General features: G+C 43.1%; 1 protein-coding gene across 1 annotated transcript; it reads right to left on the bottom strand.

Annotated features, from left to right (window-relative positions):
• Positions 1-48,890: 48,890 nt before the first annotated feature.
• On the bottom strand, positions 48,891-131,683 carry LOC124727193 (translation initiation factor IF-2-like). The gene is made up of 3 exons (XM_047248468.1): positions 131,679-131,683; positions 124,224-124,516; positions 48,891-49,087 (listed from the first exon to the last, which is right to left on the bottom strand). Exons 1-3 carry the CDS (start codon positions 131,681-131,683, stop codon positions 48,891-48,893), a joined length of 495 nt encoding a protein of 164 aa, XP_047104424.1.
• Positions 131,684-144,179: the final 12,496 nt, after the last annotated feature.

Raw genomic sequence — 144,179 nt, 5'->3', positions numbered from 1 at the left:
GAACTACATGAAATAAAATCGTCATAACTTCTGAACGGTTTACGTCAGAACGTTCATATTACACGGTTGGTCTCGGGGCATGGTGGGTATTAGTATACGCATGCGCACTCGTCTTATTGTTGTCGGCCATTTGCACCTCAAAATGTTACGGTACAACGTACCTGAGCGTATAGCGCTTGTGAAGACCTACTACGCGAGTGTTAACAGACCAACTGCGGCTCAAAGGAAGTTTGCGACCTAGTTCAAGCTCAAGACAACCGGTCCACGTGTGCCAACAATTAACAATTTGACTCACAAGTTTGATGGAGTGGTTAGTGTTCGTGATGACGGTGCTGGCAATGTCGGTCGTTCAAAAACCGTAAAAACGCCTGAAAACATCGAGAACACACGCGCTGTGTTTCAAACCAGCCCCAGGAAATCGATCAGATAGGTGGTGATCAACAAGGAGACACTGCGACAAATTATTGTTGGAGACTTGCATCTCTTCCCATACGAAATTCAAACCTATCGGCCATTAAGCCCCAGGGCCATGGAACAGTGTTTCACCAACACTATTGTCTACAGAATTGAGGAACAGGTCTTTGATGTGAATATGGTTTGGTTTAGCGACGAAGCTCATCTTCAGTTGGATGGGTTCTTCAATAAACAAAATTGGGGCATTTGAGGGACTGAGAATCCGCATTTCGCGATCAAGAAGTCTCTTCACCCTCAACAGGTGACTGTTTGGTGTGCAATGTCCAGTCAACGAGTAATCGGTGCATTATTTCTTGATGGCACAGTGACTACCGAACGGAACGTGAAAGTTTTGGAAAATGATTTCATCCCGATTATCCAAAGAGGCCCTGACGTCGATAAGAAGTGGTTCATGCAAGACGGAGCTCGACCCCGTCGAAGCAGGAGAGTGATGACCTGGAGGAGCACATTGGGGACAGCATTCTGGATCTGGGGTACCCAGAGGCCACTGTCGTTGGCTTCGATTGGCCGACATAGTCTCTGGATCAGAACACATGCGACTTCTTTTTGTGGGGTGTATTAAGGACAAGGTGTACAGCAATAACCCCAAAACCATTGCTGAGCTGAAAACGGCCATTCAGGAGATCGTCGACAGCATCGATGTTAACGGCAACTCAGCAGGTCATGCAGGATTTCGCTGTTCGCCTGCGCCACATCTTTCTTTCTTCATATAGTTCAATAATTGTCACCCTGCAGTTGCTCGAACTCCATTCCTCACGGCATTTTGCCATCCTACTGTAATTTGCTATATTTAACGACGGCACGTTTCCATTGATGTCTCCATACCAGCGATCGCTCTGTAACTCCTTATTTTATGAATTTTTTGAATTATTTTATGAATTTATTATGAAGTCACAGCGTCCTGTCTTAGAAAGTGCATATCGCCATCCATTCCCATACCTGGACGACGCACTGGTTTGAAAACGGACGTTCCATCATTACTGCCTGAATCAGAGTTACCTGCGTCGAATAATACACTCGTACTGCTAAGTTGTTCGTACTATCCTCGCAATTACACTAATGGAACAAAAATCTCAACATAAATAAATAATTAATGCAGAGTAAAGAACTTTCGAGATTCCATTTGTCTAGGTATCGTACTTAAGTGATAACACTGCAAGATCACAGGTTACTGTAAACGCGAAAAAAGACATTGCAAATGTGAAATTCTGGAACATTAATAACCGGTGTAACTGCCAGAATTTTGAGTGTAACCACGGAAATGGGTATGCATTCTGTTGTACAGGTGCCGGATGTCAGTTTGTGGTAAGGAGTTTCATACTTCTTGTACTTGGTGAGTCAATACAGGAACGGTAAATGCTGGTTGCAAGTGACGCTGGGGTTATCACGCGACTATATCCCTTACGTATTCGATCAGAGACAGATTTGGTGACCGAACAGGCCAAGACAACGTGTCGATTATCTGTAGAGGAGTGTCTGTACGTCCATCTTTTTAGAATGGGTTGTGGGATCTCGTCTGCTCAATACAGAATGTCAACACAACTTTCAGCCGTCTAATTTCCAAACTGTTATTTTACTGAGTTGCCAGTTTTGAAATTAGACGGCTGAAAGGTGTTTCATTTGATATTCTCTCTATAGAGGACTTTGGGTTACAACAGTGGTACGTGTTCGAGCGTTATCCTTTTGGAAAACACTCCCTGCGCTGCTGTTCATGCATGGCAGCACTAGACTTACGTACAGATTTGCGGGATAACCAGGAGAATGTTCATGCTGTCATACAAAATCGCACCCCAGACCATAACTCCAAATGTTGGTCCAATGTGTCCAGGCTGCAGACACATTGGTTGCAGCTTGGCTCCTTGTAACCAACAAACGGCCACCCAGGGCACCGAGGCAGAACCGGCGTCATTAGCAAACAGAAGAGACCTCCATTCCGCCCTCCAGCGAGCACTCGCTTGGCATCAATGAAGTCGAAGACGGCAGTGCTTTGGGGTCAGTAGAACGCACGTCACAGGGCGTCTGGCTTGGTAACTGTCCTTGAAGTAATCGATTCATAACAGTTCGTTGTGTCACTGTGGTGACAACTGCTGCTCGAATTGCTGCTGCAGACGCGGTACGATGCGTCGGAGCCATACACGACGGTCTCCTCTCTCGACAGAGCCACATCGCTGTCCGAAACTCCGTCTTCTAGCAACCGTACATTCCCATACGCAGTCATGTGTAGTGGCTACTTTCCTGTCGCGTTTTCTGCTATATCTGAAAAGAACATTCAGCTTCTTGTGGGCCTGTTATACTATCTCGTTCAAACTTAGTGAGCTGCTGATAATGGTGTCTTTATCGTCTTTCTTGAGTAACATCAACTCACCACGTCCATTCTCAAAGGAAACCAACTCTGGAATCTGTTACAGCGTGTATTTAAAGCAAACCTGATTTGCATCCTCATGGTGGCAACTGACGCGTAATCTGAATAGATATCATCTTTCAGATTTAGAAACACGCCTACTAACTTTCGTTTATCACGCAGAGCTCCTTCGTGATATTTGAATTTCTTTTTGAGTCAGTGTACATGTTAATTTCCACGGAAATGGCCGTTGAACCTCAACTGCGCAACCTCTTCGCGATTATTCGAACGCGTATCACTTCTCAACGGAGCTTAATTTACTACAACCAACAGCAACAACAAGGTGTTACTCGACAAGTGGACCGTTTAACCGGCCGTAGCTGGTAGTGACTTGGTCACGTGACTTCGTACAGTCACGCTCCAGTTGAAACTGATGCGCGTTGATATTTCGGACTGCGAGCATAGAAAGTTTTCGTCGAAAATACTTTTGTGGGCAACCGCGAGGGCTTGCTGTTAATGACTTATTAAATTTATTCTGGATGAGGGGGAGAAAGAAGTGACAGTGTTGACGCAGACGGACAGTGAAAGCAGAGTCTTAAAGAAGACCAACTCGATGGCGTGCAAATTAAGTCGGGAAGGACACGATGAATGGGATTCAAGATGCTAAGCTCACACAATAAATATCCCATTGACACACGCGTAAATGTGTTATTAGGCAGCAACTTCTGTGCTATTATGAATAATAAATGACATGCCACCTTTTTGAAAACTTCGCAGCTCTTGTCGTGCAGAATTAGACTTGAAAGCTAAGGAAAATTGTTCTATGTATGAGAACTGGGTTTAAAAACTGTCAGAATGTACATGTCGTCATAGTCTGAAATAAGCCGGCATTCATTACATTATTTATGAAAAAATAAGCGTCCAAATTATAGCGGACAGAGATTTACCACGTAGTGAGGCCATTGTTAACAAATGGTGTCGAAACACATGAAATTTGATGAAAAGCAACTTGAAACATCTGAGAGAGATTCTAAGACAAATTCTTGGCTTAATGGAAGAAAGTTATGTCTGGAGGAGGAGATTCAACTATTACTTACATGTTACCTGATCGAAATTATCCAGACTGCCCTATGTAATAGGAAAATGACGACTAGATATTACGAGAAGAGGATCCGCAGTATAAAAGGAGGCGGGGAGTATTTTGTCAGTAGAGAAGTAACAGCAGAGTTGGTCAGTCAAGAGAGATCAGTTATTTCGACCGGCTATGAGTCACTGGAAGCCACACGAGTAACAAATCCATCAGGGAATTTCAGCCCTTCTAAAGCTGCCCAAACTGACTAGAGAGTGATGTAGAAACGTCAAGGGACAACCACAGCTAAACCAAGTCTAGCCAGACCTCACGTACTGACGAACTATGATTATCGAGGATCGGGAATGGCGGTTGCAAAATGAGCGGAAGGAGTCACCCGTGAGTTGCAGAGTGCTAGCAGCAGTCCAGCTGCCACAATGACTCCGAGTAGGGAGTTAAAAAGAGTGGGATACGATGTTCGAGCAGCTGCTCACAAGTGAGGATACATGATAAGTGATACATTTCTGTTGTCAGTGCTAAGCGACACCACTGCACAGTGGATGACTGTTAACGAGTGATTTGGAGTGATGAATCACGCTTTACCCTATGGGCAATCCAATGGAAGGGTTTGGGCTCGGCGAATTCGTGGAGAACGTTGCCTGAAATCACGTGCATCACCAACAGTGCAGTATGGAGAAGATGGTATTACGGTATGGGTTTCTTTTTCGTGGTTGGGATGTAAATCCTGTATTGTGCTTAAGAAAACGGTAAATGCGGAAGGATATGAACACATTTTACAGAACTGTGTGCTGCCTATGGTACAGTAACACTTCAGAGACGATGATACTACCAGCATGGCAATGCACCCTGTCATAAATCAACAATTGTGAGGCAATAGTTAGTGGACAATAGCATTCCTGGGATGGACTGGCCTGTTCAGAACCCCGACCTGAACCCAGTGGTTCACCTTTGGGATGTGTGAGAAGTTAGTTCAGATTCCAGCGTCCAACATCACTTTTTTCTCTGTGTTCGGCTGTTGAGGAAGAATGGACTGCCATTTGTCATTTCTCCACAGAGATCCAGATACCTCATCGAAAGCGTCCCGAGCAGATTTCAAATCGTCATAAGGACGCAGGGTGGACACAGTCGATATTAACGACTACTACTAGGCGTCTGGATACTTTCGATCTACTACTCACTCCATCTTCATTACCGCCTTAATATTATCTAGACAGAGTATAATCTATGTAATGAACCAGTAATTGTCAGTCAGATTAAGATTAAAAGTCTGGAATGGGGAAGACATCCAACGAGAGCTAATAGTAGATTCATTAAGAAGATATTCAACTCATTAATACCTGAAGGACCCAGGCGTGTAACAAGAACAAAGCTAAATGGGAAGGAAGGTGCCAGTGAGCCGGCCATTGTGGTCGAGCGGTTCTTGGCGCTCCAGTCCGGAACCGCGCTGCTGCTATGGTCGCAGGTTCGAACCCTGCCTCGGGCATGGATGTGTGTGATGTGCATAGGTTAATCAGGTTTAAGTAGTTCTAAGTCTAGGGGACTGATGGCCTCAGATGTTAAGGCCCATAGTGCTCAGAGCCATTTGAACCATTTTTAGAGCACTAAAAGCAGAAAAAACAATATTTGAAGGTACCAGTGAGCACGAAAGGAAGAGAGGAACTCATAACAGGAGTTCGGCGTTAATCAGGGAAGAATGGCATAACCTTGTACGGTAGGCGAAGACTCACAAAAGATTGCCGAGCCACTTTAGATGATGAGTGATTTCTGATGACAAACGGGAAATAATACTTATTACGCTGTGAATAAATGTTGCCACAATGATGGTGTGTGAGCAGTTATGTCAAAGAAAAGTGTCATTCAACGTCAAGATTGTTGTGCTACACAGTGCGTCGACGTTTAGACGAGTAACCTGTGACAGCGCTGCACTTATACGAAACTTAGAGAGTACTCTGTTACTGCCTTGCTTCCCCGTTTGTATGGTATAGATATGAATGTGTTGCCGCTCTGCCCGATGGATATGCCAACTGCTATCAAAGCCGACCAACAGGCTACAGCAGGGAAGCCGACAAGCTCGCATACTAACGCACAAACAAACCGCCAACACTACCCTACACTGTGAATCCGATGTATGACCTATCTGGCACTAAACAGTGACGAACCCAGCTGTTACAGGTATGCTGACGCTGACCGAGAAGCCAACACCGGCACCCAGCTGCAGCCGCCGTGTAACACCGCTGCACACCGTCAGAGGTATCCGCAGCTTGATACCCATAACTGACAAAGCCTACCCTTGCATGACCTGTCGCAGGCAGCGAGAAAACAGCTACTGCTCTTACAACCCGACCCAGAGGCTTTTTTTCCCTTGGCTTTTGCCTTAGCACTTTTTTCATCTGCCCTTCAAACCGCTACCCTTCGTTCAATTTTCGACCCAATATATCTCCAGATGAGCGCCTATTAATGATTAATCATAATCAGACGTACGCAAACAGCGCAGTACCCACATCCTGCGAGACCTCACTTAGTGAAAACTAACCAATATGCAGAGATAGCAGTAGACTTTTGTGTTGGCTATTATGCCGGCATTATTGGCCTGGTATTCGTTTCACTTTGCCGATCAATATATGCTTCACATTAGGTGCCAAATGACACCAAATGCTAATGACAGAATTAGAAGTTCTTCAGGTACCTTCCTTTCAGAAAGCTGTTGCACTCAACTACTGTTATACTGACTTGAAAATTATAGATTGCAGCGATCAGTCGTCCTTTTTACATGCATTGAGCGGAAATAATTGTGGATTGAGAATGGCTAGCTTCTAGCCAAAGTATAGACCTGTACAAAAAAATTTAAAAAGGATGACTGATCCCTGCATTCTATAATTTACAAAAATTAGAAGCTCTGTTAGTGATCAGATTAATACCGAATATCGGTGAAAGCTAGATGAAATTGTCAGTTTTTAATGACCAGATATTGAATCCCTCCTTGTTACCTCAGAAGGTAGTTATTAAAATCTTTTTAAATGAGATGCCAGAGACAACGCTGGAGGCAGATCTAATACAATAGTAACAGCACAAAGGAAAAGGGCAGCCTCGTGGTTGTCCCCGCGACCTGGTCACCGTCCAGCAGGTGTCGGCGGTCAGCTGCTTGCGTGTCCAGAGCAGCGGCTGCTGCGGGGGTCGCATTTGCATTCCGCCAGGCCGCGCCGCGCCACGCAAAGGTCACCGCCGGCCCTCTGCAGTTCCGTTTAAAGGGGACTGACCCGGCCAGGGGCTACCAACCGCCAGTGGCAGCTTTATTGGTGAGATTTACGACCACAATGTGGCCAAATGAGAAGACAGCCGCTGTGGAAGATTGAGGGAATGTGAATGGCGGAGGTCACTACCGGTGTACCACATGGATCAACATTGATCCAATTTTTTGTTTCTGTTCTCTAATAATAATCAATTGCATAAACAGGAATCTTATATAGGTTTGTTTCTGTTATTTTAGATGTGATGCAGGAATTAAAGATTCTACACTAAAGCGCCAGAGAGACTAGTATAGGCGTGCATATTCAAATAGAGAGATATGTAAACAGGTAGAATACGGCGCTGCGATCGGCAAAGTCTATATAAGACAACAAGGGTCTGACGCTGTTCGTAGATCGGTTATTGCTGCTATAATGGCACGTTATCAAGATTTCAAATGTTCAAATGTGCGTGAAATGTTATGGGGCTTAACTGCTAAGGTCATCAGTCCCTAAGCTTACACATCACTTAACTTAAATTATCCTAAGGATAAATACACACACCCATGCCCGAGGGAGGACTCGAACCTCCGCCGGGACCAGCCGCACAGTCCATGACTGCAGCGCTCCAGGCCGCTGGGATAATCCCGCGCGGCATATATAAAGATTTAAGTGGGTTTGAACACGGTGTTATAGTCGGCGCACGAGCGGTGGGATATAGTATCTCTGAAGCAGCGATAAAATGGGGATCTACCAGGTAGTACGGCCACTTACGAGTGTACCCCCGCTGATATCAGGAATCCGCTAAAACATCAAAACTCCGACATCGTTGTGGCCGGTAAAATATCCTGCAGGAACGGGACCAACCACCACGGCTGAAGAGAATCGTTCAACGTGACAGAAATGCAATCATTCTGCAAATTGCTGCAGGTTTCAGTGATGCGCCATCAACAAGTGTCAGCGTGCGAACCGCTCAGTGAAACATCATGGATATGGGATTTCAGAGCCGAAGGCCCAGTCGCGTACCCTTGGATTGCACGACACAAAGCTTTCCGCCTTGCCTGGGCCCGTCAACAGCGATGTTTGGACTGTTTATGACTGGAAACATGTTGCCTGGTCGGACGAGTCTCGTTTCTAATTGTATAGAGCGAATGGTCGTGTACAGTTATGGAGACATCATGATTCCAAGGACCCTTCATGTCAGCCGGGAGCCGTTCATGCTGGTGGAGGCTCTGTAATGGTGTGGGACATGTGCAGTTGGAGTGATATGGGACCCCCGATACGTCTAGATACGACTCTGACATGTGACACGTGCGTAAGCAACTTGTCTGATCACCTGCATCCATTCATGTCCATTTTGCATCCCGACGGACTTGGGTAATTCCAGCAGGACAAAGCGACACCCCATACGTCTAGACTTGCTACAGAGTTGCTCTAGGAACACTCTTCTGAATTTAAACGTTTCCGCTGACCACCAATATTCTCAAACATTATTGGGCATACCTGGGATGCCTTGCAACGTACTGTTCAGAAGAGATCTCCACCCCCCTCGTACTCCGTCGGATTTATGAACAGACCTGCAGGATTCATGGTGTTAATTCCCTCCACCACTATTTCAGACATTAGCCGAGTCCATGCCACATCGTCCTGCGGCTCAAGGGTCTTCTACACGATATTAGGCAGATGTACCAATTTCTTTGGCTCTTCAGTGTATATGTATATTGTGTCTGTGCTTTCTGACTTTTTGATCCAACAGCCACTGTGAATTAAGGCACAAACACAAGTTGGCTGCGAGCGGGAATTAATTTAAATCAATGGGAAAAGTTGAAAATTTGTGCCGGACTGGGATTCGAACCAGTGTCTCCTGATTACTAGGCAGGTGTGCTAACCACTGCACCATCCGGACACGGTGGCCGTCGCAACTGCGCGGACTGCCCTAGCACGCCTTCCACCAGATCCAAATTCTCAACTTATCCGAACATTACTGACGTAGTATACCTCGCCCATTAACCTGATTACTAACTAGAGTTAGAGCCTGCTACGTATCCGCATTGAAGAGATCATTGGCCGCCTTTGGCTTAATTATGTATACATGTGGTGTCTGCTCTTTCGGACATGCCTAGGGTAGTCTGTGCAGTTGTGATGACCACTGTGTCCAGATGCCGCTGTTGTCAGCGGACCTCCCTAGTAAGTAGGAGACCTGGTTTCGAATTCTCATCAACCACAAATTTTCAACTTTTCCCAATGATTTAAGTCGATTCCCACTCACATCAAACGTCTTCAGTTCCATTGTGCCTTAATTCATAGTGGCTTCTGCATCAAAATGGTGTCTCTTTTTAATTTATACGAGGACGGGCTCAAATTCTTACAGGAATTGCCGAAACGCCTTGAGCATTGAGGCTAATGGGTAAGGTGTAGTGGATTAATAGAATGTGGATAAGTTGAGAAATTTGGTCTGACGGGAGATGTCCGGGGTTAGTAAGTGCAGCTGCGCCGACAACTGTGTCTGGATGGCGCAGCGGTCACCGCATCTGCCTAGTAAGCAGGAGACCTTGATTCGAATTCCGGTCCAACCAAATTTTCAATTTTCCCCATTGATTTAAATCAATGCACGCTCGCAACCAATGTCTGTAAAACCATTGTGTCTTAATTACAGATTAGTTAAAATATGATCATCATCATCATCTTGGACAGTTTCCAGCCACTGGTTGGGTCTGTCGGGAACACAAGCCTCTCCATCGTGTTCTGTCTTTCCACCATTCCCCCTCTTCCACCTTCGTCCAGTTCTCTCCTCTTCTCGTCACACATTCCTTCACTCCCTTCACCCATCTATCTCTTGGTCTTCCTCTGGGCCTCTTCCCCTCCAGTTGCAGATCAAACATCCTCTTTGGAATTCTTCCCTCATCCATTCTCTTCATGTGTCCATACCACTGCAGTCTTGATTTTTCTATCCTGTCCTGTACTGGTTCCTCCTTTAGTCTTTCCCTCACATACACATTTCGAAATCTGTCTCGTCTTGTTACAATCAACCTGCTCCTCTGGAACTTCATTTCACTAGCCTGTATTCTACTTTTGTCGCTTTTGTGCATTACCCATGTCTCACTTCCGTATGCCAATATGGGGACAAAGTAGGTTCGGTATATAATTCCCTTGGATTTCTGTGGCACCTCCTTGCTCCAAATAAGCCCCCTAATGCATTTGTAGAACTGCCCTGCTTTTCTGCACCTTTCATTTATTTCCATTGCGTTTCCCCCCTTACTTTCAATCATGCTTCCCAGGTACTTGAAGTTCTCTACCACTTGTAGTTTTTCCCCTCCACAAGTTACATCCACATTTGGCCTATTCTTCTTCCTTGTTGTGACAATTATTTCACTTTTCTTTGCAGAGAAATGCATTCCATATTGTGCTGCCGTTGCCTCCCATACATCTAACTGCTCTTGCACCTCCTTCTCGCAATTTCCCCATAACATCAGGTCATCGGCAAAAAGCACTGCTTTCATTTAATGATCTCCAATTGCATCTGATACTTGCTGTAGGATTTCATCCATAACAATAATAAACAATAAAGGCGAAAGTGCACTTCCCTGTCGCAGCCCATTTTCCAGCTTGAACCATGCAGTACGTTCCCTCCCCACTTTCAAACAACTCTCACTTCCCTCATACATTTTTCTGACTTTTCGTGTTATCTCTTCATCTATCCCTTTTGCGTTCAGCACATCCCAGAGCTTGTCCCTACAGATACTGTCATACGCCTTCTCAATATCTAAAAAGGCCATGATTAAGTCCTTCCCGTACTCATAGTGCCTTTCTTGCAGTTGCCTTACCGCAAATATGAGGTCCGTTGTTGATCTTCCCGGTCTGAAACCATACTGCTCCTCTTGCAGTCTACTTTCAATACTGTTTCTTATTCTCTTCTCCAGGATCTTTTCATAGATTTTTCCACAGTGGCATAGCAGGGTGATTCCTCTGTAGTTCTCACATCTCCTTTTACCCCTTTCTTGAAGATCGGGACTATAATTCCTTTCTTCCAATCCTCAGGAATTCTGTTCTCCTCCCACACCACCCTCAGCACTCTGTATAGCCACTGGGTTCCTACTTCTCCTGCTGCTCGTATCATATCCACTGTTAATTCGTCCCGACCTGGTGCCTTGCCCCCTTTCATCCTCTTTATGGCTTCTTCCACTTCATTCCAAGTTAGATCATCAATTTCCCCACTATTATAAACGTCTGCTGCCTTAGGCTCTCCATCGCTGTTAGTTACCCGCTTGGCGGCATTCAACAGATCTTCAAAGTACTCCTTCCAAATCTTTTTGAGCTCATGCATTTCCTCCACAACTCTTCCATTATTATCCATGATCCTCACGCACTCGCTTCTGTCGTTCCTCTTATTTCTTACCATGGTGTAAAGTACTTTTTTGTTCCCTTCACTGTCCTCTTCTAACATTCTTGTCCATTTTTCCATCCACTTCTTCTTCTCCGCCCTTACTATGGTCTGTGCCGCTTTCTTGCTTTCCTTATATTTTACCCTAGCTTCCTCTGTTCGGGTCTGGAACCATTCTCTGAAGGCTTTGTTCTTTCGAAGTACTGCCTCTTTACATATGTTGTTCCACCATGGGGTTTCCTTATTTCTCCTCTTTGTGCCAGTTCTTCCGCACACAGTCTCAGCTGCCTCAACTAGAGCCCTCTTAAAATCTCCCCATTCTTCTTCCACTGTTCTCTGATCTTCCTTTGGCAGCTTCTTCCTGACCAGTGTCTGGTACTGGGTCCTCCGTTCATCCTCTTTCAGCATCCATGTCTTCAACCTTTTCTCCTGTATATCTGTTGCCCTCCTACCTTTTTTCTCTCTCAGGGTGGCTACCAACAGCCGATGGTCACTGTCTAAGGCCTCAGATGGAATGACCTTAACATCTGTGAGGCTGCTCATCATCTGCCTATCCACTAGTACATAGTCTACTACTGAAGTTTGGGACCAGTCTCCACTGTACCAAGTTATTTTGTGGCTACTTCTCTTCTTGTACCAGGAATTTGCGATCGCCAGCCCATTCCTCTTGCAGACTTCCAGCAACAATTTTCCTTCTCTATTTCGGTTCCCCCAGCCCTCTGGTCCCATTATCTCCTCGAATCCTTTGCTGTCTGTGCCAACATGTGCATTGAGGTCCCCTATTATAATCTGATTACCTCCATTTAGCTGCTTTTGCATGTCATCTTCAAATTCCTCCTTCTCCTTTTTTGTACACCCCACCTGTGGGGCATATGCTTGGATGATTTCAATGCTTTTTCCTTTCACTCGTACTCTAGCTTTTATCATTCGATCATTGATACCTTCCACCTCCTCCTGCAGACCCTCTCTGACCACTATTGCCACTCCATTTCTTCCCCTCTCATTCCCTATCCAGTACAGTTTACATCCTTTACTTAGTGGTTTTTCACCAACTCCTCTCCACCTAGTCTCAGCAAGTCCCAAGATGTCCAATTTCCTCCTTTCCATCATTTCTACAATTTCTTCTAACTTCCCAGTTAGAGTCCTTACGTTTAAGGTGCCCAGTCATAAACCATCTCGTAATCCTTTTCCATTGCTTGGTCGGTTTCCTTTAAATCCGTTCCGTGATCCGAGGCATGTGCCCTTTTTAAAATCAGTTGATTTATCCACTACTGGCTTGCTAGGCCTATCGCAGCTTCACCAGAGCCCCGTTAGCCGTCACGTTTCAGGGTTCCCATAGGGCCTTCCCAGCTACCGTAGCGGTCCTGGGGCACACGAAGTCCCCGCTGTACATCGCCCCTATAAGCAGTCCCCTACTTTGTGCCGTTGCCCATCTCCCACGACTTGGACGAGGGGTTGGACTTATGATACGTTAGGAAAATGATGTTACGTTAGGAAAATGATGTTACGGAAACACTTGCAGAATACCAGAGTAGAAAATAACTTTGCCAGTTTCTTCATAAATTTCTCTGAAGTTTAGCAGTTAATATTATTAATAACACAAATTCCTGGCAACATTAAATTACTCTGTAATAGTGTCATTATGTAGATACACGTGTGTAATTTTTTTCTGCGCCCATAGTAAAGAATATTAACGGTCAAATAATCTTCGATTAGCATTAGTCACACCAATGCAAGACTTTAGTATGGAGAACTGAGAACCAATGTTTTTGTTTTGTTTTATTTTAGTGTTCATTTTCTTGGTACTGAGTTAATACAGGGAGACGTAAGAGAAACAGACTTTTTAGATTGGTTCTTACATTACTGCCTCTGGTGGGAGGGAGAAAGTGTATCCGTTATTCACCTCCAGACTGTTCGTCATTTCAGTGTAACCGTGACTATATAGTTTTTTTAAAACCACCATATTGCTGCTCATTTCAACATAATCCATTTCTCGTGGTAAACCTGCAGATATTTACATGTAAATTTTTCTCTCCTGACCACCGTAGTTCGAATAATGTCATAGGCAGCGGGAATGTCTGTCAGAAGATCCTTTTCGGTGATGACATGGTCTGACATCCACAAGAGGCCACGAAAAAAAATTCTCTGGGTCAGATTAGGTGAATTAGGTAATTCTTTAAAGGGGTACAACGCCTTTTCGTTGGTGCTGATTGACTGTGCACTTATAAACACACACCGCAAAATTTCAGTTCTTGAAGTGAGGACGATGATGTAAGTGTGCATATCACGCAAGCTGTAGTGCGGTAGTGGAGTTCTTTCAAGTTTCTCGTGATGACTGCCTCGTATAAAATATTCTCTGTTTTGTTGCAGTGTTTGTGTGAAAGCTCGAGCTTTTGATGAAGTCCTTCGTCGTATTCTTCAGCAGCAAGTGAATGTCGTGGTAGCTGTTGTGGTGACCATTTATAGCCTGCAGACATCTTGTGATCGCTCGCCGTACATCATCAGTACATCATGCTACCACAGAACTTTAGAAATCAGCAGCTGATGAACAAATTCACACTAATGAACATAGAATAATATTTTATGAAACTAACATCTTGTCCCCAGCGTCTACATACTGATATTCTGTTATCAAAAAAGTAGGTGAAATTAGAGTGTACGAGAATAAAGTCAGACGCAACAGCTACTACAGCTACAACATAATCAGTCGTCAAACATTTTTGCTCAAGAGCAGACACTGAGACCGTGGGACGGCACCTCGAGGCACATATGCACCGATCCTGTACATTCCTGATTGCTAACCTACACCGAAGTGCCAAAGAAACTGGTGTAGGCATGCGTATTCAAATACAGAGATATGTAAACACACAGAATAACATGCTGCGGTCGGAAACACCTATATAAGGCAACAAGTGTCTGACGCAGTTCGTAGATCGGTTACTGCTGCTACAATGGCACCTTATCAAGATATAAGTGAGATTGAACGTCGTGTTGTAGTTGGCGCACGAGCGATAGGACACAGAATCTGCGAGGTAGCGATGAAGGGGGAATATCCCGACCGTTTCACGAGTGTACCATGAATATCAGGAATCTGATAAAACATCAGATCTCCGAAGTCGCTGCGGCCGGAATAAGTTCCAGCAGGAATGGGACCAACGACGACTCAAGAGAATATTTAAAGTGTAACACTTCCACAAATTGCTGCAGATTTCAGTGCTGAGCCATCAACTAGTGGCAACAAGCGAACCATTCAATGAAACGTCATCGATATGGGCTTTCAGAACCGAAGGCCCAGTCGTGTATCCTCGGTGACTGCGCGACAGAAAGCTTTACGCCTCGCCTGGGCCCGTCAACAGTGACACTGCACTGTTGATGACTGCAAACACGTTGCATGAGGGACGAGTCTAATTTTAAATTGTATCCAGAGGATGGACGTGTACGGATGTGGAGACAACCTCATGAATCCATGGACCCTGCATGTCAGCAGGGAACTGGAGGCTCCGTAATGGTATGGGACGTGAGCAGTTGGAGTGATGTGGGACCACTGATACGTCCAGATACGACTTAACAGGTGTCACGTACGTAAACATCCTGTCTGATCACCTGCATCCATTCATGTCCCTTGTGCATTCCGACGGACTTGGGCAATTCCAACAGGACAATGCGACACCCCATACGTCCCGAATTGCTACAGAGTTGCTCCAGGAACGCTCTTCTGAGCTTAAACACTTCCACTGTCCACCAAACTCCCCAGACATGAACATTATTGAGCATATCTGATATCTGGGATGCCTCGGAACGTGCTGTTCAGAAGAGATCTCCACTTCCTCGTACTCTTGCGGATTTATGGACAGTCCTGCAAACATTAGGCGAGTTCATGCCACGTCGTGTTGCGACACTTCTGCGTACTCTCGGAGGCCCTACAAGATATAAGGCAGGTGCATTTTTTTGTTTTTTGTTTTTCAGTGTATATATATATTAGTATGCTATGAGTCGCCAACAGGCTACCTGTAGTAAGGGCGCGCAAACTTGGCTGCCGGCCCCCAACTAATGAGCGTTGGGAACTCTTCGTGTCCACTGCTCTGTTTCAGAATGTTGCCACCCTCAGCAACCACAAAGTTGTGACACTCTAACTGCCTGATGAAGTGTTGTTCTTTTGTGTGAGCATGTGATTAATAGACTTAACAGTAATTGTACTCTATTTAAATGCAATACTCAATGGGCAAGGGGGTCACAAATATTTACTAAATGTTTAAATTGTAGTTTTCCTTCTGCTCATTGCATTGTATTACAAGAGTATTAATTTAATTTCACATACCTTGCTACAAATATGTACAAATATGTACCGCGTTTGAAAATGGCCGTATTTGTAATGCTCAGTCACGAATCTGTGTTACTTTCATTTGAAATGTATACCATACTAGATGATTGGTAAGTGGCACACTCGGCCCGTGAGTTGCCAACAAGGTAACAATAAAACATCCCCCATCTCACCATCCACTAACCCCATAGTGGCCCCTGAGGTAAGCAGCTAATTTTACTTAGCTTAAGGACGAATGCACAAACATCAATTAAAATTAAGGACATCTTAAAATATTACTGTCCCTGTATTTTTATTTGTTATTGATGAGAGCAGGGAAACTACACCCTCAAGAAGCTCTTAACGTTATGTGACGGTTTTGGATTTGGCTGTTAGCTGCTGGATGCAAATTATTACAATGAAGAGCCAGAAAAACTGGTACACCTGCTTATATCGTCTAGGGGCCCCGCGAGCAAGTAGAAGTGCCGTAGCACATCGTGGCATGGACTCGACTAACGTCTATAGTAGTGCTGGAGGGAATTCACAGGCAGGGGTGCCCATAAATCCGTAAGAGTACGAGAGGGTGCAAATCTCTTCTGAACAGCACGTTGCAAGGAATCCCTGATATGCTCAAGAGTGTTCATTTCTGGGGAGTTTAGTGGGCAGTGTTTAAACTCAGAAGAGTGTTCCTGGAGCCAATCTGTAGCAATTCTGGACGTATGGGATGTCTCATTGTCCTACTACAATTACCCAAGTCCGTCGGAATGCACAATGGACATGAATGGATGCAGGTGAGCAGACAGGATGCTTACATATCTAGACGTACCAAGGGTCCCATATTATTCCAGCTGCAAACGTCCCACACAATTACGGAGCCTCCACCAGCTTGAACGGTCCCCTGCTGATATGCAGGGTTCATGGATTCATGAGGTTGTTTCTATACCCGTACACGTCTATCCGCTCGATACAATATGAAACGAGACTCGTCTGACCAGGCAACATGTTTCCAGTCGTCAACAGTCCATTGTCGGTACTGACGGGCCCAGGCGAGGCGTAAAGCTTTGCTCATGCAGTCATCAAGGATACACGAGTGGGCTTTCGGCTCCAAAAGTCAACACTGATGATGTGTCGTTGAATGGTTTGCAAGCTGACACTTGTTGATAAGCCAGCATTGAAGTCTGCAGCAATTTGCGGAAGGGTTCCACTTCTGTCACGTTGAACGATTCTCTTCAGTCGTCGTGGTCCCTTTCTTACAGGATCTTTCCCTGGCCGCAGAGATGTCGGAGTTTTGATGTATTACTGGCTTCCTGATATTCACGGTACACTCGTGAAATGGTTGTACGGGAAAATCCCCATTTCATCGCTAACTCGGAGATGCTGTGTCCCATCGCTCGTGCACCGACTAGAACACGACGTTCAAACTCACTGAAATGCTGAAAACTTGCCATTGTAGGAGCAGTAAAGGACCTAACAACAGTGCCAGACATTTGTTGTCTCATATAGGCATTTCCGACCGCAGCGCCGAATTCTGACTGTTAACATATCTCTGTAATTGAATACGCATGCCTGTACCAGTTTCATTTGTGCTTCAGTGTATATCATAAGGCCGAGAACTGTTGGCCGCACGAATACTTGCTTCGGGTCGCATGCGGCTCGCATGCTACGTCCTTGTACTTCGTTCGTCATAAGAATAAACTTGATGTAAACAAAAAGAAACGCAATGATTGGTCAGCAGCAGTATCACACGTCCACTGGTGTTGTTACGCTCATGTTACAATAAAATGAAACTTTAACGTTTATCTTAATCAAGGTTTAGCTAAGTAGTTTTTATTTCAAAAATCGTCTATAGTTGCAATCTGTACTTTTGTGCTCTGATTGCCGCGCTGAGTCGGCCGCTGTGGCCGAGCGATTCTAGGCGCTTCAGTCCGGAACCGCACTGCTGCTATGGTCGCAGGTTCGAATCCTGCCTCGGGCATGGATGTGTGTGATGTCCTTAGGTTAGTTAGGTTTAAGTAGTACTACGTCTAGGGGACTGATGAGCTCAGATGTGAAGTCCCGTAGTGCTTAGAGACATATGAACCATTTATTGATTGCCGCGCTGTTAATATGTAGTGTGAAATTGGCTGACTGCTTCCTGCTCTGCAGTGAAACACGCGCGTGCAACAGCGCTGAAAAGTGGCGAGAAACGTATTGTTCTTAATGCTTGTCATTAGTTTGCAGAAAGAATCAGCTTCAGAATTTTTCTGAGGAATTGTATTTTCTAATGTTAATGGACGTTTGGTAACGGGATGTATAGCCGAGTCAGTAGCATTATTGACTGATAACCCGATACAGCCCACGTTTAGACGGTTCTAGTCTCGCTTTAGTGTTTCTTTCAATTTAAAATGTAAAATTCATCAAATATATGATAATTAACACATATCAAATCATCATTTTTAATGTAAAATGCACGCCTTCATGTTTCTAATCCCATATTAGACCCAAAATTCCTGTTTTCATTGCAAATAGAAGTTCTTAACTGGCGATATTTCATAAAAGATTGTTAATAAACATTGTTTAAATTAAGAAAACATAAAAAAATCAAATTTTCAGGACAAAAATGAAAATGGGATACTCTTTGTCGGGACTATAGCCATTATTTTATACCCCATATGAGCGTCGGAGAAATATAAACAACAATTATTTTCACACCGAGCACACGATGCAAATGCTGCAGTTTTACAGTTGCCACCGTACCAATGCAAAATGACCCAAACAGAATTGATCTGGAGCCAATCTAAAGGATTTGTCGTGAGAAATATCAAGGCATTTAAACTGGGAGACGTACTGGAACTAATGCACGAAGCTTTGTCACATGTCACTGCCGAACGCTGGCGGTATACGGAACTGCATGTTGTAAAAGAAGAGGGGAAAATGTGGTGCTTGGATGGCTTCGTGGATTCTGTTGTTGATCGACTCGCTAGAATGCAGCAGATGACAGTTCCAGTGGTGAAATGTATTTCGCCGGATCGGATATGGTAGGAGCTCAGAGATACCAGAAGTCTGACAGTTAATAATACCTTCAGTGGCTTGACTTCAGTGTTTAACTGTACGGTGAAATCTGTGCAATGCGCTTTTGCGTCACACATGTCTCGCGCAGAATATTATCCTGTGTTGAAGTTAGGTATTTTCATTACTCTAGCTTTTAATTACAATGCTATTTTAGCTAAGAAGGAGAGTATGTTATGCTTTCCGTCTGGTCCTCTAAGAAGCATGCGACATTGCTGTAGTTTCGTCGAATATTAAAATTAAATGACATTCGAGGTTATATCGTTTCTCTGCTCGTCAGTTCACGTCGTAACTGCGGCTGTTCACATCACTGCAGGTCAGTTGCACCAGCTGACTGTGCAGAACTGTACCAAGTTCAATGTCCTGGTAAAACTGTTGTCCTACATTTTCGCTCAGTTGATGAGCGCGTAATGGACAGCATAAAACTTGTACTTCCTCATACCTGAGCGTACGCGAGGGAGCTTGGCTTCCACTCCACGTGAAACAAAATCCGGTGAGATTCCAGAAAACACGGAGAGTACATGGCGTGATGTTTACATTAGGTTTATTCTTATGATAAACACAGTACAGCGGTGCGAGCTCTGGACTCTGGAAACAAATTGTTTAGTTTCCTACAAGAGCACTGACGCCTTCAGTGTAGACATGGGCAGAATCTCCGGCAGCATTATGTAATTATGCCGCATAATGGCCAATCACAAGCTTCTATGGGCAGCAACCACGACGGCACCGCCACCTTGTTCCTCTTACCATCCTAAAGAAATCAGATTCGGATCATGCCTAAGGATAGCCGTGTTACAGCCGCTAATAATGTGTCAGTCTTGATACGACCACTCAGTATGTGACGTCCGTGGTACGACCACCAGAAATCACTACCTATGTAGTTGTGTTCCCTCTTGCCCACCACCTTGAGCTTCCACCGTTGGACGCTGGTACGAGACTAAGTCTCACAGCCACACCTTCAACGTGCTGTCCAGTGATGTCATTGCAATGATGTCCTTGTTGGACAGAAAAATTTTACACTTACACCTAGACAGTAAGACCGCCATCCACCGGTGACGCTGTAACCCAACCTACCAGGAAAAAAAAAAAAACAGCATTCAGTTGTTCGTGACGAATACGATGGAGAATTTCGTCGAAAGCTCGATATTTTCAACAGATCTGATGCGTAAAGCTATCAAAAGTGTCTCGTAGCGTGGTGTTCCTCGTTCTCACCCCTCATGATGTAGGTCTACATGTTTGCCGAATTTGTCTGCCCTAAAATATTAGCAGCCACATACATAATAAATCTATTTATTGCATCGTACAAATTATTCGTAGGTTCTCGCATTTCATTGGCAGAATTACTGGTTCTCATTCACAGCTGATGCACTTTCGCTTTTATTTGTCCCTGAAAGCATGCGAAACTACCATAGAAATACCCTGTACCATCAGTGTACGTGTGCTGCTGGACTGCGCAGTGCCGAACTACTTTTAGTAATGTGACTGAAGTAGCGAACATGTAACGTTTTGGAAATCAAATAACAGTGAGTTTTTTTTAATTTCTTCTGTGTTAATTCTAGAATTACAGTAATTTACACTCGTGCGCAAAATTTAAGGTCGAAGCTATCTTTTGCATGATGTGGCACTGCCAAGTAATGTAGCTCGATGAAATTTGGGTTATACATAGAAAGAACTGCTACAGTAGAGTACAATACAGTACAATATAGTACAGAAGATAATTGAAAGAAATACATACTGAGGCGAACACAAACTATACTTTTATTCAAAGCCAATAGTAACACTGAAGCTAACGTGATTCATGACGGTCCTCGACAAATTACAATAGGTGAGACATGGTTATTAACAGGGTGTCTGATCATCATTACGACACTGCATGTTCTGCAACGTGCTCCCATATTAGCCACAAGGTTCGTAAGGAGAATGTTCAAATGCGTGTGAATTCCTAAGGGAGGGAGCAATCTGCTGAGGTCATCAGTCCCTAAACTTCCCATGCCCCAGGGAGGACTCGAACTTCCGGGGGGGGGGGGGGGGGGGGAGGCAATCCGCGGCTTTCCGCGCGGTGGTGGTAAGGAGTTTATGTTGTCGGTGCGTTCCATTCCCCCACCAGAGCGGTTGGAATCATCTATCTACATCTACATGGATCGCAAATCACACTTAAGTGCCTGGCAGGGGGTTTATCGAAACACCTTCGCAATAATTCTCTACTACTCCACTCTCGAACAGAGCGCCGGAAAAGCAAACACGTATATCTTTCCGTGCGAGCTCTGATTTCCCTGACAGCTACTGGATTACCGTTGGTGCATCTGGACGTGCTGCAATACGTCTCCGCAACGTATCCCACACGTGCCCCATGGGACTGAAATCTTGGGAATGGGCAGGCCAGTCCATCAGCCGGATGTCCTTCCGTTTCCAAAAGCTCCTCCACCAGCACTGTTCGATGCGGTAACACGTTGCCACGCATAAAAATGAAGTCTCGACCGAATGCACACCTGAAAAGACCAACAAGGGGAAGGGGTATAATTTCACAATAACGCTGAACGGTGAGTGTACCGTGTTCAAAAATCTGAAGATCCGTAAGCCCATGCAACATTATGGCGCCCCATAACGTAACATCTGGAGCATAAAACCGATCATGCTCGGGTGCATTACGTACTCTCATGTGGCGAGAGGGTCTATGAACAATTCACGTTGCAATCAGCTATGTTACATGTTAGTGACACATCGTGCGAAATTAACTTTCGTCCTCAAGTTCTGCACACAAGTGTACTGTGACAATATAATACACAGACTTGAATGTGATTACGCAAATGGTGAAAGTATAGAGACAGAAACGTTAAAAAGGACTGTGCGGCGTATTCGGACAACTTTGCCTATAACGGCAAATTCTTGCTTACACTCTCGGGCGACATAGAGATTCAGAAGTTTTTGGAAGTAGTTGACTAACGCCGGTTTAACACAATGACCCAGCAGCTAAATACAACGAAGACCACGAAATATGTAAGGCAGGGCAGTGAGGTGGATCAGGGGTTGAGATTGGCCTGAGTACGGTGCGTGACAACTGTGTCATTGTGCCAACACTACGTCACTCTGTGCGCCGGCAGTGTCGTTTGCATGCCTGGACAGCGAGGTCACAATGCAATCAATACGGTGGCTCACGCATTACACAGCGGACCGCAAGCTGTTGCGTTGTCTGTGAGTGACAATAAAAACACACTCTGACCAGTCGTTAAAAGCCAAGACGTTAAGTGTCATCACTAAATTCTTGACATCACCATATCTCCATTGCCCCAGACTCGTGAAGAGGATATCTCTTAGGTCATCACACGTGTAGCGTGCCTCTATCTAACCTGATGAACCTTAACTGCTTGTCAGTTGCCTCGTTAGGCAAACAAAAAAAATGAAGTTTCTTTGTTCTCTGTTTCTGTCTCCATCAGATTGGACACTGAGGAATACAAGGAGCAGTGCCTTTTCGATCGCCCTCGGAGACCGTGGCGTCGCGTCAAGTTCAGTACGCGGCAGCTGCCAGAATGCACTCGCTGTAACAGTGGCGCGCATGTAAGGAAACAGGTGCTGGTGTACTCTGTTCTGAAAGAGACGGAGCACTCTTTGTGCCGTCGCTGACGTGCTCTGTGTCCCCATCAGACTCACCAGTTATTGCATACACTAGTAAGCGGCAATGCTGGATTTCAAATGGTTCAAATGGCTCTGAGCACTATGGAACTTCACTGCTGTGGTCATCAGTCCCCTAGAACTTAGAACTACTTGAACCTAACTAACTTAAGGACATCACACACATCCATGCCCGAGGCAGGATTCGAATCTGCGACCGTAGCGGTCACGCGGCTCCAGACTGTAGCGCCACTCCGGCCGGCAATGCGGGAGTAAGCGTCCATTAGGGCACTGTTTCTGATTTTTCCTAGATAAATTTTATACACCTTATAAACTAATGTTGTCGGTTCTTAACGAAATATTCGCTATGTATTATACAACTCACAATGAACACATAATGGCTCACTACCTTCACATAGCTAAACTAACATGAAAGTCAATATTAAATGTTCTACGGATATCTCGAAGCACACTATGCAGGCAGACATGGCAGAATATTGGCTTGAACGTCAAGTAGTAAAGTGCCATTGCTACTGCGTATCGCCCTGCCACCCGCCTTCTTACGTGCAGACCACTAGAAGAGCATGCAATGCGTGAGACAAATTACACTGCTCCCAAGCTTGATTTAGAAATGCTTGCTGGCAGAAATGGATTGCAGCAAATCTATTAGCAATTGCGAATATGAACCAATATTGGCTGTGTATCGGAATGACGACAATGAAAATTTGTGCCTTACCGGGACTCGAACAAGCATTTTCCGCTTTATTCGAGAGGTCTCTAAACCGCTTCGGCTATCCATGCACGAATCACGGCCAGACCGAACTTTCATATGTCGTCGCCCGTATGTTACAATCTGCACTCGTACATTACATATATTCCTGTGCAGGAAGGACATGTTTCTATAGAGTCGAGGGCCTGCTGTTCGAAAATAAATACGAAAGAGTAGTGCCTGCGTTATTAAGAAGTGTGATGCAATATTCCTCCGCACATCCATGCATGTCCGAAGGAACAGGCACTGCAGTGCCTACAGCCATAAATAAATACAGGAAATGTATCCGCAATTGCGAATATGAACCACCATCGACATTTCGGAATGACGGCAGTGAAAATTTGTACCGGACCGTGACTCGAACGCAGATTTCCCGTTTCGGTCTCCGTTACAACTTCGGCTATATGTGCACGAATCACGGCCAGACCCAAACTTCCAAATGTCGTCGCCCATGTGTCACAACATGCACCTTTACGTTACATGTAATCCCGTCCAGGAAGGACGTATTTATTGAGGGTCGAGGGCCTGCATATATGTCCGAAGAAACATTGCATCGTACTTCTTAATAACGCAGCCAATGGTGTTTCGTAGAACTATAAAATATATTGAAGTAAAGGCCGCTGGCCTCACTTTGGTCCACGAGACCAACGTCTCACTACTCCAGTTAGTTAATAGTTAAAACTCTATAGCTATCAAACTACTTTCAGAAAGATTCCCTAATCCGACTATTCAACTATTTCCTAGGAGCTTGCAACTACAATCTCTTTAAAATCCCCGCCAGCAGCCGATATCGATGGTCAGATGCATTATATTCCACAGTTGATGATTGCGACCAGGAACATGTGTGGCATGTCACGTACGCCGAACCCCCTTAGCAACGGTTCCATACCACCAGCCGAAATTCAGTTTAGTACAGTCTGTGGCATCAGCTACTATCAACCTCGTAGTTCTGCTTATTGAATTTCAACCCTGTATTGTGTCTGGTCTTTCTTCCTCAAGTTATTGGCTCCCACTCAGTCTTCTGCTCTCGACATACTTGGCTTTGCTTACAGATTACACATTCATATCGCCGGCCGGAGTGGTCGAGCGGTTCTAGGCGCTACAGTCTGGAGCCGCGCGACCGCTACGGTCGCAAGTTCGAATCCTGCCTCGGGCATGGATGTGTGTAATGTCCTTAGTTTGGTTAGGTTTAAGTAGTTCTAAGTTCTAGGGGACTGATGACCTCAGTTGTTAAGTCCCATAGTGCTCAGAGCCATTTGAAAAATTTTTTGAAATAGGAACACGATTCAAATCCGGTGGGAACAAGTCCCATACAACATCATCTAGATACAAATTTACACAGAAACAATTACCATTCATCAGCTTCAATTAAACTTCGCAAAGACAGCTTCATTCATTAAACCCTATGGCCATGCTAACTACTTGGCTCCATAAACTATTTCGAATCGATCGAGCATCTGCCGACTTGCTAGTCGGCAACACTCCTAACACCTGGAAAAAGCTCAACCAGAGATCCACAACCGTGCATATGAATGCAATTTCGGATTCTCTCAAACTTCAAGAAATAACTTGGTTCACCATAAACATCTACATCAGACTTCACAAATACACTCCTTGAATTGTCACAGAGGGTTCTCGAGTTCTATACCTCACGAGGCTTCCCAGCCGACAACTAGATTCCAAGAGCTACAAAGCACTCCAGAAAATTAACTCTATGCCCTTTCAGCCAATCAGCCTCAGCAATAGAACACGCATTTTTACTGTTTAGTTCCCGCTCCCAGTACTAGAACTTCTGTAGGTTGGAACAAAAGTGGCTTTCCTCCAGCTACCGGAAGCTAACCCTGGTGTCCACAATGGCGAACAGGATCGACCACTCAGTCGCAGCCACAACACGATGTGCTACAACGGGTATTAAGCAACGACCAGTGTTCTACGAGGGATGTAATGCAGGAAACAGCTGTGACTCGAGGCATCCGGTGGATACTTCCCGCAAGAGACATCGCGTGACTAACCTCTGTTTCCAATTATCGGTGTCAGTTTCTTGTTTAATTTTCGTCTTTCGTAGACTTTTTATAGCTTTTAGTCCGGCTGTGGTCAAAGGACATTCCACTGGCAGAGTATCTGACAGACCAGCTTACACATTTAGGTAATGAATGCGCCGGTATCCCAACAATCTGTTCAAAAATTAGAAATAGGCTCACAAGTCGCTACTTACACACGATGACGTTAGTTCAGTGTGACAGTTCCACGGGTTTTGAGCTGCCAACACGCTTTTCTAAGGTCAGCTGGAACTGTGGTAAGAGGCATACCCCAAAGATAAGGGCTAATTATATTCAGTTCGTACAAATAACTGGTATGACTTCAAACAAATGAAGACTTCGTAAGTAGTCACTAAACGGATGTTTCAGAGGCTACTACCAGTCGCAAATTCTTTACTAACTTAATAAAACTGTTTTAATATTACAACATGTTTCGAGATATGACCTCATCATCAGCCAACGGGCGTCAATATAGGAATGTAGTGCTTTCCCTCCTCTTGGGATGTGAACTGAACGCGAAGAAAGAGCTCTATAACATGTTTGAGAGAGTATCATTTCGTTTTCCCGTCTGTTGCTAACGGAAAACGTAAACAGTCAATTTATGGATCGAAATGGCATCTTCTTGTGTCGTGCCCTTCTTATTTTATGGCTGCAGCGATCTGAACGTTTGTTGCCCACTGTTTGCAAAATCATGAAAAACGCTTATCACATGGCGCTCATTGTATTCAACAACACAGTGCACTAAAATCCCTAGGGTCGTCAAAACAAAGCAGGGCCCACTTCACTATCGATATATCGACTCTGGTGTTTTATGTCAGTTTGTGATGTTTTCTACACACCTTGGTGAAGTATCTTGTTGGTGACGAACTGTATTGCAATAAAATATTTAACACTCACGATCGAATAACATCCAATATCGCTTTCACCTGTAAGAAAACTATAATACCTGTTAATTACGATGCATTTAAGATGTTAATTAGGTGACAATCTATGTTCTTGTTAGTTGAGTATGGGGTAAAACTTTTGAAGCATATCGTAATTAATGTCTATTGATTTACAGTTGGAACTTGCAGTCACGGAAGCAGCCTGTGAACAGTTCGCTGCTGAGAAGAATGCAACGAATCAGGTGGGCACTGTGACGTTATCTAAAGGAGAATGGTAAGTGGTGTTCTAGAAGCATTTTCGTCAATGCAATTAGGAAAACACTATAACTGCAGCTGGTTTGATGAGGTTGACTGACGTAAGTACACTAAATAGGCAAACCCTCACAGCGCAATGATATTTCCTGAGCCGTGCCGGCTCGCTTTCCTTTTACAAACTGGCCGCCTCTTCCACATGAGATGGCGGCCACAATATACAGGGTGTTACAAAAAGGTACGGCCAAACTTTCAGGAAACATTCCTCACACACAAAGAAAGAAAATATGTTATGTGGGCATGTGTCTGGAAACGCTTACTTTCCATGCTAGAGCTCATTTTATTACTTCTCTTCAAATCACATTAATCATGGAATGGAAATACACAGCAACAGAACGTACCAGCGTGACTTCAAACACTTTGTTACGGGAAATGTTCAAAATGTCCTTCGTTAGCGAGGATACATGCATCCACCCTCCGTCGCATGGAATCCCTGATGCGCTGATGCAGCCCTGGAGAATGGCGTATTGTATCACAGCCGTCCAAAATACGAACACAAAGAGTCTCTACATTTCGTATCGGGGTTGCGTAGACAAGAGCTTTCAAATGCCTCCATAAATGAAAGTCAAGAGGGTTGAGGTCAGGAAAGCGTGGAGGTCATGGAATTGGTCCGCCTCTACCAATCCATCGGTCGCCGAATCTGTTGTTGAGAAGCGTACGAACACTTCGACTGAAATATGCAGGAGCTCCATCGTGCATGAACCACTTGTTGTGTCGTACTTGTAAAGGCACATGTTCTAGCAGCACAGGTAGAGTATCCCGTATCAAATCATGATAACGTGCTCCATTTAGCGTAGGTGGAAGTAGTAATAAAATGAGCTCTAACGTGGAAAGTAAGCGTTTCCGGACACATGTCCACATAACATCTTTTCTTTATTTGTGTGCGAGGAATGTTTCCTGAAACTTTGGCCGTACCTTTTTGTAACACCCTGTATTAGACCAGAACTGTCATGTGATTACATTTTCACGCAATTTGGGTGCATAGATCCTGAGAAATCAGTACCCAGAACAACCACCTCTGGCCGTAATAACGGCCTTGATACGCCTGGGCATTGAGTCAAACAGAGCTTGGATGGCATGTACAGGTACAGCTGTCCATACAGCTTCAACACGATACCACAGTTCATCAAGAGTACTGACTGGCGTATTGTGACGAGCCAGTTGCTCGGCCACCATTGACCAGACGTTTTCAGTTGGTGAGAGATCTGGAGAATGTGCTGGCCAGGGCAGCAATCGAACTTTTTCTATATCCAGAAAGGCCCGTACAGGACTTGCAACATGCGGTCGTTCATTATCCTGCTAAAATGTAAGGTTTCGGAGGGATCGAATGAAGGGTAGAGCCACGAGTCGTAACACATCTGAAATGTAGCGTCCACTGTTCAAAGTGCCATCAATGCGAACAAGAGGTGACCGAGATGTGTAACCAATGGCACCCCATACCATCACGCCGGGTGATTCGCCAGTATGGCGATGACGAATACACGCTTCCAATGTGCGTTCACCCCGATGTCGCCAAACACGGATGCGACCATCATGATGCTGTAAACAGAACCTGAATTCATCCGAAAGAAATGACTCTTTGCCATTCGTACACCCAGGTTCGTCGTTGAGTATACCATCGCAGGCGCTCCTGTCTGGGAAGCTGCGTCAAGTGTAACCGCAGCCATGGTCTCCGAGCTGATAGTCCAAGCTGCTGCAAACGTCGTCGAACTGTTCGTTCAGGTGGTTGTTGTCTTGCAAACGTCCCCATGTGTTGACTCAGGGATCGAGACGTGGCTGCACGATCCGTTACAGCCATGCGGATAAGATGCCTGTCATCTCGACTGCATGTGATAAGAGGCCGTTGGGATCCAGCTGCACGATCCGTTACAGCCATGCGGATAAGATGCCTGTCATCTCGACTGCATGTGATAAGAGGCCGTTGGGATCCAGCACGGCGTTCCGTATTACCCTCCTGAACCCTCCGATTCCATATTCTGCTAACAGTCATTGGACCTCTACCATCGCGAGCAGCAAAGTCGCGATACGATAAACCGCAATCGCGATAGGTTACAATCCGACCTTTATCAAAGTCGGAAACGTGATGGTACGCATTTCTCCTCCTTACACGAGGCATCACAACAACGTTTCACCAGGCAACGCCGGTCAACTGCTGTTTGTGTATGAGAAATCGATTGGAAACTTTCCTCATGTCAGCACTTTGTAGGTGTCGCCACCGGCGCCAACCTTGTGTGAATGCTCTGAAAAGCTAATCATTTGCATATCACAGCTTGTTCTTCCTGTCGGTTAAATTTCGCGTCTGTAGCACGTCATCTTCGTGGTGTAGCAGTTTTAATGGCCAGTAGTGTATATAGATTCTGGGGATCTAAAATCTCGGCAATTTTTACCTAATATCGATATCCACTTTGGCAAGATATCGGTCCTGGGGATTCTAAGATTTTCGAGAATGACAAAAAAAATTTCATGTAATGTAATTGCAATTAAACAATTCTCGGCTTTTTTCCCTTTACGTTTACTGTGGAACCTTCTTTGTTGTCAAATTCAATGATTGTAGGGCAACGAGAAATATCCTATAGGTTTTGATGAGTGAATTTGCGAATATCAAAATATGTGACATAAATAGTCGTATCCTCTTATTGGACTGACTTGGAATCTTACATTTACTATACCGTCATGAGGCCTTGATCCTTAGTATGTGACTCAAATTTCATCTTGGTATACCCGTTCCTGGGAACAGGTGACAGAAGGTATGTAAACAGTTGCACACATAGATACACGGATGGATAACAGAGTTGTCTGATAAGGGTTCCATTTTTACCGGAAAATTGAACCGTTATACGGTACGAAACCCTAAAAACAAAATAAATTTAGACCAAAAACAGTGATCAAAGAAATACTTCATCACTGTCATCTTCTTCATTTTCCGGAGTTAGGCCTCTTCCCTCGTCATTCCTATTTTAGAGAAGATTGGAAGGTTTTAAAACACCTGCTGCAGAAGAATGTTGGAGATTATATCGGTGGATAAGTTGAATTATGAAAAGGAACTGAAGATAATTGCAGAGAAAGACACATTATCATTTGACTTTGCTTCTCTACAGCATAATATTCAGATCCGCTTTGAAATGGCCTGAGGTAAACGCCAAAACCGATCGTGAACTTAATAAAGTTCTTATTAGCAACCGGAGGGGCTTTTCCTTAATTAATTAAAAAAACTTATGGTACAACACGACTACATCTAGGTGGATCACGGAATCGTCAATACAGTAACGAAGTTGGAATGAATGTAGGATGCAGTAGAGATATAGAGATGAAAATGCTTGCAGAGGACAGACTAGCATAAAACGAGTTTCTTGTCAAGGCCTTGAAGGCACAAGGGATATCGACCGACCGCCATATTATCCTATGCCTTACAGTGTCAGATGGATGTGGTATGGAGGGACAAGTGGCTGTTTCGTCGACTTTTCAGTCCGTGGAGCCGTCCCTTCTCATTCAAGTAGCTCCACAATTGGAATCATTTCTTCCACCACGGAAAAATCCTTGGTAGTATGGCGTATGGAACCCTAGTCTTTCGTGTGGCACCCATCTACGAGTTCTACTCAGCAACGGAGGCGGACATAGAGAGGCGTATAGAGCTGCATCTGTCTGGTGACCACAACTGCATCCCCCTCAGTAGCCGAGATCGATAACGTAGGACTGTGCCGTGCGAGATGGACTCTGAGGTAAGCAGGTTCGAATTCTGATGGTCGGTGAACTTTTCAACTTTTCACTGCCAGTATCTGGCCGGCAAGCGATGAGTGGTGGTTGCGTACAGTCTTTGCGCCGAGACTGTTAACGGTGACCCATCCTTTACACGGGGACCTTAATCTCGGCGACACCCTCGATAGTGTTCGAGAGGAACATGCTATATGCTGGCGCTGGGTGTGTCACCCTCTCACTTTTCTCGTCTTACAACACAAACACAACACTATTACTCATGTAACCTCCACAAATGCACTTACGATCCGACTATCACTAATACGCTAGGAAAGAGAGCGGGCTAAAAGTACCCTTTCCACAAGGCGGCAGAACCCATCCAATGGAATATCTCGGCCAACAATTCCATATGACATTTACATTTATAAGTACATTTTTATCACAACGACTTATTGCATGGCTTTCAGTGGTCATCCATGTTCTGGTAATCTTTCCGTATAGTCTTTATGTCTATATAAATGTATTACATCGATAATATTCTTCTCGGGTATGCAGCCGGATTATAACGTCTTCATGACACAATATTTCCGCGGTCCATCTGGCCGCCATCTTCAGGTGAGAGTGCTGGTGCACGAACTCGCCGGAACTGACTTCCTAGCGCAAGCTGCGGCCCCTATATAGGCCAGCAGAAGACCCACAACGCGTGCGCGAGAAGGTGCCGTAACTGCCCTCTAGCGCAGTAAACATACCGCGCCGCCAGTGGTGGAAATAGGCGAAATCGAGATATCGCTGTCAAAAATTAAAAAACTTTTTATTCTGACGATCGAAACACAGACCGTTGTTTTTTGATGTCAGATAACACCGGGTCCCAAGTCTTACTTAAAAGATAGCCCTTGTCTGTATTAAGAAGATTGTCAGATAAACGAATCTCTATGGATTCTTTTAAAACACAGTCCCAATAGCGAGATGCAGGGGCAACCATTTGTGTCTTGTCATAGAGCATTCTATGTCCTTCGGTGAGACAGTGCTCCGCCACTGCAGACTTCTCAGGTTGAAGCAGCCGTGTGTGCCGCTGATGCTCAACACATCGGTCCTGAATGGTCCGGATTGTCTGCCCAATATAAGCCTTCCCACAGTGGCAAGGGATCTTGTACACGCCGGGCTTCCTCAAACCCAAGTCATCCCTTACAGAGCCAAGGAGCGCTCTAATCTTGGCTGGCGGACGGAAAATACTTTTGATGTGGTATCTTTTCAGAATTCTTCCTATCTTCGAGGAAATGCTCCCAGCAAAAGGCAAAAAGGCAACCGATTTGCAGGTATCTTCTGGTGGTTCTGGTGAAGGTCCATACTGGAAAGCACGACGGATCTGTTTATCTGTATAGCCATTCTGCTTCAACACAACCTTAAGATGGTCCAATTCTTGTGTCAAGCTTTCTCCATCTGAAATGGCATAAGCTCTTCTCGCCAACGTCCGCAGGACCCCCGTACGCTGGAACGATGGATGACAGCTAGAAGCATGCAGGTAACGGTCCGTGTGCGTAGGCTTACGATAAACACTGTGTCCCATCATCCTTTCTGTACACCAGAACATCCAGAAACGGGAGCTTCCCATCACTTTCCACCTCCATGGTAAACTTGATGCTAGGATGCAGGGAATTAAAATGATCTAGGAGGTGGTCAAGAGCTTCTCTCCCATGAGGCCACACTATAAACGTATTGTCAACGTACCTCCAAAAACAAGTTGGTTTTAAGGACGCCGTCTTCAGCGCCATGTCCTCAAAATCTTCCATAAAAAGATTGGCGACTATTGGGGACAATGGGCTCCCCATAGCCACTCCGTCAGTCTGTTCAAAATATTTGTCATTAAATAAAAAGTACGTCGACGTCAGCACGTGGCGACAAAGCGTGGTTGTTTCCTCATCCAGTTTCTCACCAATTAATTGCAAGGATTCTTCCAGAGGGAACCCGGGTAAAAAGCGACACGACATCAAAGCTCACAAGTAAATCCGAGGGACTAAGAGACAAGGAATTCAATCTCTGAATAAACACCATAGAATTGGAAATGTGATGTTCGCATTTACCGACATGAGGGCCAAGAACAGATGCTAAATACTTGGCTAGATTGTAGGTAGGAGCACCCAAATTACTCACGATCGGACGAAGCGGGACCCCTTGCTTATGAATCTTGGGTAGATCGTATAATCTCGGTGGCACGGCAGCACCAGGACGAAGTTTTTTAAGAACGTCGTCAGGTAAAGAACTCTTCTTCAGCAGTGAAAGCGTCTTCCGTTTAATCCGTTCAGTTGGGTCATCCTGCAATGTTCTGTATGCTGAGTCTTCAAGTAAGAGATCCATCTTTCCCAGATAGTCATCACGTGACAGAAGAACCGTTGCGTTGCCTTTGTCTGCTGGTAGAACTATCAGATCTTCGTCTTCTCTAATGGACCGGACGGCTGCCCTTTCGAGAGAGGAGATGTTACTCCGTGGAGGCGGCGCCCGCCGCAATGTATGTGAGACCTCTTGCCTAATCTCTTCAGCTTGGTCCTCCGAAAAGCTGGACACTGCTTGTTCGACTGCGCAGATGATTTCGGTGATAGGCACATTCCTCGGTGTAGGGGCAAAATTCAGGCCTTTCTCCAACACTGACAGCGTGGCGTCGTCCAGTTCTTTACCCGTGAGGTTAATCACTGTCCGTCGACGGGTGTCGTCATCAGATGTCGTGGGTTGGGAAGAAAGCCGTTGAAACTTTGAAGACTGTTTCATGACAGCGCTCCTATGCGTCCAATCTGATAGTGCCCTTCTCGCGCACGCGTTGTGGGTCTTCTGCTGGCCTATATAGGGGCCGCAGCTTGCGCTAGGAAGTCAGTTCCGGCGAGTTCGTGCACCAGCAGTCTCACCTGAAGATGGCGGCCAGATGGAGCGCGGAAATATTGTGTCATGAAGACGTTATGATCCGGCTGCATACCCGAGAAGAATATTATCAATTATTACGCCGGGAAAGCCTTTGTATTACATCGTTTATACGTTCAACTCTCTTCTAACACCTTCATTTTTTTATTTCATATAATTTTCGACATCATTGACAACTCCTAGTAATCTCATGAATCGGCGTTTTGTGGCGTTGGTCACGTATCGCTGATGTTAAGGAAATATTTTTTGAGGTATTTATAAATATAAGTTATATTATTTTTACAGTGAAAATGCAATGTTTTATTTAAATTACATAAATTCTAGAAACGTTAACGGAATTCAACCGCTAACATAAATAAATAGCAGCTTTCCGTGTAATTGTTTTCTATTCGTTTTCTATTCGTTCATGAAGTTTTCTTTTCTTTATTTTTTCTAGAACTATATTTTTTATTTTGGGTATTTATCATTTAATATGTGATTATAGAGTTTTTATTGAGTGGAAACGTTTTTAATTTAAATGACTCTTTTATTGTTATTGTTTTAATGTCTATTCTTTTAATGCCGTTGTTAATTATTAGTCCAAATTCTATTATATTTTATTAGCCGCTGACTGGTAGCCTCAAGAATACGATGCACTTGTCGAGCAAGTCATCGACTTCACTCTTGTGATGGGTCGCTTATATCGGCCGTCTTAAGTTACCTTAATCGGAGATGTCATGGCGTAGGCACGAAATGACGCCAAGTTACTTCTGAGAAGGTTGGTTGGTTGGTTTGGGGGAGGGGACCAAATAGCGTGGTCATCGGTCTTCCGAGAAGGAAATCACTGTCCGGACAAGAGGGTTTTTCAAATGTTAATAGAAACTAACATACAGGGTGAAGAAAAAATGCCGAACTTTTTGGTCGGCACGCGATTCCTCTTCCAGATTAAAGTTGAAAGTTTATCTAAAAAATCAGATCGGATGCGTTCCGGAAACACATATATGAAAGCTGGCAACACTGTCGCATGTTGAAACGTATAGAAATGTACAGAGGAACGTGTATCAGTTCGCACTACTATACCAGTTGTAGCAGACTGCTGGTAATTCAAACCCACATTCACCACGGAGCTATGGTTAGAATACTCATCAGGTTCATCTTTTAATTTTTATGGCCGTGCGGTTAAAGGCGCTTCAGTCTGGAATCGCGTGACCGCTCCGGTCGCAGGTTCGAATCCTGCCTCGGGCATGGATGTGTGTGATGTCCTTAGGTTAGTTAGGTTTAAGTAGTTCTAAGTTCTAGGGGACTGATGACCACAGATGTTAAGTCCCATAGTGCTCAGAGCCAATTGAACCATTTTTTTTTAATTTTTAGACGTCCGTTTCCTAGTTATCGTTGTCTATAAGCAAGACATCATTTTGTCACTTGACAACAGTCTACCACATGAGTGGCCTCCATTAAACTGCATGTGTATGTCTACTAACCACGCAGTGCACAACCATAAGTTCATGTAGGACGGCTTCCCGATGGAGAACACAAACGATAAATACGTCAACATGATTCTGGGGATGGATGCATCAGATAACCAAGCTGCTGCTGCTTCTCGTGGGTATGCTGCGTGGTACCCTTGTAAGTAGGCTGTTTAGGTTCTTATATTGGTAACGCCACCGACACGTAGCGCTCTGTATGAAAATCACTGGCTGTGCTGCGTGCAGTCTGTGGCTGGTTTGCACTGTTGTTGGCTATTGTAGTGTTGGGCAGCTGGATGTTAACAGCGCGTAGCGTTGCGCAGTTGGAGGTGAGCCGCCAGCAGTGGTGGATGTGGGGAAGTGAGATGGCGGATTTTTGAGAGTGGATAATCTGGACGTGTGTCTATCAGAAACAGTACATTTGTAATAATGGATGTCATGAACTGCTATATATATTATGACTATTAAGGTAAATACATTGTTTGTTCTCTATTAAAATCTTTCATTTGCTAACTATGCCTATCAGTAGTTAGTGCCTTCCGTAGTTTGAATCTTTTATTTAGCTGGCAGTAGTGGCGCTCGCTGTATTGCAGTAGTTCGAGTATCGAAGATTTTTGTGAGGTAAGTGATTTGTGAAAGGTATAGGTTATTGTTAATCAGGGCCATTCTTTTGTAGGGATTATTAAAAGTCAGATTGCGTTGCGCTAAAAATATTGTGTGTCAGTTTAAACACAGTCATGTATAATTTTTCTAAGGGGACGTTTCATATGTCGACCCTTAGCCGAGGATACCTCACTGGAATCTTCTGATTTTTTTCTTGTAGTTTGTGTAATTAGTGTAGCTATTGTTTATTGCTAGCGCGTAATTGTAGAGAGAATCTGCTTTGTAGTTGCAGTCTTTCATTGTTGTACAGTAAAACAGTTGCATGCATGTAGATTTGCACCAAGTATTTCGCAGCTGCGCTTGCAATTAACTAGATATTATTTTCAGTGCTATGTTAATGTGTTTTCTTGTTTTGCTCTTCCAATTGTGTTTTTCTGTGTTGTCGTGTGAAGTATTGTGACAATAATGGCGTGTGAAAACCGTAATACTAGGCTCCAAAGTAAATTGAGAAATGACAGTGAAGACGAAATCAGTGTCTTAGCGCCGCCGAGTAATGAATTAACTAATGTTCAAAATAGTAATTTGGTAATTGTGCATAGGGAAATGGAGCGGGCTGCAAATAATGGTGTAGGCAGTTAAACAATTAGTGAACAGGGAAGCATTATCGATCGATCAGTCGGCAACAGCTTGCCTCAGGAATCCGAAATGACAGGACACAATCTTGCAAATACTGTAGATTCAGGTTTTGCGTCCTCGCCGTTTTCTCAAATAAGTCAAGACACATTTTCTGCTTTTCAAAATGCGAATATTGCCGGTTCAAATGCATTGCCGAATAGCACTGAGGAACATGTTTCAGACACCAGTGCATTGTTATTACAATTAGTGCAACAAATGGGACAAAAGCTTCAAAAGTTAGACACAATGGAACAAAATCTTCAAAAGTTAGACACAATGGAACAACACCAGAGACAAACACAGCAACAGTTAGACACAACGGAACAAAATCTTCGGAAATTAGACACCACACTTGAACAAACACGTGAAGATTTAACTACTGAGTTACATAACATCGAATCTAAATGTCAAAAAATCTGTAATGAAGTAAAAACACAAATATGTGAGCATTTTCAACCTATTTTTTCGCCGCATGAAAATGCATTACAGAATCACGAAGCAGCCATAAAAGAACTACAAACTATTGTTCATGAAAATCACGACACCATGCAAGCTAAAATTGACTCAGTTGCCTCTACCGATTCGGTTACGCAACTTGCAAAAACTCAGGAAAACTTAAAGGACACAGTAGATTCGATTTCAACACAAATGGAGATTTTGAAACTTGGTTCAGAGAAACACACTGAGGAAATGTGTTCACTATCGGAGAAAGTAGCCGAACTTTTGGATCAGTTCACTAACTTATCTGCAAAGGTAGATGATGATCTGAATGACACAAGACCTGTAGCCATCACTGATACAGAAGATTATGAACAAATTAAGAAATTCAAACAAAATCAGAATCAAATTAATACGCAACACAAAAGAGAAATCCGGGAAGTACAAGATCAGTTGGCACAAGTAATACAAAAATTACATATTTCAGAGGACACTCGCGCTCCAACATGGGAAGAGGGACTTAGAAATACGGAAAAGCCACAAAATAATAACACAGGGCATTTCGGAAATTATGAAAGAAATTGGCAAAGTGCACGGAATTTTGAGATGGAACCGCCGACACGACGTAACAATGACCGATATGCTACTCGCCGACACGATGATTTTGATTATAAGCTATTCATTACTACACGTAAATTCAAAACATTTAAGAATTCTGACAACGACATTCATCCACAAGCGTGGCTCCATCAATTCTCACATTGTTTTCCTCCCAACTGGTCATTAGAGCACAGATTAGAATTTATGTGTGGCTATTTAGAGAATGAACCAGCTGTGAGAAAGCGATCGGTCATTCACGATTGCCACAGTGAAGGAGAATTTTATCATGCCTTCCTCTCAGCATATTGGTCTCAAGCTACACAAGACCGAGTAAAACATAGCATCATAATGATAAAACATTTCGAACAATCTGAATTTTCCAGTCTTCTGAAATATTTTGAAGACATGTTGCACAAGAATCAGTACCTGTCAAACCCATATAGCCCCTCAGAATTCATCCGCATTTGCTTAATCAAATTACCTGAACATTTACGACATATTATTTTGGCAGGGCGTTGCAAAGACGGCCGGCCGCGGTGGTCTAGCGGTTCTAGGCTTCAGTCCGGAACCTTGCGACTGCTACGGTCGCAGGTTCGAATCCTGCCTCGGGCATGGATGTGTGTGATGTCCTTAGGTTAGTTAGGTTTAAGTAGTTCTAAGTTCTAGGGGACTGATGACCACAGCTGTTAAGTCCCATAGTGCTCAGAGCCATTTTTCGTTGCAAAGACAACATTGAAGCTTTTCAGGGACTCTTGTAAGAATTAGAAATTGACACAGACTGTCGCGGGATGCGAAAACAGGAAAACAATCGTTACATGTCACATCCGTCACAAATCCGTGACGACAGAAGCAATAACTTTACACAACAAGGCTATTCTTACAACGTAAATCGTGACCAAGACAGACACCGCCCTTATGACAACCGTTGGCAGAATAATTGTTACAGAGAAAGATCGCATTTCCGTAGTAATGAATATGACAGAGATAACCATAGCAACAGACAATATCGGAACCAAAACAATTATTATCATGGGAGACTGAATGACTTCAGACGCAACAGATCAGCGTGCAGTTACGATTCCAGGAGAAATTCTCCACCACATGACCGACAAGAAAGAAACTATGGAATCTACCGACATGACGACAGACGATACGATCATAACGACAGACCTGAATTTCATCAGAACTGGCGGGTTTCAAACAGGGCAGGGCCCTCTCGACATGGTGAATTTGTAGAAATTAGACCTCCAAATCCCAATAACGACGCGCGCCAACAAAGAAACAGACAATGACTCGCAGCGCAGGCAGCCACGTGCGCCGGCTCGGCTTGAGGAAAATAACATAGACGCTAACCTTGAGAAAAATACCAATATTCCTTACCGACGTATACCGCATGATAATTGCGTTCAAGTTGAAAGGGTAAAAGATTGCATCACATTTCACATGTAAAACCGTTTATTGAGAGACAATCTGCTTTTTAACTTTGTCTTTGCCATAAAACTTTTCACTTCACGTTATTAGTACTCTTTGTCACACTTAGAAACTGTTAACATGCAACAATGTTTGAAGTTGACTATCCAGTCAAGAACCAAGAGAACTTATTTAAACAGAAATTACGAATGCATTGTTATTGTGAACAGACGACACAGTGTTATTGTGTGTGTACATTCTTGCTTGTTAGTTGCACGATTATGTAATGACTATAAGGCACACATACTTAGAACATTTACCAGTATTGCTAATGAGATTTTAATGCAACATTTTGGTTTACTTGAAAATACATTCTGGATTTAATGTACTTTCTGTGAGATACCAGATGACACAGTGGTTTGTTCATGTGACAGCTACACGATTTTATCACGACGCTACTAATGAGTGACAATTTACGAAGTTGCTATTGCGGTGTTTCTGTTTTACATCTGCACAGTTTTTCAGAATTATTCTGGAAAGTAAAACATGTTTTAGTAGTAACTTTTGTGGTATAGTTACAATGAGACAGCCTTTTCCGTAGCACAACAATACGTTACAGCACAGTACTTTCTTCATCACGGCAATAAGCGTAATAACTAAGATATCTATACGCAAAGCATCTCACTTTTGTTTATCATAAGGTGAGTACATTGACTTCTGCAGAACTTAGTGTGGTGTCACCGCCAGACACAACAGTTGCTAGGTGGTAGCCTTTAAATCGGCCGCGGTCCGTTAGTATACGTCGGACCCGCGTGTCGCCACTATCAGTGATTGCAGACCGAGCGTCGTCACACGGCAGGTCTAGAGAGACTTCCTAGCACTCGCCCCAGTTGTACAACCGACTTTGCTAGCGATGATTCACTGACAAAATACGCTCTCAATTGCCGAGACGATAGTTAGCATAGCCTTCAGCTACGTCTTTTGCTACGACCTAGCAAGGCGCCATTACCAGTTACTATTGATACTGAATCATGTACAGTAACGAGCGACGCTCATCATTAATGGATTAAAGTTAAGTATTCCACCTGCTACGTCCGTTTTTCTAAAGTCTAATTTCCTTGTCCTGTTCCAGACCTCATGCCAGCCTGCGTAAGCTACAAAGCGTGCCTTTCGGGTTCCTTTAATAATACGGTGTTGGCTCTCCTGCCAACCCACAACACTTAGCTTTTGGAGGACGATAACTACGACACTTCCACAGAATTATCTTACAGCAAGACGCACATTTAGCGCTACAGGACACGCATTTGAGTGATTAATTTTGTACTTAAATCATTTATTTTTAAAGATTTTTGAATCACAAAGATACAAAGAAAGTTTTTGGTGATATATTTCATTCGATTGCTGTAATTTGTAACACCTGAGGGTATAATTACATTAATCCTTAGGGGGATACACACTTACTTTGTGTACCATGTGTCTGGCAAACACAAGGAGCCCTAGCTAATATGGTATTTGCTTATACAACTTTACACATCGGTACCATATTTCTCTAACACATAAATTACACAGCTATCTGATCATTTAACTGAGAGAGACAAACATTTTTTTTTACTATGTCAGTGACAGATGTTTACGCAATTACACAGCTGGATAACTTCACACTTATGAAATTGTACTTTGTCTGTACTTTGTGAACTGTTCATATTTTTTTGGAACCATTGTGATTCTATGAGAGCTTTGAATGATGTATTTGGTATGGGATCATGATTTTTAAAGTACGTTTAAGGTAGATGACACCATTGTAATGAGCAGAGAATTCTTTTTAGGTTTTGAAATTATTGGAGGAAGCTACGACGATTTTGAGAATTGACTGAGATGTTATGATATTATTACGATGATGATGTGTATTATGCTGTTGAGATATGTTTATGATCAATAAGATGATGCTACCGTATATGAGGAATTTGATTATGCTACGTATTTCTTATGATGAAATATTGAAGAAGTGTCAACGAACATGTATATGTATAATAAGGTAAGGAATAATGAGTAGTGGTTAGGGACTCTGACTTGTGAAAAAGGATGATGGAAACCAAGAATCGTACTTAAAAGAGTTATGAAATGTGTGTAAATGCGTGAATGTATCACAATGCCGACGAAAATTTTTTGGACACTATTATATTTATAGGATTTTGTTTCTACACATTTGTAACGCAAATACTCGACCTGTGAAATTTTTTATATGAGACTGTCACTGTAATGCAAACTGGCGACGTAAATATTTCAGTAAGAAAGTTAAGTCACCACCTTCACCTAATGAGTTGTGGGCACCCAGCTGCGCGACAGTCGCCTGGAAAAAAGCCATTAGTGTGTGCCTTTCAGAGGTACAGGTGGAAAAAAAGGGGCCATTATCCTCGCTATTGACATTCCTTTGTAGAAAGAATCGCAAATACGACACGCTCAAACTTGAAAACGTATGATTACACTGTGGAGCTATTAATTTATGATATTTACTGAAATGCCTAATGAAATGATGAGAAACATTTTACATCTATTGTCTTTCTACTTGAGAGAATTTTTTTGCCTTTGGAGACGCCATTTGTGTAGTGAATGACGTTTCATACGTTGCTTTATATATATATATATATATATATATATATATATATATATATATATATATATTTGCTCATTTTGTTTAATATCAAGTTTCTAGCTGCACTGCAGCATTGGTTAAAATAAAATTTAATAGATGCACTAATATCACTATTTTCTGTCTACAGACCCAGTAAAGAATACGTTTATGATGTACTTTCTTAGAAAAAAGAGCACAAATAATCATTTCCCTTCACAGGATTTGCATACATAATTTTCTTTTCAACTACTTGGTAATTTCTTTTGGCAGAATAACTTCTTGTGGTGCACCACTTTAATTACATAGACATTAAGATGTGAATAGACATTTCCCTTATCTGCATTGTTGTCTTTAGTGTAATATTTTTTCTGCTTGAGCTATGTCATGTTTAGATATAAGTTATTGCATTTTCTGCTGCTGTTTGCCAGGCATAGTGCTACTAAATTTCACTTTACATTACTCTATTAAGCCAGTTTTACTACTGATTTATTTTTCTTGTTTGCTGCTCATTGCCTTATATTAGTTGTAATATTGCTGCTTGCTTTGCCAATTTGCATTTTTTTTGTTATTGCTGTTTGTGTTAATTGTTTTGTGTTGCTGCATTGCCTCATCCCTTAGTTTAGCATCTGAGCTCAGTAGATTTAAGTTAGCTTAAGATGGGGTAGGCTATATGAGAGAACGAGTTGTGATGAATTGGAAGAAATGCATTGAGAAGCTATAAGAAAATGGTTTGGCCAAAAAAGTATTTTGAAAGAGCATATAAACAAAAAAGTAGGGTTTCGGCACAACAGGTTTAGGTAGGATTCTCTTGGAAATAAATGATGAGGTAAGATAATGGAAAATAAATAATGAGGTAAGAAATATGTAAACATACAAATACAGAAAGCATGCTTGGATTGGATTTTTTTTGGTGGAAACAAATGTTGAAATAAGACGAAAGATCTATGGAATGAAGTTTTGGGTTGGACTGCAGTACCAAATGTTACACTGAAAAAAACCCTGCCCTTTCCTCTTGTGTTATTCTGCTATGTGTTTGTGTACTCTTGTATATTTGTGTTTTCCCTGTCTTTATGTGTTTAGCTGATATGAGTTATGTTGTGGAATTTTTCTAATAATATGTTATTTACTTTGTAATGATGTTTAGACATTATTTATTCTGTTTTGTTGCTCATATGTGAAGGTGATGTTTCAAAAGTTATTCTGATCTTTATGTACACTCCTGGAAATGGAAAAAAGAACACATTGACACCGGTGTGTCAGACCCACCATACTTGCTCCGGACACTGCGAGAGGGCTGTATAAGCAATGATCACACGCACGGCACAGCGGACACACCAGGAACTGCGGTGTTGGCCGTCGAATGGCGCTAGCTGCGCAACATTTGTGCACCGCCGCCGTCAGTGTCAACCAGTTTGCCGTGGCATACGGAGCTCCATCGCAGTCTTTAACACTGGTAGCATGCCGCGACAGCGTGGACGTGAACCGTATGTGCAGTTGACGGACTTTGAGCGAGGGCGTATAATGGGCATGCGGGAGGCCGGGTGGACGTACCGCCGAATTGCTCAACACGTGGGGCGTGAGGTCTCCACAGTACATCGATGTTCTCGCCAGTGGTCAGCGGAAGGTGCACGTGCCCGTCGACCTGGGACCGGACCGCAGCGACGCATGGATGCACGCCAAGACCGTGGGATCCTACGCAGTGCCGTAGGGGACCGCACCGCCACTTCCCAGCAAATTAGGGACACTGTTGCTCCTGGGAATCGGCGAGGACCATTCGCAACCGTCTCCATGAAGCTGGGCTACGGTCCCGCACACCGTTAGGCCGTCTTCCGCTCACGCCCCAGCATCGTGCAGCCCGCCTCCAGTGGTGTCGCGACAGGCGTGAATGGAGGGACGAATGGAGACGTGTCGTCTTCAGCGATGAGAGTAGCTTCTGCCTTGGTGCCAATGATGGTCGTATGCGTGTTTGGCGCCGTGCAGGTGAGCGCCACAATCAGGACTGCATACGACCGAGGCACACAGGGCCAACACCCGGCATCATGGTGTGGGGAGCGATCTCCTACACTGGCCGTACACCACTGGTGATCGTCGAGGGGACACTGAATAGTGCACGGTACATCCAAACCGTCATCGAACCCATCGTTCTACCATTCCTAGACCGGCAAGGGAACTTGCTGTTCCAACAGGACAATGCACGTCCGCATGTATCCCGTGCCACCCAACGTGCTCTAGAAGGTGTAAGTCAACTACCCTGGCCAGCAAGATCTCCGGATCTGTCCCCCATTGAGCATGTTTGGGACTGGATGAAGCGTCGTTTCACGCGGTCTGCACGTCCAGCACGAACGCTGGTCCAGCTGAGGCGCCAGGTGGAAATGGCATGGCAAGCCGTTCCACAGGACTACATCCAGCATCTCTACGATCGTCTCCATGGGAGAATAGCAGCCTGCATTGCTGCGAAAGGTGGATATACACTGTACTAGTGCCGACATTGTGCATGCTCTGTTGCCTATGTCTATGTGCCTGTGGTTCTGTCAGTGTGATCATGTGATGTATCTGACCCCAGGAATGTGTCAATAAAGTTTCCCCTTCCTGGGACAATGAATTCACGGTGTTCTTATTTCAATTTCCAGGAGTGTATGTACTTATGTCATAATTCCTGTAACACTGATATTTATGTTTATTTCTATTCTTTTGTGAAGCCTGTATTACTACAAATGTTATCTCTATTATTATGTTTTAATGATGTTTTCTGTATCTCTGTAATTGTATTCTCATGTTATAAAAATGTAATTGATACCAGTTTATCAAATTAAGTAACTTGTAAGCATTCATTTCACTGCATACATTTCTCTTGGTCATAGTATATGCAAAATATGTGAAAAAAGAGGACTGTTAGTGTTTGCACGTGTGTTAATAATTCAGCAAGGGACTGGATAACAGCATTGCTGGTTCTAGGGACATTTCAAAAAAAAATTTGTGAGTGCACAAGTGGTGGTTCATGGACTTGCTATATTCTCTGCAAGACTCTTCAATGGTGATTGTGCACCTGCACAGTCGCAACAGATGGCTACTGGCCGTCTCTACAAGGACTACAGTGGGTCTGCACCTTTTATGACCCACCAATACCATTATTTCTACAAGGACTGCAGTGGGTCTGCACCTCTGGTGGCCGACCAATACCCTACTCTCTACCAGGACTACAGTGGGTCTTCTCTGTGATGACCTACCTACCAATATTCTTCAAAACTTCGACTGACTCTGCTGTGGGGTTTGCTCTGTTGTGGCCCATTACCTGTCAGCATGTCAAGAGTCAGCACTGTCTTTCCGTTGGAAGGACAACACTACTTCAAGACTGCATGGAAATCCACTACTTCCGTGTGCATTCTCTTTTACTGCTCAGACTTTGAGAAAAAAAAAACACTTCAATTTTACTGTGATGAATGATCAGGACGGTCTTTATGGACTGTGAGAAAATTTTAGCTTTTGACCAACATTGCATCAATAAGTGTGTGCATTTGATACCTTTGTTATTGTAATTATGAAAAATTTTAACAAATATGTATTGGCCAGTGCCCAAAAGAATTCGTAAAATTTTTGTGGGGAGCATGGGGGCTATGTAAGTAGGCTGTTTAGGTTCTTATATTAGTAACTCCACTGACACGTAGCGCTCTGTATGAAAATAACTGGCTGTGCTGCATGCAGTCTGTGGCTGGTTTGCATTGTTGTTGACTACTGTAGTGTTGAGCAGCTGGATGTTAACAGCGCGTAGCGTTGCGCAGTTGGAGGTGAGCCGCCAGCAGTGATGGATGTGGGGAAGTGAGATGGCGGACTTTTGAGAGTGGATAATCTGGATGTGTGTCCATCAGAAACAGTACATTTGTAAGAATGATTGTCATGAACGGCTACGTATATTATGTCTATTAAGGTAAATACATTGTTTGTTCTCTATTAAAATCTTTCATTTGCTAACTATGCCTATCAGTAGTTAGTGCCTTCCGTAGTTTGAATCTTTTATTTAGCTGGCAGTACTGGCGCTCACTGTATTGCAGTAGTTCGAGTAACGAAGATTTTTGTGAGGTAAGTGATTTGTGAAAGGTATAGGTTATTGTTAATCAGGGCCATTCTTTTGTAGGGATTATTAAAAATCAGATTGCGTTGCGCTAAAAATATTGTGTCAGTTTAAACACAGTCATGTATAATTTTTCTAAGGGGACGTTTCACCCTCAAAGGCGCCATCCTGATCAGAATATTCTTATTCGCCTGGAGCAACGCCTTTGGGAAACCAATTATCTTTATCCATAAGTAATGGACACAGGTCGTTCAAGAACTAAACATACTCCACAAACAGAGAACGCGATTCTTGAAACCGTTTACCAATCACTTGGTGATAAGGGAAATGCGACCATTGTGATGAAGACCGAAGATTATGAGCGAAAGATCCGACACCTATCAGGTCCGACGACGTACGCAAAACTAAGCGCAAATCCGACGCAGTGTATCACACACACCACAAATTATATCAGAAGCGTAATAGAGCTAAACACTCGGCGAAGTAAGAAATCAGAAAAAGAAATGTCGGGTACGGCCTTTCTACCATACATTACCAGAGTGACGGACAGAATCGACCGTATACTGCGCAAACACGGCGATTTCCAAACCCACAAGGAAGATCAAAGAGTGTCTTAAATCGGCAGAGGTGAAAAGGAACCCACTTGCAATGTCAGGAATATACCGCATACCATGCACATGCGGAAAAGTTTGTGTCGGAATGACTGGACGATCAATCAACACCAGGATCAAAGAACATATGCGACTTCGCAGGTTGGGGCAGGTGGAGAAATGGGCCTTGGAAGAGCACGAACTGTGTGAGACCGACCACGTAGTAAAATTCGCCGACACGTCAGTTCTGGCTGTAGCGAAGCAGTATCACACACACTTCTTCAGAGAAGCTATAGAAATAGAAAAAACACGGGAATAACTTCAACGAGAAAGAAGAAAGCCTTATTAAGGTAAACGGATCCTGGCTTCCGTGAGCTCGGCTCCAGTTCACCACCGTCAATGGAGGGTGAAGCTTTGATAATGCAAGCCTCTCGTGCTGGCGAAATGTCAGTAAAATCATCAAACGAATGTCGGCCGAAGAACCCGAGACAGAAGCCAATAGGCAGTTTGTCAACATTTGCACTGTTGAGATGGCCTGTACAGGCAGGCTGTAGTGATGTCCAACGACTTCACTGGAATGTTGGCATAGAGTCAGTCTGCATAGAGAACTAGAGAGAGGAAATATACTCTCCTACCTATTTTTCGTATACAGAAAATTATTAAAGATTTTGTTACAACTTTATACTCCTTCAGCAATACTCTAGAAAGTTAATGGCCAGAGCAGATGTTGATGGAGCCTGGTTGGGCGCTAAAAGCATGAGGTATTTTTTATGGTTCTTAGTACATAGAAACGGCATGATGGTAGTTGAAAGCAACTGGTGGCGAGCCCATCCCTCAGTAAATCTTGCCCAACAGGCCCACAGCCATACAGGGCAGACACAGCAGCCCCTATTCGAGACAGGTCTCCAGCAGGACAATGCCGCTATACCTGCACTGGTGCTAGCCAAAGGCTGGGCTGGGGGTGCCAGACTGAAGGGACACATCTACACAGTGGAGTCATAAACCGGACATTGTGTGCAGAGCAATGCGTAATAAAAGTTCACAAGTTTTCGTGTTCACTGATACTGCAAACAGGCTTGTGACTTACTTCCATCGACTGCTTTGGTTTATAAGAAACTCCGGCGTCTGGGAAAAGTTTAGAGATAGAATCTTTATTACACCTCATAGTTTGGACTAACATGCTCCAAGGCACAGACAGTTTAGATAAAAATCTTTAAGATTCTATCTGTTTGCTTGTTGCTGTGGGAAGTGACGTGACTTTGGAGAAAAATATCTTCTCCCTCCATGAAACTGGCGGTTTCTTTTTTTTTTTTTTTTTCAGAGACGCAGGTTTCTTAACTCTTGCGATAGTTCGACATGAGTTTGTGCTGTCGTGTAGGATGGGAGATTTAGCGCCTCTAAAGCCCTGTGATTGGCTCAAGATGGAATGAAGGAGGTGTCGTTAGTGCACTTTACAGTAAAACAGTATTTTTTTATCTGGAGAGGTGCGAGGCACTCGAGTTCTAGACTTCGGTCTGGAAGCATCTTCTGATCAAAATTCTGGCATGTGTGACTGGTACTTGGGACCTGTCCTGAGAGCCGGCCAGGGTGGCCGAGCGGTTCTAGGCGCTACAATCTGGAACCGCGCGATCGCTATGGTTGCAGTTTCGAATCCTGCCTCGGGCATGGATGTATGTGATGTCCTTAGGTTAGTTAGGTTTAAGTAGTTCTAAGTTCTAGGGGACTGATGACCTCAGAAGTTAAGTCCCATAGTGCTCAGAGCCATTTGAACCATTTTTGAACCTGTCCTGAGACTGACATCACTTGTGGGTAGACTGGGGAACCTGTGGTGAAGTTCTTACTATATTGACAGTGTGACTTCAAATGTCTCGGACCACTCGTTTGCCGAGGGCACACTAATTCGCTTTTGGTTTACCAGTCTTGACGTTTGGTATCCTCGTGTGCTTTGTTGTATACGTGAGTCCTTGGTACGAGCAGTGAATGGGTGTGTCACACACGGAAATCTACCATGATTTCAGAGATCTGATAGAGAGTAAATTGCGATCCATTTGCCTGATCGCTAGACAGTGAGATTTTGCATTTCTTTCGTGGGTGCGATCGATTCACAGGTGCCCCCATCTCGCCAGCAGAGGCGAGCAGACAGGGTAACGCATTGCTGCTCCGGCCTTGTCAGGGCGTACAGATCTCAATCTCCACTTGCTCTCAGCTTCACCTATGTAGACTTCTGTAGGTTATCAATCAATTCAAACTGTATTCTCCACATTTTTAGAGCCAGAGTACTTGACTCACTTCTGCCATCCAGGATCCTTGTCGACTGTTATCTCAACCCAAATGTTAGTTGTTTACTGTATTCAATCAATAACTATAATTTATGTCTGTTTTTCTTTTAAAAAATAAATGTTGCTAGTAAATTTTACTACATTCTCAATAATTTTATAGTCAGGACCACAGGTTAACTTTCATTGTGCCAGGATAACTTTCAAACTGAAAGCCTTTTCTTCGCAGATAAAAGTTCATTTATGCTGTGTAAGCGAGTTATTCTTAGAGAGTCCTGATTTTTGCAAGAACTGTAATACGTTTCTCCTCGCCAATTTCTGAGCAGTCAGGCAGTGTTATTAATTCAGAGTTTCATTGCTATCACGAGTTAGCAAATACTATGGTGATCATTATTGAGGCCACATATTCATGTGCCATCTCCCTAAGTCGATAATTTGTGCTTGGCACACCTAGGTCTCTATGTGCCAGTTGGTCGATAAACCATATCCTCCCAAGAAGACATAACAAGTCCACCACACTCTGTATACACATAAAAATACTCTTTAACACGAATTATATTTAAGATCTTTAATTCAAAAATAGTTGCCATTCATTAGTTCTGACTAAGGTCTTCGGCATGTTTCCCTAGGTCATGCTGATCAAATTTGAGAGTCTGTTCGTGGGCTGCAGTGTGCCTACTAACACAGGTGGGAAGTGGTCGTCAAACAGCTGGTTTGTCATCGGTTTTGCAGCCGGGCTGTAGCGTATGCGATCGCACTGCGCTCTGTAATTTTGCACACGAGCGGTATTTGCCCACACACAAGCACAGTAGCCTATACTATCAGCGCCTGCCCGTGAGCGCAGCTGATGAGGTAGCATTGGTACAGCTTGCCTTAGTTGCAAGGCAAATGCCAGAACTGGGCATCCTACGCTACGTAATTCAATCGAGATTGCGCTTCTCCCACTACCAGGCTGCCTGGTTTTTGACTCAGGAGTCCGACACTCTACCTTCAACGGAAGACAATGAAAAATGTAAAAGAAATTGCTTGGTGCACGAATGGGGGGGGGGGGCAGAGAGCTGATAGCAGAGAGCGGTACTCACTCGGCGCCCCTGGAGCCGGGCAGCGATCCGCCGGTGCTGTTGCCGGGAGAGCTGCCCCTGGAAGCGGGGCCCTGCCGCCGCGACCCCCTGCTGTCGCCGCCCCCGCCGCCTCCGCCGGCCCTCTTTGAGCGGCCGGGGCTAGTGCCGCGCTGACCCTGGCCGGTCATCTCGCCGTCTGCAGCATTCAGCGATCCTGTGGGCACACCGCAGGTGTCGTTGCATTCAGTGGGCCTATATACATGGTGAAGCAAAATGCCCTAGTAGTGTCTGAGCAGTGTAGGGGGTGTCGAATCGAGCAAATGTTCCCAGATAACTGCAGGTCGGAAATGCAAAGGTATGGAGCTACGACCATAAACACATACACAACATGTGACTAGTGTGCAGTGAGCGAACGTGCTTGGGTGCGCCTATCAGCTGAGCCAAATTTTAGGTCCATCCCTCCTCCCTAGCCCCGTCACCGCTCACCAATGGAAAACTAACATTTGGCAATTTCTTATAGATATTTTCGAAATTATAATTTTATAGATAGGTTGAATGAAAACGAACACTTATTGAAAAATATTTCTCCCATAACGTGTCTGAAGGAATATGCACTGCAGCGACTATAGCTGTTATGAAATACATGTATGCACTGCAGTATCGTATTTATCCGTCGATGCTGGGCAAGTAACTTTCAAATAAAATGTCTCTCCTGTATGGGAATATATACGAGTGTCACTCCAAAAGAAATGCACACTATTTTTTTTTAAATCCATCTTTTATTCTACATGTTTGAAAGTTTTACAGTGTGTAGATACATCCTTTAGGAACAATATTTTCATTTCTCCACATAATTTCTATCCCTCTCAACTGCCTTACGCCATCTTGGAACCAGCGCCTGTATACCTGCACGGTAAAATTCTGGACCAACCTGTTGGAGCCATTGTTTGGCATCGTGCACAATGGAGTCATAATCTTCAAACCGTGTTCCACGAAGAGTCTTTCAGTTTCCCAAAGAGATGATAGTCGCACGGAGCCAGGTCAGGACTGTAAGGCGGGTGTTTCAGTGTTGTCCATCCCAGTTTTGTGTTCGCTTCCATGGTTTTTTGACTGACATGTGGCCGTGCATTGTCGTGCAACAGCAAAACATGCTGCTTTTGCCGATTTGTTCGAACACGACTCAGTCGAGCTTGAAGTTTCTTCAGTGTCGTCACATATGCATCAGAATTTATGGTGGTTCCACTTAGAATGATGCCCACAAGCAAGAATCCTTCGGAATCGAAAAACACCGTAGCCATAACTTTTCCAGCAGAAGGTGTGGTTTTGAATTTTTTTCCTTGGGTGAATTTGCATGATGCCACTCCACTGAGTGCCTCTTCGTCTATGGTGAAAAATGATGGAGCCATGTTTCATCAGCTGACACAATTCTTCCAAGAAATTCATCTCCACCATTCTCGTACTGTTCCAAAAGTTCGGTGCATACCGTTTTTCTTGTTTCTTTTTGAGCCACTGTCAACATCCTGGGAACCCACCTGGCACAAACCTTTTTAACGCCAACACTTTCAATATTCTGCAAACACTTGCTTCCCCTATGCCAACGTAGTGTGACAATTTGTTCACTGTGATGCGTCTGTCAGCTGTCACCAATTCGTTAACTCTCTATACATTGTCTGGAGTGTGTGCAGTACGAGGCCTGCCGCTGCGACGACAACCCTCAATATTGCCGTGCCCGCTTTCATCACGTAACCCACTGTCTGCGATCGACAGCAGCATCTCCATACACCTTCTTCAACCTCTTGTGGATGTTTCCCACTGTCTCGTTTTCACAGCACAGGAATTCTATGACAGCACGTTGCCTCTGATGAACGTCAAGTGTAGCAGCCACCTTGAAGACATGCTGTGACGGCGCCACTCACGGAAACAGGTTGAACTAAGTTTGAAAACAAGCGGGAAGGATGTATCTACACACTGTAAGACTTTCACAAATGCAGAATGAAAACTGTATTTTTACAAAAGTAGTGTGCGTTTCTTTTGGTGTGACCCTCGTATAATGTGTGTACGAGTACAGGCAGGAACGACGACATATGAAAGCCGGCGTCTGGCGGTGACGCGTGCTCGGATAGGCAAAGTAATTAAGGCGGCCACTCGCAAGCAAGGGGGAAATCCAGGTTCGGGTCTAGCGCAAATTCTCAACTTCGTCATTCCATTATACAGCTGAAGGTAGGACCATATTCGCAAGGGCGAATACAATTGATGTATCTCTTATTTCCGCGTTGCATTAAAATTGATAAGATGTTCACCTACTGAAATACAGGCGGTTGTCAGGGAGATTGCGGAGCTGCGTTCTTGTAAGTTATTAGAACGTTATACACGGAAGAAGCTCAAGTTTAAGAGTAAAAATACTGGCTGGCGGAGTGGCTGGTAAATTACGTCATATACGAGCCACCTTTTCTACTTCCTACTTTCACCGCCGCACCTTGCTTCAGACATCAAATGGCAGAACCATGGACCTTGCCGTTGGTGGGGAGGCTTGCGTGCCTCAGCGATACAGATGGCCGTACCGTAGGTGCAACCACAATGGAGGGGTATCTCTTGAGAGGCCAGACAAACGCGTGGTTCCTGAAGAGGGGTAGCAGCCTTTTCAGTAGTTGCAGGGGCAACAGCCTGGATGATTGACTGATCAGGCCTGGTAACACTAACCAAAACGGCCTTGCTGTGCTGGTACTGCGAACGGCTGAAAGCAAGAGGAAACTACAGACGTAATTTTTCCCGAGGGCATGCAGCTTTACTGTATGGTTAAATGATGATGGTGTCCTCTCGGGTAAAATATTCCGGAGGTAAAATAGTCCCCCATTCGGATCTCCGTGCGGGAACTACTCAGGAGGACGTCTTTATCGGGAGAAAGAAAGCTAGCGTTCTACGGATCGGAGCGTGAGGTGTCAGATCCCTTAATCGGGCAGGTAGGTTAGAAAATTTAAAAAGGGAAATGGAGAGCTTAAAGTTAGATATAGTAGGAATTAGTGAAGTTCGGTGGCAGAAGGAACAAGACTTTTGGTCAGGCGAATACAGGGTTATAAATACAAAATCAAATAGGGGTAATGCAGCAGTCGGTTTAATAATGAATAAAAGAATAGGAGTGCGGGTAAGCTACGACAAACAGCATAGTGAACGCCTTATTGTGGCCAAGATAGACACGAAGCCCACGCCTACTACAGTAGTACAAGCTTATATGCCAAATAGCTCTGCAGATGACGAAGGAATTGAAGAAATGTATGATGAAATAAAATATATTATTCAGGTAGTGAAGGTAGACGAAAATTTAATAGTCACGGGTGACTGGAATTCGGTAGTAGGAAAAGGGAGACAAGGAAGCGTAGTAGGTGAATGTGGATTGGGGCTAAGAAATGAAAGAGGAAGCCGCCTGGTAGAATTTTGCACAGAGCACAACTTAATCATAGCTAACACTTGGTTCAAGAATCATAAATGAAGGTTTTATACATGGAAGAAGCCTGGAGATACTGACAGGTTTCAGATAGATTATATAATGGTAAGACAGAGATTTAGGAACCAGGTTTTAAATTGTAAGACATTTCCAGGGGAAGATGTGGACTCTGACCACAATCTGTTGGTTATGAACTGTAGATTAAAACTGAAGAAACTGCAAAAAGGTGGGAATTTAAGGAGATGGGACCTGGATAAACTGACTAAACCAGAGGTTGTACAGAGTTTCAGGGAGAGCATAAGGAAACAATTGACAGGAATGGGGGAAAGAAATACAGTAGAAGAAGAATGGGTAGCTTTGAGAGATGAAGTAGTGAAGGTAGCACAGGATCAAGTAGGTAAAAAGACGAGGGCTAGTAGAAATCCTTGGGTAACAGAAGAAATATTGAATTTAATTGATGAAAGGAGAAAATATAAAAATGCAGTAAATGAAGCAGGCAAAAAGGCATACAAACGTCTCAAAAATGAGATCGACAGGAAGAGCAAAATTGCTAAGCAAGCATGGCTAGAGGACAAATGTAAAGATGTAGAGGCTTATCTCACTAGGGGTAAGATAGATACTGCCTACAGGAAAATTAAAGAGACCTTTGGAGAAAAGACAATCACTTGTATGAATATTAAGAGCTCAGATGGAAACCCAGTTCTAAGCAAAGAAGGGGAAGCAGAAAGGTGGAAGGAGTATATAGAGGGTCTATACAAGGGTGATGCACTTGAGGAAAATATTATGGAAATGGAAGAGAATGTAGATGAAGACGAAATGGGAGATACGATACTGCCTGAAGAGTTTGACAGAGCACTGGAAGACCTGAGTCGAAACAAGGCCCCCGAGTAGACAACATTCCATTAGAACTCCTGACGGCCTTGGGAGAGCCAGTCCTGACAAAACTCTACCATCTAGTGAGCAAGATGTATGAGAAAGGTGAAATACCCTCAGACTTTAAGAAGAATATAATAATTCCAATCTCAAAGAAAGCAGGTGCTGACAGATGTGAAAATTAATGAACAATCACTTTAATAAGTCACGGATGTAAAATACTAACGTGAATTCTTTACAGACGAATGGAGAAACTGGTAGAGGCCGACCTCGGGGAAGATCAGTTTGGATTCCGTAGAAATATTGGAACACGTGAGGCAATACTGACCCTACGACTTATGTTAGAAGCTAGATTAATGAAAGGCAAGCCTACGTTTCTAGCATTTGTAGACTTAGAGAAAGCTTTTGACAATGTTGACTGGAATACTCTCTTTCAAATTCTAAAGGTGGCTGGGGTACAATAGAGGGAGCGAATGGCTATTTACAATTTGTACAGAAGCCAGATGGCAGTTATAAGAGTCGAGGGATGTGGAAGGGAAGTAGTGGTTGGGAAGGGAGTGAGACAGGGTTGTAGCCTCTCCCTGATGTTATTCAATCTGTATTTGAGCAAGCAGTGAAGGAAACAAAAGAAAAATATGGAATAGGTATTAAAATCCATGGAGAAGAAATATAAACTTTGGGGTTCGCCGATGACATTTTAATTCTGACAGAGACAGCAAAGGACTTGGAAGAGCAGCTGAACGTAATGGACAGTGTCTTGAAAGGAAGATATAAGATGAACATCAACAAAAGCAAAACGAAGATAATGGAATGTAGTCGAATTAGGTCGGGTGATGCTGAGGGACTTAGATTAGGAAATGAGACACTTAAAGTAGTAAAGGAGTTTTGCTATTTGGGAAGCAAAATAACTGATGATGGTCGAAGTAGAGAAGATATAAAATGTAGACTGGCAATGGCAAGGAAAGCATTTCTGAAGAAGAGAAATTTGTTAACATCGAGTATAGATTTAACTGTCAGGAAGTCGTTTCTAAAAGTATTTGTATGGAGTGTAGCCTTGTATGGAAGTGAAACGTGGACGATAAATAGTTTGGACAAGAAGAGAATAGAAGCTTTCGAAATGTGGTGCTACAGAAGAATGCTGAAGATTAGATCGGTAGATCACATAACTAATGATGAAGTATTGAATAGAATTGGGGAGAAGAGGAGTTTGTGGCACAACTTGACAAAAAGAAGGGACCGGTTAGTAGGACATGTTCTGAGGCATCAAGGGATCACAAATTTAGCACTGGATGGCAGCGTGGAGGGTAAAAATCGTAGAGGGGGACCAAGAGATGAATACACTAAGCAGATTCAGAAGGATGTAGGTTGCAGTAGGTACTGGGAGATGAAGAAGCTTGCACAGGATAGGGTAGCATGGAGAGCTGCATCAAACCAGTCTCAGGACTGAAGACCACAACAACAAGACTGGTTGACCAAACCCTTCCTGATGACTCAATTTCTATGTAAAAGAAATATATGGCAGTAGTTATTGCAATTACCGTATTATGACCGTGCATTGCACTTTGCATGGTTGCAGTATTACTTTTTGAAATATTTTCAGCATGTTGCTGATCACGAAGTTCAAACGGAAAGACGAGTTAAGTTGTCCGCTGCGTACAGGAGGATTGCAGAACAGTTGTTAGGAGCTAGAGAAGTTATAAAATTCGCAGTCAGGTACTTAAGAATTTATTTCTTTATGATTTGTAAGAAGAGTGATTAATTTGCGTTTCCTTTGTTCTCAATCAGAATTTATTATTGTCAGAGATGTAACGTCACATATCTGCGTACGTCTTTCAGCAGAACAAATTTGAATTGCAAATATTCACGATTTTAAAAAATAACACGGAATCAGTGTCAGTTCTAAAATGTACACAAGGTATAAAATGGCAGGACATTGGCGGAGCTGTCATTTCTACTACGATGATTCACGTGAAATGGTTTCCGAAGTGGTTATGGTCGCACAATGGGTTTTAACAGGATTTGAAAGCGGAATGGTAGTTGGAGCTAGACGCATTGGACATTCCATTTCGAAAATCGTTAGGGGACTCAATATTCAGGGATCCACAGTGACAAGAGAGTGCCGAGAATACTACATTTTAGGCATTACCTCTTGCCGCGGACAACACAGTGGCCGATAGTCTCTCTTAATGACCGAGAGCGGGGCGTTTGCGTAGAGTTGTCAGTATTAAAAGACAAGCAACACTGCGTGAAATAACCGCAGAAATCAACGTGGAGCGCACGGCGAACGTATTTGTTTGGACAGAGCGGCGAAGTTCGGCGCTAAAAGGCTATGACAGCAGACGATATTGCCTGCAGAGCTTCTCCTGGGCTCGTGATCGCATCGGTTGAATCCTAGACGACTGTAAAACGTGGCCTGCTCAGATAAGCCACTACTTCAGTTGGTAAGAGCTGATTGACGGTATGGTCGAGTCATGGACCCGAGTTGTCGACAAGACACTTTGGAAGCTGGTGGCGGCTCCAAAACGCTGTGAGCTGTGTTTGCATGTACTGGTCTGGGTCCTCTGATCCAAATGAACCGGTCATTGACTGGAAATGATTATGTTCGGCTATTTGGAGACAATCTACAGGTAGTAATGGACTTCATGTTCCCAAACCGATGTCGTGTCAATGGGCTACAACTGTTCGCGATTGGTCTGTCGATTGGTCTGTAGAACATTCTGGACAATTCGAGCGAATGATTTGGATACCCAGACCGCCCGACATAAATCCCATCGAACATTTGTGGGACGTAATAGACAGATCAGTTCGTGCACAACATGCTGCACGGGCATCACTTTTGCAATTATGGACGGCTACAGAGGCAGCACGGCTCAATATTTCTACAGGGACTTCCAACGACTTGTTGAGTCCATGCCACGTCGTGTTGCAGAATTACGCAGGGCAAAATGAGATCCGACACGATATTAGCAGGTATCTCATGACGTTTGCCACATCAGTGCATAGTACCAAGTGTCAAACTTTACTGCAGTTGTTGATTTCATATTAAGCTTTACCCCGTAAACATCACAGAAAATTCGTGTGTAACATGACCAGCTATGGATAGCAATTCATAGTTCGCCTAGCTTCTTCTGTTCAACTGGAACCATTACTTTCAACTAATTTTATCAGTATCTGCGATCTTTAACATAACAGGTATTAGCTGGAACAAATGCACACACTTCCGTACACTATCCGCATACTGGCCGTCTTTGTATGGTCGTGCATGCACACTGGTACGTTTCTGACCTATAATCAGCTGGAAAATTCCTCTCCGTTCGACGTCTCATACCCTACTCTGACTTATTGGACTGCCAGACTGTTTTTCTCCATGTCGTGCCCGATCCTTTAGCGATAGCCATAGTTCCCACGGAATCTAGAATTACGTCACGTCCAAATGGCATGCAGTTACCTACCGAACATAAGGAAAGCTGTATTTGATAAGCGAAAGCAAAGCAGCATTTCTAGTGCATTATTTCATAACAGATTGGACAAATGGCGTTCCCGTGTGGCTGTATATCAAATACGGAGTGAATGGAACAGTCCGTTGTTACTCAGAACATACTTTGAGGAAACATCTAGGATAGTGAAAGGAAAGCTATGAGTTATGATTTTCTGTACGTACACACAATAACGGGAACCGACCACAGTAATAAGTTTCATACGTTTTATTTCATCGACACACTAAGCTTTACATAACTTTTCTCGTCTTTGCCCAAGGTATTTTGATTAATCTTTTGGATCTCATAACGTGACTTACACTGAGAACATGCATAAAATCGATAGCAGTTATGACATTTAGAATAGCTGTAGGGTAAAAAAGGGGGAACAGTAATTCCAGTGTGACCAAATTACAAAATGAAGCCTATCGATAGTTTCTACATCGAAAAAGGCGTACTAATTCAAAAAAAAGTACAAGACAATCGAAATTACGCAGACTTTAATAAAAATTTAGTACAGAAAATTGATGTGCAAGTAAAATTCGTAAAGTATAGAGCATTATGAGCATTAAATCACGTTAGTTGAACTGAGAGATGACATACAATATATCAGAAAGACGTAGCTGTATTTGCAGCAACAAATAAATTTGGGACAGAAACATCTCCGGATCGTTAAAAACAAACCTGAAGCCCTATCGCGCACGCTATAAAACCCCATATATACACAGGACTGGTGATTACATGACACCTGGACTACTTGGACAATCAGAGGCGATATCCTCGTTGGCCATTCTCCTTATACAGGATCTCTGTTCAAGGTGCTTCAATCAGGACACCTTGTATTGTTTGCCGAAATTAGAGATACTCTAACCAAACAACTTTGGACATCTAGGAGGCAAAGTTTCACTGTTTGTTGACGACATACGCGGAACAATTTAGAAGAATTTCACCATGGATTACCAGTGAAGCACATTTTTCGAATAGGCAGTATGATACCGTAAATTGTTTTTGCTAGCGCTCGTATGGTTTTTGTTAAATAACAATGTAACCTTACTCATGTGCAACTATTTCGTTAGGTTTTGAAGCAAAGTCTCAAGTGAACATTAGAAACTCTGATGACGGAGATCTCGCTCCGAAATAAGATTGATTCAAAAAGAAAGAACAGATTTCAGATTTTTATTACAAACAATGAAAGATAGAAACATATTGCGCACGTCACTGGATAGCGGAAGTTCAAAGTTTTATATTCACACAACAGTTTGCCAAACACTGAACATGAGCACCATGTGTTACTCGAGAAGTATTGAAACGTAGTGCATTTTATTCAACACACGAATCAACAGGTCCCAATTTATTGAAATGACGGCTTCAAAAATTCGATTTCTCAGCTTTTGAACAGTAGCTGCCATAGGTGGGACAAAGATTATGTCTTTTAATAAAATCTTCTCGATTTACAAGCTGAGTCACTTCGAATAAAACACTCAAGCTTTCGATCGCTCTCTCCGCTGTCGTCAACAGGAGTTAAAAACACTGACAGCCGGTGCTGGAACGGTCTTCTGCTTATACAGATGTAATGGCAGCCTCTAGAACGTTCCAGGGAGGGTCAAAGTGATGCATCCGAGGAAGACAAGGTGGGCAGTTCTTCAGACCAAGAATTTTGTGTGCCAGTCATAAATCTGCTTATGCAGAGGCGGCTTCTTACTGAATCGACGACGGAATGCATTTGGCACATGTATGATGGATGACTTCGCGCAAATTCTAACACACAAAATTATTTCTATTATGGTGTATTCACCATGTTGCAACAAACAAATAACAGCACAGCCGTGTCAAAACTTCAAACCTTCCTCTATCCAGTGACATGCGCAATGTGTTTCTATCTTTTACAGTTCGTCCGTAATAAACAGTTGTTTCTTTTCGATTCACCCGGTGTGTGCAGGCAATACAAAGAAAATCAAAATGTATGAAATATGGGCAGTTGAGGGACTCCGTAAAACACATATCGGGGCTTAGAGGGTAGTTAGATAGGGACTGAGCTTTATATTTAATGTCTCATTATCAACAGTGTCGTCAAAGACAGAGTACAAACTCTTGTGGACAAACATGAGATGGAAAAGGGCCGCGTCCTGGATTATAGTTCTACCCTGAACTGCTTTTGGGGATTTGAATCTCACATCTCCCAAGATCGGATCCATTTAACGTCTCGTCGACATCGGTGACAGTACAGACATAGTACATGGTCTGATAAAGTAGGCTGTGGCAAGATCGGTTGTGGCTCCTTTAAGGACCCATTTGACATTCGCTTGACTTTATGAATAGAGCACCACCAAACACGTACATCAGGATAGCTGCACAAAGATGTGTCCGCATCTCTAGAATACAATTCCATTGTTAACAATTGGACCACATTGCTCGGATTAACTGATGACGAACTGCGTCAAAACTATGTGATGCGGCCCGCCACAAACTCCCCTCTTGTGCCAACCTCTTCATCTCGCACCAGCACTTGCAACCTTCGTCATCAATTATTTGCTGGATGTATTCCAATCTCTGTCTCTACAGTTTTTGTCCTCTACAGTTCCCTTCATGTCTTAAAAGATGTCTTATCATTCTGTCCTTTCTCCTTCTCAGTGTTTTCCACGTTTTCCTTTCCTTTCCTCTCCGATTCTGCACAGAGCATCCCCATTCCTTACCTTATCTGTCCACCTAATTTTCAACATTGTCAGTGGCACAACATCCCAAATGCTTCCATTCTCTACTTTTCCAGTTTTCCCACAGTCCATGTTTCACCACCATGCAATGCTGTGTCAAAATGTACATCATCAGAAATTTCTTCCTCAAATTAAGGACTGTGTTTCATCCTAGTAGACTTCTCTTGGCCACGAATGCCCTTTTCGCCAGTGCTAGTCTGCTTTTCATGTCCTCCTTACTCTGTCCGACGTTTGTAATTTTGCTGCGTAGGTAGGAGAATTCCTTAACTACTTCGCCACCATCAGCCCAGATGTTAAGTTTCTCGTTGTTCTCATTTCTGCTGTTTCTTAACACTTTCGTCTTCCTTCGATTTACTCCCAAACCACATTCTGCACTGATTAGACCGCTCATTCCATTCAGCAGATCACGTAATTCTTCTTCACTTTCACTCAGAATAGCAATGGAATCAACGAATCTTATCATTGATATCCTTTCTCTTTGAATTTTAATTCCATTCCTGAACCATTTTATTTCTATCATTGCTTCTTCGATGTACAGATTGAACAGTAGGGGCGAAAGACTACATCGCTGTCTTATACCCTTTTAAACGGAGCCCTTCGTTCTTGGTCGTCCATTCTTATCATTCCCTCCTGGCTGTTGTACACATTGTAGATTACCCGTCTCTCCCTATAGCTTACCCCTATTTTTCTCAAAATTTCGAACATCTTGCACCATTTTAAATCATCGAACGCTTTTTCCAGGTCGAAAAATCCTATGAACTTATCTTATTTTTTTTATCTTACTTCCATCACCAATCGAAAACTCAGAATGGTCTCTCTGGAGCCTCTAGCTTTCCAAAAGCCAGCCTGATCGTCACCTAACACATACTCAGTCTTCTTTTCCATTCTTCTGTATAGTATTCCTGTCAGCAACTTGGATGCATAAACTGTTAAGCTAATCGTGCGATAATTGTCGCACTTGTCAGCTCTTGCAGTCTTCGGAATTGTGTGGATGACATTTTTCTGAAAATGAGATGGTACGTTGCCACACCCATACATTCTACAAACTGATGTGAATAGTCGTTTTGTTGCCACTTCCCCCAATGATTTTAGAAATTCTGATGGAATGCCTTCTATCCCCCGTGCCTTATTTGATCTTCAAATGGTTCAAATGGCTCTGAGCACTATGGGACTTAACATCTGAGGTCATCAGTCCCCTAGACAGAACTACTTAAACCTATCTAACCTAAGGACATCACACACATCCATACCCAAAGCAGGATTCGCACCTGCGACTGCAGGGGTCGCGCGGTACCAGACTGAAGCACCTAGAACTGCTCGGCCACTGCGGCCGGCTGATCTTAAGTCCTCCAAAGCTCTTTTTAATTTCGGTCCTAATACTGGATCCCCTAACCCTTCTAATTCGACTCCTCTTTCTTCTTCTGTCATATCAGACAAATCTTTCCCCTCATAGAGGCCTTCAATGTGTTCTTTCTACCTATCCACTCTCTGCTCTGCGTTTAAGAGTGGAATTCCCGTTGCACTCATAATATCACCACCCCTGCTTTTAATTTCACCAAGGTTGTTTTGACTCTCCTGGATGCTGAGTCAGTCCTTACAACTATCATTTCTTTTTCGATTTTCTCACATTTTTCATGCAACCATTTCGTATTACCTTCCCTGAACTTCCTAGTTATTTCATTCCTCAGTGAATTTTATTTCTGTACTCCTGTATTGCCCTGACCATTTTTGGTGCTTCTTTCTTTCTTTCATTGATCAGCTTAAGTATTTCTTTTGCTACGCCAGGTTTCTTTGCAGTTACTCTCTTTTTACCTATGTTTTTCTTTCCAACTTCTGTGATTGCCCTTTTTAATTATGTCCATTCCTCTTCAGCTGTACTGCCTGCTGAACTATTCATTATTTCTGCATCTTTAGCCTTAGAGAACTTCAATCATATCTCTTTATTCCCTAGTACTTCTGTAACCCACATTTTTGCGGTTTGATTACCCTGACTAATGTCTTAAATTTCAACCTACTCTTCATCACTACTATGTTGTGATCTGAATCTATATCTGCTCCTGAGTACGCCTTACAATCCAATATCTGATATCGGAATCTCTGTCTGACAATGATGTAATCTAAATGAAATCTTCCCGTATCACCCTGCCTATTCCAAGTATGCCTCCTCCTCTTGTGATTCTTGAACAGAATATTCGCTGAGTATTAGCTGAAATTTATTACAGAACTCAGTCTTTCTCCTCTCTCATTCCTTCTCCCAAGCCCATATCCTCCAGTAACCTTTTATTCTATTCTTTCGCCTGCAAATGCGTTCTAGTTCCCCATGAATATTAGACGTTCATCTCCCTTCACGTACTGTATTACGTTTTCAATATCCTCATATACTTTCTCTATCTCTTCATCTTCAGCTTGCAACGTTTGTATGTATACCTGAACTACTGATGTCGGTGATGGTTTGCTGTCGATTCTAATAAGAAAAACCCTATCACTGAACTGTTCACAGTAACTCATTGTCCATCCTACCTTCCTATTCGTAACGAATCCTAGTCCCGAATCCTACTCATGTTATACCATTTTCTGCTGCTGTTGATATTACCCTGTACTCATCTGACCAGAAATCCCTGTCTTCTTTGCATTTCTATTCACTGACCTCTACTATATCTAGACTGAGCCTCTGCATTTCATTTTTCAGATTTTCCAGTGTCCGTATCACATTCAAGCTTCTGACATTCCACGCCCCAGCTCGTAGAACGTCATTCTTTCGTTTAGTTATTCAACATTTTCTCATGGTCACCTCCCTCTCGGCCGTCTCCTCTCAGAAATCCGAATTGGGGACTATTCTTGAATCTTTTGCCGACGATTACATCATTAAGACACTTTTTCAATTACAGACCACATGTTCTGTTGATACCCGTCATGTGTCTTTAATGCAGTGGTTTCCATTGCATTCTGCATCTTCATGCCGTTTATTTAATCATATGGTGATTTTATACAATATACAGTTGATATAAGGCAGATGATTTTATACAATATACATATGATATTAGACAAGATTAAACCATAAAGTCCGTGTTTTTCAACCAGTTCATTAAGCTGGGTGTGAGAGTGAACAAGTCATCGGGAATTCCAGGGTATGAATGAAGTGGACAGCGTTGGACTAAATGTCCAGTTGTCTGCTCTTCTTGATTACATCCACACATTGGTGAACTGATCCAGCCCCATTTGTACCTGAAGTACCTACAGCAACCATGTCCAGTGCTTAACCTGTTGAGGCGGCACCAAAGGTTCCTCGGTAGGTCAAAACCTTTTGGCTTCTTTGTGGGATCAAGGTGATGGGCTCTTGTTCCCAATGTTTTTGTTGACCATTCATGCTTCCAGCTTTCATTTACACCAAAACCATCCGCGATGAGTTGTCCTGCAGTAACACTTGCTGGTCTCCTTGATTGCAATCGTTGCTGTGGTGGATGACAGAATTCCTGGTGCAGTGGTAGAGAGGGTGATGCAGAGAGTTTCTTGGCCTCCTTCAGTAGAGCTTGTTTCCGCCTTAAGTGAGGTGGAGGGATGTGACTCAGTACAGGTAACCAGTGGCATGGCGTTGATTTGATGGAACCAGTAATGCAGCGCATTGTGTCGTTAAGTTTTGTGTCTACCTTCTTCACATGTACACTTTCCAACCAGACAGGTGCACAGTACTCGGCAGCAGAGTACACAAGACTGATCATAGCTGATTCTTCCACCTTTGGGATAGTTTCCCACTCCAAGAACAAGAGTGTGCCCTGAACCGCTGTCCGCCCCTCCGCCCACTTTGACAAGGCCGTTGGCAGAATGGGGATGACATCTTATGCCGGAAGTCTTCAGCCGCCAAACTGATTATTGATCACAGTTTCAGCGGTGGCGGGTTTCGAACACCGGACAGAGGACGGGAGTTTCTTACTAATCAAGGGAGCTACCACTAGACCACGGGTGCAATCTACTTCATACTTCTACTTCTGAATATTAGTGGTTTGTTGTGTGTGACAATACTAAAGGTCTAATGAGCTCGGTCTAAGATATATATATATATATATATATATATATATATATATATATATATATATATAAGAAGAATTTAAAAGAACTGTTCCCAATAAGATACGTGAATGACAGGAACAGGTACGAAAGTTTATATATATCCAATAGTGATTAAAGTAGTAGTTAAAACAGCTCCTAATAATTTCGTTTCGTAACTGCGAAGATCATTACAAACGTTTAGTTCATTCTTGGAAGCAAAGCTGGTTGTCTCCGCTTGGGGTGTTGTACATTTACTCTCGCAGATTATGGATATTATCTTAAAATGCCAAATATTGCACTAGAGATGAATTCGTGCTAATTTTATCATATCTTTAATTCTCTTTTTGTGTTTCTGGTAAAACGGAAATGTCGTGTGACTAGGGCCTCCCGTCGGGTAGACCGTTCGCCGGATGCAAGTCTTTCGATTTGACGCCACTTCGGTGACTTGCGCGTCGATGGGGATGAAATGATGATAATTAGAACAACACAACACCCAGTCCCTGAGAGGAGAAAATCTCCGACCCAGCCGGGAATCGAACATGGGCCCTTAGGATTGACAGTTTGTCGCGCTGACCACTCAGCTACCGGGGGCGGACTGTGTTTCTGGTTCATTATTTTGAATTTTTAGTATCATGTCTGAAATTAAATGCCGAATGTTTCACGATTTTTTATTTACTAATTGCAGTTATGCGTTAGTTGCATGTCAGTAAAATAATTGAAACAACTTGTGTTCCTAAGTAAATTATATTTTGCCTTCACTGTGGAAGAGAAAACGCGTAACAAATTCTGAGCATTTACTGCAGTAATTAACCGTGTTCCATTTTCTTTTGGCCGGCCTGTGTGGCCGAGCGGTTCTAGGCGCTTCAGTCTGGAACCGCGCGACCACTACGGTCGCAGGTTCGAATCCTGCCTCGGGCATGGATATGTGTGATGTCCTTAGGTTAGTTAGGTTTAAGTACTTCTGAGTTCTAGGGGACTGATGACCTCAGTTATGAAGTCCCATAGTGCTCAGAGCCATTTGAACCATTTTCTTTTCTTTATTGTCTGATACGTATAACCGTCAAAGAGGTAACTGATTTCTATAACAAAGAAGGTTATTAGTCATTTATTACTTATTTAGTTTTTTGACATAGAGTGATAATGTAAGTTGTCAATAATCTACGTATACAGGGCACCTCAGAAGGAATGGTCAGTATTTAGGTATATAACAGCAACGATCGTTCAGAGTTCGCAGCTTGTGGTCTAGTGGCTAGCGTTACTGCCTCTGGAAAAAAATATGGAAATTTGTGGTAAGTCCTATGGGACCAAACTGCTGAGGTCTTCGGTTCCTAAGCTTACATACAAACTTACGCTAAGGAACACACACACACACACATGCCCGAGGGAAGCCGCGCATACCGTGACAAGGCGCCTGAGACCGCACGGCTACCCCGCGCATTGCCTCTGGATCACAGGTCCCGTGCGCGATTCCAGGCCGGGTTGGGGATTTTCTCTGCCGGGGATTGGGTGTTTGTGTTATCATCATCATCATCATTCGTGACAGTGGTTAGATTGGAATGTGAAAAAATTGGACAGTGTGAAAGTTCGGACTTTGTACGGGCGCTGATGACCGCGCACTTGAGCGCCCCACAAACCAAACATCATCATCATCAACGATCGTTAGAAGCAAAAAGTATAAAACACATGGGCTAAAAGTGCATACCTTAAGAGCTTTGAGCATTTCTTCATTTCCAATGGTATGAAACAAAGCCCTTCTGCCGCAAGCACTTTGCTTTCCATATTTTGGGGAAGGGGGGGGGGGGGGCGGGGGCAACATGGACGAAAACAAGAAAAAATTGGTTAGTAAATATGGTCTCTAAAATGCCTATGTTGACTAGAAGAGATGTATGTACATTAGCGAAGATGAACAAGTACTCATAGCTCTTAAGGCATGCATTTTAGAACCCATGTTTACTAGACACTTTTTGCTTCTAGTGATCAATTGAGCATTCCTCCTGGGACAACCTGTGTAGATGTAATGTATGCCGTTCAGGGTTTTCGAAATATTTGTAACTGTGGTAGCAGTAACGGTATCGCTTTGATTTTCTCGTGTTTTACAAATATTCACGTTTAAAATAATCGTGACTGAAAAAATGTCCAAGTTAGTAACTAAACATACTCTGAATGATATGTTGTTTTGAAAAATTCCGAGAGAATGTTAAGGCAAATAATAATATATAACTGAGTTAGTGTAACCAAACAACAGGAGTTCGGAGGAGTTAACTGATCGGCATGAATTCCGTACCTAGTTGTTCGTCGTAGATAATCATTTCCCAGTGGCATCACACAGTTTTCGTTCGCATCGTGTTGCACATACGTACGTGTGTAACGTTCCTGTTATCTTAAACGATAGTAATCAAAAAAAGTGAAGGCCACAGAGATGGAAAAGTACTTTGGCAGGTAATCAAAAGATGCAGATTCATTTACTGCTGATTCATTACCTTATATTCGTCATGCCTGAAGGAAACCAAGTTGGAAAGCACTTACTGCAAATTCTTACGTTAGTTCGCAACTTAGGCTCTTATTTGTTTCCTTTCAATCATTACGCTGTAAGAACTTACCGAAAAATTTCAGCCTAACGTGACAGACTTTGTGCCACTATTCCAGCCGGAAACAATAATCGAAGAATATTATAATCAGAAATTGTCATTTACTGCACTCGAATTTTCTCAGAGCATACTTTGTGCATACGAGAACAAAGTTTTCGAATATTCACAAGGTGGAAACAGGCTTGTACAGTTAGTACTGAAACATCCCCTTAGAAAAATTATATATGACTGTGCTTAAACTGACACACAATACTTTTTTAGCGCAACGCAATCTGACTTTCAATAATCCCTACAAAAGAATGGCCCTGACTAACATTAACCTATACCTTTCACAAATCACTTACCTCACAAAAATCTTCGTTACTCGAACTATTGCAATACAGCAAGCGCCAATACTGCCAGCTAAATAAAGGATTCTAACTACTGAAGGCACTAACTACTGATAGGCATAGTTAGCAAATGAAAGATTTTAATAGAGAACAAACAATGTGTTTACCTTAATAGTCATAATATATATAGCAGTTCATGACATCCATTCTTACAAATGTACTGTTTCTGATGGACACACCTCCAGATTATCCATTCTCCAAAATCCGCCATCTCACTTCCCCACATCCACCACTGCTGGCGGCTCACCTCCAACTGCGCAACACTACGCGCTGTTAACATCCAGTTGCCCAACACTACAATAGCCAACAACAATGCAAACCAGCCACAGACTGCACACAACACAGCCAGTGATTTTCATACAGAGCGCTACGTGGCGTTACCAATAAAAAAACCTAAACAGCCTACTTACAGTACCAGCTATGTATAAATATTTTGTAATCCCCCCATCCCCACCCCTTCAGAGTTCAGTTGGTATCTTACTGTGTTTGATATATTGTTGCATCTCCGCTTTTTTCTTCAGCAACCTTGATCCAAATCGTCACTGCAGCTGTATGGATACATGATTCTAATGTATATCACGCAACATAGTTATTTAGAAATGGTTGTGTCATAAAACAATCAATACGTTTCATTTGAGATTACTTTCCCAAGTACCATGCAAATATCAATGTACCTTCGCTTATTGACTAATTTAGCTGTAGTTGAATACTGCGTGCTTTGTTTTCAACCAAGCTATTCACTTCAGTCCTGAATACGTAATCCACAGTGTTAGCCGCGCGGTCTAAGGTGCTTTGCCAAGACTCGCGCTGCTCGTCCTGTCGAAGGCTCGAGTCCTCTCTCGGGTATGTGTGTGTGTGTGTGTGTGTGTGTGTGTGTGTGTGTGTGTGTGTGTGTTGTCCTTAGCGTAAGTTAGTTTAAGTTAGAGTAAGTAGTGAGCAAACCTAGGGACCGATGACCTCAGCAGTTTGGTCCCATAGAACTTGCCACAAATTTCCAAATTTCCACAATGTTAATGCTCACACAACAAATGAGTTGTTTCTACTCTTTATTCGCACAACTATCACGCGTAGCGTTCTAGTTCAGTTTTATGTACTACTACATTCATTCAAACTTACTTTAAGTAATTCCTTATTTCGAGAAGCATACGATATATTTTCAAAGTACTTGATAAGTGGGAAGATCTTAATGACAATTTTTGTTTTACTTAGACATTATATGTTTCAATAAAAATCATCTTTCAACAAGTGGCAATAACTTTGCGTTCTTTTATATCTCAAGCAAATTACATTATCAGTCGCCATTATTAACACCTGCCGGTCGGAGTAGCCGAGCGGTTCTAGGCGCTACAGTCTTGCCTCGGGCATGGATGTGTGTGATGTCCTTAGGTTAGTTAAGTTTAAGTAGTTCTAAGTTCTAGGGGACTGATGACCTCAGCAGTTAAGTCCCATAGTGCTCAGAGCCATTTGAACCATTTGTTAACACCTCTGCTTCTGTTGCTAGTGTACAATCTTTACAGTATCAACGCCCCACTGGAAAGTTACTTTTGGTATCATAAAATATTATGTTGGCTGATCTTCTGTTTTGATAGTTATGTTATCCATTGGGCTTCATTTTGTGCAAGCGATTGTGACACCATCCTCGGAAGTCATGCTTACGCATCACGAGTTGCTTGTTGTAAGTACATTGGTGTAAAACACTAGAGAACGAAAGTAATTTTCGCTTAATGTGCCACAACTACTTCACATAGTCCGATGAAACGTGGACCATATATAGAAAGAACTGCTATAGTATAGTACAGAAGGCATCTGGAAGAAAAGCCCAGTGAGACGAACAGAAATCACACTTTCATTGAAAGACAATGACGGTCCCCTGGGCATTACAAAAGCCGGACATGGTTCTCAATAGGGCGTGTGATCACCAAGGAAGACGTGCTCCCATGCTGTAAGGAGTTCTTGTGGTAGGGCGTTCCACTCCTACACCAGCGCAGCTGAGAACTGCTCGATGGTCGCTGGTAGATGTGGACGTGCTGCAGTACGACTCCCCACCGCAACCCAGACGTGCGCGATGGCATTTAACTAGGGAGAACGGACAGGATAGTCCATTCGCCGAATATCCTCTCGTTCCACGATCTCCAACTGCGCAATTCGATGCAACCGCGCATTGGTCCATAAAAATGGAGTCAGAGTGGGATGCATCTCTGAAAAGACGCTCACGGGGAAGAAACGTCAACCAGTGAGTGTCCGTGTTCAAGGATTTTGACGTCAGTTCGGCCCTATAACATTATGCGTCCCCAGACCATAACATATGGGGCACCGAAACGATCATGTTCGACAATGTTCCTGGTCGCAGTACGCATTCTGGCCTCTCGCCGTATGAGGGTACGTCGAGAAACACTACTAAATTGAATCTACGAGGGTGAGTCAATAACAAATCGAAATTTCGCGCCGTTATCCTGTAAGTTGGTAAGCGTGCTACAAACAGCGTGCAGAATGGGCTGTAGGTGGCAGCATAGTACAGATGCGCACATACCGTCGCAGTATCAGTATAAAGATGGCCGCTACTTGCACCAGGGAAGAACAGCGTTCTGTTATTTGGTTTTTGCGTGGTGAAGGTGTGAAACCTATTTTTTTTAAATTTAATCGTATGGCTAGGGTCGCCCGTCGGGCAGGCCGTTCGCCGGTTGCCGGTCTTTCAATTTGACGCCACTTCGGCGACCTGCAGTCGATGAGGATGATAGGATGATGAGAAGGACAGCACAACACCCAGTCCCTGGGCGGAGAAAATTCCCCGACCCAACTGGGAATCGAACCCGGGCCCAGAGGACTGACAAACCGTCACGCTGACCATTCAGCTACCGGGAGCGGACAGTGAAACCTACTGACATTCATCGACGAATGAAGGTTCAGTACGGTGATGCATGTTTGTCACAGCAGCAAGTCTACGAATGGAGTAGGAAGTTCGCAAATGGTGCGACGTCAGTGGAAGATGCTCCTCGTCCAGGTCAGACACAACGAGTTGTGACTCCACAGAACGTTGCAGCAGTTGAAGCCATGGTGAAGGAAAACCGCCGACTGACACTAAATGACATTGCAGCATGTTTACAAATTAGTCATGGATCAGCACACTACAAAGTGCATCATGTGCTCCAGTTTCACAAAGTGTCTGCAAGATGGGTGCCACGGCAGCTGACTCCTGAAATGAGAGATCGACGTGTTGATGCTTGTGAAGAACTTCTTCGGCGCTTTGAACGAGAAGGTGATGGCTTCCTTACAAGAACTGTTACTGGGGACGAAATCTGGGTTCACTTCCACCAACCGGAAACGAAGAGAGCGAGCAAGGAATGGCGCCATTCCTTATCACCAAAACCAAAGAACTTTCGAACAGAACCATCAGCAGGAAAGGTTATTCTGCCTCTCTTTTGGGACGAAAAAGGCGTCATTTCGGAGCATTACACGCTTAGAGGGACTACTGCCACCAGTGCATAATACACAAATCTCCTAAGAAACCATCTGCGGCGTGCAATCAAATCAAAGCGACGTGGATTGCTGTCAGCAGGCGTCCTTTTGCAACATGACAATGCAAGGCCCCACACTGCCCGTACAACAGTTGCAACAATCACAGACCTGCATTTTGAATGTCTTCCTCATCCACCATACTCACGAGACCTTGCCCCAAATGATTTCCATATGTCTGGACCACTCAAAGACGCAATGGCAGGAAAGAACTTCCGTTCTGATGAAGAGGTACGCCACGCGGTGCATGAGTGGTCGCGCGGACTACCAAATGAATTTCTTTTCTAAAGGAATTTGTGCACTTTGTAAGTGCTGGAGGACTTGCATTGAGCTTGGGGGAGATTATGTTGAAAAGTGATACAGCTTTGTACCACTTCTGCACAATAAATATTTTAAAAAAATTTAAGGTTTTCATTTGACTCACCCTCGTACTTACATCCGAGAAGAGCACGTGGCTCCGCGCATTGTTGGTTCGTTCCCTGTGCTCTTGGCACCATCGCGATCGGTGCTGGCGATGATCGGGTGTCAATGGAAAAACAACATATTGGTCGTCTGGCGAAGACACCCACCCCCACGCAGCCGCCGCGCCACTGTTGAGCGTGAAAATGTGTGCCTTGCAGTCCTCTTAAATGTGGTTGCAATATCACCCGCCGTTTAACGTCCGCCCCTTCTTGCCTGTTGCACAATATAGCGGTCATCTGCTGCTGTTGTTGACCGATGTCGGTCATCTCCTCTCTTCCACTCTTTAGGGCAGTAGTGCCTATGGTTCCTGACCTATACTCGTCACACTTCGTCCTTCTTCCAGTTTCGCTACGATTCTTTCCTGTATGAAGCCATCCAGATGCTGTTTCCGGGCGATGTTATAATGAAGAACAAACGCCACAGTACACCATAACTGCTCGCTGATTGACAAACACACTCTTTTTTCCGTTACCTCAGCTACCTCGTGTTGCACGGCCGGCCCTATTTGGCGTTATAATCACGCAAACCTCACGCCGTGTCCAACTTTCTATACACGACTGCGAGACCTCTGACAACATACTCTTGCATTTCCCTTCATTTCCACCGAGTACTTAATATGTTATGTCACTTTATCTACCTCCGCATATTTTGGAGAACAATGTACTTTGTTAGAACGTATATTCACGTATTGCTTGTCTTCACTTTACGTAAAATACATGGCTAAACCGTATACTACGTTTATACCACAGAATCAAACGATGATTATTTCTGATACACCTCATTTATAACGACAATAAAATGATATTTGCAACGAAGCCTTTCCTATTTATCATTGAGTGCTGAAGCATGTTACTCGTTTACAGCATGTCGCTGTACTCGTATTTTGCTGTTTCTTAAATTTAGTGGTGATTACGTCACGTTGACAAGTCTTTTCACCACAGCAATTATCACAGTAAGTCCAGATTAACATTTGTTGAAGTCTCTAAGTTATTGGTAACAATTCACAACTGACAGTTTAGAGTAATGAAGGCAAAGTACAACAGTCGACGATACGCAGGGTGATTCACGAAGATATGAAGATATTTTATTATGTTACTCTACAAGTAAAACTAAAGAAAAAAGTTCATATAATCATACGTCCCCAAATATTCAATTACGAGTTAAGGCTAATAAAAGATTTTGCCTGAAATTTAGCAATTTCGCTAATGTGAAGCCATCGCAAAACTGTACGAGGTTCAAGTAAAGCATGATTTTCATTTATGTAATGGTTTTTTTGTGTATGGGGATGGATGAAAAAGATAGTTTATGAGGACAAAGTCAATACTCGTGAGACATTACTCGCTCGCGTTATGAATGCAATAGACGAAATTAAGAACAACCCTGTGAAACTGAAACGAGCAACAAAATCGGTTCATACACGTGCAGCTAAATGCATTGAACTTGGTGGAGACATTTTTGAGCATTTATTGTGAATGTATTTTGAAATTGCATGTACACTATACAACTTCCTTAACAATGAGCTTTGTTTTTTCCGGTTTAACATGAATTCACGTGTGCTATGGTATTAATAAAAGCAGGTCATCTGACACATTCATACAGTTTAACTTAACGTTAGTACCTTCATTTTTTCCAAAATTAAATTCTCTACAACTTCTGTTGAAAACTTTGTGCAATTGTGTGGATTTTAGAAAACAAATTGGGCCAAGTAGTCGATAAATTAAAAATTTTGCGAAATTACTTCTTTGTTTCTCTGGATGTTATGGAAAACTACTGCAGATGCACGCTTGAGACATGTTTTAATTGATTTACCACATTATTAATAACAAAATAAATGGAAATAGTGTTTTACTTCAACCTAGTACAGTTTTACGATGGCTTCATATTAGCGAAGTTGCTAAATTTCAGGCAAAATCTTTTATTAGCCGTAACTCGTAACTAAATATTTGCGGACCTAATTTTATATGAACTTTTTTCTTAAGTTTTGCTTGTAGAGTAACATATTAAAATATTTGCATATCTTCGTGAATCACCCTGTATGTATAAAAGGGTAAGTAACATTGGACTACTTATTCGTTAGGCTACACTTCACTTTTTCTCCAGAGAACTCAGTAAACATTGGGCACGAGCAGTAATCGATAGCTTCGTCAGGCAATTTCTCGCTTATCGTCACTGTTGTCACAACAAACGAGTACGAATGGCATGAGGCGGAATGCCTGTGCAGGTTTTTTGGTTATTTTTCTGAACTTTCTAACCTTTGGTAACGCACAATTCAGTGACACGGGTTATACAAAGGGTGTTATGACATCAAAATTATAAGGCACGAGAGCAGTTCCGCACTTGTACTATATGCTATAGGTGTTTCTCATGTGTTGTGCCTTCCTTATTCTGTTCTCCCACGTTTCGAGTAGACATATATGTAGTGAAACAAGAATAAAAGTAAATAATAAATAAATGATCTTTCGGGCGTTCAAGATTTCCAGACGTCAGTTGTACTAATCGATTTCTTTTAAGATTAGGAAGACGTTTCACATGTATTGTACGTAGGCTGTTTAGGCTTTTGTGCTGGTAAGGCCACGTAGTGCTCTGTATGAAAATTGCTGACTGTGCTGTGTGCAGTCTGTGGCTGGTTGGACTCATTGTTGGAATATTCGCTAGTGTAGTGTTGGGCAGTTGGATGTGAAAAGCGCGTAGCGTTGGGCAGTTGGAGGTGAGCCGCCAGCAGTGGTGCATGTGGGGAGAGAGATGGAAAAGTTCTGAGAGGTTACTATGAGCGGCCGATCTGGACGTGTGTCCGTCAGAAAAAGGAAATTTGTTTAATTGTATGTCACAATATACACACACACACACACACACATATATATATATATATATATATATATATATATATATATATATATATATAATGACTTTTGAACGCTATTAAGGTAATTAAATACATTGTTTGTTCTCTATCAAAATCTTTCATTGTCCGCAGCTTGTGGTCGTGCGGTAGCGTTCTCGCTTCCCACGCCCGGGTTCCCGGGTTCGATTCCCGGCGGGGTCAGGAATTTTCTCTGCCTCGTGATGACTGGGGCATGGATGTGTGGGATGTCCTTAGGTTAGTTAGGTTTAAGTAGTTCTAAGTTCTAGGGGACTGATGAACATAGATGTTAAGTCCCATAGTGCTCAGAGCCATTTTTTGAAAATCTTTCATTTGCTAACTATGCCTATCAGTGGTTAGTGCCTTCAGTAGTTAGAATCTTTTATTTAGCTGGTGTACTGGCGCTCGCAGTATTGCAGTTGTTAAGAGTCACGAAAATTTTTGTGAGGTAAGTGATTCATGAAAGGTATAAATTATTGCTAGTCAGGGCCATTCTTTTGTAGGGATTATTGAAAGTCAGATTGCGTTGCGCTAAAAATATTGTGTGTCAGTTTAGTGATGATCAGAATAAGTAAAGAGAGGAATGTCTGAGTACGTTCAGTTTTGCTCAGCTGTTTGAAAATGAAATACGTAAGAGTTTTTCCCGCTCTGTCAATTTTTACATACAAAGGGGAAGTTTCAGTACTAACCGTGGCGCGTGAGGAGGCATTAGTTTTGACGGGTCCTTTCGCTGCCAGGAAAATAAGTGGAAGCCGCTCCAGTGGGTCTGTACCTGCCAATCAACGTTTGTCACCAACAGTAGTTGCAGTTCAGTCACACAGTGAAATTGTGAGGACGAGGTGGGCGTACGGTGTAACTTATTCAAGTAAGAGTTATGTGTACGTTACCTGATCAAAAGTATCCTGACGCCTATTAGTGGGCCTTCATGACGGCGTGAACAGTGCTGGTGACTTACTCAGTGTGAGTTTGCATGTCAGTTGACGAATGGCAGCCCGTGCCTCCTCAAGAGCCAAAGCCAGAGAAGGTAGTGATGTTGGACGCTGGGGTCTGTACCGAGGTAAACGTTCTAGCTCATGCAGAAGGCTTTCCATTCGGCTCAGGTCGGTGCTCTGCTCACGCCTGTCCATTCCATGTATGTTACTGTCCACAAAACATTGCCTCACAGCTACTGTTTTATTACCCGAATCCATTGTCACGCTGACAAAATTAATCATCTTCTCCGAACTGTTCCTCTGTTGCACAGAACATAGTGCTGTATAACGTGTACATGTCAGGAGAATCGAAAAGAAAATTTAGTTTCTGCTAGATGACGATCAGTATGGCTTTAGGAACGGTAATGCCACTTGAGAGGCTGTTCTGACATTGCGTTTGATAATCGAAGCCAGACTGAAGAAAAATCGAGACACCTTCATGGAATTTGTCGATCCGGAAAAAGCGTTCAACAGTGTCAAATGTTGCAACATGTCCGAAATTCTGAGAAAAATAGAAGTAAGCTGTAGGGAAAGAAAGGTAATACACAATGTGTACCAAAACCAACAAGGAACGCTAAGACTGGAAGGTCAGGACCGATGAGCTTGGGTTAAAAAGGATGTAAGGCATGGATATAGTCTTCCGCTTCTACTGTTCGATCTAAAAATGGTTCAAATGGCTCTGAGCACTATGGAACTTAACATCTGAGGTCATCAGTCCCCTAGACTTAGAACTACTACAACTAACCTAAAGACATTACACACATCCATGCCCGAGGCAGGATTCGAACCTGGGACCGAGCAGTCGCGCGGTTCCGGACTGAAGCGCCTAGAACCGCTCGGCCACAGGGGCCGGCTGTTCAATTTAGACACCGCAGAAGCATTGAGAGAAATAAAAGAAAGAATAAAGAGTGGGATTAAAATTCAAATTGAAAGGATGTCAATGATAAGATACGCTGATGACATTGCTGAGTGAAAGTGAAAAACAATTACAGGATGTACTGAATGGAATTAGCAGCCTATTGAGTACAGAATAAGTACAGAATATGGATTGAGAGTAAATAGAAAAAACGACCAAAGTAATGAGATGTAGCAGAAACGAGAAACTTAAAATCAGGATTGAGAGTTACGATAGATGAAGTTAAGGAATTCTGCTACCCAGACAGCAAAATAACGCACGACGGACAGAGGAAGAGCGACACAAAAAGGGCATTCCTGGCCAAGAGAAGCCTGCTAGCACCAAACAGATTTTATTTTGAGGAAGAAATTTTCGAGAATGTACGCTTGGAGCACAGCATTTATGGTAGTGAAACATGGACTGCATGAAAACGGGAACATAGGGGACTCTAAGCATTTGAGATGTGAAGCTACAGAAGAAATTAAAAATTAGGTGGAATGATGAGGAAAGGAATGAGGACGTTCCCCGAAGAATCGACAAGGAAAGGAATATGTGGAAAACACTGACAAGAAGAAGGGGGCAGGATGATAGGTACTAGAGGGAACTGTAGAGGGTAAAAACTGCAGAGGAAAACGGATATTGGAATACATCCAGCAAATAGGCTCAAAACACTACTCTTTATCTAGTTTCTTAAGAAAAGATTTAATTTTTGAAGTTAATCTTTTGTATTCAATTTTTTAAATATAAATATTGACTTATTTTCAGATGAAAAGGAGACGAATTCGTTGCAGGCCGCACCAAACTGATGACTAAAAAAAAACAAAAATAATTTTTAAAAAATCCTTCCGCGCTTAGGGTTTACTTAAGGGCAGTAAGGGGACTACAACCCTGACTATGAAAAATACTCCCATACCGTACCACCACCACTTCCGTACATCATTGTGGTGTGGCAGATAATGTTCTCCAGGCACCCGCCAAACTCATAACTTTCCACAGGATTGCCACAAGGTATAGAGTGGTTCATCATTGCGAGTCACTCGTTACAGTCATCTACCATCCAGTGGCGTCGCTAATCGTAAAATCCTCAAGCGTCGCTTAGAACTGGCGAAAGAAATGCACTGCTCCACCAGTGTACTCCATTCATTTCAGCTCCCCAACTCATTGTGCTAGATGGACTGCTGTTAGCATTTTGAAACTCACTTGTGACTCCTTGCGCTGATTCCACGTGATTCTTACACCCACCTCCAACAGGTTCTTGTCACGTAGCTGTGGTTTCCACTTCACAACAATTTCTCCGTCAAACTTGGCAGCTTTAGAAGGGTTGAAATGTCTCTGGTGGATTTGTTACTCAGGTGACATGCAGTGGCTACTCCACGTTTGAAGACACTGAGCTCTGCAGACCGATTCATTGTGCTGTTGCCGCTTGTCTCGTTACAGTACAGTACTCCTTTTATAATAGCGAGCCCGCCTCTCGTGATATCTTACGGTCGATGTTGAAATACACGGGAGTGTCCATAGAAGCTGGCTTGAGACGATAATGCATTTTCCTGTGTTTCACGACTCCTCTTCAATCTTACTCTTTACAGAGTCTATCTGATGATGACTTCCTAAGATGCCGAAAGTGTCTGCCCGCTGGGTTGCTCGTACCCTGAAGGAAGACCATAAAAGCCACTAACAACCATCTGTGCAGAATGACTTGCTGTTTACGACACTGATCGTGACCGTTTTTGTCGAACATCGTCGTGGGCTATGAAACATGGGTTAATCACTTCGAACCAGAAACAAAACGGGAATCCATGAGGTGGCGACGGTCTTGTGGGACTCTGAACGAATTATTCTGTTTGTTTGATGTCCTCCCTAATGGTGCAACGATGAACACGAAAGTATATTGTGCTACCTTTAGGAAACTGAAGAAAAGATCTCAGCATGCTCGTCGCCACAAAAAATGCAAACGAACTTCTCCTACTCCACGACATCGCAAGGCTTCACACACGTCTGCGAACCCGAGAGGAGTCCACAAAACTTCATTGGACTGTTCTTCCTCATCCACCCTACAGCCTGGATCTCGCTCCTTCCGACCTCCGTGTGTCTGGCCCTATGAAGGATGCACTCCGCGGGAAGTAGTATGTGGCTCTTATTGGTGTTGTGGTTCTCAGTCCGAAGACTGGGTTGATGCAGCTCTCCAAGCCATTCTATCCCGTGCGATGTTCTTCATCTCCGAATAACTACTGCAACCTACATCCTAGGTGCGCGTCTCTAGCTAAAGCTCTGTATAAAGTGAAGTATGGCCATCCTTTTCCCCTACGTTTGCCGCGTACGCAGTTCAGGATTGGCTGAAACTGCGTCACGTGACATTAGCAGCCATTGTGACTACAAGCGTTGCGTATGAAGCATAGGAAGTGTTGCGTATCTCCAAATTTTAAGTAGAATAGTCCCTCAGTACTGTGCATTTGGCTGTTCGTTTCGAAGTGAAAAGGGAGGAAAACTGTACAGAATTCCTTCCGAAGGGAGAGATGCAACAAGAAGGGGAATATGGGTCGCAATGGGAAAGGTTGCAGTAACTCGACTTAACCATTTACTTAATTTTATTCGTTTCTGGCCTTTTGTCTTCGTCTCCTTTTTACATTTCTGTTACTTAGTTTCCAATACATTCGAACAGCAAAAAGAATATGATGTTTTAATGGTAATTCAATGACAAAATAGAATTCTCAGAGACAAAACTGCCACTGTTAGCACATAAAACGAAAAATAGTGAGTGTTACCATCCAAAGTTATCATGACTGGTAAAAAATTTGACTCGACTGATTGTACAACATGGTTTAAACTTATACTTAGGATGCTCACAATAATAAATTGTACTTTGTCCCACAGAATAAAATATGAAAAAATTTTGCACTAGGCAAGTACCGAACCTATGACCTTTCAGTCAATAAGCGTTAACGTTACCAGGACATTATCATTACTGTTGCAACCTTGCCGCTAATGCACATTATACTAATACGAATACAGTTGTTACTGTTTCCTACAGCTTATTTTTGATCGTAGGTCTAGTTTTATTCGAACACGTTTTTAAAATATTGTATTCTCTTGTACTTTCGTAATCGTTCTCCTACTGTCATAGAACAACTTGAAGTCAAAAGTTTATGGGATGGATCTGACAAAAATGTGAAGCATGTGTAATCATAAAGGAACGTTTATCAATTCTATTCACTAAGGTACCGCGCATATATTGGATCCAACGCTTTATTTCGTATAACAAAAGAAACATTGGGCGAATTTTCGTAGTACTGAGTAGCATCAGTCTGGAACCGCGCGAATGCTACGGTCGCAGGTTCGAATCCTGCCTCGGGCATGGATATGTGTGATGTCCTTAGGTTAGTTAGGTTTAAGTAGTTCTAAGTTCTAGGGGCCTAATGACCTCAGAATTTAAGTCCCATAGTGCTCAGAGCCATTTGCAATGAGTAGCAGGAACAAGAAGTAAGTCGATATAGAGCTTTAAACCAGCGATGGATTTTTCCTTTGCAGTTGCGAACTAAAATTGGTTTCCTTTTGTCCTGCTGACTATTGGATAGGACCATTTTAACGCTAATTACGAGAACAGGTTTTCAAACTCGATACCGCAACACGAACTCCGAAATATGCTTTCGCTATTAATTAAGGATGGCAAGGGAAAAACTGTGCTTCATGCTCGCCACAACAAATACTTTTCGACTCATTTAGCTTAAATTTGTTGAGTTTTTTTGTTGCTAAACATCCGGCATGTTCCGTATGCAGCCACTGATCAGTTTATTAGTACTTTAGACGACAGTACACTTCTTTGATATACACGGCTGCAGAAGTCAATGTATCAACGGCGGCGCAGTGGCGGCCACTAGCAAGTTAGCCGTACTTTCCTTATACAGAGCTTTAGCTCTAGACGCCTCCTTGTAGTCGCTCCAGCTGCACCATTGGGGAGGATTCCACTTACACTGCCTGACAAAATAAATGAAGCACCTAAAAGACATGGCCGTATGTCAGCGTAACTTCGTGCACCCACAGCGTGACGATTATTGAACCATATGAAAAAAAAAAACGTAAATTAGTTACAAACTGCGGCGTGCAGGCACTTTATTCAACATGTAAACGTTGATACAGATATTCGGATTCAGGTTATGACATGCTCGAGATACCTGCCATCATTGGCGATGATGTGGCGCAATGGTGAAATTCTGCACGACGCGCTGAAGCGTAGGAACATCGATGCTGTCGATAACCTTCTGAATGGCTGTTTTGAGAAAAGCAGTGGTGTTCGGGTTATTACTATATATCTTGTATTTAATATAGCTCCACAAAAAGGAGCCGCACGTGTTCACATCCGGAAAATATAGCTGCCAATCGAGGCCCATGCCAGTGGCCTCTGGGTACCCCAGAGCCAGAATGCGGTCCCAGAGTGCTCCTCCAGGACGTGAAACAATCTCGTGCTTCGACGGGATCGAGCTCCATCTTGCATGAACCACATGTACTCGAAATCAGGGTCACTTTGGATAATGGAGATGAAATGATCTTTCAAAACCTTCACGTACCATTCGGAAGTCACCGTGCCATCAAGGAATATCGCACCAGTTATTCCATGACTGGACCTTACACACTGCGCAGTCATCCGATAAGGGAGAAGTGACTTCTCAACCGGAAAATGCGGATTTTCAGTACCCCAAATGAGCAAATTTTGGTTATTGACGAACCCATCTAAATAAAAGTGAGCTTCGTCGCTATACCAAACCATGCTGCACACACTAATTCTCACCATGCCCCGCGGCCAACCATTTAGCTTGAACTTCCTAAAGCAAACCGTTCAGAAGTTATGACAATATTATTTTGTAAAAAAAATGGTTCAAGTGGCTCTGAGCACTATGGGACTCAACTTCTGAGGTCATCAGTCCCCTAGAACTTAGAACTACTTAAACCTAACTAACCTAAGGACATCACACACATCCATGCCCGAGGCAGGATTCGAACCTGCGACCGTAGCGGTCGCGCGGTTCCAGACTGAAGCGCCTAGAAACTCTCGACCACCCCGGCCGGCTATTTTGTATAGTTCAATAACTGTCACCCTGTGTGTACCTTTAGTGGGTATGTAAATCATTAAGAGTTGTAGTTCTCTGTGACAGGTAGAGCGGCAACCATAGGGCAGTAGTGTTGTTCATATTTAGTGCTCCTCCCAGATCTTTATTGTTTGTATGTTCGTTTGTTTGTCGGTCACCTTTCGACCGACTCACCAAATCGTGCAACATCCAGATTTATGGAGCATTCAGATGTGAGAGTGACACGATGTTAGGCTTAATGCAAACGTCGGGGCAGACATACTCGTCGTCAATGTTCCGGACGACCACTTCTGATCACCACAGGGGAGGGTCGGTTCACTGTGCTCCAAGCGCTTCGTAACCCCTTCACGTATGCGTCTGCCGTGCGAAAACAAGCAATGGACTCCCTAACATTTTTTGTCATTTCACTCCAATGATTGAAGGCTATCAGCAGCTAGACTACGGAATTACCATCCCATGTATAAGGTGCCATTAAGGAGGTTTGGACGTCAAACGAGCCGTCTTGGAGCAGGAGAGACACCGCAGGACATTTTAATTTCCACTGTCTGCACTTTTACGAATAAATTCATAAAACTTTGTCAGCATGACCAGAAAGGATTCAGGATTCACAATCATAGCAGTGGAAGTTCAAAAAAAATAACAAAATAATTTTTTTTAATATGTGAAAGTTCATCATTTTTTCACTTCTATTGGCTGCGTTTTTTGGTATAGGTACACGTTTCTTCATAAGTAAGAGAGATTCTTCGATGAATTTTGCACAGCATACAAACCATATTTACAGGTGTATGAAACTCTAGAAATTATTTAACTTATGAAAAAATGAATGTGTTGCTACATTTTAAACACTTTTTAACACAGTTTTTAATGTATTGGAAAATTCTAGAGTTTCATACACCTTTAAGTATGTAGAATGAAATTGATGTTTTTCAGTCATCAGAGCACTTGCCCGCGAAAGGCATAGGTCCCGAGTTCGAGTCTCGGTCCGGCACACAGTTTTAATCTGCCAGTAAGTTTCACCTGTAAGTATGGTTTGTATGCTGTGCAAAATTAATCGAAGAATCTCCCTTACTTATGAAGAAAAGTGTACCTATAGCAACAAATGCAGCTAATGGTAATTGAAAAAAAGGTGAAATACAAATGTAAAAAATAAATCATTTTCTTATATTTTTGAACTTCCACCACTATAAGTATAAATCCTGAATCCTTTCTGGTCATTCTGACAAAGTTTTATGAATTCATTTTTAAAAGTAAAGACAGTGGAAGTTAAAAATTCCTGTGGTGTCTCTCCTGCTCCAAGTCGTCCCGTTTGACGTCCTACCCCCTTAACCCCACAACACAAACGGCTGCGTTTGGATTGGTGCTGTTAATCTCAGCACATAACGTTCAGCGTTGAATCACATTTTTGCACTACCCCGGGCGACCATCATCGCTGTGTATGACGCCGATCTGCGGAGAGGTCGGAATATATGGCGGTGATCTGGGGAGATGTCCCACCCTCCCAATGTTTTCGAGACGTACAACTGTGTTACTTGTGACGTCGTGGTATGGGCACCCGTTAGGTATGGCTTCTGTTCAAGGCTGGTAGGAAGTGATGGAACTTGGACTGCACAACGGTTCGTCACGAATAGCCTACTTCCTTACAAGTTACCTCCCTCGTGACAGTATCGTGGCCCCAATTTTCAACAGGACAACGCTCGCCCACACACAGCTCATGTCTCGGTGAACTTTAAAAGTGACCTCTGTGGCCAACAAGATTCCCAGTGCCCGGTTCCGCGCTCACGCTCCCTCCTTATAATGATTTGAGTAAAACTCATTTGCTGGGCCGTAGTTTGGGCAGTTCTACTCAAAATGTGAACGAAAGTTTCAGTAGTCTCACTTGTAGATACGCTCCAAAAAAACATCCAGTCGTAGCGAAATTGTCAACATTGCTTCAAATTTGGCCGTATGGTTATTTAATGTACGCCATACTGCATTAATGCACGTGGCAAATGCCCTTCAAATCAAAAGCGGCGATGAAATGAGCTGATTCTGTGAAGACAGAGGTGCCAGCGGCGATGAGCTCAGCGACGAAAAGGGCTCTGAGGACGAAAATGAGGGCTTATAAGGTCAAAGTAGCACAAAGCGGCCATCCACTATCCGGAGCATTAGTTATTATGGACCAGGCATCGATGATATCCCTTTTTTTTACATATGATAAACACTTGCCAAACTTTATATGCGTTTTTCCCAAAACCATGTTTTTCGGCTTGGTTGTCGATGCCCACGCTACAATGATGTTTGGTAGCCCTTGAGCAAACTGAATGCTCTTCGGTTCATCGTAGTAGACTTTTTTATGTTGGTATTTAGTGTTTTCTCGGTATTTAGCATTTTTTTTTTTTGCCCAGAAAGGAGGGATCCAAAAATGACCATTTTTTCAAATAGCTATAATTTCGCCATAATTTTTTGTTTTGCAAATATCCATGTTTCACATAACCACAACCGGAGCGATACCAGCCCGTATAGCTCCTTTCAGAGCTGCCTCGGGAAAATCAAAATTACACAGTGAAGATATTAGATTTTACAATAAAAAATACCAGTAAAAATATCAATATATGTTTTATTCATTGCGGCAAACCCCATTTGTCTAGTGTATTCCAGTACGGGGAAAAAAATCCTGAATTTTATCAATATTTTCGTTCGTGACCCTGTCGTTCTCCCTTAATGAACTGAAAGAAACCAATACATTTTTTTAGAAAAAGGAAAGACATACATAAATACACGTGGTCTGCACGAAGCCATTGATCTCTTATTGATTTTTTCAGTTATCAATCTTCTGACTGGTCTGAAGCGGTCCGACAAGAATTCCTCTTCTGTGCGAACCTCTCCAACTGAGAGTAGCGCTTGCAACCTACGTCCTCAGTTATTTGCTGGATGTATTGCAATCTCTGTCATCCTCTACAGTTTTCCCCTCTTTAGCTCCCTCTAGTACCATGGAAGTCATTCCCTAATGTCTTAACAGATGTCATATCATCCAGTCCCTTCTCCTTGTCAGTGTTTTCCCCATATTCCTTTCCTCTCCGATCCCTATTGGCTACGTAACAGTAAATAAAAATCTAGCCTGAAGGGTGAGAGATACACAAGTGCATCGTCACACTGAAAAGTAAGCCCATACTGCCAAGTTCTTTGTAAATTTGACACGATTTTGTAATCACTGGAATAACGTCGCGTATCCTCCTAACGGGGTCAGCGAGATGTATGGGCCCTGCAACAATCTGTCACACTAGAAGGCTTTTCCGCCACACTTCGCGATCGCTCGGCTCCGGGCAGGGTCCACGGGAAATCAGTATTTAACTGAAAAGGTATTCCTTAATTTTGCCGTGTGCTATCGAAAACTTACATGCATTTAAGAGACATTTGATAATTATTAAATTAATAGTTACTCGCTCCCCGCCGTTGACGGCTGCTAGCCCTCTAAGTGCTGCGACGTACGCCCAAGGCCTATCTTGCTCGTGGATCTCGCCTCTTAAACAGTGAAGTATCATTTCGTTTCCTCCCTCCCCCCTTCTGAGTGCTCCGCTCCACTACTTTTGTAAAGCAGCGTAGATAGATTGAAGGAGATCCACTGGCTAGTCGCACGACTACAGTCGCGCCGCTTGAACTGCCTCAGCCTCCGCATTTGAATCGCGCTTTTACTGGGCACAACAGGTCAGTCACAAGAAGGCGAGCCCGGCGTGCTGTCTGCTCCCTCCCTGGTGCCGCGGCTGCAGCCGTGTCCGGCGCAATGCGCACCGCGTTACGTTACGTATTCCGGCGACCAAATTAGACCGCGTCACCGCTGACATCGATCCCCCTACTTTGCGTGCTACTCGGAAGATTGCATCGATACCCAGCCATCAATAAAATATCGTGCGCTCGTTAACGGCCACAGTGCTCCTGCGCAAAAACCATTATCTGGGTCGTGCCGGAATAGCCACTTAAATGAAGCCATTATATTTTAAACAGGAGTAGTAATTTTTAAAGTTCATTGGTAGTTCCCCGTTTTGGGCATGTCATGTAAGAAGTGCTAAAGGTAAAGAGTCTTCTATTTCTAACACGACTTCGGCGATCCCTTGGCATCCATCACTATAAGAGTTGGACCTGGTGGTCTACTCGTAAAGCGCCTGCCTCGAAATCGAGGGGTAGCAGGATCGAATCCCGCTCAGAACATAGCACTTTTAACAATGCCTTTCATCTAGCCTTCATTTGTCAATAAGGTTAATAGTTACTAGAAACAACACATAGTTTGGATTCCTTTCCCTGTTTGAGTAACTGGAGTGAACTAGGGGCACGTAAGTGTCAGAAAGGTCACAGTTCGTAGTAATAGACGGAAAGTCATCGAGAAAAACAGAAATAATATCCGGTGTTCCCCAAGGACGTGTTGTAGGCCCTCTATTGTTCCTGATCTATATTAACGACTTCGGAGACTATCTGAGCAGCCGTCTTAGATTGTTTGTAAATGATACTGTCATTTACCGTCTTGTAAAGTCATCAGATGACCAAAACGTTTTGTGAAATGATTTAGATAAAATATCTGTATGGGGCGAAAAGTGGCAATTTACCCTGAATGAAGAAAAGTGTGAAGTTATTCATACGAGTACTAAAAGAAATCCGTTAAATTTCGATGCGATGTCACACAAATCTGAAGGCTGTAAATTCAACTAAATACTTAGGGATTACAAATAACTTAAGTTGGAACGATCACATAGATAATATTGTAGGTGCAGCAAACCAAAGACTGTGACTCATTGGCAGAACACTTAGAAGGTGCAACAGGTCTACTAAAGAAACTGCTTCCACCACGCTTATCCGCCCTATTCTGGAGCATTTCTGTGCGGTGTGGGATCCGCATCAGGTGGGACTGACGGATGACATTGAAAAAGTACAAAGAAGGGCAGCTTGTTTTGTATTATCGCGAAAGAGGGGAGATAGTGCCACAGACACGAGTGGCAATCATTAAAACAAAGGCGTTTTTCGTTGTGACAGGGTCTGCTCATGAAATATCAATCACTAATTTTTTCCTCCGATTGCGAAAACATTCTGTTGGCACCCAGTTACTTAGGAAGAAATGATCATCACAATAAAATAAGAGAAATCAGGGCTCGCACTGAAAAATTTAAGAGCTCCTTTTTTCCGCTCGCCGTTCGAGACTGGAACGGTAAAGACACAGCTTGAAGGTGGTTCATTGAATCTTCTGCCAGGCACTTTATTGTGAATAGCAGAGTAATCACGTAGCTGTAGGAAATTATGCCCAGTTGAATGACATGCACCCTGTCATAGAGCCACACAAAATTTTTATCACAACAAGATTTTTATGCACTATAGTATTGTACGAAAGGCGTTCAATAAGTGAGGCAATGCTTTTTTTCTGAAAGCAGATTGGTTTTATTTAGAATTCCAATGCACCATACTATTCCCCTCTCTTTTGGCTACAAAACACTATTTTTCAACATGATCTCCGTTCAATGCGACAGTCTTATGCCACCTTACTGGAATGGCCTATATGAGCTCATGATACCGTTCTACTGGTCGACGTCGGACCCAATGTCTTGCTGCACCAACAACCTCCCCGTATCCATGTACTGCTTCCCGCGGTGTGTATCCTTCATTGACCCAAACATACGGAAGTTGGAAGGTGCGAGATTGTGGCTGTAGGGTGGATACAGAGGACTGTCCAATGAAATTTTGTGAGTTTCTCTCGGGTGCGCAGACTTGTGTGAGGTCTTGCATTCGTTAGCATATTTGTGGCGACGAACACGCTGGAGTCGTTTCAACAATTTCATGATGGTAGCACAAGACACTTCAGAATTTATCGTTGCGCCATGTGGTAGGACATCAAACAGAATGACCCCTTCAGAGTCCCAGAAGACCTTGGCCATGACTTTACTGGCCGAGGATGTGGCTTTGAACTTATTATTCGGAGGAGAGATGGAGTGACGCCACTCCATGGTTTGTCGTTTTGTTTCCGTTTAACCCATGTTTCATCGCCTGTGACCATGCTCGACAAGAATTTGTCACGATCAGCCTCATGATGCGCAAGCGATTCCCAACAGATGATCCTTCGCTGCTCTTTATGGTCTTCTGCTAAGCGGTGGGGAACCCATCGGACACACACCATTGAGTACCCCAACTGGCGGACGAGTGTGTGCGCACTACCGACGGTGACGTTCACTCGTGCAGCGAGCTGTTTATGATCCATTAATCACATCGAATGAGAGTGTCCACACGTTCCAACATGGCAGGAATTACAGCTGTGTGAGGCCGGCAGGGAGGCGGGAGATCTCACAGGTTTGCGCGACCTTATTGCGATGATAACAGGCGCCTCGCCCAACGACTCGTTCAAATGTGTATGAAATCTTATGGGACTAAACTGCTAAGGTAATTAGTCTCTAAGCTTACACACTACTTAAACTAAATTATCCTAAGCACAAACACATACACCCATGCCCAAGGGAGGACTCGAACCTCCGCTGGGACCAGCCGCACAGTCCATGACTGCAGCACCTCAGACCGCTCGGCTAATCCCGCGCCCAACGACTCGCCGTGCTTTTGTTCAATGCCAGGTCTCCGTAGACATTCTGCAAGCGCCTATGAATATCTGCGATAGTTTGGTAATCCGCCTGAAGAAAGTCAATAACAACTCTCTGTTTGGAACGCACCTCCGTTACAGACGTCATTTTGAAGGTTGTGCGTAGTGGCACCACATATCGGAACTTCAGGAAACTGTAGGGGCATAATAGTGCCACAATAAATTCTGTATTTTCCAACCGAAACTGGCCGAGAGAAAATTGCTTATTGGACGTCCCTCGTAAAAAAAACTGGGACTGAAAGAGAAGCCGAAGTTTTGCCTAGGGTTGTAGTGGCCTCTCTCTCGATCTACTGGTGTATTTTTTCCTTATTTTCATTTCAGCACCGTCAACCGATATGAGCAGTACAAAATTCCGCTCTTCAACCGAAAGGTTAACAACATAAATTAAGACGAAACAAATTTAATGGAAAAGTGAAAAACATTACAGATGTTTTTAAAATCTATAAAAATGAATTATGTTCATGGTTACGTTACACTAAAGTACATATTTTTCTCCGTTTTGTAAATTACAATCTAAAGATTAAAAGATAAAGATAAAAACAAAATTAAACATTTGTAACATGTTGCAGAAACGGTGTCTTCTTTTGGAAAGGAGATACTGTAGGTTTTGCGGACTTGTTCAGTATGGGTGAGAAAGGGGTGGGAGAGTATTTTGTTGTGCAGGGTCCATCACGGTTCGTCATGAATCTTTTACTGAGAGTGACATTACGTCACAATTTTAAAAACGTTGATATTACTGGTCTCTTGTGGAGTAAGGTGTGGGAAATTTTATTTGATTCCTTTGCTGTGGTAGGAGTGGGCATTGGCTGTTGTCTGCCGCTCCTTGCAGTATGTAGCACGATTATCAGTCATCGGGAAATGGGATGAAGGCTTCAGTTTCACTCAGATGGAATATGAGCCAAGCAGAGCCAGTTTCTCGCTAATTTTTGTACTGCCTGTTGTTAAATTATTCTGGCCGCGGAACACTACGCAATATATCAATGAAAGCGACGCAGCTTACATTGGTGGGCTTGAAAATGTTTACACCATTGCAGCTTGGAAAGAAAAGGTGCCAGATACAAATACCCAATAAGACGCCAAAGACCAAATCATAAACTTTCTCTAATTTTTTACGTCTTATTCTTATCAGTCTCGAAAAATCGTAGAGCGGTCATCAACCGGAAGTTTGCTTAGAACATCGAGGTGCCTTACTTGACGTTTTTCTTTCTGCGGCGATATATCTTTGACATTCTCCAATCCGATGATTGACAGTCAACTAGTTATATAGGCGGGACCTACATTTTCAAGTGAAGGCCGATCAGCGGTAAATATTGATTTTTCTCGCTACTTAATCCATTGTAAGAGGTGAAAAGCATATGAGGTGTAGATTACGTTTCCGCCAGAAAAAAAAGTATTAAACACACTGATGATCGAACCACGAATTGAGGTCCGACACTTGGGCCTATACATGCAGCCTCCATGCTTCGCAGTAGTTTAGAATTACTGAGTACAAAGGAAAAAAGAATGAGAAGCTCAGTTCCTGCTTCACTAAGACGTCCACCTTCTCACTATAGCGGATGCCAGCATGGGTGCGCACCGGGAGCAGAAAGTTTGTCTGTGCTCTCCCTTTACGGCGAATGTATCCCAGTACCACATCCAATATATACGGTTAGTAGTTCTATTCCGTATTAGGCGTTGAATACTTTTAATAACAACTGGGAGTAGGACACGATTAATATCTTTAAGAAGGAAGTTGAAGATACAAACATATTTGTTTCCAACATAGCCATAGTCTCCGTCGTAAAAACTGAAGGAATTTGAGGTAGTTTGTAGGCTTTACTGATTTAGATTTGAAAGCATGGAAAAGCACATCCAGTATCTCTTGTCTCCACCAAAAGAGCACTTGTAGACGTCGAACGCATGGCTCCATGGCAGGTACGGATAGCTCTGAACTGAAGAGTATCTAACTTGGAGAGGTAAATCTAAGCGCACATTGTGATAAAACCCACAACCATTGTCCAGTCTAGAAAGAATAATCCCTCAGAACATCATTAACAGAGTACTTTGAGGCGTCCGCCGCCATAGACGGGTGAGAGAGCGAAATACATTTAATCCTTTCTCGCATTTATTAACAATAGAATGGATATGAGGCACCCAGCTCAGCTGAGAGTGAAATACCATTCCGAGAAATCGAGTAAGAGATTTTATCTGTGAAGTATGTGGGTTATTCGGGAAGTAAGTTCCGATCGGTCGCGAAATGGAAACCACTGAGAAAATCCAATGAAGCTATACACAGATGTGTTGCACAGCGTCTCTAGTACGTCCGTCGATCGCGTCACGTCGTTCTTTTCAGTTCTGAGAGCATAGTGAGCACGTGAAGATGCCCAGGAAATGGTGTCTCCCGCCAAGTATAAGGGCCTGGTGAGAGATTTCGCCTGATGTCATGCAGCCCACATAACACAACTGTCATACGGTTCGGTCTTCATGACAGTTATCGGTCTCAGTCTGCAGGAGCAATGAAGCTCCTCCTGCAGCATCTCCGATGGGAAATGTTTGATCGCCCGCAATACAGCCTGTAACTTGCTGACCCCGAGTTTCATCTCTGCTCACATGAACCGCAGGCTTTGAAGACAACATTTTGGCACAGTCAATGCGCAGTAGACCAGGTGGCTGCCTTCTTTGACAAGTGTATCGCAAAGTTGGCACAACGCCACAACATATGTCTAAGTCGGAGACGTGATAATGTAGAGAAGTAGCTGGAAGGTGTAGCTAACTGCTGCGAATGAAATATTTTTGATTTTCGCAGTGGTTTCCATTTCGCGACCGACCAGAAGTTACTTTCTGAATAACCCTCGCACACTTTCCGCAAGTGGCGTGATGAACAATGCAAGCAGTGTTCAGTTTGTAAATATGTATGATCACCGATTTCTCAGCCGAGATAGCCAACCCTTTGTTAGACTCATCGATGTGTTCTATTGCAGTGATAATTCCGTTTTAGTCTGAATATATGAGTCTTCAGCTGAAGAAACACAAACATCTCCTGCGTATTGCGAATTTTATGTCGGGAGAGTGGTCATTTGGTCCAGATCATAAGTATATTGAGTATATGAGAGGGTGCTTAAAACTGAATACTGTAGCAGGCCATGAGAGACAAGAAACGGCCCGAGCACATTTTCTTTAAATATTATTTAGAATGTTCTTTGCGCGACCAGACAACTGATGCCATATATCATCCTCGAAAGAATACCTAGATCCGTCTGCACGTGAATAAAAGCTCCCTTGACATCAAGAAAAGCAGCTACGACCGTTTTTTTTTTTCATTTTGAAGGTGAAACGATGTCCTTAGCAAGCGAATACAGATTGTCAATAGCCCCTTTGCCCTTTTTAAATCCGTACTGACCCCGAGTCATTAAATTAAACTTTTAAAACCGCAATTCCAGTCTCATTTTGACCATTCGTTCCAGCATTTTTCCTACACAAAACGACAACGCGATCGGTCGATAGCTGGACGAAATATATGGATCTCTCCCATTTTTTAGAACTCGAATTATAACCTGCGCCTTCCAGTAGGTCCTGTTTCATCCACTGCTAAATAAAAATGAACAAGAACAAATATTTTGCTTCCATGGACAGATTGTCGAGCATAGAGTAAAGTAAGGAATCAGTATCAGGACCTACTGGAAGGCGCAGGTTATAATTCGAGTTCTAAAAAATGGGAAAGATCCATATATTTCGTCCAGCTATCGACCGATCGCGTTGTCGTTTTGTGTAGGAAAAATGCTGGAACGAATGGTCAAAATGAGACTGGAATTGCGGTTTTATAAGTTTAATTTAATGACTCGGGGTCAGTACGGATTTAAAAAGGGCAAAGGGGCTATTGACAATCTGTCACACATTGATTTAATAGCATTGCTTAATTTTTCTTTATAGAGTGGACGAAGTTAGGTATGATGATACTCATTTGGAGGTGCATAATGTTGGAATGGGACCGTTGAGGGAGTGAGCGTATCGATAAATTGCTGTATCCAGGAAGCTGTAACTGGAAGTGTGGATGGCAGACGGCTGTTTCTGAAAGCTTTTGTTTTATACCAGATGTTGGTCATATTCGTTGCTTTATTGAGTGAAGAAAGAATTTAATCCGGTTTTCTTTTCATGTATTTTTTCAGGAATTTCTTTACAAGCGAAGTTTCTTTTCTCACTCCCAAGTAGTTATCCAAGATAGGATTTTGGTGATTCGTTTCCGGAAGTCGGCGTTTTGCAGCTTTTCTAGAGCATTCGAGATTCCACCAAGGAGGGGTATTTTGCTTCATATTAGCAAACACTTTTTTCTTAGGAATGCTGATATCCGCTGTGGCTTCCATAGTATTTATTAAAATTTGATATTGTTATTCCTGTAAGTTATTCGCTGTAGTTTCGAGGTTTCTCCGAACTGTGTCCCAATATTTGTCCCAGCTGGATTCTGCAATTTTCCACTTACTATTAGCGTAAAATATTCGTTTTGTACCAACGTTTATGTTACTGAAGAATTCTATTGGGCGTCAGTTTTAACGTGCCAGAAATTTCAGTAAAAAAGCGTTATACCTATTGCAGAACTGCTACGGAAAGGAGTAGACACCATAGTGGGAGCTCCATCATTGGCTATCAACAATAGGTTATTTTCTTCGATAATACCCATCAAAGCCCTGCCGTTCCTGTCTGTCGTGTCTCCTCCCCACGCAACGTGATGGTAATTCAGGTGACCAACTATTATAAATGGAGGCCGATTAGGGATCTCAAGTCATCTTCCACGATTCTATAGTGGGGAGCTTTATACACAGAGACTACTGTAATGGTTTTGTGAATAGATCTGTATTTGCACAGCAACTAGTTCGATTTCTTTGTTCCTTGCACTGAGCGGGAATTTTTTATGCGGCAGCCCATTTTTTCCCAATATAACGACACCATATTTCCCAACGAGACGGTCGTCCCTTACTACGAAATAATTTTTAAAGGGGTCTGCTGAGACTTGAACCATGTTTCGCAAGACACGATTATATCAGGCTGACTGATGAAAAGATCTCTTTATAAGCTTCCTCTGACCGGCATGAGTGACCGAGCGGTTCTAGGCGCTACAGTCTGGAACCACGCGACCGCTACGGTCGCAGGTTCGAATCCTGCCTCGGGCATGGATGTGTGTGATGTCCTTAGGTTAGTTAGGTTTAAGTAGTTCTAAGTTCCAGGGGACTGATGACCTCAGAAGTTACATCCCATAGTGCTCAGAGTCATTTTTATAAGCTTTCTCTGTTAGAGTTAGCTGATTGTGTGTTCCATTGCAATACTTTTACAGGCTTCGTATTTTAAGATGGGAGAGAATTAAAGATACCTGTTACGAAAAGCTGATATCGTCATCGTTCATAGCACTGTTTTGTCGCGTATTCAGAATGACAGTGTCTACAGCATTTGTTAATTTATCCATTAGTGCATTCTGAACTGCCGGCCGCTGTGGCCGAGCGGTTCTAGGCGCTTTAGTCCAGGACCGCGCTGCTGCTGCGGTCGCCTGGTTCGAATTCTGCCTCGGGCATGGATGTGTGTGATGTCCTTAGGGTAGTTCAGTTTAAGTAGTAATAAGTCTAGGGGACTGATGACCTCAGATGTTAAGTCGCATGGTGCTCAGAGCCATTTGAACCATTCTGAACTAGAGGCTGTCGTTGGCTTGGTACTTGCGAAGTTGTTACCCTGCGCGCACCAGGCACATAGAGGCTGACTGTATGTTGCGTGGGATATAGCAGGTTTCGGCACTGAGACCACTCACGTGTTCGCTTACTTCCGCTTGTCGCCGGTATGGTCGGTGAGAAATGTTTGTCTGAAGATGCTCATCCACCCGTTTAGCACCAGTGTCACTTGCGTGCTGATAACCGTGTAAACTTGTCTTTGTTTTGGTGGTCTGTCCCCCTGTGACAGAAGAGAAGGTTGGCATACGAGAGTAACGTTCAGTACACCCTTGAAGTCGATGTTATGAAATGTAGCTAGGTGCTGAGTTCTTCGCCGTCTGCGGCGTTAAGGACAGGACGGTTTCGTGGATGGGTGGTGACTGCCACGGTAAGTCCAAAAGCAATAGGTGAGGCGCAGAATTCTACAGAATGAGGCCCACTACATTTGTTGCATCTCATTTGAAACCGACATTGTTCGCTGATGTGTTCGCAGCGGAGGCATTTAAAGCACTGCCTGACAGCTGACGTATAAGGATCTACAGGACATCTAATTCCATGAACAGACACAGCGCTTGGTAAAGTTTGAGTGTCGAAGGTCAAGAAGCAGGTCTGCAGTTTCACAATTTGTTGTCTCTCTCTCTCTCTCTCTCTCTCTCTCTCTCTCTCACACACACACACACACACACACACACCCACACACACACACACACACACACACACACACACACACACGCACCAGTTCTGACGAATAATTCAAAATTAACGCCACAACAAACACAAGACCAACGATGGACAAGTGAGCAGCGACAATAACACAACACCTCTCACTGAGTATGTTGTCAGAAGTGTCTGCTAAGATCACACTTCGCCACATTTTGTGCAAGTGTATGTGAGGTGGTGTGCGGCAATTTGTGAAAAACTGAGTGAAAACAATAAACTAAATAGCAGCTGATCGAGACACCAACCAGAGACACGAAACAAGACGAAAAGTGTAAGTACAGAAACGTACATAACCCATGACCTTGAAACATTTCTTTACCGACCGTAGTTATAAATTTCAGTACAAAACTGACCGTAGTAATAAATTTCAGCACAAAATCGGTAAGATTGTTTCAAAATAGATCAAACATTGCCAGGAAATTAATTTTTTTCATATTCTGATGGTCAGTATTCTACAAATTCACGTTTTGTACAATAGTTTGTATACGTTGTTCTGTATATTACGGGATTTCAGAAGACGACTGTGCCAGAAGTACCGGGAATACAGAGAAACAACTTCAACAGATAGAGAGGGTCTCCTAGTTTTGACTCACGTTAAAGGTGTTCAATAAGGTCACATTCGTGACGTGGCAAACGTGAATATGTGCACGCATTCCATTCAAGTTGTTGGCGCCCAGGAAGGCGCAAAAGTAGCCTGCTTTGCAGATCTTTTATTTGCTTTGCCTGTCTGCTGACGCGAACTAATTCGATGCGACAATAGTGAGTGGATGACTTGTCTACATGTTCTGATACGCCTGCTCCCTAACGCGAATACGTCTCAGCGCGTGTACTACTATTAGAAGCTTGAAGAGATGCCCTATCCTCTCATATGAGTCATTTTTCCGTATGTATTTAGTTTTCATACATGCGTCTTCTGAAAACATGGAGGTATGTATCAGTAACCGTATGTAGCGTACTTTTCCTTCTGATATGACTAGGGCCTCGGACATTTCCTACTATTTTAGTCGTCGATCGTCCAATATTGTATACTATGCACTTCAAATTATGTGCGACCGTTTGCAGATTTGCGTCGTCGTTCGCTTCGACCACCTGCAAGAGAAGTACGGCCAAGTGAAATGTAGTTGCCGATTTCTTTGTTGCCGAAAATACAGAACCGGACGTCATGAAAACTTGGTAAAGTCTGGATGGTCAGTAAAAGAGGGTCTTTCAGTTTATCTGTGTAAATGAAACGCACACAACAGTACTACCTTAAAAGCACCTAAACACCCTTAAATTCCATAGGCCAAGCTAAGGACTCGTAATTACACAACACGTAACAACACAAGAAAAACAAAATTTCACTGATTCTTCGCCGAGGAATTCGCTCTTTCGCCTTGCACGTAGATGTACCTAAAACTACAGAATCAAACATTTTGATCGATATATCACACCGTCAGCCAGAGACGGGTAATACTTTCCCTGTCAAGACAGCGCGATTAAGAGACCTATTTGTTAGGCACTACTGAGTCACTCTTTCCGCCAGTAATGAATAGCCTGTCTAAAATGCAGTTCATCAGGGCTTGACAGTAAAGATAATGGAAAAATAAAAAAAACATAAAGGATGTCTAATAACAGCTCATGAACTCTTTTTCTGTATACGTCGAGTTACAGTGGCAGACAATTAACGACCGCATACGCGCTGAAAAGACAAGTGACTGCGTCCAAGCCGCATAAGCACGTCGCCACCATTTCTCTTTCTTTTTTTTTTTTCAGATGAGCTCGTCCTTTAGCGAAACTGCTCCACAAAATTATTTAACACTGAGGCCTTCCAGCCAGTCCTCGTGCTCACAAAAACACGCGTGGACGCTGCAAGCTGTGAACAGAGACACAGTCGCCTTGGTTCACAACGTCACAATGGGGGAAGAAACATTGTACCATGCTACTGTACCACAGGATGGACCTAACAAACCAGAATACACTCCTGGAAATTGAAATAAGAACACCGTGAATTCATTGTCCCAGGAAGGGGAAACTTTATTGACACATTCCTGAGGTCAGATACATCACATGATCACACTGACAGAACCACAGGCACATAGACACAGGCAACAGAGCATGCACAATGTCGGCACTAGTACAGTGTATATCCACCTTTCGCAGCAATGCAGGCTGCTATTCTCCCATGGAGACGATCGTAGAGATGCTGGATGTAGTCCTGTGGAACGGCTTGCCATGCCATTTCCACCTGGCGCCTCAGTTGGACCAGCGTTCGTGCTGGACGTGCAGACCGCGTGAGACGACGCTTCATCCAGTCCCAAACATGCTCAATGGGGGACAGATCCGGAGATCTTTCTGGCCAGGGTAGTTGACTTACACCTTCTAGAGCACGTTGGGTGGCACGGGATACATGCGGACGTGCATTGTCCTGTTGGAACAGCAAGTTCCCTTGCCGGTCTAGGAATGGTAGAACGATGGGTTCGATGACGGTTTGGATGTACCGTGCACTATTCAGTGTCCCCTCGACGATCACCAGTGGTGTACGGCCAGTGTAGGAGATCGCTCCCCACACCATGATGCTGGGTGTTGGCCCTGTGTGCCTCGGTCGTATGCAGTCCTGATTGAGGCGCTCGCCTGCACGGCGCCAAACACGCATACGACCATCATTGGCACCAAGGCAGAAGCGACTCTCATCGCTGAAGACGACACGTCTCCATTCGTCCCTCCATTCACGCCTGTCGCAACACCACTGGAGGCGGGCTGCACGATGTTGGGGCGTGAGCGGAAGACGGCCTAACGGTGTGCGGGACCGTAGCCCAGCTTCATGGAGACGGTTGCGAATGGTCCTCGCCGATACCCCAGGAGCAACAGTGTCCCTAATTTGCTGGGAAGTGGCGGTGCGGTCCCCTACGGCACTGCGTAGGATCCTACGGTCTTGGCGTGCATCCGTGCGTCGCTGCGGTCCGGTCCCAGGTCGACGGGCACGTGCACCTTCCGCCGACCACTGGCGACAACATCGATGTACTGTGGAGACCTCACGCCCCACGTGTTGAGCAATTCGGCGGTACGTCCACCCGGCCTCCCGCATGCCCACTATACGCCCTCGCTCAAAGTCCGTCAACTGCACATACGGTTCACGTCCACGCTGTCGCGGCGTGCTACCAGTGTTAAAGACTGCGATGGAGCTCCGTATGCCACGGCAAACTGGCTGACACTGACGGCGGCGGTGCACAAATGCTGCGCAGCTAGCGCCATTCGACGGCCAACACCGCGGCTCCTGGTGTGTCCGCTGTGCCGTGCGTGTGATCATTGCTTGTACAGCCCTCTCGCAGTGTCCGGAGCAAGTATGGTGGGTCTGACACACCGGTGTCAATGTGTTCTTTTTTCCATTTCCAGGAGTGTAGTTACCCAATCCTTCGCAGTAATGCGAGCTTGCAGATTACCCATAAGGCTCATGGTCCACCGAAATCGTCACTGAACACCTGCCATGTTTCACTCTTGGGACGTAAACTCGGCCAGAAGTTGGAAACGGAGTGGAACAGCACTCGCCCGTCAAATTTCTGAACAGGACTCATCCCACCAAATGTCTTTCTTCTATTGCTCCACAGAGCCGATTTAATAGCTTGTAAGTAGGCTGTTTAGGTTTTTGTGTTGGTAACGCCACGTAGCGCTCTGGATGAAAATCAATGGCTGTGCTGGGTGCAGTCTGTGGCTGGTTGGCCTTGTTGCAATATTCGCTTGTGTAATGTAGGGCAGATGGATGTGAACAGAGCGTAGCGTTGCGCACTTGGAGGTGAGCCGCCAGCAGTGGTGGATGTGGAGAGAGAGGTGCCAGAGTTTTGAGAGGTCACTGTAAGCGGACGATCTGGACGTGTGTCCAGCAGAAAAAGGAAATTTGTAAAGATGGATGTCATGAATTTTTATATATATATATATATATATATATATATATATGGCTATTACAAATTATTGAAGCGATTTCATAAATTCACTGTAGCTCCATTCATTGACATATGGTCACGACACACTACAGATACATAGAAAAACTCATAAAGTTTTGTTCGGCTGATGCCGCACTTCAGGTTTCTGCCGCCAGAGCGCTCGAGAGCGCAGTGAGACAAAATGGCGACAGGAGCCGAGAAAGCGGATGTCGTACTTGAAATGCACTCACATCAGTCAGTCATAACAGTGCAACGACACTTCAGGACGAAGTTCAACAAAGATCCACCAACTGCTAATTCCATTCGGCGATGGTATGCGCAGTTTAAAGCTTCTGGATGCCTCTGTAAGGGGAAATCAACGGGTCGGCCTGCAGTGAACGAAGAAACGGTTGAACGCGTGCGGGCAAGTTTCACGCGTAGCCCGCGGAAGTCGACGAATAAAGCAACCAGGGAGCTAAACGTACCACAGCCGACGGTTTGGAAAATCTTACGGAAAAGGCTAAAGCAGAAGCCTTACCGTTTACAATTGCTTCAATCCCTGACACCCGATGACAAAGTCAAACGCTTTGAATTTTCGGCGCGGTTGCAACAGCTCATGGAAGAGGATGCATTCAGTGCGAAACTTGTTTTCAGTGATGAAGCAACATTTTTTCTTAATGATGAAGTGAACAAACACAATGTGCGAATCTGGGCGGTAGAGAATCCTCACGCATTCGTGCAGCAAATTCGCAATTCACCAAAAGTTAATGTGTTTTGTGCAATCTCACGGTTTAAAGTTTACGGCCCCTTTTTCTTCTGCGAAAAAAACGTTACAGGACACGTGTATCTGGACATGCTGGAAAATTGGCTCATGCCACAACTGGAGACCGACAGCGCCGACTTCATCTTTCAACAGAATGGTGCTCCACCGCACTTCCGTCATGATGTTCGGCATTTCTTAAACAGGAGATTGGAAAACCGATGGATCGGTCGTGGTGGAGATCATGATCAGCAATTCATGTCATGGCCTCCACGCTCTCCCGACTTAACCCCATGCGATTTCTTTCTGTGGGGTTATGTGAAAGATTCAGTGTTTAAACCTCCTCAACCAAGAAACGTGCCAGAACTGTGAGCTCGCATCGACGATGCTTTCGAACTCATTGATGGGGACATGCTGCGCCGAGTGTGGGAGGAACTTGATTATTGGCTTGATGTCTGCCGAATCACTAAAGGGGCACATATCGAACATTTGTGAATGCCTAAAAAAACTTTTTGAGTTTTTGTATGTGTGTGCAAAGCATTGTGAAAATATCTCAAATAATAAAGTTATTGTAGAGCTGTGAAATCGCTTCAATCATTTGTAATAAACACACACATATATATATATATATATATATATATATATATATATATATATATATATATATATATAGACTTTTGAACATTATTGAGGTAAATACATTGTTTGTTCTCTATCAAAATCTTTCATTTGCTAACTATTCCTATCAGTAGTTAGTGCCTTCAGTAGTTAGAATCCTTTATTTAGCTGGCAGTATTGGCGCTCGCTGTATAGCAGTAGTTCGAGTAACGAAGATTTTTGTGAGGTAAGTGATTCATGAAAGGTATGGGTTATCGTTAGTCAGGCCCATTCTTTTTTAGGAATTATAGAAAGTCAGATTGCGTTGCGCTAAAAATATTGTGTGTCAGTTTAGTGATGATAAGAATAAGTAACGAGAAAACTGTTTGAGGCGTTGAGTTTTGCTCAGCTGTTTGAAAATCAAATAATGTAGAAGTTTACCAGCACAGTCATTCATAATTTTTCTAAGGGGACGTTTCAATCTTCAACAGCATTGCATCAGTTCAAATGGCTCTGAGCACTATGGGACTTAACGTCTGAGGTCATCAGTCCTCCAGAACTTAGAACTACTTATACCTAACTAACTAAGGATATCACACACATCCATGTCCGAGGCAGGATTCTAATCTGCGACCGTAGCGGTCGCCGCGATTTCAGACTGAAGCGCCTAGAACCGCTCGGCCACAGCGGCCGGCCACTGCATCAGTGATAAGTCGTTTTGGAATTCCAGCGCGCCCTGCAGTTCCATACTTATGGAACTCCCTTCGTGTTGTTTAGGTGTTGACAGGATTTGCCAGAGCGACACACAGGTCTGCAGAGAATTTTTCAGCCGCCGTTCTCATTTTTCACCACAGTGCTGGTTAGTCACCGTCCGTCACGATCACTCAATACGCACTTTCGTCCTCGTTGTGACTCAGCGGATGAGGTTTTTCCGCTTTCCGTGCAGGCGGTTTAAATCTTCGATACAGTGCCTCTTGCAACCTCAAACACTTCGGCTACCCTGCGTAAGGAGGTACCTCCCACACGGGCACCAACAATACAGCTCCGACGTAGTGCACTCACAACTACGCTGAACATCGTTCTCATCCAGACTGACACCTGCAACGTATTGAGGACTCTGCACAAGTGCTGTTCGTTCTCAAATACAGTAGGCTAACCTGAAGAATCATAATTAATTTTTTCAGGATAAATTTTCAGCCATCAGTTAAAAATAAATTTTATTATGCGCGAGAATTTATATACGTTTCGGCGTATCGACAAGCGCCGGCACGAAGACAAAGATGGCAAAAGCAAAGAAGGCGGTGAGACGACGTCAGCTGACAAGGACCGCCGAAGGGAATATAAGCGCCGCTCCTGGCAGCCTCGACAGGACAGTATAGGGCAGGACTAGACTCGTCCTAGCAGAGAGTGCTACGATAGCAGTTAGTAGCGATCCGTATCAAATGCTTACATGGACCTAATCTATAGCGAAGAACATTACTTGTTTGTATGTCGCCCATCGCTTGCGACACCACTGCAAATTCAAAGTTAAGTATTGTCAATCTTCTTATTTGTATTAAAATACATTTATATACTTTGCTTGAATTGTCGTAAGCATTCCGAGAAGCAGCATCCTTTAGGCACACTATAAGAGATGAGTGGGGAGGACCCCACAATATGTCAACAAAAGAGAGAAACACACGCTTCCTCCCCCTCCTCGCTTAAGACGGAAATTTTACATATAATTGACAAGAGCTACAAAATGAACGTTTTAGAATAATTTGAATTATATAAATATTTTCATCTAAATTCAAAAGATTTGCTGAATGTTCAGCTTGCATTAAAAAACACGCTACTTTGACTGGATAGCATTTCTTATAAAATGTGAAAATTAGCCCACCCCTTTCATATATTAGAACTATCTGTCATGTTTACTTCGAATCTATTATATATAACTTCTTTATATGCCTTGTTTATATTTTTATATGTGCTTTTATATATGTTTCTTGTTGCTAGCACAGCATGTGATTCAGTTATTGTAAATTGTCAGTGTTTAAAATAATCACATACAATATGTAAATTTCTGAGCATACCTCGGCATTATCCTTCAGTGCCTGCTGTCTGCTAAACTAAGTAAGTTTCTGTAATATAGTTTTTATACTTCACATAAATGTATAGCCAATGTCTAAAGATTTATAATATTCTTAAGTTTGTAGGCCTCTGAAGATGACAAATTAATTTGTCGAAACGGGTAAAGCATAATTATTATTATTTTTTTTTTTTTTGTAACTGATGACTGAAAATGTATCCTGAAAAGATGATACTACAGTTGCTGAAAATCACAGCCATGAATAAAATAATCAGAATTTATGTTCAACCACGCATTTCTCACGGTGTTTCCGTAATTTTGTGCGACCTCTGTAGCGCTTCTGTAGGTTTCTCCGCAAAAGATGTTGGGAAACAACGACACTCATGGTAAAATCACTTACCCTTGCAATCAGCCTAGTCGGTTCCGACCATCATCCATTTAGGTTTCTTAGGGAAAGACTAGCCCATCACCTTCAGACATCCAAAACCCCCTCTCCCCATAACCGGAAACCAGCCACGGAGACCACAATATCGCGCAGCACTAGCGAACGAGAGCCGACTGGATATGTGTTAGGGAGTCCATCAGACGTTTACAAAATAGTGAAGAAAACAAACACAATTTTCATATGTTTATTGCTCTAACGACCGGTTTCGGACGTAATAAGTACACACACTCGAAGTGCTACAAAATGCTTGCTTCATTTTCTAAAAGAACGTTACACAACATAGATTAACGTTAAAAAATAAACAGCAATTTGATGTAAATAGTAGTGGAGGAAGTTGGTTCGCGTTGGCTAATAACCTGTTTTCATTACTGATGGAGGGGTAATTACTTCGTCTAGCCAAATCCAGCTTATCAAGCAGCGCACTGCACACGTACGTAACGACAGCGAACTTTGTTCAAGCACGCAAGACGAGGCAACATTTTAGTAGTCATGTTAGCACCACAGCTGCGGGTAGTTGTAGGAAATCGCTAGGCCATTTAGCGGTTCAAAAATGGTTCAAATGGCTCTGAGCACTGTGGGACTTAACTTCTGAAGTCATCAATCCCCTAGAACTTAGAACTACTTAAACCTAACTAACCTAAGGACATCACACACATCCATGCCCGAGGCAGGATTCGAACCTGCGACCGTAGCGGTCGCGCGGTTCCAGACTGTAGCGCCTAGAACCGCTCGGCCACCCCGGCCGGCCATTTAGCGGTAACTACTAGTCTGACAGCCCTACTCAGCTATCAAACGTGACAGTAGAATGAAAGAAGGCGAATGTGGGTGTGATGCTCAATCGAATTAGCGACTGTCACCGCACCAGGTATTACAGGGTGGCAAACACATCCTGACCAATGCACTGGTCCTCAAGTTCCTCTGTAGTTCGAATTACATCATTTTGAAATGGAGATTCCTTTAAAGTGGTCTCAGCAGCTCTTCACTGAAATTTGTTTTAGCTTTGAGAAAGAAGGATTTATCTTAAGAATATTTAACGGTGGAGGATAGCATGCCAAGAAGAATAGAGATAATAATAAATTATTACATTTATGTTTGATATCATCAACGAAATTGTTTCATCAAACAAGCTGTTGAAGACAAAATGAGTTCATCTACTTGGCTTTTTTCTTTGGTATAAACTCCACTTGAATAAGAGGAATTATTCCTAAATAAACAAGAATTTTATTTTTGCATTTACGGTTAACATTATTAAGAGGAAAGACTAAGAAAGATGAAAATGCTTACATCACAAAGAAGAAAATTCATTTCATTAGAAATGAGAAGAAAGATCCTACGTTTAAAATCTTTTAACTTTGAAAAACAACAAAACAATAATTTATTCTAAGAAATAGACAAAAAACCAAAAACGTACAGAACGTACGTGTGTGTGTGTGTGTGTGTGCGTGTGTGTGTGTATGTTCGTTCCATATCTCCACGTAAACCACGGGACCGTTTTCAACCAAACACATTTCTTACTGTCTGGCAACAATCGCTGTTAGGGTAAGAACCACCTACTTGTCATTGTTCAGCAGAGATTCATAAACAATGAATGCGTAAAAAAACTACTGCATTATCCATGACGTTTTAATGTATTACTTCTGTGCCACTAATTGTATAAGCAATAAATTTCGCAGGCAGTATCCACAAATGCCGCTAAATGCACCTATAAAAGTATATCATAGTACCACACACACAATTCATGAGAAATGATGACATAAACACTGAGATGCGTGAAAAACTACCGCATTTAAATTTATTACTTCTTTTCTATTTAGGAAATGCCGTCCAGCGGGGTAATATCCTGCGCCGCTTTTTCCAGTTTCCTAGAGGGAGTAAAGAGCGCTGTGTAATGCTGCCGTACAGCGGAAGCAACTAGAATCGGATCCAGAGAGGTCGTCAGCTTTTAACGGCACAGTCGTTTTCGACAGTTGGTTTCATTTGATTTCCGCTGTTCTCGTATAAAATAAGCAGGTCACGAGTGTAGAGGTAACTGAAGTATGTTAATAGAAAACAAATATTTAAAGTAGCTCGATTCAGTTACGAATTTCTTGGGCTTGTTTTAAACATCATGTGTTAGCAGTTAATATCGTGATTGTTGAGTTAGAATTAAAAATGCCGGGTCATGTTGTCACGGGCAATGACGCGCAGGATGCATGGTATTGCCCCATGGTGAACGCTGTTGCCCGATATGGCAATTTCTTTTAGTATTTTCGTGAATTATATTTTTAGAAGTGTGTGCCAAATTACAAGCTGTTTCTTTTTATTACAAATGGTGAGAAAAAGAGTCACGACTGAAACAGGGAAAGGGTGGGCGGAATATGAAAAGAATTGCGCACTCCACGATGTTATAGAAAATGGAAACCCACTGACAGGAGCTGCAAGAGTGTGTGGAACATCTTATTCCATTTCAAGAGATAGGTTAAAAACTGGAGACCATTATAAAGTAAGCTTAGGAAGAAAACCTACATTTTCTAAAGAACAAAATGACGAACATGTGCTTTTGTTAGAAAAGACGTTTTATGGAATATCTTCAGTGGAATAGGAAGATTATTGCATGAATATGCCGCGGCAAATAATATTCGGTATAATTTTTTAAAAAATCATCCATAATAGCTGGAAAGAATTGGTTCAGTGGGTTTCTTACAAGAAATCCACCAGTATGTTTTCGGAATCCTGAAGCTACCAGTCTTAACAGGAGCTCGGCTTTTAACGCAAGTGAAGCTAAACTCTTTCCCTCGAACCTCATCGCTTTAATGGGCTTCTTTTATTTCGATGCCCCTAGAATTAATAATTTTGATGAAACGGGGATATCAATGCCTCAAAATCCAGGAAAAGTTTTAGTACCCAAAGGAGCTAAACAAGTTGGCTCAGCAAGAAGCTGGGAGCGTGGGTAGAGCATTACGATGCGTTGTGCAGCGAGTGCTAGCGCGGCACATGTGCCTCCCACGTTTATTTGTCCTCAGCTTGCCCGCGAAAGGCAAAGGTCCCTGGTTCGAGTCTCGGTCCGACACACAGTTTTAATCTTCCAGGAAGTTTCATATCAGCGCACATTCCGCTACAGAGTGAAAATCTCATTCCATTTTCATACTAGTTCTCTACCATTCCACTCTAGAATGGCGCGTGGGGAAAAGAAACACCTAAATTTTCCCGTTAGAGCTCTGATTTCTCTTTTTTATTATGATGATCATTTCTCCCTACGTAGGTGGGTGTCAACAAAATATTTTCGCATTCGGAAGAGAAAGTTGGTGAATGAAATTTCGTAAATAGATCTCGCCGCCTTTGTTTCAGTGACTGCCGCCCCAACTCGCGTTCATATCAGTGACACTCTCACCTCTATTGTGGTAACGCTATCGCCTCACTGCTCTCACAGGCTACAACCTATAGAGGCGGCCTTTTTAAGCAGCTTGAAGGCTTTATTTAATGAAGGATATGACAATTTTATGCAGTCTATCCTCCAAGAAGACAAGAAGAAGGGACCGGTTGGTAGGACATGTTCTGAGGCATCAAGGGGTCACAAATTTAGCATTGGAGGGCAGCGTGGAGGGTAAAAATCGTAGAGGGAGACCAAGAGATGAATACACTAAGCAGATTCAGAAGGATGTAGGTTGCAGTAAGTACTGGGAGATGAAGAAGCTTGCACAGGATAGAGTAGCATGGAGAGCTGCATCAAACCAGTCTCAGGACTGAGGACAACAACAACAACATCCCCCACCAGAAAATAACACCCTATAGCATTTGTTCTATCTTTAGCAAAGCCTTCACGAGGTTTGGAAATATTGAAAAGGGTATCTCTGGCTTCAGCAAAATAGGAATTTTTCCTCTAGACGACTTCATACTTTTGCACCCAGAAGAAGAGATAGCTCCAAGGCCTTCAGTTGTCGAGGATGGTGGCACTAAAAATGATGAAAGTAATGAGACACTTGTGCTTTGTTCTTCAAAGACAGCAGCTAGTGTCCTCGATGATACAGACAAAGGCTTACAAGTTCAGCCTGCAGATGGGCTATAGTTCAAAGATATTTCTCTATTTCCAGGCCATATTAAGTTGAAGAAAAGTAGTAGACAACAGCATTCCTCAATTTCCCCTCTGTCCCCTAACAAAGTTGGTTTAGAAGAGGCTGATGAGACTAAAAAAGCAAAATTAAGATACAAAAGAAAGTGAATTATCTTTTGAAAATCAAATTTAAAGTCTAAGGGAAAAAGCAAGTTCAGAAGTTCGCATCAAAGATAAGACCTCTGCAATCTGGCAAAATGAAATATCGTCTGAACATTTCTTTTGAATCTACCTTAGATGATGATTTAGACCCACTCTGTAGAGACAATGAGATGGATGACACTGACCCTTGCGGAGAAACAATGGAGCATTTACTGACAACGTTTCCGTTTGCATTCTCTGTGGAGAGTTTGGGAAAAACAGGCAGCTGTGGTTTAAATGTGTGATTTGCAGTGCATGGGTTCATTCAGAGAGTAATGGATGTGACACTGCAGAAAAGTATGTTTGTGACTGCGGCCATTGAAATAAGCGCTGAATGTGAACAGAGAGAAGTTGAGTCCATCATGTTACAACAGAGAAAAGTTGAGTCCATTATGTTACATTATGTTTTCTACCAGAAAAAGGGTTTTAGATTTTTTGTTCTCTGTCGGAACTTTAATAAGTTGGACAATTTACATTTTTGAATTGTAAATAAATTCTTAAGTTCGAATTTTTTCAGTTGACATTTTGCCATTTTATGTGCTATACTGTAGTATTCCTTACACTACACGGTATTTTTGTAAAATAGCTGTAGAAATGTAAACAGATTAAATATACCGAATACGTGATCATGAACGTATAGGGAATGATTGCTTGACAAAATAAGATGTTCACCATTTCAGTTGAACTCGAAAAATAAGAAAATATTTAAAAAATGGCTTAAGCGCACGGTATTTTCCCGCTCTTCCCTACTCTGTTCTCAACATACTTTGCAGACAAATTTCCACCTATGCTGCTGAATGTACGTACAAAATTATATCGTTGTATGGCACATAGATTAGGAGATATGACGTCAAAAACTCTGAGCTGCTTGTAAAACCTGCCACATCATACATGAGGTTTAAATTTATTACTTCTTTGCTAGTAACTTTATACGCAACATACGTCGCTGACAGTATCCACATAAGCCGCTGAATGTACCTACATGAATATATCGTTGAACGACACATAGCTAAAGAGGTATGACGTGATATGTGTAAAATGCTGCATTATGCAAGAAGTTTTAATACGTTTCTTCTTAATTCCTGACACATTCGAGTCATCTCAAGGAAATCCCTGACATCCGGCATCGCTTTCGACAGCTTTCAACTGCGAAGTGCAAACGGCTGTAGGCGAAAAGGATAGCCATCTAAAAATCTATGGAGAGCCGTAAACGTTTACAAAATCGCGTTGCAGTCAATGGAAGCAGCTGCGCGCAGCCTACAGATACTGACAGGGATCATGTCTCTTAATTTGGATACTGTACTTTTACATTTGTACATTATGCATATTTCTTTGTACGACTTGTAACGCAGCAAGTTATTACGAGATGACATTCGATGCAATAAAGCACGCACCCGTCTAGTACGGTGGCTACAGGATGGCTATATGGTTTTTTTTTTTTTTTTCGCTTTGCTCACAACCCAGCTGACGCTGCCTGCCGTGAGAACTGCATAGCGAAACATTCAGTCGATACGAAGATTCATACCCTCTACTAATTTGAATAATATATATTAGTTATTATCCGATTTTGTTCAAATTTGGTACACAGCCGTTTGTTATTAATGGAATGATGCTGTCAAAATTTTAGATTTTTATTTATTATAGTTCTGGAGATAAAGAGAATTACCTAAAAGTCCTAAAACGCACGCTTCTTTTTTAAAACCAAGTTCGGAACTATAACAGATTGACTTTCATTATTATTTGAAGCCATTCCAAGGTTATCAGTGCATAAAAATCAATTAATTGGAATTTTCTTTTAAAAATGTAGTCACTGGGCATTTTTTTTTTGGTCATCAGTCTACTGACTGGTTTGATGCGGCCCGCCACGAATTCCTTTCCTGTGCCAACCTCTTCATCTCAGAGTAGTACTTGCAACCTACGTCCTCAATTATTTGCTTGACGTATTCCAATCTCTGTCTTCCTCTACAGTTTTTGCCCTCTACAGCTCCCTCTAGTACCATGGAAGTCATTCCCTCATGTCTTAGCAGATGTCCTATCATCCTGTCCCTTCTCCTTATCAGTGTTTTCCACATATTCCTTTCCTCTCCGATTCTGCGTAGAACCTCCTCATTCCTTACCTTGTCAGTCCACCTAATTTTCAACATTCGTCTATAGCACCACATCTCAAATGCTTCGATTCTCTTCTGTTCCGGTTTTCCCACAGTCCATGTTTCACTACCATACAATACTGTACTCCAGACGTACATCCTCAGAAATTTCTTCCTCAAATTAAGGCCGCTATTTGATATTAGTAGACTTCTCTTGGCCAGAAATGCCTTTTTTGCCATAGCGAGTCTGCTTTTGATGTCCTCCTTTCTCCGTCCGTCATTGGTTATTTTACTGCCTAGGTAGCAGAATTCCTTAACTTCATTGACTTCATGACCATCAATCCTGCTGTTAAGTTTCTCGCTGTTTTCATTTCTACTACTTCTCATTACCTTCGTCTTTCTCCGATTTACTCTCAAACCATACTGTGTACTCATTAGACTGTTCATTCCGTTCAGCAGATGATTTAATTCTTCTTCACTTTCACTCAGGATAGCAATGTCATCAGCGAATCTTATCATTGATATCCTTTCACCTTGTATTTTAATTCCACTCCTGAACCTTTCTTTTATTTCCATCATTGCTTCATCGATGTACAGATTGAAGAGTAGGGGCGAAAGGCCACAGCCTTGTCTTACACCCTTCTTAATACGAGCACTTCGTTCTTGATCGTCCACACTTATTATTCCCTCTTTTTCAGAATCTCGAACAGCTTGCACCATTTTATATTGTCGAACGTTTTTTTCAGGTCGACAAATCCTATGAAAGTGTCTTGATTTTTCTTTAGCCTTGCTTCCATTATTAGTCGTAACGTCAGACTTGCCTCTCTCGTCCCTTTACTTTTCCTAAAGCCAAACTGATCGTCACCTAGCGCATTCTCAATTTTCTTTTCCATTCTTCTGTATATTATTCTTGTAAGCAGCTTCGATGCATGAGCTGTTAAGCTGATTGTGCGATAATTCTCGCACTTGTCAGCCCTTGCCGTCTTCGGAATTGTGTGGATGATGCTTTTCCGAAAGTCAGATGGTATATCGCCAGATTCATATATTCTACACACCAACGTGGATAGTCGTTTTGTTTCCACTTCCCCCAATGATTTTAGAAATTCTGATGGAATGTTATCTATCCCTTCTGCCTTATTTGACCGTAAGTCCTCCAAAGCTCTTTTAAATTCCGATTCTAATACTGGATCCCCTATCTCTTCTAAATCGACTCCTGTTTCTTCGTCTATCACATCAGACAAATCTTCACCCTCATAGAGGCTTTCAATGTATTCTTTCCACCTATCTGCTCTCTCCTCTGCATTTAACACTGGAATTCCCTTTGCACTCTTAATGTTACCACCGTTGCTTTTAATGTCACCAAAGGTTGTTTTGACTTTCCTGTATGCTGAGTCTGTCCTTCCGACAATCATATCTTTTTCGATGTCTTCACATTTTTCCTGCAGCCATTTCGTCTTAGCTTCCCTGCACTTTCTATTTATTTCATTCCTCAGCGACTTGTATTTCTGTATTCCTGATTTTCCCAGAACATGTTTGTACTTCCTCCTTTCATCAATCAACTGAAGTATTTCTTCTGTTACCCATGGTTTCTTCGTAGCTACCTTCTTTGTACCTATGTTTTCCTTCCCAACTTCTGTGATGGCCCTTTTTAGAGATGTCCATTCCTCTTCAACTGTACTGCCTACTGCGCTAATCCTTATTGCTGTATCTATAGCGTTAGAGAACTTCAAAGGTATCTCATCATTCCTTAGTACTTCCGTATCCCACTTCTTTGCGTATTGATTCTTCCTGACTAATGTCTTGAACTTCAGCCTACTCTTCATCACTACTATATTGTGATCTGAGTCTATATCTGCTCCTGGGTACGTCTTACAATCCAGTATCTGATTTCGGAATCTCTGCCTGACCATGATGTAATCTGGGCATTACGTAGTACATAAATCGGTCAAAATTATTATTTGATTATATTTTTCCGTGTGAGTGTGTGACAATGATTGAGAGAGTGTATGTGGGTCAAACGCTAAAATTTAATATCTCATTTTTCGTAAAACCTTGTACAAACGAACTGTGGGAAACTTATGTTCCAACCACGCTTCAGGTGACGTATGTCGGTGTGTACTTGGTTTTGTATAAAAGCAGCCAAATTGAAGTTAGAGGCGGAATAAGTTTATTTATCAATTTGAAGAATATTTCGCGCTTTGTTCATTTTGGTTAAACAAAGCACAAGAATTCGAAGTTTCGCTGACATTAATTACTATCAAATTAGTGATCGGATAAGGCAAGATTTGCAGCGAGAATGATCTGGAAGGAACGTTCTGATTGGCCATTTAGATCAACAGCCAATCAGAATTAAGCTGTTCCCGCGCGAATAGAGAAATAGGCAAATAGGAGAGTACCTCGAGAGGAGTCGCTTTCCAGCCGGTCTACGGATAACACGATGTCAGATCGCTCCTAAAAAATACTCTGTAAGGTGAGGAAATAGTTAGCTAATTTCGGAACATATCGTGACTGAAACGACTGGAGTTACGAACATTTTAATGAAATGTTTGGTGTTTTTAAATTAAATAGTTTGAGAGATATGAGCGTGTGAACTTTCTGGTAGTAGTAACAACTCCGCGTGGCGTGTTTCCTGCTCTGTACGGAATATTTTGGCGAGCACCTCTTACGAAGAAGACCACTGAAACGACCGAATGTTCAACTCGCGAATAGTTGTTGGTCTGTGACTGGTAGAACGGTGAAAATTAATCGGGTGGGACATACTAAAATTCTGGCTGCTTTTCGAGTGAATATTTGTTATACAGACAGTGAAATTTGAATGATAACGTTTTACCATATTAAATATGGACTTGATAGCCATTTCATGTGTTTCAATATGAATAAAAAGTAGAGTTAATCTAATTTTAAACTCTTTTCTGCAAGTAGACTGAAGATCGCGAACGCCCGATTTTTTAATCATGAACTTTTAAGAACTGACTTTCAGCTAGAGTTACGCGGCCTCTGTGGGGTAGGTATTAGGTGGTGGTTTCAACAACGCTGCTTTACACTGCCAAGCACGTATCTGCTACCACAGAGTGAAGGGACATTGGCAAGAATCCTATCGAAGAAGGTGGACTGAACGAAAACGACCGACCCGGCCCCGCCGCAGACTGTTTCATAATTTTAAAGGCGTTGTCACGAATACATGAAAATGAAATTGTTTCGATACTTCAAAACAAATTATTTTTTCTTTCCAAAATTGGCAAAATGAATACTCAGGCAGTGCCGGGTTTGTCAGACAATAAAAAATAAAAACGTAACTTAGTGATCAATATGTCTGACTGCCACAGAGATGATCCAGGTTCGATCCCCGCTGCTCATTTGCGGCAGCGGCCAGCTACACATAATATGAGTGGTAGACAGCTTCCACAGCAGTTATAAGTTAGTTTCCTTCACAACAAGAGGAATAGTTCGGATTCCTTTCACTTAGTGCACATAAATTTGAATTCCACCTTCTACCTTCTTTTGGTCAACAGCGAGATACAATAAGCCGAGGAGGAGACATTAATGCTATATAGAGCTACAAAATTCTGATTTGTCATTAAGTGTCCGGTGCGTCACAACGTTACGAAGAAAATAATGATCGGGCAGACGCGTTTACGCGTGTACCCACATTTCTACCAGTACTTACGTAGTATTGAGTAACAGTAAGCACCGGGAAGATTGCATTTACTTTTTTAATTCACCGCTGTCCACATAACCGATACTCTATATTAAGTGCTCCAGTTTTTTCTTCGCTCCACATAATTTAGCGTGCCCAAGCTGCATTCACTTTCTTATTAGTTCCTATATAATACGGCATACTTCCGGTTCCGTAACATTACTCACTTCATTTGTAAATATCTTCCGTGTCAGTGTATACGAAGGTGCACGACCGACTAAATATGGCTGATCTATCCACACGTTATATCACTATGATGTAACAGAAATATACCGCACAAATCACAGGACACATTCCTCACATGGCCGGTCGGAGTGGCCGAGCGGTTCTAGGCGCTACAGTCTGGCACCGCGCGACCGCTACGGTCGCAGGTTTGAATCCTGCCTCGGGCATGGATGTGTGTGATGTCCTTAGGTTAGTTAGGTTTACGTAGTTCTAAGTTCCAGGGGACTGATGACCTCAGAAGTTAAGTCCCATAGTGCTCAGAGCCATTTGAACCATTTCGAACCATTCCTCACATGCAGACGAAGAAATTATGTTACATGAACATGGGTCTGGAAACGTTTTGTTTCCATGTCACGACTCATTTTCTCCAACGAGTTCAACGGGATCAGATTGTAAATTTTCACAGTCGGCATGTACGAGCAGCCGTCAATTTTCACGCAACTGTTAAAGCAAGTCATCAAAGACTTTCTGTCAATGTTTGGGTCGGCATTGTTGGTGACTGGTAGAGCCTCACCATCTTCCACCCAGATTCAACGGACAAAGTTATCATAATTGAGAAGGGAATATTCTACCTAATCTGTCAGCAGACGGGCCAAAGCTGTGTGAGAAAACTTGTACTTCATGCATGATGGAGCATCTCCCCATTTTAGTGTTAATGTCTGACGGCTTCTAAATAACAGATTCTGTGACAGATGGGTAAGTAGGTAGAGGTGGGCGAATTTCTTGGCCACCACGCCCTCCGCACCTAAACCAACTGGACTTTTCTTCGCAGGGGCATTTGGAAGCTGCTGTGTATGGGCCCTCAGTACAAGATGTTCAGAGTCTCCGTGCCCGTATTATGAAAGGCTGCGAAGCCATACGCAGTACTTCCGGGATACATCAGCGCATCCGAGATATACTAAGAGGGCGGGTTTATGCATCTATCAGTGTCCACGGGGAGCATATTGAACATCTCCACTGAGCAAGAGTTGCATGTGGGTTGCTGATGTGTTCTATTCGTGAGTGTTTTCCACGATTAATGAGTTGGTGAAAATGAGTTGTAACTTGGAAACCAAGGGTTTTCAGATCCATGTTCGTATAATGTCTTCGTCTACGTCTGAGAATGTGTCTTGCAATTCTTGCCATACGTTTTTTGTCACACCTTGCATATAGATTTATATTTACCACTGCAACTGAAGAGTTGACAACAGCTTCCAAATAGCTTTAATGTACAGGGGTTGGACAAAAATGTGGAAACACAGCGAGAAATGCATTCTTGAACACAAATGCAGGTGCCAGCCGTGCCTACAGGTCGTGTTGCTGTATCTGACAACGAACGGCACCCACGCAATGTCCTCAACACGTTGCAAGAGTCAGTGGTAGTCAGAGCAGTATTGTGTGTGGCTGTGTGTGCATCACATCGGGGCTAAGTGAATTCGAACGTGAGCAAAGTGTTGGTACTAGTATGTTAGGTGCTTCCGTAATCATGTAGCCAAAGTGTTTGGTGTTTCAGTATGCGCCGTATGGAATATTTATACCACATACAGAGAAAGCGGGAATACGTCCGCTAAGTCACAATGCGGAGCGAAGTGCGACTTGAGTGATCGTGGCAGACGATTGTTGGACAGGATTTTGACGAAATTTAAGATGGCAGTTCAAAATATCACTGCAGGTCTAAATGTCGCACTCGCGAACGCCGTCAGCACCAAAACAACTCGAAGGGAACTCCAGAAGCAGGGAATCGCAGAGCGAGCAATCAGTGATGCAAATGTCCGTAACAAAAAACCGTGGAGCCGCAGCCATAAAACCTGTGCTATGGAACAATGGAAGAAAGTAATTTGGTCGGGTGAGCCTTGTTTCACACTCTTCTCATGTTCTGGCCGAGTATACGTCCCGAGACTGAAACATGGCGGGTATTGGGTGATGATTTGGGCAGCCGTATCGTGGTATTCCATGGGTTCTATGGTTACTCTACGCTGTCGCATTACCCTCAAGGAGTATCTGCATCTACATGGATACTCTGCAAATCAGATTTAAGTGCCTGGCAGAGGGTTCATCGAACCACCTTCACCTATTATTCCAATGTCGTACACAGCCGGCCGGGTTGGCCGAGCGGTTCTAGGCGCTACAGTCTGCAACCGCGCGACCGCTACGGCCGCAGGTTGGAATCCTGCCTCGAGCATGGATGTGTATGATGTCCTTAGGTTAGTTAGGTTTAAGTAGTTCTAAGTTCTAGGGGACTGATGACCTCAGATGTTAAGTCCCATAGTGCTCAGAGCCATTTGAACCAATGTCGTACAGCGCGCTGTAAAAACGAACACCTATGTCTTTCCGTGCGAGCTCTGATTTCCCTTATTTTATTACGATGATCGTTTCTCACTATGTAGGTCGATGTCAACAAAACATTTTCGCATTCGGAGGAGAAAACTGGTGGTTGAAATTTCGTGAGAAGATTGTGTCGCAACGAAAAACGCTATTGTTTTAATGATGTCCTCCCCAAATCCTGTATTATTTCATTGACACTCTCTCCCCTATTTCGCGATAATACAAAATGTGATGCCCTTCTTTGAGCTTTCTCGATGTACTCCGTCAATCCCGTCTGGTAAGGATCTTAAACCGCGCAGCATTGTCCTAAAAGAGGACGCACAAGCGCAGCATAGGCAGTCACTTAAGTAGATGTGTTACATTATTTGAGTGTGCTGCCAATAAAACGCAGTCTTTGGTTAGCCTTCCCCACAACATTTTTTGCGCGTTCCTTCCAATTTAAGTTGTTCGTAATTGCAATTCCTAGGTATTTAGTTCAATTTACGGCCTTGCTTGGTGATCCGATCCACCCTGTGGTACAGTGTTTGTTCCCGAATGGTGACGGTTTGTTCCAAGACGACAGAGCCCCTATTCGCACAGCTTACATCGCCCAGGGTTGGTTTTGTGAACACGAGGACCAAATGACGCATGTCCCCTGACTGCCGCCGTCAGCAGACCTAAACATTATTGAGCCTCTGTGGTCTACTTTGGAGAGAAGTGTGCGTCATAGCTGTCCACCACCATCGTCGTTACATGGACTCGCCACTATTTTGCAGGAAGAATAGTGTAAGACTCCCTTTAAAACCACACAGGACCCGTAGTTACCCATCCTGAACCCACTGGAAGTTTTTTTCAATGTCGATGCATTTCCTACACCGTATTAGGCACATTAACATCTTGTGTTTACGGTGTTTCACTTTTTTTGTCCAAGCCCTGTATTGTACAGCACTTAACCTTTAAAACTAAAATTATTTACGCATGCTACACGAAAGTCAGTCTCATGTATCTCAACAACAAAAACAGTAGAAAATGCCGAACACTGCTTATGGTAGTCTGTAATGCACATTCCTTCGCCGGCCGGAGTGGCCGTGCGGTTCTAGGCGCTACAGTCTGGAACCGAGCGACCGCTACGGTCGCAGGTCCGAATCCTGCCTCGGGCATGGATGTGTGTGATGTCTTTAGGTTAGTTAGGTTTAATTAGTTCTAAGTTCTGAGCGACTGATGACCCCAGAAGTTAAGTCGCATAGTGCTCAGAGCCATTTGAACCACATTCTTTCATGTGAATCTAAAATCGGTCAGGACGACGGTTCAATCCCGCGCCCGGCCATCCTGGTTTAGGTTTCCCGTGATTTCCCTAAATCGCTCCAGGCAAGTGCCGAGATGGTTCCTTTCAAAGGGCACGGCCGACTTCCTTCCCCGTCCTTCCCCAATCCGATGAGACCGATGACCTCGCTGTCTAGTCTCCTTCCCCAAAACAACTCAACCCAACCCTAAAATCGGTCACTAGGTTGAAATACCAACTATGAAACATCATGTGTTCCTAGGGATGCTATCCTCAAAGTTGAAGACTCTCAGGGCGAATGTGTTTGCCCCTTAAGCAAGTCAAAAAATACTAATTTACTACTTGAAATGAACTAGCCAGCTACAGTAGTGATAAACTTTTTATATTGATTTGTGAGAGTTTATAGAAATAGTAAGGTGTTCCAGAATAACCGTGTGCATAAAACAAAAAGTTCACGATACCAAGCGTCTTTCTTTTCGTAATATGCATATACTTCTACGACAAAGTATAGCAGTTAGTGGATGACAATACATACGGAATTTGTAACGCAAAATCTTCCCCAAAATGAATTAATGACGGAAGTTAATGCTACTAAAAATAATACCCACAGCCCGAAAAAACTGAATCCCGTGGCTTAAGAAGATGGTAGTAGGAACATAACAGTAACGAAGCTAACATGCATCACGGGTACAGTGTGTGCTTGTGGTTTATGGGCGCTCAACGGCGAGGCTGTCGTCACCACGTCACGGCGACACATGCACCACAGACTGTCCCACCACCAGGTGAACCTGGCCAGTCGCCGAAATAAATTTGTAGTCTCAACATCAGTCGTTGGGCCACACAGCAGCCTTACCGCAGTGCAAAATTTTTACTTGTACCATGTAGCGAAGCAAAACTTGTAAATACTCACGAACTGGGCCACAGGACGAAAAACGGTGCTTAAAATCGTAGCTTTCCCATTAAAATTCCAAATGATGAATTTAAATTTCATGAGACACTCGCTTATTGTTAGGTACTATTTTTTTCAAATAAAAGTAATTACAAGTAAGGACACGAAAGATATCCTGTGCACTGCCTTGACGTGTCAATTTACATCCGTTAAGCACATTGAAAACTTGCCACCATGGATTTTCTGTCTGTTTTTTAATTTTGCAAAGCATCTCACTGTGTTTTTTAATTTTGCAAAGCATCTCACTGACAAGTACCAACAAAGCGCCGGCGTGGTACCAATTATTTAACTCCAATATCAAACAAAACCAGCCAGCTTTTGATAAATTTTGTAAATTTCGGAAGCTTCGAGAACAGTATCATAGAAGACTGTTTTCTTTTTTTATCTTACACACACACACACACACACACACACACACACACACACACACACACACACACACACACACACACACACCACCCTCCTCCCCCTCTCATCCCTCCACACACACACACACACACACACACACACACACACGCCCTCTCTTCATAACCCATACGCCCTTCTGGCCATGAACGTGGGACGAAGCAGTACCGCAACTACACAAATAATCAGTAAGTCTCTTACAATCTATAGCTGTTCATGCGACTAATAAATTACAAATGTCTGCTGTATGCCTCACAACTGCTGGAAGGCTGAACTATTCACTGAAGAAAGGAAGAACCATTCAACGTCCCATCGATCACGGAATAGATTTATTGCACAATCTAACACGAATCACTAATCTCTAAGTTTACCACACCGGATTTCGTCAGACAATCGCCATATTTCCCCAACTATTACCCTTTAAATAACATTTAGTGTGAAACCAGCAAACCCCTACTTATTTAGGAAGTCGAACTCCCATGGATAAAACAGCTTGGAACGTCCGATTACTTTACAAATGAGTTAATGTGTTGAATATTTAACGTTTACCATATAAGCGAGAAAAATTTAGAAAAGATTTAAAATCATATCTGAGGGCCGTTGGAAACTGCTAAATGCACTCATTATAAAACACTGAGCGAGTATAATCCCCGTAATTTGAGCTCTGTTTTAAGCAAAAAGTAGATCTTCACGCATCTCAGTGTTTATGACGTCATTTCTCTTGACATATGTGTCGTACAACTATATAATTTTGCGGGGAAATTAAGTAGTATATGTGGATACTGTCCGCAATATGTGATACGAATAGAGCTAGTAGCAGAATACGTCTTGCTTGGTGCTGAAGCTTTACTGCGTGAACAGCGAAAATGCAGTAAGCCAGAAGCCTTTTTATACTTTTTTATCATTTAATTGGGGGGGGGGGGGGGTGTCACCGAGAAAACGTTTCTTGACGGGTTGACATTACGTGTAAAATTTGTCGCTAAGTACTCTCATTCTCAAACACGGGACGAATATAGTAGGGTTAGCTTGTAAGCCCTGACGAAGGTCTGTTCCTAAAGACTGGAAAGAAGCACAGTTCACACCAATATTGGAGAAAGGAAATAGGAGTAACCCATTGACTTACAGACCCATATCACTGACCTCAATTTGCAGTAGGATATTGAAGCATATACTGTACTCGAACATTATGAATCACCTTGAAGAAAAAGACTTATTGATACATAACCAATACGGATCAGAAAATATCGTTCTTGTGCAACGCAGCTAGCTCTTATTTCTCATGAAGTAATGAATGCTGTCGACAAGGGATCTCAGATCGAGTCCATACTCCAGATTTCCGGAAGGTTTTTGGTACCGTTCCTCACAAGCGGCTATTAATCAAATTGCGTGCATATGGAGTATCGTCTCAGTTGTGTGACTGGTTTCGTGATTTCCTCTCAGAGAGGTCATAGTTCGTAGTGATAGACGGTAAATCATCGAGTAGAACAGAAGTGATACCTGGCGTTCCGCAAGGTAGTGTCATAGGCCCTATGCTGTTCCTGATTTACATAAATGATCTAGGTGATAATCTGAGCAGCCGCCTTAGATTGTCTGCAGATGACGCTGTAATTTACCGTCTAGTAAAATCATCAGACGATCAATTCCAATTACAAAATGGTCTAGAGAGAATTTCTGTATGGTGCGCAAAGTGGCAATTAGCACTAAACAAGGAAAAGTGCGACGTCATCTACATGGGTACCAAAAGAAATCCAATAAATTTTGGGTATACGATAAATCGCACAAATCTAAGGGCTGTCAATTCCACTAAATACCTAGGAATTACAATTACGAGCAACTTAAATTGGGAAGACCTCATAGATAATATTGTGGGGAAGGCGAAACAAAGACTGCGCTTTGTTGGCAGAACACTTAGAAGATGCGACAAACCTACTAAAGAGACAGCCTACATTACACTTGTCCGTCCTCTACTGGAATATTGCTGCACGGTGTGGGATCCTTACCAGGTAGGATTGATGGAGGACATTGAAAAACTGCAAATAAGGCCAGCTCGTTTCGTGTTATCGCTCAATAGGGGTGAGAGTGTCACTGATATGATACGCAAGTTGGGGTGGCTGTCACTCTTTGCGGCGAGATCTATTTACGAAATTTCAATCACCAACTTTCTCTTCCGAATGCGAAAATATTTTGTTGACACACACCTACGCAGGTAGAAATGATCATCATAATAAAATTAGAGAAATCAGAGCTCGAACGGAAAGATTTAGGTCTTACTTTTTCCGACGCGCCACTGGAGAGTGGAATGGTAGAGAAATAGTATGAAAATGTTTCGATGAACCCTCTGCCAGGCACTTAGATGTGAATTGCAGAGTAACTGTGTAGATGTAGATGTCCATGTAGTGACGCTAATTCAAGATGTACAGGGTGGTCCATTGATAGTGACCGGGCTAAATATTTCACGAAATAAGCATCAAACGAAAAAACTACAAAGAACGAAACTCGTCTAGCTTGAAGGGGGAAGCCAGATGGCGCTATGGTTGGCCCGCTAGATGGAGCTGCCATCGGTCAAACGGATATCAACCGCGTTTTTTAAAATAGGAACCCCCATTTTTATTACATATTCGTGTAGTACGTAAAGAAATATGAATGTTTTAGGTGGACCACTTATTCGCTTTTTGACAGATAGCGCTGTAATAGTCACAAACATATGGCTCACAATTTCAGACGAACAGTTGGTAACAGGTAGGTTTTTTAAATCAAAATACAGAACGTAGATACGTTTGAATATTTTATTTCGGTTGATCGAATGTGATACATGTACGTTTGTGAACTTATCATTTCTGAGAACGCATGCTGTTACAGCGTGATTTCCTGTAAATACCAAATTAATGCAATAAATGCTCCGTCAACCTCAATGCATTTGGCAATACGTGTAACGACACTCCTATCAACAGCGAGTAGTTCGCTTTCCGTAATGTTCGCACATGCATTGACAATGCGCTGACATGTTGTCAGGCGTTGTCGGTGGATCACGATAGCAAGTATCCTTCAACTTTCCCCACAGAAAGAAATCGAGGGATGTCAGATCCGGTGAACGTGCGGGCCATGGTATGGTGCTTCGACGACCAATCCACCTGTCATGAAATATGCTATTCAATACCGCTTCAACCACACGCGTGCTATGTGCCGGACATCCATCATGTTGAAAGTACATCGCCATTCTGTCATGCAGTGAAACATCTTGTAGTAACATCGGTAGAAGATTACGTAGGAAATCAGCATACATTGCACCGTGTAGATTGCCATCGATAAAATGGGGACCAGTTATCCTTCCTCCCATAATGCCGCACCATACATTAACCCACCAAGGTCGCTGATGTTCCACTTGTCTAAGCCATAGTGGATTTTCCGTTGCGCAATAGTGCATATTATGCCAATTTACGTTACCGCTGTTGGTGAATGACGCTTCGTCGCTAAATACAACGCGTGCAAAAAATCTGTCATCGTCCCGTAATTTCTCTTGTGCCCAGTGGCAGAACTGTACACGACGTTCAAAGTTGTCGCCATGGAATTCCTGGTGCATAGAAATATGGTACGGGTGCGATCGATGTTGATGTAGCATTCTCAACACCGACGTTTTTGAGATTCCCGATTCTCGCGCAATTTGTCTGCTACTGATGTGCGGATTAGCCGCGACAGCAGCTAAAACAGCTACTTGGGCATCATCATTTGTTGCAGGTCTTGGCTGACGTTTCACATTTGGCTGAACACTTCCTGTTTCCTTAAATAACGTAACTATCCAGCGAACGGTCCGGACACTTCGATGAAGTCGTCCAGGATACCGAGCAGCATAGGTAGCACACGCCCGTTGGGTATTTTGATCACAATAGCCATACATAAACACGATATCGACCTTTTCCGCAATAGGTAAACGGTCCATTTTAACACGGGTAATGTACCACGAAGCAAATACCGTCAGCAGTGGCGGAATGATATGTGATACCACGTACTTATACGTTTGTGAGTATTACAGCGCCATCTACCACAAAGCGAAAAAAGTGGTCCAACTAAAACTTTCATATTTCTGTACGTACTACACGAATATGTAATATAAAATGGGGTTTCTATTAAAAAAACGCAGTTGATTTGCGTTTTACCTATGGCAGCGCCATCTAGCGGGCCAACCATAGCGCCATCTGGTTTCCCCCTTCAAGCTAGGCGAGTTTCGTTCTTTGTAGTTTTTTCGTTTGATGCTTATTTCGTGAGATATTTGGCCCGGTCACTATCAATAGACCGCCCTGTATACACAGTTTCTGATTGGGATATCTAACTGATTTCGTTAAATATTTAATATTAGATTGTAGCTCGTAGTGAGTAGATTATGAAAGCATTTAAAATTTTTAAATTTCGTAAATAATTATATCAAATACCGAAAGCAAAATTTTAGTTGCTCCTGGAAGCCGATAGTTAGGAACCTACAACTGGAATTGTGTCTCATGAAGCGGTCTGGCTGTTTACTAAAAGAGCCACACTTATCTGTTACAGTCCTAGAAATACGTCTGTTAATGGTATCGAAGTCTGCTGTCGGCCCTACTCGCTACGGACCTCAAACAATGAAGCAGTACTACTCCCAGACTGGTCACACTTGACAGACGCTCTGTACTGCCGACAAGTTTACGTTTTTCGTTAACTATCCCTGCAACTGTTTAACTTGTTCGCTCAGTTTTATACGATAATACCCTGACTGAATACACTGAGGTGAAAAAAATGATGGGATACTTCCTAACATAGCGTTGGAACTCCTTCTGCCCAACGTAGTGCACCGACTCGGCATGGACTCAACATGTCGTTGAAAGTCCTGTGCAGAAATATTCAGCCATGCTGAGTCTATAGCCATCCACAATTGTGAAAGTGTTGCCATGTAGGGTTCTGTGTACGAACTGACCTCTCGATTATGTCCCATAAATTTTCGATGAGATTCATGTCAGACGATGAAGGTTCAAATGGCTCTGAGCACTACGGGACTTAACATCTCAGGTCATCAGTCCCCTAGATCTTAGAACTACTTAAACCTAACTAAGGACATCACACACATCCATGCCCGAGGTAGGATTCGAACCTGCGACCGTAGCGGTCGCGCTGTTCGATACTGAAGCGCCTAGAACCTCTCGGCCACCAGCGGCCGGCTCAGACGATGAAGTTGGCCAATTCATTCGCTCGAATTATCCAGAATGTTCTTCAAGCCAGTCGCGAGCAATTGTCGTCCGGTCACATGTTTGGGAACATAAAGTCCATGAATAGCTGCAGATCGTTTCGAAGTAGCTGAAAATAAGCATTTCCAAAGACTGCTAGGTTCAGTTGGACCAGAGGGCCCAGTCCATTCAATGTAAACACAGCCCACACTATTATGGAGCCACCACCGTCTTGCACAGTGCCTTGTTGACAACTTGGGCCCATGGCTTCGTGCGGTATGCACCAAACTCGAACCATACCATCAGCTCTTACCAACTGAAATCGGGACTCATCTCACCAGGCCACGATTTTCTAGTCGTCTAGGGTCGAACGGATATGGCCACGAGCCCAGGAGAGGCGCTGCAGGCGACGTCGTGCTGTCAGCAAAGACACTCACGTCGGTCGTCTGCTGTCATAGCCGTGAACGCCAAATTTCGCCACACTGGCCTAACGGCTACGTTTGTCGTACATCCCACACTAATTTCTGCCGTTATTTCACGCAGTCACGCACTGACAACTATTCGCAAACACCTCTGCTCTCGGTCGTTCAGTGAGGGCCACTGTGTTGTCCGTGATGAGACAGATCATATAGTGAGATGACGAATCATGGGATGCCGATGTGTTCATAATTTGGAATTCTCGGCACACTCTTGGCACTACGGGTCTCGGAATAGTGAATTCGCTAACGATTTCGGAAATGGAATGCCCCATACTTCTATCTCCGACTACCATCCCGCGTTCAAAGTCTGTTAATTCCCGTCGAGGGTCCGTAATCACGTCGGAGCGTCCGTAACCACGTCCGACATCTTTTCACATGAATTGCCTGAGTAGAAATGACAGCTCCACCAATGCACTGCTCTTTTATACCTTGTCTAGCGATACTACCTCCATCTGTATACGTACACATCGTCATCCCATGACTCGTCATCTCACTATATTATCTGTCTCATTGAGAACTAAACGATATTTCGTGAATTACAACAATTACTTCACCATTCTTGTTGCCAAGGAACTTTTCTCAGAGAAATTGTTACTGTAGCTAAGAAGCTTATCGTAAGGGCATCAAAGACATCAGCTTCAGTATCTGTTGATTGTTTTCTCCTTCGGTTAATATTATGCAAATGCTGTGATAATAATGACAGCAAAAACTAGAACTCTCTCTACCAGATTTTTTAGAGGCAATTAATTATTTTACTCCGTGCGAGAACATTTGGAGGAGTGGTTGATTCTGACATTATAGAGCTCTCTTCGAAACTCTGTTGGCCACACAGATGTAACTTGTCACGTAAAACGAAGTCTGTTCGAGTGTGCGTTTCCACAACTGTAATATAAATCGTATGTTCATTTATAAAGAACATACACTTCACAATACAATGCAGATAAAATATTCTTAAAATCGCGCTGCACAGCTTTCAGAAACGACATTTTCCCGTAGGGAACCACCACAAGCTGCTAATTTTATTTCTTGTTTTTATTATTGTGTAACAGCGAAAACTTGAAAAGTTCTGCCAGTTCTAGAATAATAAAAATTTAAAAAATAAAATTAGTGGCTTGTCGTGGGTTTTTATAACACAAAACAATGCAGGTAGTTTTTCCATTATACATTTAGACTTTTACTTAAAGAGCATTTTCATTGGTCACTGAATTATTGCACGATTTTTATTTAATTTTATTTTTTCAAAACTTGGAATACGGACTGAAGATAGGTCACATTTTAATTTCTTACGTATAAGATGCTAGCGCACTTAGTGCTAATTTTCTTTTTATATGACGTGACTGCTTTCTAAGTAACCATAGGTTCAAAGTTATGACTGCAGTTTCATGCGTTTAATCTTGACAATCGAGCGAGTTAATGGACCGAATCTGCATCTACATCTACATTTATACTCCGCAAGCCACCCAACGGTGTGTGGCGGAGGGCACGTGCCACTGTCATAAGTGGTTAGACGTTTAATACAAAAGAAAGACAGCGTACAATGAATAAAACTGGTGGTAATACAGAAAATAGCAGTTTCATAGTGGAAATGCTAGAAAGTGTAACGCAAACTTGCTTTTCAACCTGTGGGTACAATGTACAAAATAAATTAAGACAGCATATTTGTTAAACCATAAGAAAATCTTTCTTTTTGAAAAATCTTACGAGTGTCTAGCTCGCGTGCATAAACAGACATTAAATATTAGGACTAGCTTCAGTTGTCAGCGCAACTTCCTCAGATCACGTTCGTATCGAGATGCAAGTTGAACAAAAACTGGACGTATCATTACTAACCATATCATGCAATAACTCGCAGTTGTATAAAAGGCCAGTTCAATGGAAATTTCTTGGGTTGTCAGCACAACAGAAATGAGATTGGTTCTACACCATGGGTAACAAAATGGTAGTCAAGCACAAAACATAAAAAGATCGTCGTTACACCATGGAACTCGTCGAAAGCAAAATAACATTATTGAGTGTCCAATAAAACTAACATGAGTGTCAGTCATTCATAGCCACGACATAAAATTTTTTTTTTAATTTTAAGAAATTACGTAAGATGTCTTTGTCCTTCCTTGAAAAGTCAGTCATTACTGGAACTGCATAATCGCCAGGACATGCAAAAAGAAAGTTCATCGTAAGTATAGCTTCAATTTACGTGGAAGTCAAGGGCTAAACTGGGTTAAAATTAGAAACAATCCTTTTAAAACCAAAACTGGTGTAGAATTCTGGGAAGGTCGCTGAAGATTCTTCTTAAATACAAGGAGAAACCATTTTTCCACATTTCTAAAAAGCGAAAGGTATTTTGTTTGTTATTTACAGCTAACGGTTATAACTGTAAAGCAAGAACGTGAGGACGTTCAATCGTTGCGAAGACTAGTGGCGGGTGGTGTGGCGTGAAGCGCTCAGCGGCGACCCACTGGCTGGAGCGGCGCGGCGCTGCGCGGCACCCACCTGTGTGAGCGCCTGGCTGGGGCGCAGCGACGCCGGGACTGCCGGCGCTGGGCGTCGCGTCGCCAGCGGCGCCGCTTCCCCCCCTCCCCTGCTGCTCTCCCCCTCCCCCTCACCCCTAGCTTGCTGACCCACGCCATCGCGGCCGCCATTGGCGCGCGCCGTCACGTGCGCTGCTCCCTTCTGGAAACGCCGGCCACCGTCCCCTCCCACTGCTATGAATATTTGCACCTTCAGCGCGAAACGTGGCCAAGGTTGACAACTACATTGACGAGCCAAAACATTATGACCGACTGCTTATTACCGTGTTAGTCCAGCTTTTGCAATCTGGTACAGCAGCCGTGCTCCGTGGTATGGATTTGACAGGCCCTTGGTAGGTTTCCAGAGGCATGTAGCACCAGAAGTCTACACACAGACCACGAAACGTACGTAAATTAATGGCCAGCGGTACCTAGACGCTGAAATGGATCCGGATAGTATCTCAGATGTGTTCCATCAGACTTAGATTAGGCGAATTTTGCGCCAAGTTTTCATCGAGAGTTCGCAACCAAGCTCTCTACAACACTGCTGAAATGCTAAGGCTCGGTCTAGTAGCAGTGGGTGTCAGCGAAGTGAAATGGAAAGCAGATAACGATCTCTGTTCAGAAGAGTATCGGAAAATATCATCAGCACCAGAAAATGGTATAATGGGACTAGGATTCGTTGTGAATAGGAAAGTGGAGCAGAGAAATTTGGAAATTTTTGGTGAGGTCTTATGGGACCAAACCGCTGTCATCGGACCCTAAGCTTACACACAATTTAATCTAACTTTAACTTACGCTAAGGACGACACGCACACTCGTGTCCGAGGGAGGAGTCGAACCCCTGACGGGGGGAGCCACGTGGACCGTGTGGAGCTGAGAGTTAGCCAGTGCAAACAGTTCGGTGATAGGGTTGTTCTCATCAATTCGACCAAACCAATGCCAACAACCGTAGTTCAGGTGTACATGCAAGCAGAACATGGAGGGATGGAGAAAATATAGGAGCATTTTTCAACGATTAATTCAGTATGTAAAGGGAAATGAAAATTTAATAATCATGGGTCACTGGAACGCAGTCGTACGAGAAGGAGTAGAAGGTAGGGGTATCAATGATAGAGGAAAATATTAATAGAATTCTATGGTAAATTTCATCTAACAGTGAATACACTCTTCAAAAGTCACAAGACGAGGAGGAATACTTGGAAAAGGCTAGGAGATTCGGGATGATTTCAGCTAGATTACATCATGGTCAGACAGATTTCAAAATCAGATATTGGATTGTAAGGCGTACCCAGGAGCAGATACAGACTACGATCACAATTCAGTACTGATGGAGAATACGTTGAAGTTTAAAAGACTCGTCCGGAACAATCTGTGTGCAAAGTAGTGACATTCCGAAGGTTTGAGACATGATTAAATGCGTTTGTATTTCCATGAGGTCATAGATACTGCGAAAATAAACGCCACAGTAGGTGATTGAGTTGTAGACGAATGAACATCTCTATAAAGCACCATCACAGAAGTTCGACAGAGAAACATAGGTACAAGCAAAGTAGGTAACTGAGAAGAAACATCGGTCAAAAGAATGCATATTTCGATTGATTCACGAAAGAGAGAAGTACCAAAGTGTTCAGGGAAATTCAGGGATACAGCAATATAAATAACGTAGGAATGAAATAAATAGTAAGGGCAGCGAAGCTGAGGCGGACTGCCTGCAGTATTTGAGCCGGAGATTAACAAAGCTTTGGACGACTTCCGATCAAAGGAAGGGGTAGATAACACTCCTTCAAACTACCATCAAACTTCGGGGAAAACATTATCAACAAAATCCCAAAGATGGAACGGGCAAATACGTGCGTGAACTGTCGCGCAGACAGACAAACAGGTCACGCGTTCAAGTAGCTGACAAGAATAATACACATAAGAATAGGAAATAAAATCGAGAATTTGTTCGGTGTCCATCTGTTTGGCTTTCGGAAACGTAAGGGCAGCAGAGAAATAGTTTTGACGTTTCGATTGATAATGGAAGCAAACCTCAACGGAAATCAAGACACGTTCCTAAGATATGCCTACCTGAAAAACCCATTCGACGATGTAAAATGGAGTAAGACGTTCGAAATTCTCCTGGAAATACGGATAATATACAGTACCTGCAGCAACCAAGAGGGTAAAATAAGGATAGAAGACCGCGAACGAAGTGCTTGGATAGGAAGGATATGAGACAAAGAAGTAATCTTTCGCCACTACTCTTAATCTAAACGTCAAACAACCATTTACGGTTATGAAAAATATAAAAGAAATGCCAGGAGTGGGATTAAAGTACAGGGTGAAAGGATATCAAGATTCGCTAGTGACATTGCTATCCTCAGTAAAAGTGAAGAATAATTATAGGAGGTGTCGAATGGAATAAACAGTCTAATGATACAGAATATGAACTGGGTGTAAACTGAAAAACGACGAAAGTGATGAAGAGTAGCAGAAATTAGGTTATTGATGAACTTACGTCAAAACTGGCGACGAGGAAATAGGTGAAGTTAAGCAATTCAGCTACCTTAAAAGCAAAGTAACGCGTAAGGGACGAAGCAAGCAGGACATAAAAGGCAGATTAGCACAGGCTAAGAGAGAACGTTCCTGACAACATACGTCTACCAGAATAAGACATCCGCCTTAATCTGAGGAAGAAATGTCTGAGAATGAATTTTTGGAGCAGAGTATTGCACAGTAATGAAGTATAGACTGTGGGAGCAACGAAGGAGACTGCAAGCGTTTGAGGTGTGATGACATAGAAGAATGTTGAAAAAATGAGGAAGTTTCTCTACAGAATCGGCGAAGAAACGTGGAAAACACTGACAAGAAGAATGGACAGTGTTGTGGACTGGCAAGACAGCCAATCCACAGTGACGGGTAGCTGAAAGGCACGCGTTTAAGCTCACGCAGGCTGGCGTGAGGTCTGGAACAGTTAAAGGAGTTATACTAGCAAGAAAAGTACGTAGCTGCTGGAATACTTAACTTTAATCCATGATTGGTGAACATCGGACTGACGGTACATGCATCTCAAGATAAATAGAAAATGATAATGGCGCATTGCAAGGTCGTAGCAAATGACGTAGCTGAAGGCTATGCTATAGTCACGGCAAATGAGAACGTAATTTGTCAGTGAACCATCGCTAGCAAAGTCGGCTGTACAACTGGGGCGAGTGCTAGGAAGTCTCTCTAGACCTGCCGTGTGGCGGCGCTCGGTCTGCAATCACTGACAGTGGCGACACGCGGGTCCGACGTATACTAACGGACTGCGGCCGATTTAAAGGCTACCACCTAGCAAGTGTAGTGTCTGGCGGTGACACCACATTCCTCCCCCGCAAATCGGCGGACGGTTGTGGCATAAGGCTTCCGCCCGCCGTGGAGAGGACCCCATGTTGACGTATGCGACGAGGTGGGGAGCCTAACAACAGGCGAGGCTGTGCCACCCGCACCCTGCCATTCGGTCCGAGGGGAGCTAGGAAACGCCTGAAAACCTAGTCCAGGGTGCACGCCAACATGCGGTGTATGCGCCCTTAGAGAGACAGGAGGGGCCGAAGGGTCGACCTCCATCGAGCCGGAGCACCCGACGGGCGAAGACGACATATGTTCCGGAGCGGGCAAGACTTCCATGTCGGAGGACAACTGGTCACGGGAAGCGATCGGCGGCGCGTGACCCAGGGAGGCGCCCGGCGGTTGCAGCGACGCGTCCACTTCGGGTGTCGCCGGCGGAAGAACAGGCGGCGGCGGCGGCGGCGGCGGCGCGTCGCCATGGGGCAAAATGGAAGGCAGCGTCGGTAACACCTGGGGCTGAGGCGAGCCAATAGATGGGTCCCCAGGGCGATGACCGGACGGCACCGTCGCTGAAAGCAGACGGGGAGCGGGTGTACCAAGGAACTAGTTTAATACAAGTAAGCGTAACGTTCCCGTGGAACCACTGTCTAATCCCAATGATCGCCCTCTACAAACGAAACTGACGATATTATTGGGTAAATATGTAACTGATAGGGTTCGTCTGCTGTGGAGACCCTCATTCAACTACAACCGCTGGACGGAATGCTCAAAAACACTTGCACCATCATTAGTCTGTGTCAGCCACACGCATCGAACTGCCACAGATCGACGACGCCTGTCGCGCTTTACAGGGCGGACAAGCCTCCGACGTCCACGTGCTATGACTAGGCGACAACTTACGGTTCCACTGTTCGTACACGTCTTTCCACAGATGGACGCGACATCAGTGAGCTAACAGGCAATCAGCTTCGTCGTTTGCGAGATGCTCACTCCCAGAAGCTGGGTCATAACAATCTGCCCGTTTTTCAAATTCGCTGATGTCGGTGGACATGCTGCCCGCATCGTCGCTGGACCGAATCTCATTCGTCTGTGCTCCGCCTTCCTTGCCGCGCCACGTGTCCGCAACAGCACCAATTTGCGTTCAGTATCACCGTGGGAATTCATAATATTTTTGGTGATCACTGTAGCTTACAGGCAGGCTATGTGGTTTTAAATGTACTGCTACCGCTTAAATTTTGGTACATAATCAGCATTGGCGGCCGAAGACTTCCAGCATAAGAAGTCACCCTCATTCTGCCAGTGGCCTTGTCAAAGAGGGTGGAGGAGCAGACAGAGGTTCAGGACAATCCCCTGTCCTTGGTGTGGGAAACTGATCCTAAAAGCAGAAGAATCAGCAATCATCAATGGCATGAGGTTGCAGAAGGCAACGGAGACCACTGCATTAAAGACACGTAGCGTGTATTCATAGGACATGTGGCCTGTAATTGTAAAAGTGTCATGATGGTCCCTTCATTGGCAAAAGATTCCGAAAGAGTCTCCCAATCGGATCTCCGTGATGGGACTGCCCAGAGGGAGAAGAAAAAGACTGAATAACCAACGAAAGAATAGCGTCCTATGAATCGGGACGTGGAATGTCAAAAGCTTGAACGTGGTAAGGAAGCTAGAAAATCTGAAAAGAGAAATGCAAAGGATCAATCTAGATATAGTAGGGGCCAGTGAAGTGAAATGGAAAGAAGACAACGATTTCTGGTCAGATGAGCATAGGGCAATACCTACAGCAGCAGAAATGGTAAAACGGGAGTAGGACCCGTTATGGATAGGGAGGTAGGCAGAGAGTGTGTTACTGTGAACAGTTCAGTGATGGGATTGTTCTTATCAAAATCGAAAGAAAACCAACACCGACATGCCGACGTCGCAAAGTCGAAGATGAAGAGATAGAGAATTTATATGAGAATGATGAAAGGGTAATACAGTACGTAAAGGGAGACGAACATAGAATATTCATGGGCGACTGGAATACAGTTGTAGGGGAAGGAGTAGGAGAAACGGCTACAAGAGAACATGAGCTTGCGATAAGGAATGAGAGAGCAGAAAGACTAATTGAGTTCTGTAATAAATTTCAGTTATTAATAGCGAATATACTGTTCAAGTATCTCAAGAGTGAGAGATATACTTGGAAAAGGCCGGGTGATAAGGGAGATTTCAGTTAGATTACAACATGGTCAGACAGAGATTCCGAAATCAGATACTGGATTGTAGGGCGTACCCAGCAGCAGATATAGACTCAGATCAGAATGTAGTAGTGATGAAGAGTAGGTTGAAGTTTAAGAGATTAGTCAGGAAGAATCAATATGCAAAAAAGTGGGATACAGACGTACTAAGGAATAACGAGATACGCTTGTAGTCCTCTAAGGCTATAGATACAACAATAACGAATAGCTCAGTAGGCAGTACAGTTGAAGTGGAATGGACATGTCTAAAATGGGCAATCACAGAAGTTAAAAAGAAAAACATATCTATAAAGAAGACAACTGCGAAGAAACCATGAGGAACTGGAATGCAGTTGTAGGGGAAGGTTACAAGAGAATATGGGCTTCGAAAACTTCAGCTGATCGATGAGTGAAGGAAGAACAAAAATGTTCAGGGAAATTCAGGAATACAGAAATACAAGTCACTTAAGAATAAAATAAATACTAAGAGCAGGGAAGCTAAGGCGAAATAGCTACAGGAAAAATGTGAAGAAATCGAAAAAGAAATGATTGTCAAAAGGGCTGACATAGCATATAGGAAAGTAAAAACAACCTTCGGGAAATTAAAAGCAAGGGTGGTAACATTAAGAGTGCAACGGGAATTCTACTGTTAAATGCAGAGGATAGACCGGACAGGTCGAAAGAGTACATTGAAGGCATCTATCAGAACGAAGATTTGTCTGATGTGATAGACGAAGGAACAGGTGTCGATTCAGAAGAGATAGGGTATCCAGTATTAGAATCAGAATTTAAAAGAGCTTCAGATGACTTAAGATCAAATAAGGCAGAAGGGATGGACAATATTCCATCAGAATTTCTAATATCATTGGTGGAAGTGGCTACAAAATAACCATTCACGTTGGTCTGTAGAATGTATGAGTCTGGTCACATACCATCTGACTTTCGGAAAAATATCATCCACACAATTCCAAACATTGCAAGAGCTGACAACTGCGAGAGTTAGCGCACAACCGCATCCAAGTTCCTGACAATAATAATACACACAAGAATGGAAAAGAAAAATTGAGGATGTGTTAGATGACGATCAGTTCGGCTTCAGAAAAAATAAAGGCACCAGAGAGACAATTCTGACGTTGCGGTTGATAAGAGAAGCAAGACTAAAGAAAAATCAAGAAACGTTCATAGGATTTGTCGACCTGGAAAAAGCGATCGACAATGTAAAATGGAGCAAGATTTTCGAAATTCTGTGAAAAATAGGGGTAAGCTAAAGGGAAAGACGAGTGATATACAATATCTACAAGAGCCAAGAGGAAATAATAAGAGTGGACGACCAAGAACGAAGTGCTTGTATTAAAAAGAATGTAAGACAAGGCTGTAGTCTTTCGCCCCTAATGTTCAATCTGTACATCGAAGTAGCAATGACGGAAGTAAAAGAAAGGTTCTGGAGTGGAATTAAAATTCAAGGTGAAAGTAATGAGAAGTAGCAGAAACGAGAGCAGTGACAAACGTAACATCAGAATTGATGGTCACGAAGTAGATGAAGTTAAGGAATTCATTTACCTGGGCAGCAAAGAATTCAATGGCGGCCGGAGCAAGGAGGACCTCAAAAGCAGACTACCTGTGGCAAGAAACGGCATTCCTGGCCAAGAGACGTCTTCTAGTATCAAACATAGGCCTTCCTTTGAGGAATACATTTCTGAGAATGTACGTTGGGAGCCCAGCATTGTATGTTAGTGAAAGGTGGATTGTGGAAAAACCGGAACAGAAGAGAATCAAAGCATCTGAGATGTGCAGTACTATAGAATTGGTAGGGTGAGTGCTGTGCGAGCGATCTCCTACGTGAACAAACGGCTTGTCTTAGCTTACCTCTAGTGGATCTCACCTCATCCTATTATTATACGGTCACTGCCTCTTAAACTTTTTGAGGTAAGCACCGCATATTCATTTAATGGTTGTAGCTGATTCTAGTTATTGTGCGACGATACCATAAACAGTTACAGGTTTTCTGGTCTGTTATACAAGTAATTCAGTTGCCTACCACCGGGTTACATGCAGCCAACGACGTCTTCAAATACCATGATCAACATTTCATATTCTCTCGCGTGCTATGAAAAAACTATTATCCCTCAAGAAAAAATGAACAGGATCTTTTCGCAGGAAATTTAATGAAGTTAAATTTTGTACTGGGTATGTTTTCTCTGGAGACCATGGTTTTCGAGTTATTAAAAAACTCGTTTGAAGGTCACTTTTGTATCTCATTTCTTGAATAATTCCAAAACTACGGCCTCTAGCGAAAACTCATCCCGGTACAAGCGTTAATTACATTAAATTTCCTACAAAAAGTTCCTGCTCATTTTTTCTCTAGGTCTAATAGCTTGCATAGGGCGAGCAAGATAACATGAAAATCTTGCATATGGTATTTGAAGGCGCTGCAGATTGCGTAAAATCCAGTTGTAGGGGCTGCTATATCATATATTCAATTTCTCTTATCCAATCATATTAGGCTGTTGTGCAAGTAGTCTACCAAATCCGGAAAATACAATATATGACTGGGAAGTTACTACTCATATTGCCCTGAAAACAAAAAGACATTTTTCTTCGCAGAATGAATTTCTTTTTCATTCATATCTGACATTAAGTGTTAAACACTGAACCATAATGCTGATATGTTTTTTCCTTCCTCTAAGTATTAGACATTACAGTAAATTTCAAAATGTATGCTTACAACGTCAAAAGCAGATAAAACGAATTTCACAACCCTTAGAATACTTATTAGAAAGAAACCGAATTCTTCAATTGGTCCTTGCCTTCAGTTAAGAAGTAAAATGCATTTCACCAGAACTAACATAGCACCTCAAAAACTCACTTGGGTTCCCCTCGAATAAACTGTGAAAATACTGTAAGCTTCGCTCTCTTAGCCGGCCGGAGTGGCCGAGCGGTTCTAGGCGCTTCAGTCTGGAACCGCGTGACCGCTACGGTCGCAGGTTCGAATCCTGCCTCGGGCATGGATGTGTGTGATGTCCTTAGGTTAGTTAGGTTTAACTAGTTCTAAGCTCTAGGGGACTGATGACCTCAGATATTAAGTCCCAGTGCTCAGAGCCATTTGAACCATTTGAACCATTCCCTCTCTTAACTAATAAATTTCCGTTAAAATAATAGATTGTCAGATAAATGGGCAACCTGGTAGAAATTTTGGATCGGACACTGGTCTAAGGAGTGGTTATACATCTCTCCACTTATCTTTATCCCTTGTCAGCTCAGCAAGAGAATAGTTACATTTTCTCTGAGTTTCCTAGCAGTTCATGAGAATTGCAAAATGGCGGGACATTTGTAACTAAAATTTAAAAAATGAGAAATTACGGTAACTTTAGCTTGAAAGTGTTTATGATTGAAACCGAATGAACTTTATTTTATTAGATACAGTTGAGTTCATTTGCGAGCTGCTGCCTCACAATAAAAGAAGTCAAATAAAACTGTTTTTATGTGAATAATTCTTCGGTGAGGTTCGTACACTGTGTAATAGGTGAAAGCGCAGATATTGGTATTGGTGACTGAGGACCGTGTACTGAACAACATTATATCAGCATTTATGTCATTTGGAGACATAATTATAGTTATTACAAGGCATATATTTTTTGGTTGGTTAGTACGTCAATGTACGTGTGGCAATAGCACGTCATTAATGCTTATTTTCCTCAGGTGTTGCAGTGTGGACAAGTGGATGCAAAATGGTTAGCCTATACTGACAGGTGTGGTCAGAAGATATCGGTTAGTAAATTATGTGAGGTGTTTGTGGGAATACTGTTAGACGTAGAGAAAAAACAACGAACGCACTGATGTGTGTGCATATTAAGGTACAAAACATAAACAAATCTGCACTTATACCCATCACACCCTCGATTAGTATGCAGTAAAGCCAGCATTACACCAGATCTGACGCCACACTATCCAGTTTGACACAATGAAAATTACTTTTATGACCACCACCTAAAGTTTACACATGTAGAATTTAGTCTTTCTTGCCGTAATTTTTCTCCTACAAACTACAGTATAAGTCTCTTGGTTCCACTGTTATTGACAAAATACACATTGACTCTTTTTACAACATTTATTTACACAAAGAAATCATGTTTATAAATTAACATAAAAATTAAATGACCGGTTATTGCGAATCGTCTTTCGACGATCTGTCACCTAGCGCCCTCAGTATTTACAGTACACGCACCACTCTCACATGGCGAAATCATTCACTAATATATCTTGCAAATCTTTAATGGGACACGACCGGTATCGTGGGTAGAGTCACACTCTCACAGGTGTGTAATAGTTTAGGTCAATAAAGACATCGATGTAGGAAAGAAGGGAGAAGCAGCCTTCATTGGCAAAACGATATTAGTCGACAGATACGGATAGTTAGTTAGCAAAGAGGGGCGAATTGTGCGTGCATCCTCCATAAAAGCGTGGAAGAACAAACCATGCAGCACACCCCAGCTGCAGGCCCCGTGAACAGCATCAACACCCCAGCCACTGTGAGTGCGCAGCAAAGCATTCCATTAATTAACAAATATAACATCACTGTCTAAAACACTGAATGTTGTAGAATCACTAAGACATGAAATAGGTAATGGATGTACCTTCACTGTGCTGACTTCATAATACGTAATACTGTCAAGAATAGAGTATTCTGACTTCCTTTCTTTAACTACAAAATTGATTGTTGCTTGTCATGTTAAAATTTTATAGTGTATTAACGCGTGGTGCCCAGAAGGCATAGCATAAATAACTATATTTCATTTGCTATCTCGTTATGAGTTCGTAGCACCTTTGGTTCTCATATAATTAATCTGTTAAAGTAATTAGCACAAATGACAATTATTAATATTGCTGTAGTTTGTCTAATTTTTGGCGAATAAAAACATTCTGAGCGGCGATGGAAACGTCTCAATGATGCGCTCAGTTTCGGAATTAATGTAGTGTTGCTGGATCGTGTGACACAAAAACATCCACGATTTTTACGTAGACATATTTTATTTCACGGAGAATTCTCGTCATAACATCATATCGTTCAGTGCGTACTGATATGAGGTGAATGGTTTGAACAAAAATATGGAAAATTTTTGAAAAATGCACGCTTAAAGATAATTACCGATCCTACACAAGCCTGCAGGTTGCGCTGTTGTAACTGTCCACGAACGACATCTGTGCAATGTTCTCTTTAATCATTTGGTCGGATGAGTCTTGTTTCGCACTGTTTCCAACTTTCAGCCGAATTTACATACCAGGAGTGAAACGTGGCAGGGATTCGGTGGTGATTTGGGCAGCCATATCGTAGTATTCCATGAGCTCAATTGTTGCTTTGCAATACTGTTAAGGACTATGTGACCCTTTATTTTGGTCAGTCCCACGATACAATGTTTGTTCAGCACTGCTTATGCTGTGGTCGATGACGACAGGACCCCTGTTGAAACAGTTCACATCCACCAGGAGTAGTTTTATGAGCACGAGAATGAATTATCGCAACACCACCATCAAAACATCGCAATGTTATTGAGCCTTTGTCCCCCAATTGGGAGAGTTGGGTATTTGATTGTCATCCACTTACATTATCATTACCTGACAGGCACGCTTTTAAAACGAGAAGCCCTGTGTGCGTGCTCAGTATCCGATATGTGACAGGAATTCATAATTTCATGTTTCGTTACCTTCAAAAAATCACGTTACCCATCTTACTGATAAATTCATCAGTCAGTGGTACGTACATTCACTTGGGATGTTTCCAGTCTTGGCAAACACATGCGGTCAAATGGTTCAAATGGCTCTGAGCACTATGGGACTTAACATCTATGGTCATCAGTCCCCTAGAACTTAGAACTACTTAAACCTAACTAACCTAAGGACATCACACAACACCCAGCCATCACGAGGCAGAGAAAATCCCTGACCCCGCCGGCAATCGAACCCGGGAACCCGGGCGCGGGAAGCGAGAACGCTACCGCACGCACATGCGGTCCATTCACGAATAATCCTGTAGACTGTCGTGTTCTTTGCTGGCCAGCTCTTAGGCTATGACGTCTACTGAATGTCCCAGACGTCTACTATCAGTCGTGTTCGTAGAAACCACAAATAAACTAAAGAACAACTTATGTAATTTCATACTGTTGAGTGATACTGCAGATTATTCGAGATGAATGTGTTGTACACCTTCATCTACACTCTGAAAACCATTGTGGATCGCGTCGAACCTGTCAGTGGACTGATAACACAAAAAATCTCATTTCGCCTACACCCACACCGCTGATTTGCTTCAATTACCCAAAGAATAACATTTCATATAGTACAACGTAGCCATCATATTCGTATTCTCTCTACCTGTTCTCTCTTTTTCCTTTATTGTACTTTGCCCAGATAATTAGATGGTTGGTAGATTTAGGGGAGGGGACCAAACAGCGAGGTCATCGGTCCTGTCAAATTAGGGAAGGATGGGGAAGGACGTCGGCCGTGCCCTTTCAAAGGAACCATCCCGGCATTTGCCTGAAACGATTTAGGGAAACCACGGAAAACCTAAATCGGGAAGGCCGGACGCGGCTTTGGATCGTCGTCCTCTCGAATGCAAGCCTAGTGTGCTAGCCTCTGCGCCACTTCGCTCGGTGCCCAGACAATTCTTGCGACATTAAAATTACAAATGTGTCATTCAGAAACACGCACAAATGTTTGAAGAGCTGTACTAGAACACCCAAGGGGGAAAAAAAACAGAACACGAATCCTGCTTTACTTAAGAGATTCATCCTTTGTTTTTACGACCGTACAAAGAAAAGCTTTGAAAAATGGTTAGAAAACGGTTAAGAAAAAACCCTGTGAACTACATTTCGAAGTCTGTCAGACTGTACGAAGCAATGATAGAATAATGCCACTAAAGACTCATGGTTAATGAAACATTGTCTTCTTTTTTTCTCTTTGTGCACTGTGTCTCACATTCGCCCTAGAAAATGGGTCATCAATGGTAATTTAGGTAATCCCAGGCATGGAGACCTCAAAATCACAGCCCGTACTGTAGAAGATCGCTTCGTTTTAATAATTCGTACACGTCGTCCACTGTAACTAAATTGTTCTTTCTAGCACACAAAAGTCAAGGCCGCTGCCCGTTGCTATGTAGTCACTAAACTTCGTATTGACCTGTACGCCAGGCCGCATGCAAGGCGTGCATAACTCCACGACTATCCGCTGCAAACAGTTCAGCGTCATGCCAATGCCGATAAATACAGGACGTTTCAGGAGGCATAACAAATACGCTGACGGAAAAACATCGCAACACCAAGAAGTTGATAGCCCTATTTCTACATCTGAAAGATTATGTCTATTCAAATTCCACACCAGTAGCAAAATAGTGGCGCTATTAACGCCACTATGAGGATAAAAATCGGGCTTGGTTTAAATGCAAGCTGTAACGATCGCGAGCGTTAGCTAACTTTGAGATTGGACATGGCGACACCTTTAAGATGACGAAGACGTCATTAACAACAGCTCACTGAGTTTAAACGATGTCGTGTAATCGGCTACGAGAAGCTGGACGTTCCTTACACGATACTGCAGAAACACTTGGCAGGAATGTAGCCTCTGTACATTACTGCTAGCAGTGGTGGTCGCGAGAATGTACGGTCGCAAGAAGACCGGGCCCTGGACGGCCGCGTAGTCACTACCGAGAGGGAAGACCATCGTGCTCGGCGTATGGCTGTGGCTCATCGTACTGCATCTGGAGCAAGAATTTGAACAGCAGTTGCCACCATAGTGACACAACGAACTGATACAAATCGGTTACTTCAAGAACAGCTCCGAGCCAGACGCCCTATAAAGCGCGTTCCACTGACCCCAAACTACCGCCATTTGAGACTTCAGTGGTGTCAAGCGAGAACTCACTGGAGGACAGGGTGGACAGATAACTATGGTTTTCCCATCTTCGGGAATGCTATTTGACTATGTTATGATGATTTGACAATGGGTCTCGGCCCGTAACTAGTCATTGAGTGATTAGAAAAGTAAAATTTCCCACTTTGGACTGGGTTTTCGTTCTACATTACAAGTACATCTGGAGTTATGGCCTGGGTGCCATTTCTTATAACATTAGGGCTACCCTCATGGTTATCCCACGCATCCACATTGCACATTTGTTCGTCAGTCTAGTGATTCGACCTGTTGTGCTCCGCCGGCCGGAGTGGCCGAGCGGTTCTAGGCGCTACAGTCTGGAACCGCGGGACCGCTACGGTCGCATATTCGAATCCTGCGTCGGGCATGGATGTGTGTGATGTCCTTAGGTTAGTTAGGTTTAAGTAGTTCTAAGTTCTAGGGGACTGATGACCTCAGAAGTTAAGTCCCATAGTGCACAGAGCCATTTGAACCATTTAGCCTGTTGTGCTCCCATTCATGAACAGCGTGCCAGGGCCTGTTTTACACCGGGATACCGCTCTCCCAGATCCCCCGTGCTTAACCCAACATGCTCTACAGAGTGTCGAAATGTTGCCTTGGCCTGCTCGATCACCAGATCTCTCTGCAATCAAGCACATACGGGACATCATCGGACGACAACACCAGCGACATCCACAAACAGCATTAACCAATCCTGTATTGACCGATCAAATGCAACAGGCATGGAACCCCAGCCCACAAACTGACATCTGGCACCTGTACGACAGAATGTATGCGCGTTTGCACGCTTGCATTCAACATTCTGACGATTACACCGATTATTAATGTAGCTGCATTTCTCATTTACAATAGCTTATCCCGCGCAAACGTTAATCCGTGATCTTGCAATGTTGTTGTTGTTGTTCTTCAGTCCTGAAACTGGTTTGATGCAGCTCTCCATGCTACTCTATCCTGTGCAAGCTCCTTCATCTCCCAGTACCTACTTCAACCTACATCCTTCTGAATCTGCTTAGTGTATTCATCTCTTGGTCTCCCTCTACGATTTTTACCCTCCACGCTGCCCTCCAATGCTAAATTTGTGATCCCTTGATGACTCAGAACATGTCCTACCAACCGATCCCTTCTTCTAGTCAAGTTGTGCCACACACTTCTCTTCTCCCCAATTCTATTCAATACCTCCTCATTAGTTATATGATCTACCCATCTAATCTGCAGCATTCTTCTGTGGCACCACATTTCGAAAGCTTCTATTCTCTTCTTGTCCAAACTATAGTCCATGTTTCACTTCCATACATGGCTACACTCCACACAAATACTTTCAGAAACGACTTCCTGACACTTAAATCTATACTCGATGTTAACAAATTTCTCTTCTTCAGAAACGCCTTCCTTGCCATTGCCAGTCTACATTTTATATCCTCTCTACTTCGACCATCACCAGTTATTTTGCTCCCCAAATAGCAAAACTCCTTTACTACTTTAAGTGTCTCATTTCCTAATCTAATTCCCTCAGCATCACCCGACTTAATTCGACTACATTCCATTATCCTCGTTTTGCTTTTGTTGATGTTCATCTTAAATCCTCCTTTCAAGACACTGTCCATTCCGTTCAACTGCTCTTCCAAGTCCTTTGCTGTCTCTGACAGAATTACAATGTCGTCGGCGAACCTCAAAGTTTTTATTTCTTCTCCCTGCATTTTAATACCTACTCCAAATTTTTCTTTTGTTTCCTTTACTGCTTGCTCAATATACAGATTGAATAACATCGGGGAGAGGCTACAACCCTGTCTCACTCCCTTCCCAACCACTGCTTCCCTTCCATGCCCCTCGACTCTTATAACTGCCATCTGGTTTCTGTACAAATTGTAAATAGCCTTTCGCTCCCTGTATTTTACCCCTGCCACCTTCAGAATTTGAAAGAGAGTATTCCAGTCAACATTGTCAAAAGCTTTCTTTAAGTCTACAAATGCTAGAAACTTAAATATGTTACCTAGACGAATGTATTCCTGAAATTTCATTACTCTACATTAATTATTTTTTGGTTTTGCGATTTTTTTTCCTTTGTATTTTAAGTGGTATACGGGGCATTCAAACAGAAACGAGCCGGAGGCATAATTACAGAAACCAGTACCTGTATGTTAGAAGTACTGACTTTGGCTGTAGAGACACTTGTCCCACTGTGACACAAGTCAGTGAATGGCCGTCTCATAAAATTCCCGGGGCTGCGATGTTAACCAGTTCCGCACGTACAGCTGGACGTTGTCATCCCAGGTGAATCGTTTGCCCCTCAGAGCCTTTTTAAGGGAACCAAAAATGGCGTAATCACAGGTAGAGATGTCCGGACTGTTTGGAGTGTGGCCGAGAACCTCCCATTTGAATTTCTGCAGGAGTGCCGCGACTGTGTTGGCCGTATGAGTCTTTGCATTGTTGTGGAGGACAAGGGGTAGTCAAGGCTTGCGAGTAACGCTGGGCATTCATTGTTGTCCCGTGCTGCAGGAAGTGAATCAGAAGGGGGCCATCTTGGTCGGTGGACAATGTCAGCATAACCTTTCCTGCACTTGTGTGGACGGCGACGTCCAACTGTACGTGCGGAACTGATTAACATCGCAGCCCTGGGGATTTTATGAGACAACCATTCTTGGCTGTATATGTGTCGTCCAAGCAAACAGATGTTTCTTGGACACAGTGCTATTGAGTGCTGTGTTCAAGACTACAAGCTATGTATTTTCAACTTTAAGACGTTGAGGTGAGAGTGTAATAACGATTGGTGTTGTTTTATTCCCATTTTTCGGTTAGATTATTGGTGATGTTCATTTTACTTTGCAGATGTGGAGATTTTTGTCTTAAAGTTGACCATTTGGTTTGAAGACTATATATATATATATATATATATATATATATATATATATATATATATATATATATATATACAGTACTCTTGTATGGATGTTGTTATTTCATTAACGTCCGCCCCGGTAGTTGAGTGGTCAGCGTGACAGACTGTCAATCCTAAGGGCCCGGGTTCGATTCCCGGCTGGGTAGGAGATTTTCTCCGCCCAGGGACTGGGTGTTGTGTTGTTCTAATCATCATTTCATCCCCATCGACGCGCAGGTCGCCGAAGTGGCGTCAAATCGGAAGACCTGCACCAGGCGAACGGTCTATCCGACGGAAGGCCCTAGCCACACGACATTTCCATTTTTTATTTCATTAACTTCATCAAGATACGGTTTTGTGCGTTACGCAAAGAAATATATTTACCTCAAGATACACGCAACGTGTTGTTATTGAATTTCACTATTTTTAAGAAATTGACGACTGTTAATTTTTTGCATGTACGTTCTAATACTTCAGTTAACGATTTCGCCTCACACTCGGGTGGCGTGTGTTTCAGAGTAACAGTAGAATTACTACTATTAATGAGACATGATTTTCATTTGTCATGTTCGTTATGTAAGTACAAAAATGATTCAAATGTATATTATATGTATGTGTATTTGTAGACTTATGTGTGCAATGTGCTTTAGAGTGTATTGCTCACCTGCAGCTGTGGCCTTTCGCCTCGCAACTCAGGGGGCAATTTAAAGGCACATTTGCATGCTGAGCTTTTATTAGCAGAAAAAGTAATTATAAGTAATGAAATAAAGAAATAATATGAGCCATAGATACAGTCCACGGCTGTATAAATATTGTATGCAGCCACAGAAAACATTTGGAGATTTTTGATTGTCAGATTATTGGCGGAATAAGAGGCACCTTTTGTTTCCCAGGTCTTGTTCGGATCGGACGTATTTTGGCACAGCGCCATTAATACTACATTATTTTATTAATACATTCACGAGTTGCAACCAAACGGCACTCGCAATTCCATAATGCAAGTCTCAGTGTAAGTGTCGTAATTAAATTGTGTTTTCTTTCAGAATATACTGTTATTACTAACCTATAAATGTTTTACTTTGTATCTTTAGTCCTTGTAATATTGTTGGGTGACTTGGCATGGCAAAAGGTTCCGTACTTTTAAGCAGATGTCGTCCAGCTCTATCCACCGTCGTCTTCGAGTGCTGTCTTACTACGAAGTCCGATTTTACTGAAAACACAGAGAGAAGAAACATGGTTAAAAATACATGAACGGACCTTTAACAAAAAAAAAAGAAAAAGAAAACACGCTCAATCGCCGAGAGTTTTTATGATATTTAATATTGATTACTGTAATTCATTGTACTGTCTCGATCCAGGTACGAACGAGCTAAAATTAAATTGGCGACTTCGTGTCTGGACACATTGTTATATGTACTATATTGTCTTCCTTTTGTTACATGTTTATTGGATACTACAAACTGGATGCGAGACTCTATTATTGGAATACATTAAAGTAAGACGAACTGTATGTCGACACCTGAAATCACGCTGCAATCGCGAATACAAGGTAAGGCACCGCATCTTTACATAAGCAATCTTGCCAAAGCTCTTTGTATTATCGTAACTTGCTTGGTAGATCTGTCTCAATTTTCCATTTCCGTAGTAGTGATTTTAAGCTAATTCGCAGTTTCCAGATTATTTTCGTTATTCATACAGTGCAACAATACAGTTTTATCAGTTCACAATATGGCCGACTTTAGTTTCTGTGCGACGCAACATGGCGTGCCGCCATTAGTGTTTCAAAATTTCACCATTACTTACGACAATTACAACAGTTTTAATCTGCTGGGAAGTTTCATTTCAGCGCACACTCCGCTGCAGAGTGAAAATCTCAATCTGGAAACATCCCCAAGGTTGTGGCTAAGCCATGTCTCCGCAACATCCTTTCTTTCAGGAGTGCTAGTTCTGCAAAGTTCGCAGGAGAGCTTCTGTAAAGTTTTGGAAGGTAGGAGACGAGGTACTGGCAGAAGTAGGGCTGTGCGGACGGGGCGTGAGTCATGCTTGGGTAGCTCGGTCAGACGCCGACACGGTAGCTCAGCGTGTTCGGTCGGAGGGTTAGCAGCCATCTGTCATGAAAAAACTGAGTTAATCGATCAACAACGAACTTAAACGGATGTCTTACGACGTCCGCCCCAAGCATATATAACGAACAAAAGCGAACAAACTGAGATTTAAAAAAAAAATAAAAAGAAGTCGGTAGAGCACTTGCCCACGAAAGGCAATGGTCCCGAGTTCGAGTCTCGGTCCGGCACACAGTTTTAATCTGCCAGGAAGTTTCAATTATTTTCTTGTTCAGACATTGTCGCACAGCAAGATTAATTTTTACATTTATTCTGATTAAACCTAAGAGTTTAAATTTTTATTGTGTCATACATTACGTGTGGCATGGTATTGACCAGAAAAGAATTAGCAGAGATGGAGAACCAGAGACTGCAAACACAGACGCAATCCGACTGTGACATGTCATTAAATAATGAAAGTGACGTTACGGTTGGCTCGAATACTAACGAGGGACATATTATTTACTATTCTGGTGATGGAAATTTAGAAAACAGGCCATCCATCAGTAATAAGCCTAAATCTAGTTCCGAACCCATTCTGTGTGTGACGTCATGTCTAACGTCGTGTGGAGGAAAAGATGCACATCTCCAGTATTTCCAGTATGTTCGAGGCTATTATCAAACAGATGAACGAACAAAAACACATGCTGACTGACAACAAAAATCAGATGAAATGCATTCAGAATCAAATGACACAACATAAACAGGACATTGACGCACGTATCGACCAACAGATGACGTCTATACACGCCACTTTGAAAGCAGCTCATGACATGATGAAATTAAATCAGATTTAGCTGCACTTCAAACGTCAAACGACACTTCGTGTAGCCGTGTTGAGGAGACAAATAGTAGACTGACTGGACAAATGTCCGACCTCAACGCGAAATTTTCAGAGCTTACAATGCAACAAGAAAACACAAATAAAGATGTGACAAATATCCAAGCACAAGTAAACAATCTCAGTAAAACATGCGAGTCAGTAGTTACTCAGATTAAATCTTATCCGGCAGTGCATAGTGGTATAAAAACACATATCGCCAATGTCGAAAACAATGTTGACACAACTGACAAACAGCTTTCTGATAAGGTAAGACTACGCACTGACAACCATTTCTCGTGCATAAATAGAGAATTTCACATTGGATAGAGCAAAAAGACAAATATTTTTACGAGTGCTTTCAAGAAAAATTGCCTGCTGTTGTCCACCACACTGTCGCGGGATTTATAAATAACAACAAACACTTAATCAGGTTTGACAATTATGTACATCCAGTGTGCAATGACGGTAATAGCAACCAAAACACACAGTTTGGCAATGAATACAAGTACATTTATGACGCATACACACCGATCACCACGTACTCACATCAACAACAGTACGCACTTCGACATGACACACTGCACTGCAGCCGTTATAATTATCAACAACATTTTCCTTGCCGTTGGCCAGTTGAACCTTACAGTAATCATTCTGAAACTAAAC

This window comes from Schistocerca piceifrons, chromosome 1, assembly GCF_021461385.2.
Source record: "Schistocerca piceifrons isolate TAMUIC-IGC-003096 chromosome 1, iqSchPice1.1, whole genome shotgun sequence".
Taxonomy (NCBI): Eukaryota; Metazoa; Arthropoda; class Insecta; order Orthoptera; family Acrididae; genus Schistocerca; species Schistocerca piceifrons.
This window is presented reverse-complemented; position numbering and strand designations above follow the sequence as displayed.

Coding starts and splice junctions, on each gene's coding strand:
- LOC124727193 (XM_047248468.1), bottom strand. Junction 49,088..124,223: donor GCGCCGCGCCGCTCCAGCCA/GTGGGTCGCCGC, acceptor GTGTGCCCACAG/GATCGCTGAATGCTGCAGAC.